The following is a 122,506-nucleotide window of genomic DNA, read 5'->3' as shown; positions in this document are numbered from 1 at the left end:
AGATCTTCATCAGAGACAAAATGTGCGAAGAGCCGATCTAAGTATCGGTTCGGCACCAGTGGTGTCGGCTGACAACCTGGGCGCCCCCTGCAGGGTGGTTGAGAAGTGCCCCTCAACCTGTTTTCTGGAAGACCTGGATTTTGGGAGCTCTGCCTACCAAACATCACAGTATCGGTGCCCTCGGATTCAGCCAACTGCAGATCAGAAATACTTGGGGGGTCATGGTGGTGGCTCACACCTGTAATCCTAGGACGAGGGAGGCCGAGGCAGGATTGTCAGCAGCTGGAGGCCAACATGAGCTATACTGTGTCTCAAGCCAGGCTTTTCATTATAGAACATCACAGCCGAAGTATTTTCAAACCATTTGCCCCATCTGGGGTATCCCAAGCCACCCGAGGAACACGTGTGCGGTTATATGCGGACTGTCCCCATCCTTTTGTGTGGAGGACCCTGGCAAGCATGGGTTGTGGTTGGAGGAGGCCCTGCATCGAATCCCAGGGCAAATATCAAAGGACAACTGAATACAAGAAAGTAGATTTAAAATGCTCCCTCCCAGCATGGCTCAGGGAATGTTGCGGAAGAGGGCATGGAAAGATTGTTAGAGCCATGAGTTGGGACATTTTGCACAGAGACATTGCCTCGCCCCCATAACTGATGGCTGCCCCCCACATTCCCCATGGGGTTGACCTGCATCCCCAATGAGGAAGACCTCTTCAGAAAAGGGGCAGGGAGGAGGGAAAGGATGGTACCAACATGTGTTGTTTATGTACAAAATATGTCCATATCTAATAACAACTGAGTGATGTGGGGAGAGAAAGAACACAGACAAATATACCCCAATCACGCTGTTTCCTTCCAAGGGTAAAAATTTTATTTTTGAGGAACCTGTGACGGCACATTTTTCACAGAGAGCTATATAATAAAGCAAAAACATCCTCCTCCCCTCATCCTAGAAATAAATAAGGGCATAAAATTTCTTAAATCATGACACTTTAAAGTTTAGCACCAGCATCCAAAATGAACAAAAAAAAGAAAAATATGTGTTTACTATTTACTTCGGATTTCTTTGGTTGGGGTTCTCCCATGTGGTATTAATATTTCTTCTTTCAATTCTTATTACCAAAACAGTAAAAAACCAGAAAAAATAATACAAAGCTAGTGGTTGCTCCGAGTGGGGAGGCAGCTCTCCCGCGCCCGAGCAGGCGCGCCCTCCCGGGGGTAGTGCCAAGGACTGCCAACAGCTTCCTGGGGCAGCTGTGAGTTTCTCAAGAGGAACGGTGACATTCCGGTGTCCAATCTTGGTTAGTCTTCCACTTTATTGCTTAGATGGTTCTTTGGTGTTTAAGGTCGTGGGTGTGCTTTTTGCCTTATTTTTGAATGGTTATTGATTCTTTAGGTCACCTGGAAAAACATCAGAACTGAATTTAGCAAGAGGGATAAAATGACCATGAATTAGAAGAAAATGGCAAATACTCATTTCGTATAATTCAAAGCACAGTATTTCCGAGGTTCTAAACAAAGTCTGTACATTTTATACAGATTTCCATATTGCATGTTGTGATGAAGATTCGTACTTTTTAAAAATTTTTCTGTTTATTTTTTTTTAAATTTTATTTATTTATTTATTTGAGAGCGACAGACACAGAGAGAGAAAGACAGATAGAGGGAGAGAGAGAATGGGCGCACCAGGGCTTCCAGCCTTTGCAAACGAACTCCAGACGTGTGTGCCCCCTTGTGCATCTGGCTAACGTGGGACCTGGGGAACCGAGCCTCGAACCGGGGTCCTTAGGCTTCACAAGCAAGCGCTTAACCGCTAAGCCATCTCTCCAGCCCTGTTTATTTTTATATTTGAGAGTGACAGGGAGAGACAGAGAGAATGGGTATGCCAGAGCTTCCAGCCACTGCAAACGAACTCCAGACGTCTGTGCCCCCTTGTGCATCTGGCTAACGTGGGTCCTAGGGAATCGAGCCTTGAACTGGGGTCCTCAGGCTTCACAGGCAAGTGCTTAACCACTAAGCCATCTCTCCAGCCCAAGATTCATACTTTTTAATAAATTACTTTTATAAATTAGAAAGGTGAGTACATAATATTCCCCTCCTTCCACTTATTTATTTATTGATTGATTCCATTTGTTTATTCATTCTTCTCCTTTTCTTTTTTTTGAGGTAGGGTCTCAGTTTAGCTCAGGCTGACCTGGAATTCACTATGTAATCTCAGGATGGCCTCAGACTCACAGTGATCCTCCTACCTCTGCTTCCTGAGTACTGGGATTAAAGGCGTGTGCCACCAGCCTGGCTCATTGATCCATTCTTGAGACAGGGTGTCATGTAACCCAGGCTGGCCTCATCTCTGAATGCCGCTGAGGATGATCTTGAACTCCTGATCTTCCTGCCTCCAACTCCTTAGTGCAGGGAGTATAGTTAATGTGTCATCATGCCTGACTCCTGGACAGTTTTAGGAACAATACTTACTGAAAGGCAATGAGCATTTTTTTCAGAGATTAATATGCAGCTTTAGGTCCGTGTGTCCAGCTGGATGGGAGCTATGCCTAGGACACACAGTCCATGCTACCCAGAGAAACATCGCTGCTGCCAGGACCTCAGCGTCTGATAATCTCACAGCTCTACATTTCAAAGCAGGACTAATAATAACCTAAGACTGCAGGAAACAACTGTTTAAAAAGGCGTGTCGATACACAGGTTTTACAGACTCACAACCAAAGCTAAGAAGCAAATGAAATAACAATTGAAAAGCACACCAAGAACTGTAAGTCTTGTGAAGTCCTGGCTGGAAGGCAGAAGGCCCCGGATGACCTAGGCATAATGATAAGTACCCGTAATCCCCGCACTGGGGCCTAATGTTGAGGCTAGACCTGGTCTATAAAAGTGAGTTCTTAGTCGGGTAGGGTGATGAAGTTAAGATGCTGTCTCAAAAAAAAAAAAAAGAAATAAAATGAAACTCAACAGAGCTAAAGAGATGGCTCAGCAGTTGCGTGCTAGCTGCTTAAGCACGGGGGTCTGAGACCACCTGAGGTCGACTTCCACAGCCCACATCAAAAGATGCCACACACATGGGCAACCCCAGTTCATGGACGACAGAGACCAGAGAATCACTGGGACTCACTGACCACAAGTGACAGCTCCGGGTGGCAGGAGAGATTCCGTCTCCAGAAAGCAGATGGCCAGCAGAGAAGAGCAGCTGGAGCTCTCTGGCCTCTGTACACATGTGTCCCTCTGCACACACAAATGCATCACACCACACACAGAAAACCATTACTACCCATATGCCACATACACACTTGCAAAAACCATGAACAAACAGGGCTGCGGAGATGGCTCCGTGGTTAAAGGCACTTGCTTGCAAAGCCTGCAGGCCCAAGGTTCAATTCCCCAGTGCCCATGTAAAGCCAAATACACAAGGTGGCACATGCATCTTGAATTTGCTTGCAGTGGCAAATGACCCTGGCACACTCATCCTCTTTCTCTCTTTGCTCACATATAAATAAAAACTTTAAAAAAAAAAAAAAAAGTAGGCTGGAGAGATGGCTTAGCAGCCAAGGCGCTTGCTCACAAAGCCTAAAGGATCTGAGTTTGACTCCCTAGTATCCAATAAAGCCAGATGTACAAGGTGGCACATGCATCTGCAGTTTGTTTGTGGTGGCTGGAGGCCCTGGCGTGCACATCTCTCTCTTTCTATCTGCCTCTCTCAGTAAATAAATGAACAAATAAAATATTTAAAAAATTAAAAAGCAGACAAGGGCTGGAAGGATGGCTTAGTAATTAAGGCACCTGCCTGCAAAGCCAAAGGACCCAGGTTCAATTCCCCAGCACCCATGTGAGCCAGGTACACCAGGTGGCACATGTGTCTGGAGTTCATTTGCAGTGGCTGGAGGCCCTGGCGCACCCATTCTCTCTTTCTCTCTGCCTCATTCTCTCTGTCACATAAATAAATAAAAATAAGAATATTTATTTTAAAAGCAGATGAACAAAAAGAAAAACTCAGAATATAATCAAATATGGCATATAATCTCTTAAGACTAGCTCTGTGAATGGGTTGGTCTTATTACATATATTCTGACACATGAATGAAATGTAGAAAACAATGACAACGATGAAAACAAGCTAACTTCTTCCCTCGTTAGTGTGTATGTCCTCATGTGAGGGAGGGGTGCTCTTGCAACGTGTGTGTGCATGTGTGTGTGCGCACGCGCGCACATGCATGGAGGCCAGAAGCTGACATCACAAAACAAATACTGGTTATCAAAGGAAAGAGGGAAAGACAGAGCAGTTTGGTTTATTCTGTAGGCAACTGTGTCTCCTATTACTAAGACCAGGTCCTTGTGAGGCTTGAAAATGACTAAACCGAGCTTGGTACAGCGGTGCCTGCCAGCCACGCAGGCGCTCGGGAGGACTGAGGTCAGGGACAGCCTGGGCTCTACAGGAAGAGACTATCGACCACTACTAACACTGACAACATGACGCCGGTCAGGAGTCCCAGAGCAGCACGGGTTTTCCTACGTCGTCTGTCAAGCAGGGCATGACGGGCACATGCCTCTAATTGCAGCAATGAGGAGGACTGCCCCAGGTCTGGGGTGAGCTTAGGCTACACAGTGAGTCCCCAGGGCTACAAAGAAAGACTGTCTCAAAAAAGAAAAAGGAACAAAAAAAGCCAGGCGTGGTGGCACACGCCTTTAATCCCAGCACTCAGAGGTAGGAGGATCACAGTGAGTTCAAGGCCACCCTGAGGATACACAGTGAATACCAGGTCAGCCTAGACTAGAGTGAAACCCTACCTTGAAAAAAAAAAAAACAAAAACAAAACAAACAAACAAACAAAAACAAAAATACAAATAGGGCTGGAGAGATGGCTTAGCGGTTAAGCGCTTGCCTGTGAAGCCTAAGGACCCCGGTTCGAGGCTCGGTTCCCCAGGTGCCACGTTAGCCAGATGCACAAGGGGGCGCACGCGTCTGGAGTTCGTTTGCAGAGGCTGGAGGCCCTGGCGCACCCATTCTCTCTCTCTCCCTCTATCTGTCTTTCTCTCTGTGTCTGTCGCTCTCAAATAAATAAATAAATAAAAATTAAAAAAAAATACAAATAAAAGCTGCTTGTCTAGAAAAAGAACAAGTAAGCTACCATCAAATTTGTATCTAATTTTGCACCTCAAAACTTATCCAAATAAAGTTAATCACCAAAACTGCGCTTTTAACCTCCCCCCTGGCCCAAGCAGCAGAAAGATCATGGAGACAGACAGGAGGCTGGCACAGACTCATCACGGCTGGGCCTCTGGGGAGAGCTCCGCAGTGGGTGGCATTTGCGGTGGGTGGCATTTGCGGTGGGTGGCACTTGCCGCGGCTCACCCTGCTGCTGCTGAGGGGCCTGCGGGCCGGGGTCACTCGGCATTTCTCGGCTCCGCGGCCGGGGCGGGGTTCTCCGATGCGACTTCACCTGCCTTGGCCTAAAACACAAAGCAAAACCAGACAGAGATCTGTTCAGACGGCTGCCACGTTTACGGTAAAGGTCCCAAAGGTGAGCCTTCTTGCCTGAGGAAGAAAGATGACAATGCAAATGTTCACTCAATGTGTGCATGAGTCAGCGAGGGAGTGCTGCAAGGGAGTGGGCTTCTCATGGCCAGTAAATGTCACTACTGTCCCCAGAGTCCCTCTGTCAACCAACGGCTGTCCTTCACTGTGACGGCTCCCAGTCCCTGTAACTCGGTGTACTTCCTTGGTACCCACGACAGAGCTGCAGTCAGGTAGTGTGTGGGGCAGGACATCCTGTGTCTGGTTGTCATGCACACGGTTAATCCACCCTCAGGACGCAGAAGGCGACATAACCAAGGGACACCTTACCTCTTTGCCATCTTGGGAAACAGAGTTCGGTGGACGTGGGCGACGCCGGTAGTTGTAGGGGCGCCGGAAGCCGCGGCGAGGTGGCTGGTTCGGGCCACTGGCCGCTTGCTGGTTCTCTTTATCTTCAGTCTCCCCGTTAGCGGGGGCAGGTCGTGGGCGAGTTGGTCCCCTAAAGGAGGGAACACAAACCACGAGAGAGCAGGTGTGTGGGGCAAGGGATTTCTTGGCAACACGGGGTTGCTGCTGAAGAGTCCAGGTAAGTCCTACATCCTGCTAGAATGAGCCACGGGAGGATCCATCACACAGGGAACAAAGGTTTGGTTGGAAATCTTATTTCTCCATTACTTTCTTCCTTCATTGGGATACTGATCCGTAGTGAATGGACAACATATAGCGATCATTTATGACGCTACGTGAGTATGTGGGGAGGTCCTAAGGATAGGAAAATGAAAAAAGAAGGGTGGCCTGGGATGTGCCCTCCAGGAACAGGGGAGTACTGATCATGAAGAGAGGGCCCCGAGGCCTGTGCTGGCCTGTTTCCACAGGAAACACGCGCTTTCAGTGCTGAATCTGGGAAGACCAGCGGGTGTAGAGATGGAAACTGGCCGAGCTGGGCCAGAAGTGCTGCTCTAAGATGTTGATGAAGAGCTCCATCAAAGAGGACAGGGGTCCCACAGCTAGGGAGTGTGCACCTCCAAATGCTACGGTCTCTTCTCTGCTTCTACAGGGTACTCAGAAAGCGCCTACTGAAAGTCCTTAGTCATTAGGTCATTCAAAGTCACAACTAAAGCTGGAGCCAGTCTTTGAGGAAGGAGGATATATAGCTGGTATAAATCCTTTCCCAGTGTATTTATTTTAACTTCTCTGTAAATTTCAAGGTACAGGATGGGTACTCTTAATCTGAAAATTGAACGCTTGAGACAGTCAAAACCCTTAACACTTTCTGCCGGGTACAGTGGCTCAGGCCTATAATCCCAGCACTACTTGGGAGGCTGGAATGCTGAGTTCCAGGCCACCCTAGGTTACACGAGGTCTGCAGCAGCCTGGGCTAGGGTGAGACCCTGCTTCCAGAAAGAAAAACAAAACAAAACCTTCATAAGATCTCGGGGCGTCTAACCCAATTTAGTGCTCACAAGAGATAAGGCAAGTCAAACGACTCACTCTGTCCCTGGCAGGCTTTGCAAGCGCTGACGTCCAGGGTTGATGGCGGGCTCCCTGACCCTGTCTCAGATGCAGTGCACCCACCTTCTTGCCTCTACAGAGCTGTTTAGCACATCCACATGGACAGACCTAGTGGCCACAGCCTAAAGCCCGGAACCTTGACAAAGGACATATGGCTGCTCAATTCCAAAGTAGAATTTAAATCCACGCAATGACTCACAGCTCCACCCAGCCCGTACATTAGACAACCTGAGTTATCAAAGTATCCAGTAACACAGTAATCCACTGTTGTCTACCAACTGGTGTCTGTTTATCCCATTTAATTTTAATAAAAATAAGTATTAAGCCAGGCATGATGACAAACCTGTGGCCTAACAATTGGGAATCTGTGGCCTGAGGCAGGAGGACCTCAAGGTCAAGGGCAGTCAGAGCTACATAGCAAATCTCAAACAAGACTAGGCAACAGAGTGAGATCCTGCCTAAAGAAAAACAAACAAACAAACAACAAAAGACTAGGCCTGTGGTCAAAACATCCACATCTTCCAATTCCATGCTAAATGCACAAAACAGACACGCAGGGGCTTCATCCACTCCTCCGTCCCTGACCAGTCCCGAGCGGGCTGTTCCCTGGCCGGGAGTGCTGCGTACCTGCGGAACCGTGGGCGGTAAGTTGGATTTCGATGGATCGGAGGCTGTGTTCCCTCGGGGCCACTGTCCTTCAGGTCTCCAATCTCACCAGCCTAGAGGACGACGAGAGCTGAGCGTGAGCATCGGGCACAGGGCGAAGGGGCGCGGGGCACCAAGCTGGGCACAGCCGGCCTCAACAAGTCAAAACCAGCTGTCTCAGTCGAAGCTGGGCGCTCCACTTATGCACGCCGGTCCTTTGCTTGGTCCATCTTTTGTGAGCTCCGAGAGGAGAGGACTCGGTCCTGCTGGAATAGCCTTTTAACGTTATTTCCCGGCGGTCAGTTTAACTCTGAAACCTGACACTTGCAATACCCGAGGGAAACCCTGCTTCCAGTGCGGTGCTGGGCTGCAGCTCCATTAACCGAGCTCCCGTCTGGCGCGTGCGCCGCTCTGGACTCCTTCACCAGTGCCCAGTGCTCCTACTGCTGGTAACAACCATTAGTAACATCATCTAACTTACAAAAGGAGGTGGGAGAGCATCCTACGTCTCAGCAATGCGACTTGTTCAACTATTGCAAACTAGAATGCACTAACTTTCCATAGCGGCCTCACCCTAGCACCCTCGGTTTTCTTGCGGATGTCCAATTCTAACCTTTCGCTGCAGAAGAGAGGCAGCTCGGGCTATGCAAGGCCCTGGCTCCTTCCCCGGCACAGGTTTCAAACAAGCCAAAACAAAGCAAATGTTAAGCACACCTTCACTTCTGGTCTCTTCGTCTCACAGCTTCTTCATCTGCTTGGGTCAAATATAACATATATTTATACACACACGCACACACACATATGTTTTTTTCTGGAGTCAAGTATTACTATGTAGCTTTGGCTGTGGCCACAAACACATGGTCCTCCAGCCTCAGCTTCCCCAGTGCTGGGATTGCAACCATATGCTGACACACCCAGCTTAACAATATGTTGATGACAAATTTATTTCAATAAGGGAGAATGCAATTGATTCACTGTGTGAAAAGAAAAGGAAAAAAAGAAAAAAGAAAAGGAAAAGAAAACGAACAAGCAAACAACCAAAGCCATCTCACCAGTAACCTCTGCAATTCTCTATAGCACACAGGCACATCTTGGCTAGCTTTCTGCTCTTTTTTGCAGAACTGACAGCCCTGCCCAGGAAGGGTGGCACACACTTGTAATCCTGGCACTTTGGGGGAATAAAGCAAGAGGACCACCAATGGTGTAAAGCCAGACTGGGCTATAGAGTGGGATTCTAGCTGGGAAAACAAAACCAACAACTAATATCCTTGTTTCTTCTCAGAGTGAAATATTACCCCTCGTTCGGAAACGAGAAATGAGAAAATTTCAGTTCCCGTCAAGCCTACCAACGTGCCTATGCCGGCTCACGGTTTCTCCTCCTGTTTCCCCAGATGAGGGCCAGGCTTCCATCATCTCCAAGAGGGACGGACTCTCCTTAGCCGCTCAACTCCTTCGCTTACACATGAGCACGCACATACATACATGCACAAGCCTGCTTTCTCTTTACTCCATCCCTCCCACTAAGGCGCACAGACAGACTAAAATAGCCCTTGTCCCTTTCACATTTAAATAAATATACATGGGGGCTGGAGAGATGGCTCAGTGGTTAGGCGCTTGCCTGTGAAGCCTAAGGACCCCAGTTCGAGGCTCGGTTCCCCAGGACCCACGTTAGCCAGATGCACAAGGGGGCGCACACATCTGGAGTTCGTTTGCAGTGGCTGGAGGCCCTGGCACGTCCATTCTCTCTCTCTCTCTTTCTCTCTGTTGCTCTCAAATAAATAAATAAACAAATTAAAAATAAATAAATAAATAAATATACATGAAGGTTGGTGGCACAGAATCTAATCTTCAGATCTCATTCTAACTTTCCCATGTTTGCTGTAGCAGAAAGCCCTATTTAGAATCATGTACTAAATCGATTTGTCTTTCTTACGGGTTGTAAGAGTTTGCCAAACTTTATATGGCTGTTATGACCTGAGCAATTAAAACTAAAACATTACAGGCCAGTTACCTTGTAAAAATACCCTACAATTTGGATTCTTTGGCATTTCCTGGCAGTCAGAGGAAAGAGCGAGTGGCAGCCACCGTGCCCTTCCCCGGGCACCCGCGTGGTGGCTTCAGTGCGCACCAGCAGACACCTCCCTCTGGAGAGTGATGCAGGCAGCACCCACCCAGCTCTCTGTGACACATTCACTTTCCCTCACTTCCTTTTTTGAATTTTTATTTCTTTATCTTTGTGCGTGTATAGGCATGCCAGGGTCTCTTGCCGCTACAAACCAACACCACACAATTGGTTTTACCTGGGTGCTGGGGAATTGAACTCGGGCCAGTAAGCTTCGCAAGCAAGCACCTTTAAATGCTGAAGTGTCTCCCCAACTCTTCCCTCTTTCTCATTAGTTAGTTAGTATTTTATGAGTGGTTCTCCCGGGGCCTGCAAATGTCTGCATCAACTTTGTCACTATGTCCGTTTATTTATTTGTGTCTGTATGGACTCAGGGGCATCTGTTTTATTCAGTGAGTTATCACCTGTTACCATCATTATCAGGATATGGGAACCCCTTCAAGCTGGCCCATGGCCTCTTGACATGTCTCCAATGTTCTTTTGAGTACTTCCTGGCTTTCTTTTGAGTACCTCCCAGTACAAGATGTTCAAGGCTTGTGTTGTGTTTGTTCTGCCCCAGCTCCGAGGTCAATCATTTCTAGAAGGAGCTTCTTCCTACTGAAGAACGGTATTCCCCAAAACGGCACTGGGATGAGGAATGCTCAAATGCGATCCCTGTTTGGGGGCCTGTCGGGAGACGGCACTGAGAAATATGCGTACACATGCACATGCAGAGACACATACAGGGCCGAGTTCGTGTGTATAGCACATGTGTGTTATCTACGCTGACCTGACACTCCAGGTGTGTTTAGGCATAAGTTCTTCATACGGTAAGGGGAACTCACTGCTGCAAAACAAATCAGGAAACTATCTCACCGTGGAGATCCCACACTCTTCTACTACATTTCTTTACAGACACATCAGCTATAGGAAAACCACTCCCAAAACTACAACCATCACAGAAGACCCCCAGAGGATGTATCCCCTCGCTCCCCACGTACCAGCACATTCTAACCAAACTTGTCCAAAACCACCACACATGCCGCCCTCCAACTTATCAAACCCAGCCGTCAATCCTCAGGCTAGCGCCCTCTACTTTTCCATGTGGAATACACTTCCTCCCTGAAGCGCCTTCTCTCTGCATGCTCTTCCCCACCGCCCTTTGCTCAACAAGTTTATCTAGGCTTGGGTGCTGGCGCGTCCTAGCACCCTGCCCTATCGCCCCGTTGTGCCCCACGGCTTGAAGATTCATGTTCCATGACTCCAGCGTTCACCCTTCAGACCTCCTGCCTTGGTCATGCCCTGCCCTTGCCATTCCTGGCGCCACCTTTCCCCGTACCTGAGACACACGTGCTTCTCTTCTCTCTTGTCACATCGAGAGTGCACCTTCCGCGCCTTGCCAACTATACCCAGGACGCACCTTCAACACAGCACATCCAGAACCACTCTCTTCTTCCTCCCACTACTTTACAACCTCTGCTTTTTTTTTTCCCTGCCAACTTTGAGTTTTTACACAAAAGACAAATTTTATTGTGGGAAAAAGACCTCCAAACATTTCCCTCTTTCTCCTCAAGCCCAACCTTTCTGTGGTCTTCTACTTGCTTAAGTACACAGAGGCATCACTGACTCCACATGACATATTTATGCCATCCTCAAAGGCTGAACCAAGCTGAAAACATTTCCTGACCCTGGCCACTTACCCTCACCTCCACTGGTCGCCCGGCAGCTGACCCCCACTCATCTGTCCATTGGGAATCTGCAGTGGCCTCTATCTCCCCTCCTCTGCTATCGTCCCCTATTGACTGGTGTCCCCTGAAGAGTCTGGTGACCACATGTTTCCTCGCTCTGGCTTCTCATGGGATCTAGAGAAAGATACTGGTCTTCACAGGCTCTGGCAGCCACGCCCCGGCCCGCAGGACCTTATCCTGATCGTCCCGTTCTCCATTCCCACGGCTCTTCCGCGCTCACTTGCCGAGCAGGACAGCAAGGCCCGGCCGAAGCTGCAGGGAGCACGTGTGAAAGCTGACAGGCAGGGGCACGAGGCGCCAAGCGCTCACGGAACTCAGACCAGCGTCTGCTTCGCGCCCGTGGCAATTTGGGTGATGGTCCTCCTTTTGAAAAGCACACGTCTTCATTGGCACGAAACAACACAAGCATGGAAGCTACTCTTCCTTTCACGGCTATCAAAAGGCAGAATGAAGGCCAAGATCAAGCATCTGCCATTTTGGTGAAAGCCAAACATCACTCCCTTCCCTCTCATTTCTGTTCTCATTGGTGTGTGTGTGGGGGGGGGGATGGTGCGTGTACGTATAGCATGTGTGTGCGTGTGTGCACACATGTGGGGGCCAGAGAGCAATGTTTTCTTTTGCACTGTTCCCTTGAGATGGGAGTTTCTCACTGAACCTGCCCCTCTGCTGGTGACGCGGGCTGACCGAGGAGCACCAGTGACCCTCCTGTCCCTGCACCTCAGCAGACTTGGGTTACAGGTGTGCCTGACCACGTGCAGCTTTTCACATCGGTTCTAGGGATTGAACAGGTGCTCCTGCCATCGACCCATCTCTTCAGCCCCTTCCAGAGAGCAACTGCTTTTGTAAACACAGAGTGGGCATTAGTTCAACAGATTCTACATAATTTTCAAAGATGTGCGACAATTACACTTGAAAATGGAGATCATTTATTTGGCCATCGACACTTATGTCTTTAAACATTTCATCAACACCACGGGCCCAGATAGCACCGTTCCTCAACTATTGAATCCAGCAAATTTCACTCAGTGGTGGAGATGTAAGAAAATGTCGTTAAAACCTTTCCTAGGGCTGGAGAGATGGTGCAGCGGTTAAAGCGCTTGCCTGCGAAGCCAAAGGACTCATGTTTGACTCTCCAGATCCCGCATAAGCCAGATGCACAGAGGTGAGGCAAGCGCAAGGTGTCACATGCCCACTAGGTGGCACAAGCGTCTGGAGTTCGATTGCAGTGGCTGAGGCCCTGGTGAACCAATTTTCTCTCTCCCTCTCTAAAATAAAAAAAATTAAAAAAAAACCTTTTCTATTTGATTCTAATATTGTTAACTGCTGTAGAGATTGAGCTTGACCTTTTTATTTCTTGGCATACATGTGTGCCCATTTGCATGGTGGCCAGAGGCTGATATTGAGTGTCTCCTTCAATCATTCTCTACTTTATTTATGCAGGCAGGGCCTCTCACTTGAACACAGAGGTTGCCAATAAGGCCCGTTTAGCTAGATAGCTTGCCCCAGAGGTCCCGCCTAGGTCTCCGAGTGTTGGGACTGAAGTGGGCCGCCACACACAGTTGGCATTTATGTGAATTCTTGCAGTCTGAGCTCCAATCCGCATGCTCGTGAGATCCACGCCTTTCCACTGAGCCAGCACCTCAGCCCAGCCTTCACCACTCTAAAAATGAATCTTTGAAGCTGCCTATTTGTATGACACAACTTTTACACCTGCCCAGTACGGAACAGGTCAGGTCACAGCCCAGATGCATGCAGTTCTGTGCTGAGGGGCACACACACTCAAACTGCATCTTCGGTGAGCTTCTGCAAACCATGTTCCACTAGCATTAAGGAAACCCTGGGCTCTGAACTTGCAATTCCTAGCATGGAACACACTCTTCAAAAGATACGTGTAAAAATCACCATGCTTTCAGAAAGCTAATGGGCATCAAGATTATCCCAGGAAGGCACCAAAATCCAGCGTCTGTTATGATCTGGTCTGTTATGAGACAGGCAACTGTCTCGGGCTCATTTCCTACGAGTCCAGAGTGTTGCCCTAAAGGACCCTGGAGGTGGGTCCTGAGCTCGGAATCCACTTGTTATTTTTAGCACACCTGTCAGGGGCAGCTGCTGAGGAGCAGAAGGAAGAAAACAAGACCCAATGTAGAAACAATGGTAGTCATGATGGGCTGGAAACAGCCAAACCGTCCCAGGACCATGGAAGGGGTTGGGGACGGGGATCTACGACACCAAGGAGGAAAAGGCTATGGCTATTAGCAAAACCCTCAGGACCTGTCCCCGGCCCCCAAGCTTTCCAAGTTTGAGACCTGCCATATTTTCAACCACCAGTGCTACACCTCCAGAGGAGGGACACTTGTGGCAAGCGTTCCATGCCTCTCGTGAACAGCTGAACAACCAGTCTCTCTACAGCTGTTTTCCCCAGACGGCGGTGCCAAGCAGCAGAGGCAGGATTCAAGTGCAGACCCCCACTGGCTTGAGTCCAAGCCCTTGCACGTACCACCTGCCCCTCCAAGGAGCCCAGGCTAGCCCTGGAGTCCAAATCCTCCTCCGCAAGCCTCCTGGACCGTGAGAAGGCTGGCGCGCAGCACCGGGCCTGGCTCACTTCTCCTTTCACGCCCCAAGCACCGCCCTCCGGCCCCACAGGACAGGCATGGCCCGTGTGGGGTCCTTCTAGATATATTTCTAGAATGGCTGCCTGGAAACAGCAGACGGGGGGAGGGGGAGTCTTGCTTGGAGCTTTTGTAGCATGTGGAGGCCACAAGCAAGGTTTCACTACTCCGCAGCAGCTGGAGTTGCAGGAGGAGGAAGAGGAGGAGGCAGAGGAGGATGGAAGGAAGGGTGAGGGCTGCGGAGGAGGCCCAGGCGCACCTTTACCTGCGTTCTGCTGGGATGGGCAAGGACCCGCGCCCGGCGGTGGTCAGAGGTCTGTCCCACGTGGTAAGGCGGGAGCCACCGCTGCTGCCGGTACTGAGCGTGATACTGGGGGCGGCGCAGCTGGCTCCGGGCCCCAGGGAACTGCCCGTCGGCAGCAGGGGGCTCAAATCCTTCACTGCAGGTGCTCCCTTCCTCCTCCTCCTCCTCCTCCTCCTCCCCAGCGTACTAGCGAAGCAAAGAAACAAGAGATTCAGAAGGCAAGAACCACAGCGCCACTCGGGAAGGGGCATCACCAACGACAACAGCCCCAAGTCCCCTTCCCTCTGCAGGCAAAACGCATCTTAAGGCCAAGGCGGTCATGAGAGCGCGGGAACGGCAGAGAGAGGCAAGGAGCCTACGCGGGCGCCGCATCCCGGGCAGCAGAAGGCAAAAGCCACCCATCTACCCACGCTGCAGCGGACACTGGGTTACAGCTGCCATCTATCAGCTGACCAAGCCAAGGGCATCTATCTATCATGTAGTCCTTCCACAAAGGTGCTGCCCAGTATTTACCCACCGGGGCAAAGTTAAGGATTGGCAAGAAGAAAGAAAGGAAGAAAAAGAAAGGAAAGAAAAGAAAAGAAAAAGAGAGAGAGAGAGAGAGAGGGAGAAAGAGAGAGAGAAAGAAAGAAAGAGAGAGAAGGAAGGAAGGAAAACACGTGCTCCCGATGTCCTCCGTTCTGGACCTCAGTGGTCCACTTCCTCCCTCTGTCCCCAGGTCTCCACTAAGATGCTATTTGCCCGCTTTCCTGCTCCTGTGCCATCAGCCTATGGTGTGGGGTCCTCTACAGACAAGATGCAGGGTACAGTGGCCTGCAGTCTCTCAGCAGACCAAATGTAAAAACAGACATGACAAGAAACCAGCTATCTTCTATTTAAACCATTCAAAGAAATATGCAAAAAAGATAAAACAATACCAGTCTTCTCAATGTTCATGGTGTTTCCCACTAAGTGTTATTTATATTAATATGTTATGGGTTAGTTTAGATCAAATATTTATTTTTTTTCCTTTTTTAAAAAATCTATTTTCTAATACAACTAATAAGCAAAAATACTATAATGAAAAATTCTGGGATCCTCATTAACATCTAGACATATAAATGGGTCCAAAGACCAACTTTTGAGAACTAATGAACTACTGAGTGTGTTTCTCTTCACGTGTTTTTACTTGAGCTTCCCCAGTAGTGACACCTAATGCTGTTTCTAAATAAAGACCAGAAGGGGGAATTGCCAACTTGTCTTTATGTTTAAGTTACTAATTTACATATGCCCATTTTTTCATTTTAACAAACGAAACCAGTAAACACTCCTCAAAGAATTTGTGATTTTAAAGAACATGCAAATGAGTATTTTTCAATGAATTTTAAACAAACGAATAATGACCAATTTCTCGTGGAGGAAGGACAACCTCCAGAGCAAACCCACATGCCCAAGTAAACTTCCCAACACAACAGTCTAATTTCACAAAAAAACCAAGACACTTTAATTTTGCAGCCGAGTGGCTTGAACTCAGGACCTCGCTCATACTATCCAAGCACTCCACCACTGAGCTATTACTCCCAGACCTCTTTTTGTGTTTTATCTTGCGACAGGGTCTCACTAAGTTACTCAAGCTCGCCTTGAACTCACTCTTGTAGCCCAAACGGGCCTTGAACCTTGAACTTGCGATCCTCCTGCCTCAGCCTCCCACCCGGCTCATTCTACTCTTTACAATACCTGTATAAATAAATGGTTCACGATTATGCAAACATATATTGGCACAGAAACGTTCAGCAATTACTAAGTGTTCAAGACCACAGACATTTTTGAAGCTTCACAGAGCCAAATCTTTTATAGACACTTTAAGAGACAATAATAGCGGCACCGCCATTGCCGGCCATACTTTTGAAAGACGTTCAGAAAGTTCAGGCTTTAGCATAATAGAAAATTTCCACGTATGAACACTGAAGCTTTTTTTGTTTGTTTGTTTTGGTTTTGGTTTTTCGAGAGAGGTTCTCTCACTCTGGTTCGGGCTGACCTAGAATAAACTATGGAGTCTCAGGGTGGCCTCGCGATCCTCCTACCTCTGCCTCCTGAGTGCTGGGATTAAAGGCGTGCGCCACCACGCACGGCTGAACACTGAAGCTTTACAGTATTTCTAAATATCTTCTCCAGCTCTTGGAGGGGAAAACCTTCAAGGAAAAACAAGTTTGCTAAAACTTTTCTACCACTTTCTCTTCTTAATTGATCTAGAAGCCAAAATAATCTAATCACAGCTAGAAACCTGTGAACAGAATGAACTTGAGATATGCCACAGTGAAAAACAATAGAATAAAATAAACAAAACAAAGCAAGGAAAGTGGATGCCATAAGGAATATAATTACTTAATGTGGAGTAAAGATAGAATAAAGGGTTAGGAAAAAGACGTACCTACCACAGTATATACAAGTCATTCTCAATCTGCAGATATCTTAATCTGCTGAGAAGTTTTTCAAGTTTCTTTTTTTAAAAAAAAATTTTGTTGTTTATTTTTATTTATTTATGTGAGAGCAACAGACAGAGAGAAAAAGAGGCAGACAGAGAGAGAGAGAGAATGAGAGAGAGAGAGAGAGAGAGAATGGTTGCGCCAGGGCCTCCAGCCACTGCAATCGAACTCCAGACACATGCGCCCCCTTGTGCATCTGGCTAACATGGGTCCTGGGGAATCAAGCCTCGAACCGGGGTCCTTAGGCTTCACAGGCAAGCGCTTAACCGCTCAGCCTCAGGTTTCTTTTCGTATGGCAGAAGGTGGTGCTTACAACATGTGTGCACTTGTATCTATGCTATGGGGCTGGCCTTGCGATCTAGCCTTAAACACATCAAGAACACACATCTTCTCATCTTACCTTTTAATTCAAATCTAGCAACGTCCTGATGGCCAGTCAACTGGGCTCCTAACGTGTGCCTCGAAGGTACTTCTTTAAACGGAGTCTCCTAAGCGAGCTCCAGCCACATTCACCTGTCAACCTTTCACCTAGGTTGGGGCCAATCTACAGAACTAAAAATCTGCAATTACTCACTGCTTCTTCACTTTGAAATAAGGGCCAAGTGCTATGCTAAATAAAATCACAACTTGAGGCAGACGTTTTATACTCCTTTGGCAGCACTTTTACTGTGGTTCCTGAGCTCCCCACCATTCTTTCTGACACAACCAAACACCGCTTCTCTTTTTGGGTCAGCAATAGTAACAGCTGTGAGGAAAAAAAACAGGTCACACTGCTAACAAGGAGGACCCCATTTCCCCTCTCTGACCACAAGATTATGTTACGGCTTTTCCTCAACCTTAGCAACCTTACTTAAGTCTCCTTGTTACAAGGCAATTAAACGTTTGTAACTTTGCAGCCAAGCACATGCAAACGGATACAACTTCTGACTGGCAAGTTTACAGTAAGAGCAGTGGCTATAGATAAGTTCTGAACACTAAAAATGTTCCCTTAAAAAAAAAAAAAATCAGGGCTGGAGAGATGGCTTAGCGGTTAGGTGCTTGCTTGTGAAGCCTAAGGACCCCGGTTCGAGGCTTGATTCCCCAGAACCCACGTTAGCCAGATGCACAAGGGGGTGCACGCGTCTGGAGGTCATTTGCAGTGGCTGGAGGTCCTGGTGCGCCCATTCTCTCTCTCTCTCTGCCTCTTTCTCTGTCTGTCACTCTCAAGTAATAAACGTAAATGATAAACAAAAAAATATTTAAAAAATATCATGTGCTCTACACAGGAACGTGGCACCACCAGACCTGGTGTGTGCATGTTCCAATTCCATACAGTTAATTTTACACACGAGACCATCGAGTAACGGTGAGCAGCGGGGAGGACGTACGTTTCGGGGAGGCCCGCGGCGTCTGCCGTAGTAGCCGCGTCGGTAGCGGCGGCGATCGGCGGCGTAGCGACTTCCTTCCACGGGGACCCCGTCGGGGCCTGTCACGTTCGCGGCCTCGGCCCCCTGAGGACGAGAGAGGGGGCGTGCAAATGAAGGGAGCTCGACTGCTTCCCGAAGCCGTCACTGGGCTCCCCCAGCGTAAGAGGGAGCGTGCAGTTCACACAGCTCCTGTTTACTCGTCCGTCTGCCAAGTTCAAGGACGATCAGTACCTTGTCAGAACATGAACTGGGAAAACAAAACAAACAAACAAACAAAAACCCCACACCAAGTGTGTAAGCAGAAGCCATACGTAACCATTAAGAATATTTTCCCAGGCTGGAGAGATGGCTCAGCGGTGAAACGCTTGCCTGTGAAGCCTAAGGATCCTGGTTTGAGGCTTGATTCGGCAGAACCCACGTTAGCCAGATGCACAAGGGGGCGCATGCATCTGGAGTTCGTTTGCAGAGGCTGGAGGCCTTGATGCACCCATTCTCTCTCTTTCTATCTGCCTTTTTCTCTCTCTGTCTGTTACTCTCAAATACATAAGTAAAAATAAACAAAAAAAATTAAAATAATACTTTCCCAATGGAAGAAAATTGAGACACTATTAGTTTTCCTAGAACAGAAAGACACCTGTCTTACTCTCAAGAGTACCAAGGGAATCCACACTGCTGGGCCATTATGTTAGTAAGGACAGCCACTTAAACCCCACATCAAATGAAATAAAGTGTTTTCCCTCAGAACAGGGTGAGAACAGTGAGAACAAGGGCTGTGGAACCATATGTAGCCACTCCCTCAAGTTTATAACTCGTCTCCGTGAGGACGTGCCAGGGCACCTGCGCCGTACACAGCTTTATAGTGACTTCAGCCCTTGTCTGTGCTTTTATTTATTTCTATAACACACTGTTCATTAAAATCAAGGTTTGGGCTGGAGAGATGGCTTAGTGGTTAAGTGCTTGCCTGTGAAGCCTAAGGACCCCGGCTCGAGGCTCAATTCCCCAGGACCTACGTCAGCCAGATGCACAAGGGGCGCACGTGTCTGGAGTTCGTTTGCAGTGTTCAGAGGCCCTGGCGCGCCCACTCTCTCTATCTGTCTCTTTCTCTATCTGTCGCTCTCAAATAAATAAATAAGTAATAAAATAAAAATTAAAAATCAAGATTTAAGGTCATTAATATTTCAACATTAAAAAAATGAGGGGCTGGAGAGATGGTTCAATGGTTAAAGATGCTTGCTTGCAAAGCCTGGTGGCCCCTGTTAAGATTGCCCAGTGCCCACGTGAAGCCAGATGCACAATGGGCACATGCATCTGAAGTTCATTTGCACTGGCAGTTGGCCTCGACATGTCCATGCCCTCTCTCTTTCTCTGCTGGCAAATAAATAAAAATAATTTAAAAAATAGCCAATCTAGGTTGGGGAGATGGCTCAGTAGTTGAAGGCTCCTTCTTGCTTGCAAAGCCTGTTGATACAGATTCGGTCCTCTGCAGTACACACGTAAAGCTGGATGAAAAATGATGCCTACAATGGTGGAAATTGGACTCAGGAGGATCTGAAGAATTCATGCACCAGCTAGTTTGTTTGCAACAGTAAGAGATCTTGTCTCACGGAAGGAAGAACAGACACTTCAAGGCTGTCCTCTGACTTTCACACATGTACCATGGCACATGTGTGTCCATACACACGAAGAAATAAAATAACTTTATGTATTTAATTTTTTAAAACATTTCTTCATTGATAGGAGAGAGAGAGAAAATGGGTGTACCAGGGATTCCTGCCACTCCAGGTGCATGGGCCACTTTGTATACATGACTTCATGTAAGTACTGGGGAATTGAACCTGGGCCATCAGGCTTTGCAAGCAAGTGCCTCTAATGGCTGAGTCATCTCTCCAGTCTAATAATACTTTTTTAAAAAAGCTTGTTAAAGTGTAAGAAAATTGCAAGTGGCCATTTCTTTCTTAAAAAGAAAAATCTGTGTCTATCCTTCAAGATAAGCCATATACTTCCTGGATGGACAACTTATAAACAAAAAGCTGTCAGTCTACCCAAATGTCTTCTGCTTTCCAACACCAAACCAAAAGAGGTATTCTTTTTTCTTTTTTTGAGGTAGGATCTCACTTTCGCCCAGGCTGACCTGGAGTTCACTACGTAGTCTCAGTCTGACCTCAAACTCACAGCAATCCTACCTCTGCCTCCCAAGTGTGGGATTAAAGGCGTGCGCTACCACACCTGGCAAAAGAGGTTTTCTTTTGCTGAAATTCAAACACTCTTTGCTGGGCTGTTTGTAAGCGCAAGTGCTTCTAACTCAGTCTGAAACCTTTAGTCTCCTCAGCAGCACAGGGCGCAGGTTCTGCTGGCGGGCACAAGGGCAGCGTGGAGCTTTCCAGAGGGATCAACATGAGGCCAGGGGCTATCGCTGGGGCAAGTGTTTGGCTCCATCGTCGTGGGGAATGAGCTGCTTCCAGCATCCGGCCTTCAAGTTCACCCGCATCAAACCTGGAGAGATCCTTGTCTTTGATGTGGATCTTGTATCAACCAAAGAACGTGAACCCGGCCCTGCCAAGCCTGAGCACCTACTCTTGACTCTGCCGCTATGTGCAGAGGGCCATGACCTGGTTAGTGCCAACTCTGGCTGCTGTGCCTTGTGGCTTGCCCAAGTCACCCTGCATACCTCACCTTGGGACAGTGTGGACGAGGGACGTGAATCCCCGCTGCAAAGATATGCCCCAGCTCCCTCTGGGAACCCACACAAGTGACAGGCTGTTCACACCACTCAACAGACTGCTGTCTGCAGCCACTGCAAGCCAGAAGATGGTATTTTCACTATTAAAAAAAAAATCCGGGCTGGAGAGATGGCTTAGCGGTTAAGCGCTTGCCTGTGAAGCCTAAGGACCCCGGTTCGAGGCTCAATTCTCCAGGACCCACGTTAGCCAGATGCACAAAGGGGCGCACGCGTCTGGAGTTCGTTTGCAGTGGCTGGAAGCCCTGGCGCGCCCATTCTCTCCCTCTCTCTCTCTCTATCTCCTTCTTTCTGTCTCTGTCACTCTCAAATAAATAAAAATGAAGAAAAAAAAATTAAAAAAAAAAATCCAAGGGCTGGAGGGATGGCTTAGTGGTTAAGGCATCTGCCTGCAAAGCCAAAGAACCCAGGCTCGATTCTCCAGGACCCACGTTAGCCAGATGCACAAGGGGGTGCATGCGTCTGGAGTCCATCTGCAGTGGCTGGAGGCCCTGGCGCGCCCATTCTCTCTCTCTCTCTCACCCTCTCAAATAAATAAATAAACAACTTAAAACATACAAATAAAAAAAAATTAAAAATCCAAAATAACATTAACTCATGGGGCTGAAAAGCCACTTGCGCAACTAGATGAGAGCCCGCACCCTGGCACGCCTCCCACTCTCACCTTCTCCCCTTCGACCACATCGAACTCCACGGTCTCCCCGTCGCCCACGCTGCGGAGGAATTTCCGGGGGTTGTTCTTCTTGATGGCGGTCTGTCAATAAAATGGAAAGTGACCTCGAGGCGTTTCAAGGCTGGTTCGGCCAATACTGAAGGCTTTCATCAGTTTCAGCCTAACTGGGGTCAACATGAAGAGAACGCCCATCTAGGGGCTGGAGAGATGGCTTAGCGGTTAAGACGTTTGCCTGTGAAGCCTAAGGACCCCGGTTCGATTCTCCAGGACCCAAGTAGGCCAGATGCACAAGGTGGCACATGCGTCTGGGGTTTGTTTGCAGTGGCTGGAGGCCCTGGTGTGCCCATTCATCCCACCCCCATCTGTCTAATAAATAAGAATAAAATATAAAAAAGAACTTAAATAAAGGAAACTGCCCATCTATTATTATTGAAACAAAACAAACAACAACAACAAACAAGCTGGGTGTGGTGGTGCACACCTTTAGTCCCAGCACTCAGGAGGCCTAAGTAGGAGGTTAGCCATGAGTTCAAGGCCACCGTAAGAATACGTAGTGAACTCCAGGTCAGCCTGGGCAACAGTGAGACCCTACCTTGAAAAAAAAATTGTCCTGGCTTGGGGAGATGGTTTAGCAATTAAGATGTTTGCTTGTGAAGCCTAAGGACCCAGGTTTGATTTCCCAGGACACACATAAGCCAGATGCATAAGACAGCGCATGTGTCTGGAATTCACTTGCAGTGGCTGGAGGCTCTGGCACACCCTCTCTCTCTCTATCTGCCTCTTTCTCTTTCTCCAACAAATAAAAAGTAACATAAAAAAAAAAAAATCATCCATTCACCCACTAGTGTGGACTGCCCAAACAAACAAACAGTTCTCCACAAGTACGGTTCACATATCTTTCTTGATTTGTGGGTATTTCAAAATTTATCTTGATGCGGAATAAAGAGCACAGCAATTATGGAGAGCGTCTGTGTGCTGGTCACTTAGTCATGACACTGGGAAGAGAACTCAGTGGTTACACACCCACCACACAAGTGTAAGCACCTGAGTTTGGATCCCTGGCACCCACCTATGAGCTGGGTGCTGTACCAGGTGTCTGCAATGCCAGCGGGTAAGGGCAGAGTCTCCCAGAAACCTATGGAACAGCCTGGCTAACACTGAGAAACTCTGACGCAAACAAGATGGAAGAGGAAGACTGACACCTGAAGCTGTCCTCTGACTGCCATACGCAGACCTGCACACAGTGGCCCAGGCACACCCACACACACGCCAAAAGAAGAAGAAACACTGGCTCCATCAGTTAGGTCAAGCCATGAACCGCCTGGGTTTGCACTGCAGCTTTAAGGGTGAAAGATGCCTCCGTATCTGACATAGATACACAGGAGTGTTCTAGGTATAGAGGCTTACTGATGAGAGAAACCGCTCACTTCAAAATCATTTTTAAAATGTGTGTGTGTCAAGCTGGATATGGTGGCTCTAAGTATATATACTGTGCTCACCAAACTACCTGGGAAGTTCTTTCCTTAATGTTCATACCTGTATATTAATGCTAATATACTCACTTTTGGTTAGGGAACCTTCTCTTTTCAGATAGTGGTGACATTGGGATGACTCAGAAGGCACCACAGTGCTGAGAAGTGACAGAGGAGTGCTCAGCGCTGAGACATCTCTATCACACCTTCCAAGCCTCAGGGTCCACTGCAGAAGCCGTGATGAAAAGAATTTAAGAGCCAAAGGAAGGGTAGGTTTCCTTACAATGTGCTTCTCCAGACACAGAATGGCCTGGATATCCATGACCTCACAGTGCCTGACGCTACCTACACAAGACCATCATAATAAGAGGAAAAGATCATGACATCAAAATGAAAGAGAGGCTGATTGAGAGGGGGAGGGGATATGATAGAGAGTGGAGTTTCAAAGGGGAAAGTGGGGGGAGGGAGGGAGGGCATTACCATGAGATTTTGTCTGTAATTATGGACATTGTCAATAATTTTTTTTTTAATTAAAAAGGGCAAAAGTAGAAACATCCCTATGAGTTTGAGGCCATTCTGGGCTACAGAATGAGTTCCTGACCATCCTGGACTACAGTGAGACCCTGCCTCATAAAAACAAAAATCAAGGCTGCAGAGACGGCTCAGAGGTTAAAAGTGATTTCTTTCAAGGGCTCAACTCCCCAGTACCCACCTAAAGAAAGTGGCACATGTATCGATTCCATATGCAGTGGCAGAAGGCTCTCTCTCATAAATGCCATTTAAAGAACAAACAAAACAAAAACGTGGGTGTTTCAGGGTGTGGTGGCCAATGTCTGTAACCCTAAGTACTTGGGAAGTGGAGACATCAGGATCAAGGCCACATGACACTCTGTCTCATAAATGAACAGTATAAGGCCAATGAACAGCAAAAAGGGCAACTAGGGCTGGAGAGACGGCTTAGCGGCTAAGGCCTTTGCCTGCAAAGCCTAAGGACTCATGTTCAAATCTCCAGGTCTCACGTAGCCAGACACAGCGACACATGTGTGCAATGTCGCAGATGCACCACAAGGGGGCGCGTGCGCACCTGGGGTTTGTTCACAGCAGCTGAAGGCCCTGGCATGCCCTCTCTCTCTCTCTCAAAATAAAAAAAAGCAACTAAAATATTAGGGGAGAATAAATATTTGCCTGTAAATATTATGCTAATATACACATGATATGAATAAACAAAATTGCCTCAGGAATTGAAAAAAAAAACGTTAGTGACAATCTGGCCTCTCAGCCAAGCTACTTTACTGATGAGGAAACATGGTTAAGTGATTCATCACAAAGGTAACAGTCCCCAAAGAGGGCGCTAGAGAAAATTCTCATCCCTACACAGCATCTGTGAGTCCTTCCATCTTCTCCTAGGGTGGCTCATTGCTCACTCGCCCCCCCCCCCCCCCCCCCAGCTACAGGGGAATGCACTGGAAAGCTAAGGAAGGTGTTCTTTCTGGGAGCGGGTGTAACTTGGCCACTTCCCTCCTCCTTAGCTGGCACCTCTAAGCAGTTAAAGGGGCCACAGAGTTTCTATGGAACTAGGTCAGCCTTATTTTATAAAGCGATTAGACATGTGTAATCCAGCCCTTCCTCTGCTGAGTAGGAGGGAGAGGAGGGGGAAAAGAAGTGGGGGAAGCGAGCTCACTCACACCCACACCCACAGAGCAGCTCAGGACAGGATTCAGGCGCACACAGCATGACACTCAGCCGTTCCCTAACCAGCCCCTCCCTGCTGGCTCGTTCCCTTTTTCCTGTTCAACTGGGCAGGCCTCAACACCCAGAGGTGACTCACCACGGGAGCTCATGGGGCTGGAATCAGGTCACTCCCTCACAGGCTGAGCGGGGCCGGCCACCAGCACAGAACCGCCTTTTGCCAGGAGTCAGGCAACAAGTCCTTAACCCCGGGTGTGACAAGAAAAACTCGGCTTTTGCAGTCTGTCCTGACTTAACGACAGGGCGCTTTAACAAATCTATTCCGATTTAATGACCCACGCACAACAGAAAGACATTCGGCAGGGCTCAAATCATACGATCGGTTTAAGAAAAGAACAGCCAGGGCTTTTGAGATGTGGCAATGCCCAAGTGCCAAACAAAGCGGAAGGAAACAGAAACACTGAAAACCTTGGCATTCTGGGCCTGCAGGTTGGCATGCCTGCCACACGTCCATCCTCAGTGCCATCCGGCTCGGGCCATCACACCTAGTCCAGACAACTCACTGCAAACACACAGGGAACACATGCGGAGGGGCGTAACTTCTCTTCACCCCGTCAATAAAGCAAAGCATCGGGAAGATGAGACAGTGGACTTCCTACCCTACCCGAGTTTTCTCCACGTTTCTTTCACATGGCCAGGGAGGTGGGGCCCGGGACCAGGCCGTGTGCCGGGCCCATGTGGCCCAGGGGGAGGGCTGCCCCGGGGACTGGAAGCCTTCTCCCTTCGGGGACAGAAACACCCTGACCTTCTGTTTCTCGGCGCTGTTTACTTCGGTCAGGAGCCTCCAGTGCCAGCCAGCCGAGGCAAAAAGCAAGGTTGGTGCCAGCCACACATGAGGAACCGCACCATGGGGACGGTAAGATAAAAATGCTGAACGGAGTTCTCATGCCAAGGTAAGCCCAAGAAAGAAACAGGAGACTCGTAGAGCCATTTGCAGGACTTGACTGAGGCACCCCTGTTGCTTACCTGATGTACAAACACATCTTCTTTGGTGTCATTTCTGTTTGAGAGACAAAAAAATAAAATAAAATAAAATAAAAATTAAAAAATCACAATTAAAGGGACTGAACGCTGTATAGGAGCTTACAAAAACCAATGCATTTTAACCAATAAATACAACAAATTTTATTTCCTAAACTCAGACATCCAGAGCCAATCCTCACGAAACTTTTTAACTCTTGCAGGGACCCACTTCGCCCTCCATGTTGCATTACAAACACAAACACGTCTTTCCTGTCTTCCTGAACCACACGGCATGTAATCAGAGCCCTAAATTCTTCCCCAGCAAAAGCAAACCGGGACAGTCAAAAGGACAGGGCACAGCTGTGAGCCAGGCTCTCCTTACACTGAAACCTAAAACAGTTCTCCCACTACCCCACCCAAGCAGACAAGGGAGACATGGGACACACTTGCTCTAAGTAGCAGAAAAGACAGAGAAAACCACTATATCCCGTGAAAACACCCCAAGTCTCCCACAGCAGACTGCAGTCCTCCTCCAGCCCTATATGGTCATAATTTATCCTGCGTTAGAGAAGACGCCAGTTTCCTCGGAGGACCTGGACCCAGCAGGACTGAGGTGATGGAGCCAAGGCAGCTCCGCCCTCAGTCAGGTGTGGCTGAAGGCAAGCAGCTTCGCCTCATCTTCACATCTGGGGGATTATGCACGCGGGCTCTGGGCTATAGCAATTCCATTTCTGGAGTATGGCCTCTTCCTGTTTTTCTTTTTCTTTTTTTTTTTTGATTTTTCGAGGCAGGGTCTCACTCTGGCTCAGGCTGACCTGGAATTCACTATGTAGTCTCAAGGGGGCCTCGAACTCACGGTGATCCTCCTACCTCTGACCCCCCCCCCCCACAGTGCTGAGATTAAAGGCACGCGCCACCACGCCTGGCTTCTGTTTTTCTTTTAATGATTAGACTATAGGAGAAAGTGTATATTTATTAGTATTCTGGAAATATGTGTTGTAATTAATATTTAGTGACCAGTAGCTTAACGTACACAACCCATCAATTAAACAGGATAGTGGGCTTAAAAGTGCTGGTAACACAACTTGAGTGTAAACTTGCAAACATGCAGAGGGAGAAACGTACCGGTTTATAAATCCATAGCCATTCCTGACGTTGAACCACTTGACAGTGCCAAGGACTTTGGTGGCTAAAATAAGATTAAGCAGATATGTTAGCATCTGACCTACAAAGAGATAAAGCTCCTATCACTGAAGCCAAAGCGCGCCCAGTAAACCATTAACAGCTGAATCTCAAAAGACACTGAAAAAGAGAAGCTTGTTATGATAAGTAGCTGGCTTTTGAAAGACTAAAAAACATCTCTTCCTTGTTACATGATCACTGGTGTCTTAAGGAGTGCTCAGAAGCCTAAAAAATTCTGCAATAATTTTGAAGGAAAGCAGCTTCGCCTCATCTTCACATCTGGGGGATTATGCACGCAGGCTCTGGGCTACAGCAATTCCATTTCTGGTGTATGGCCTCTTCCTGTTTTTCTTTTTCTTTTTTTGGTTTTTCGAGGTAGGGTCTCACTCTGACTCAGGCTGACCTGGAATTCACTATGTAGTCTCAAGGTGGCATTGTAAAAAATGTCTTACAATTCCCACTCATACCTTCCTATTAGTTTACCTTTCTTCTTGTTGGAATGTTCTAGATCTGCCACCTTGATTTCTAGCTAAGATATCCTATCCTCTCCTTGATTCATTCTGTTGGTGAGACTTTGCAGAGTTGTGGTTTTTTTTTTGTTGTTGTTGTTGTTGTTTGTTTGTTTTGTTTTTTGAGGTAGGGTCTCACTCTAGCCCAGGCTGACCTGGAATTCACTATAGTCTCAGGGTGACCTTGAACTCATGGTGATCCTCCTACCTCTGCCTCCCTAGTGCTGGGATTAAAGGTATGAGAAATACACTTGAGGAAAGGTACCCAGCAAGAGTCAGGTCCAAAGTGGGTGTGGTGGTGCATGCCTGTCACCCCAATACTTTCAGGAAGATCAGGAGTTCGAGGCCAGCCTGAGGTGAGACTGCCCACTCCACCCCTCTCCCCCCCCCCAAAAAAAAAAAAAAAAACCCAAACCAAAAAGGGATACATTTCCAGGCGGGTGGGATATGAGATGTGGCTCAGTGGTACAGGATATGATTCCCAGTACCCCAAACAACAAACAAAAACCCACAATCTGGGGTGAAGAGAGATGGCTTTTAGTGGTTATGGCGCTTGCCGGGAAAGCCTAAGGACCTGGGTTCGATTCCCCAGAACCCATGGTAAGGCAGATGCACAAGGTGGCACATGCATATGGAGTTCGTCTGCAGTGCCTTGGGGCCCTGGTGTGCCCATTCTCTCCCCCCTTTACCCTGTCATAAATAAATAAATAAAAATAACTTAAAAAAAACACACAATCCAAACAAAACCCCACATTCCACAAAATTCTCTCACGTGTACAAAGGAGAAGCCACAATGACAGATGGTGTAGATGTTCACAATTTGAAATGCTAGGGAGACTTTCATGAGCGACTCAAAATAGCTCCTTGTTAATAACCAGACCTACAAAGACACAGACCTGTCCAGTTGCCAAATGCAGGCTGATCAGGAGTCCCGACTACCACCAAAACGGATGCTGTCTTGCTATGCATATAACACGTCTCTGGGCTTACAATCAACACAGGATGAAGCTCTCCACCTCAGGGATGGGTTTGGGCACCTGCCCTTGGTGGGACTCAAACTTGGCCTTTTCTATGAACCTAGCTCGATTTAACTTGTTTCTAATCTACTTGGTCTGTTTCACAAGGTCACACTTCAAAACTAGAATTAGGAGAAGAGGCTCTTGGGGAGAAAGCGAGACGCGTGGGAAAGCACGGACGTGGATTTCTCTATAGAAGTGGCACGTCCCTGGCAATGTCTTTCGACAGTCACATATGAAAGGATCATGGGGAACAGAAGGGCAGCGCTACCCGGGCACGGCGCTGCACGCCGGAACCCCGCACTTGGGAGTTGGAGGCAGGAGGACCAGCGACTTAAGGTCCCCCTCCCCTACACGGTGAATTCAAAGCCCACCTGGACTACATGAGATCCTACCTCAGAAAACAAACTCATAAAGCAAAGGCAGTATGAGTAATAGGGGGAAAGATGAGAATCGACTCAAGTCAAAACTGCTTTCCAGGCCTAAGGTTATTTTTACTTCTCAGTGTAGTAAATACTAATTCCACAAGTATTTCCAAGGAGCTCACACAGCCAAACAAATCCATTCACACTTTGTTTTAGAACCGTAAACAAATTCAAGCACAACTGGGAAAAAGTTCGTGGAGGAGGAGGAGGGCAGAAGGCCACAAGCCTTGCTTTAATAAAGTTCTTTTGGCCTCGTGCAATGTTTTTCCGGACTATGTGCCACAAAGCAGTTAAGGCCCAGCTGCACCGAGCAAAATGGCAAAATGGGAGCGTCCAAGAGCAGATGCCCATCTCAGCCGGCACTGCGTCGGCATCATCGTAGGCACCATGTGTCTGCTTGGCAAAGGCCAGGGGGTGGCCGAGCTCACTGGACGGGTGGACACAAGCGGTGTTGAAGGGTCAGCGCGAGGCCATCCTTCATCCTGCGAGTCTGGACTTTTGAGTGGAAAGACCTAACACTCATCACCAGGGACTTGGCAGAAACAAAGGAACTTGCTGGTGATTGAGGAAATCCCCCTGCAGTTATCTTCATCCATCCTTACCTAGGCTACGTGCTTTCCTTATCACAGAAGGCACAAGGGGCAAGTGGGAGCCTGTGGAATTTCGTCAGCTCGCACAGAGGGTGGCATTAAGAGCCTGGGACCCGACCGTGGCATGAAGCTGTGGCTCTCTCAAGTTTTGCATGGAAGCGCTCCAAGCTGCACTTACTTTGGAAAGTGTCACCGTGCCACACTCAAGATCTTTAAAACATGCTGTTGAATAAAAAGGCCTCGTAGAACACCACAGGAAAGGCGGCCTCTCGAGGCGGGGCACCCCGAAACGGGTTAAGGGGTTTCTTTCACATTAGTCCCTCCATTTTTTTTTTTTCTCCCTGTAAGTGTCAAGGAATAGGAATCCGACAGATAGACAGACAGACAGACTGGCCGGCCCCACCCAGGAGAGGGAAGATTTTGGAAGCATCCTACACCATCTGTTAACCTTCCTTCGTTTTGCAAAGAGCGAATGATAAACACACACACACACACACCCCACTTTAGGGCGCTCACTCACCCACCTGCTCAGCAGGCTGGTGCAAGGTGCAAGGCCTCCCACGGGGCGTTCCTTAAGAGGGTGACAAAACCAGCCACCACCAGAGAATCCCTTTCTTCCCGCCCCCAGATCAACTGGTCCTCTTCCTGTTTCCCCTCCTAAGTTACAAGTCCCAAGGTAACCATGTTTCGGACAAACGTCATCCTCCACTTCCGACCAAGTTTTCTCAGCTGCCACACCACGTGCGTTTCCCCCAGTCCCGGCCAGGGGAAGCAGCGCAGCTCCCGGCGCACAACTGGGGGGCTCTGTGCACCGGTGCGCGCGGAAAAGGGGCGGCGGGGGCGGGGTGGGGCCGGGGGAGGGGGGACCCCCGGACCCGAGACCCGAGCTTCTCGGGAGGCGGATTGCAACATCCCCAGGCCGGCACGGGGCCCGACAGACGCATGGCGTGTTTCCCAAGCCCAAGAGAGAAAGGGCGTCGGGGACAGACAGACACCTGTCCCTCTGTCCCTCCCTCCCTGCCGGGCAGAGCCGACAGCCCCGGGGCGCCTTCCCGAGCCTCCCTCCCCGTCTCAGGAAATGCCCTCCTCGGGGTGCAGATGCGAAGCCGGCGGTCCCCCCCAACCTCCATCCGCCCCCCACCCGTCCCAGCTGAGCTTCCGGAAGCAGAAGCGCAAAGGGGGGGGGGCGGAGCTCGGGCACGCCGCGAGTTCGAATCCCCGGCGGAGCCGCCGGCACGGCCCGCGGCCCCGGGGCCCACGAGTGAGTGACGCTCACCGAGAACTTTCTTCTCCGCGTCCTCGCCGCCGGCGGGAGCTGCCGGGGCCGGCGCTGCGGTGGCGGGGGCGGCGGCGGCGGCGGGGACCGCGTCGCCCCCGGGGCTCCCCGCGAGCATCGCGGCGGGCGCCGGGGCCGGGGGCGCGGGCTCCGGGTCGGCGGCCGCGGCGTGCGGGACGGCGGGGCCGCAGCTGCCGGGGGGCGCTGCCGGGGACGCCGGGGGCCTCGGCCGCCTCGCTCATGCCGCCTCGTCTGGCTCCGGCGGCGGCTCGCTGGGCGGTTGGCGGCGGTTGCGGCCGGGGCGCGGGCTCGCTCGCTGCGGGGCCGGTGCGGATCGCGCGGGGCGGCGGCGGCGGCGGCGGCGGGCGGCGGGCGGCGAGGCTCGAGCGGGGCGCGCGGCGGCCTGGCTGCCCCGAAGATGGCCCCGCGCCGGGCCGGGCTCTGGGCGCGCCCCGGGAGAGGGCGGGCACGCCGGCCCGGCGGGGCGGGGCGCCGTCAGGACCTTTTAAAGGCGCCCCGTGCCCTTGGCAAAGGGAGAGAGCGAGCGAGAGAGAGAGAGAGAGAGAGAGAGAGAGAGAGAGAGAGAGAGAGAGAGAGAGAGGGAGGGAAACACGTGGTAGGGCCACGGCGCACACGCGCGCCCGGGGACGGGGAGGGACCGGCAGGTGTGGGCGTCATCCCGGGACCACCCCCCCCTACCGCCCTGCACATGGGAAGGCGTCGCCCACCCGAGACACACGTTTGCAAGGTGGAGCATCCTTTCCTCTCTCCTCCCCTCCCTCCCTCCCTCCGTCTGTCTGTCTGTCTCTCTCTCTCTCTCTCTGTCTCTGTAAGGCTGGCTTCAGTTGCCTGTAGAAAGCGTTTGACGTTGTTGATTCATTCGATACTTATCAAAAACCCAGAGAACTATTCCTGGTGCAGCAATGAAGAGCTGCAGCGAGGGTGGGGAGACGCCTGCTTAAAGGCGCTCGCTTGCAAAAGTTTGACAGCCCGAGTTCGACTGCCACAGGAAGGCCCGAGGCGCAAAGTGGTGCATGCGTCTGGAGCTCAGTTACAGAGGCAAGAGAGCCCAGAGCACCCATTCGTACAGTCTTTCTCTCTCCTTCCCGCCGTCTCTCTCTCTCTTCCTATTTCCAAGTATAAAATAAAATATATTTTTAAAAAAGAACCCTGGCTTAGCGGTTAAGGTGCTTGCCTGCAACGTCTATGGACCCATGTTTGGCTCCCCAGAACCCACATAAGCCAGATGCAAGGTGACGCAAGTGTGCAAAGTTACACACGTCCACTACGTGGCGCACACATCTGGAGGTCGATTACAGGCCCTGGTGTGACAATTCTCTCTCTGGCTAAAAAAACAAACACTGGTGTAAAGCACGCTAATCCCAACAGAGACCAAGGTAGGAGGGTTGGTGTGCTGTGAATTCCAGGTCAGTCTGAGCTACAGTCCATACCCTGTGTCTCCTAAAAGCAAGCCAAGAAAGAACTGGTGTAAGCCAGGGCTGGTGGTTCTCATCTGTAATCCGTGGGGCGGAGGCGGGCTGGGTTGTTGCACCTGGCACCACACACTGAGACCCTGTCTCAAAATAATTAAAAAACAAGAACAAGGGCTGGAGAGATGGCTTAGCGGTTAAGCGCTTGCCGGTGAAGCCTATGAACCCCGGTTCAAGGCTCGATTCCCCAGGACCCACGTTAGCCAGATGCACAAGGGGGCGCACGCCTCTGGAGTTCGTTAGCAGAGGCTGGAGGCCCTGGCGCGCCCATTCTCTCTCTCTCTCTCTCTCTCTCTCTCTCTGTGTGTGTGTGTGTGTGTGTGTGTGTGTGTCTTTCTCTGTCACACTCAAATAAATAAATAAATAAAAGGTTATATCTCTTTAAAAAAAAAGAATGTTAAAAAAAACAAGAACAAGCAAAAACCTTTTGAGACTATTTGACATGTTGAGAATATTGAGGTCTAGACCTTAGGGAATTAATGCAAACGCAGAGTTTACACCAAGTTAAAGGTAACAGGCTGAGCTGTTAACATGTAATTAAGAATGTACTTTGGGGGGCTGGAGAGTTGGCTTAGTGGTTAATTTTGCCTGCAAAACCAAAGGACTCAATTCCCCAGGTCCCACGTAAGTCAGATGCACAAGGTGGCACATGCGTCTGGAGTTTGTTTGCAGTGGCGGAAGGTCCTTTCTTCTGCAGCAAGATGCTAACCACACCACTAACCATGCTGAATCGGATCACAAGGAAAAAAGTACGAGAGGAGCTCAACTCTTCCAGTTCAAGAGCTTTCCTTTTTTTTTTTTTTTTAAATATTTTTATTTATTTATTTATTTGAGAGCGACAGACAGAGAAAGACAGGTAGAGGGAGAGAGAGAGAATGGGCGCGCCAGGGCTTCCAGCCACTGCAACCGAACTCCAGACGCGTGCGCCCCCTTGTGCATCTGGCTAACGTGGGACCTGGGGAACCGAGCCTCGAACTGGGGTCCTTAGGCTTCACAGGCAAGCGCTTAACCGCTAAGCCATCTCTCCAGCCCTCCTTTTTTTTTTTTTTTTTTTTTTTGGTTGTTGTTTGTTTGCTTGCTTTGTTTTCTTGAGACATGTAGGCCAGCCTTGAACTAATGTGCAGCTGAAGCTGGTCCTGAACTGAACCTTTTGCCTCTGTCTCCAGAGTGTTGGAATTACAGACATGCACCACCAAGCCCAAACTAACAACAATAACAATAAAAAATGGTCTATGTTGGCACAGTCTTTGATCCCAGCACTCAGGCGGTAGAGAACGAAGGATCTTTGTGAGTTCAAAGCCAGCCAGGATTTAGTTCTAGGTCATTCTGGGCTAGTGTGAGACTCTACCTCAAAAAGAAAAAAAAAATCAGGCTGGAGAGATGGCTTAGCGGTTAAGCGCTTGCCTGTGAAGCCTGAGGACCCCAGTTCAATTCTCGGTTGCCCAGGACCCACGTTAGCCAGATGCATGTGCATCTGGAGTTTGTTTGCAGTGGCTGGAGGCCCTAGCGTGCCCATTCTCTCTCTATCTGCCTCTTTCTCTCTCTGTCTGTCGCTCTCAAATAAATAAATAAAAATAAGCAACAACAAAAAATATCTGGGCTGGAGAGATGGCTTAGCTGTTAAGGCACATGCCTGTGAAGCCTAAGGACCCAGGTTCGATTCTCCAGGTCCCATGTAAGCCAGATGCACACGGCACATGCATCTGGATTTTGTTTGTAGTGGCTAGAGGCCCTGGTTGCCCATTCTCACTCTCTCCCTGTCTCTGTCTCTGTCTCTCTCTCTCCCTGTTTCTAATAAATATAAATAAAAATAAAATCTTTTTAAAAAGTCTAACAACAAAACTGTATTCACTGTTAAATTCATAACTCGCAGGTGTTGCCTCCAACCTTTAGGAGACCCTGTAAGACACTGGGATTTCCCAGAACTTGTGTGGGAATAGCTCCCCAAATTCCTTATCATTTCCATCCGGATAAAAGAAGCTGGGAGTTGTCGGTGCTGTGCTAAATATACCTGGAGAGAACTAATGAGAACAAACATGACCGACGGTGTTTTAACAATCACAACTAGGGAGCAACTTGGATGTAGAGGCATCCGGTCCATAACTCACACTCATGCCCTCACATGCTTAATAAGTACATCTACATGTAAACAAAATGCTACATTCTTTGCTTCCAATATGGGTAAAGGCAGCATTTACTATGACATTTTTATTATTTGTATTCATTCATTTGCAATCACAGAGAGACACACGGGAGGGGGGGGCACACTGGAGCCTCTAGCCACTGCAAACGAACTCCAGATGCACATGCCACTTTGTGCATCTGGCTTTATGTGGGAACTAGGGCAATGAACTTGGGTTGTTAGGTTTTGCAAGAAAGTGCCTAAACCACTGAGCCATCTGTCCACCAGACCTTCTCTGGAATTTTTAAGTAATAAGTAAACTTTCACTATCTTATTTTTTTTTTGATTTATTTTGAGATGGTCTCACATTTGGCCCAAGATGGCCTAGAACTAATGGCAATCCTCGGGTCTCAGGCTCTCAAGTGTTGAGATAGGCATTGGACACACCATGCTCAGTTTATTATTGAAATTCTAAGAAAATATTCTTTTTAAATTTTGAGGTTAAGTAGACAAAATAAAAATAAGGTTTAGTTGCTGAGGTTTTTAAGCACTAAGGTGGCCCTGAATGTGAAGAAAAGCCACTCCATTCCTAGGAAGAAGTGTTTTTTTTTTTTTTTTTTTTTTTTTAAGTTTCCACAACTTTTGGAAGGGCAGAGAGGGAGAAGGGCAGGTCGCCACAGCTCCCCCGCTGATGTCAGACCAGCTCCACAGTTAGTTCTCAGCAGTTCTAGGTCCCACAGCAGCCAATCAGCTCCTAGCTGGTCAGGGGTGCATCCAGATTACAGCTAAAAACATTTAGAAAGCCTTTCGAGAACAAATTTGCTAGGACCGTCCTGAGAGGCTTAACAAGGTTCCATGCGAGTTAACTATCTCCACGTCACCACGGCTGGGCCAGCTTTCGCCATAAGAAGTTTCAGCAACTTCTCTGGAAGTTTATCTGGAAGCATCTGCCCCAAATCCTCCACCTGCCCATGCACCTTGCTGCGGCAGACTGTGGCAAATAATGGTCCCTTCCTCTTTTACTTCTCAGTCTGGAGGTGGTGCCTACCACGGACAGATCCTAACGGGGCAGATCTGGAGGAGGAATTTCTGGGGAGATGTAGCCCTTGAAGGGGCTGAGCATGGTGCCAAGACGAGAAGAGACTATGCAGCCCGTCACCCCAGCAAGAAAAGGCTGTTAACTGACTAAAGAGACCAAGGGAAGGTCAAGCCAGCTGTTGAAGCACCGGAAAGAAGCATCATTACTGAAACTGGAAAATGGTGATGTACTCATGGTGATGCTGATGCTGCAAATACACAGATGGGCAATGCCTTGGGATTAAAAGGGAAGAGAAGGGCTGGAGGGATGGCTTAGTGGTTAAGGCGTTTGCCTGTCAAGCCAAAGGACATGGGTTCCATTCCCCAGGACCCACATTAGCCAGATGCACAAGGGGGCGCATACATCTGGAGCTCATTTGCAGTGGCTGGAGGCCCTGGTGCGCCCATTCTCTCTCTCTCTCTCTCCCTCTCTCTCTCTGTCAAATAAATAAAAATAAATATTTAAAAGGAAAGAGCTGGGCATGGTGGCGCCCGCCTTTAATCCCAATACTCAGGAGGCAGAGGTAGGAGGATCGCTGTGAGTTCGAGGCCACCCTGAGACTCCATAGTGAATTCCAGGTCAGCTTGGGCTAGAGTGAGACCCTACCTTGAATAACCAAGAAAAAAAAAAGGAAAAAGACAAAGACAGCAGCAGATGGTTTTTAGAATGCTTTCAAGGGTGTTTGTAGGACGTGGGGCACTAAGTATTGTGTTGTGTTTGAGATATAAATGCGTATATATGGAGAGAGAAATCTTTTTAAAAACTTTTTAGTGAAAGCATCCATAAGATACATAACATACCATGGAGGTAATTCCTTCTTGTGATCCTCATTTCTCCCTCCCAAATTCCCCCTCCTCTGACTCTCTTCTTTCCAATTAAACTTTCTTCTGTTTTGATGCCGGGAGGTCATGAATATCAGTCCACTTTGTATCTGGAAGATACAAAGCAAGCAGTCTTCCTTTCTTTGGCCCTTACTTCTTTCTGCCCCCTCTGAGCCTCGGAGGATGTGATAGGAATGTTTCCCTTGATGCTGAAGGCCTCAGTGTCACTTAGCACTGGGGTGAGTTTTGAGTCACCCCAAGGTCACCGCCATCCATAAAGAGAAGCTTTTCTAACGAACAGTGAGAGTAGCATTAATACACAGGCTTACCCGTGAGCGCTTAGGCGGAAGTTTGGTGAGCATAGTGTGTGCATTTAGGCAAAAACAATAGCATTTTCCACACCTTCGTTAGGATCTCCCAAGCCATAAGCTTGTGGCTAGGTTTTCAGGATGAGGCATGCGTTCCCTCCTGTAGAGCAGGCCTGTGGTTCAATTAAGAGAGCCCTTGGTTTCCCCCATGACAGACATGCCACCATTTTACCAGTTGGCACATTTGGCCTGTCTGTCTGTCTGGCAGTAAGGCCTACAGGGAGCACTCCTGGGGAAGGGCACTGATGGCTTCTCTTCCGCAAAAGGCTGCACAGCTCTTTCCAGCTCTTTCCTGGCAGCTAAGCAACGGGGGAGCATCCAGCTCAGCTGCAGCTTCATTCCTTAGTGACCTGCAGCCCAGGTACATGGAATCTTCAGCAATAGGGTCTTACCATCTAGTTCTGATGGACAGCCAAGAGTCTTCACAATAGCAAATGGCAGGGGGCAATGGGGTGCTCTCTTATAACTCTCTAGAAGGTGTTGAATTCCTGATACTGAAATTTTTCTACCAACCAGTGGCTTCTGGTCACAGCATTATCCACCCCCTTATGGTATTTATCCCAAGACACCCTCTCTCTCTCTCTCCCTCCCTCAGTATTATCCCTTCCAGGTTGATCTGTTTTTCCTACAAATTTCATTGTTTTTATAGTGGAATAAAACTCTGTTGTGTAAATTTCATTATCCATTAGTCACTTGATGGGCACCTAAGCTGGTTCCATTTCCTAGATATATTGAATAGAGCAGTAATAAACACGGATTGGACGAGTAAGTATCTCTAAGGTAGTGAGTAGAGTCCTTAGGCTATATGCCAAGGATTGGTGTAGCTGGATCATATGGTAATTCTATTTTTACCTGTCTCAGGAACCTACACAATGTTTTCCACAGTGGTTGTAACACTTTATATTCCCAACAACAATGGAGAAATGTTCCTCTTTTCCCAGAACCTTCACCAGCATCTATTGTCATTTGTTTTCTTGATGACAGCCATTCTAAAAGAAATGAAATGGAATCTTGAAGTAGTTTGAGTTTCCTTGACGGCTAAGGATGTAGAACATGTTTTCAGATGTTTATTGGCTACCTGTATTTCTTCTTTTGAGAACTCTCATTGATTCTATAGCCCATTAAAAAAAAATTTTTTTTTTTTGAGAGAGAGAGAGAGACAGAGGCAGATAGAGAGAATAGGCATGCCAGGGTCTTCAATCACTGCTAATGAACTCCAGATGCATGTACCACCTTGTGCATCTGGCTTACATGGGTCCTGGGGAATCAAACCTGGGTCCTTTGGTTTTGCAGGCAAGTGCCTTAACCACTAAGCCATATCTCCAGCCCTATAGCCCATGTTTTGATTGGATTGCTTTATTTCTGTTACTTAGTTTTTGAGTTCTTTGTATATCTAGATATTAGTCCTCTGCCAGATGTATACTGGCAAATATTTTGTCCCATTCTATAGGTTGCCTCTTTGCTATATTCACAGTATCCTTTGCTGTACAAAAGCCTTCTTAATTTCATCGGGTCCCAATGGTTAATTACTTGTCTTACTGCCTGAGCAACTGGGGTTCTACTCAGAAAGTCGCTGCCTATGCGTATATGTTGAAATGTTACCCCTATCTTTCCTCTAGCAATTTCAGAGTTTCAGGTCTGATATGAAGGTTCTTGGACATGGACAGAGAGAAGGATCTATTTTCATCCTTTTGCATATAGATATCCGGTTTTCCTAGCACCATGTGTTAAAGAGGCTGTCTTTTCTCCAGTGAATATTTTTGGCATTTTTGTAAAAAATTAGATGCCCCCATTCCCAGCACATGATGTACCCATATGATATATGCTGTTAATAATAGTAATACTAAAAGGAAAAGTTAGGTGGCTGTGGCCGCCTAGGAGTACATCGTGGTCCTTTATTCAGCTCCGCTGATCTGCACGTCTGTCTGTCTGCCAGTACCATGTCGTTTGTGTCCCTATGGCTCTGTAATGTATCTTAAAATCAGATATGGTGACACTGCCAGCCTCATTTTTATTGCTCAGAATTGCTTTAGCTATTCGAGGGATTGTTTTGTTGTTGTTGTTAAAAAAAAAAAAAAAAAGGAAATCTTGTATGTTACCCATTTCAATCCCACTGATTTTAGCAAAAGAAATTAAGTGCAGAGGTTGACTACTTTTTCTGACATCCATCAGTTTAATGGACCAGCTAGAACCAAAGCCTGATTTTCCTTCCTCTCGATGACTTGCCCTTTCCAGTAGCCGCAGGGAACTGACGCGTACTTGGAGCCATCTGCAGAGCTCAGCTCTCTGGCCACGAGAGCCCTTCAGTTCTTCCCTCTGCGAGGGAAACCAAAACAGCTGCATGCAATTTCCCTTCAGAACATCTCGGAACATTCTGAAGCAATAAGTAAAACATAGCCTCTTATCCTAAAAAAGGCTTTATTTTGCCTCTTTCTGTACAATTTCTCCATTTTAATCTTCTCTCCGTATTCTTTACTCTGTCTCTTCATTAAATGGCAAGAGTAGAGAATTAGTCAAAACACCACCCGAATGTCCTTATAGTCATGATGTTGGAAAAAGTAAAATAAGATTTATCGCAGAATGGCAGCATTTGCCAGTGTAGCTCCAAGTATGTTGTCTTTTTTTTGTACGTTGGTATTATGGACTAGCTATAAATAAGGATAGCAAAACCATGCAGGCTTGGTAGATAATGTCTGCTAATTCTAGAACTTGAGAGACGGAGGCAGGATCCTGGACACAAGTTTGAGGCCAAGCGGTATGCATAGCAAGTTGTAAGCCACTCAGGGCTATATAGAAAAACCCTGCCTTAAACAAATAATAAATCCATACAGAAATAGTAATAGTTACCTCTTCTGAAGATTTAGATGTCCAGAATCCCTACAAGTTGTAAGCACATGTTCTTAGCCTTGCACTGCCTCGGCTGGAATCCCTTGTTTCCTCACCTCTGGCTTGTTGGTTTGTCGAGGGAGGGTTTCACTCTATTCCAAGCTGCTCTGGAACTCGCTCTGCAGGTCCAGGCTGGCCTCAAACTCACAGCAATCCTCCCACCTCTGCCTCCAGAGCACTGGGATTAGAGGTATGCGCCACCACACTGGCTACCGTTGGCTTTTACACAGACGAATGAGGAATATTGAGGAGAGCTGTGTCTGAGCAAGAGTCGATATCACCGTAAGACACCTTGCCTGAGTCTGTTAGAGCTACCAGCATACAGGGTCTTACACTGGGTAATTTATAGACACCAGACATGCATTGTCCACAGTTATGAAGCCTGGTTCTGGGTTTCGTAAGGGCCCTGTGCTCACAGTGGCTTTTATGTGGCCTCTTTTGCTGGGAGGGTGAAAGGTTCACCAGCTTCGTCAAGCCTCTTTTAAAATATTTATTGTTGGAGATGCAGAAAGAAGGAGAGAGAGAGAGAGAGGATGGGCACACCAGGGCACAACCACTGTGAACAAACTCCAGACACATGCATCACCTTGTGCCTGGCTTACATGGCCACTGGGGAATCGAACCTGGCTCCGTTGGTTTTGCAGGCAAATGCCTTAACCGCTGAGCCATCTCTCCAGCCCTCAAGCCTCTTTGGAAGAAGAAGCAACCCTTATCATCGATTCATCTCTTCATCATGTTCTCATAGCAGCACTCCGTTCATTAGGTTGCAAACATGAAGTTTGGACAGTTACAAATATTCAAACCACAGCACCTAACACCTCACTAAATTATATTTGACCACAACTTAGAAATAGAAATAAGCTTGTTGTAGATTTCCAGAAATCCATGCACCTGATATGATCTTACTTTGAGATAGGAAATCTGTTCTCAAGAAATAATTTAGGGCTGGATGATGGCATAGCAATTAAGGCACTTGTGTGTGAAGCCTAAGGACCCAGGTTCAGTTCCCCAGGTCCCACGTAAAGCTAGATGCACAAGGTGTCTCATGAATCTGAAATTTGTTTGCAGTGGCTAGAGGTCCTGGCATGTCTCCCTCTGCAGTCTATCATCTAATAAATAAATAAATTAAATATATTTTAAAAATAAATAAATAAAAATAGGGCTGGAGAAATGGCTTATCAGTTAAGGCACTTGCCCCAAAAGCCTAATGATCTGGTTTGATTCCCCAGTACCCATGTTAAGCTGGATGCACAAGGTACCTTATGCATTTGCAGTGGCTAGGGACCCTGGCACACATATGTGCTCTCTCTCTCTTTCTCTCTCTCTGCTTCTTTCTTTGTCTCTCTCAGATAATTTTTTTAACTTAAAAAAAGAAATAATTTGGGCTAGAGAGATGGCTTAACGGTTAAGCGCTTGCCTGTGAAGTCTAAGGACCCTGGTTCGAGGCTTGATTCCCCAGGACCCACCTTAGCCAGATGCACATGTCTGGAGTTCGTTTGCAGTGGCGGGAGGCCCTGGAGCGTCCATTCTCTCTCTCTCTTCTTTATCTCTCTCTCTCTCTTTCTTTGTCTGTTGCTTTCAAATAAATAAATAAAAATAAACCAAAAAGAAAAAGAAATAATTTAATTTTGGTGTTTTTGAGCCAAGGTCTAACAAAGCCCAGGCTAGCTTTGAACTTGCTATGACCTTAAACTGATCCTCTTGCTTCTACCTCCCAAATGGTGAGATCATAAGCATTTGCCACCATGCTTGTCTAAAATATTTATATATTTTTGTCATTTATGTATGGACAACTTTAAGCAATTTTCACCATTTGGACTCTTAGAAAAATATTTTTCCTTCTCTTTAACTTTCTATAGCATATAATGTGAAAAGAAATAATGAGAGTGAATTTACTGATGGGAGCTAAAAAGATGACCTAGCAGTTAAGGCGCTTGCCTGTGAAGCCCAAGGACCCAGGTTCTATTCCCAGGACCTGTGAACTAGATGCACAGGATTGCACATGCATCTGCAGTTCATTTGCAGTGGCTAGAAGCCCTAGCATACCCATTCTCTATCTGCTTATTTCTCTCTCTAATATATATATATGTATATATATACACACATACATACATATACATATATATATATATATATATATACACATATATATATATATTTAACGTTATTTTGTTTTTTATTTTTATTTATTTATTTGAGAGCAACAGAGAGAGAAAGAGAGAGAGAGAGAATGGGCACACCAGGGCTTCCAGCCACTGCAAATGACCTCCAGATATGTGCACCCCCTTTGTGCATTTGGCTAACGTGGGTCCTAGGGAATCAAGCCTCGAACTGGGGTCCTGAGGCTTCACAGGCAAGCGCTTAACTGCTAAGCCATCTCTCCAGCCCTTAAAAAATTACTTTTATTTATTTGAGAGAGAGAGAGGGAGAGCAAAAGGCAGAGAGAGGGAGAGAGAAGGAATGTGTGCACCAGGGCCTCCAGCCACTGCAAATGAACTCCAGACATGTGCGCCCCCTTGTGCATCCGGCTTAGGTGGGTCCTGGGGAATGGAACCAAGGTCCTTGGCTTTGCAGGCAAATGCCTCAACCACTAATCCATCTCTCCAGCCCATTAAATAAATATATTTTTTAAAAAAATAAGTGAATATACTGATGAAATGAAGTCATTTTAGAGTTTTTCAAGATAAAGCAAGAAATGTACTCACAGTGAGATTCTTTTTCGTTGTGAAATCGCAAGTGAATACAATTTAAGTTAAAGCAGGTTAATTTGTGAAGACAAGGTTGCAGGAATCCAGTGGAACAGTTTCTGTGTCTTGGGAGGGGATCATATTTTGTGTATGCATTATTATTTTCTATCGTCCTCAATAACAAGAGTGCTAAAAACATGTGAATCGGAGAGTGGGCAATGGTAATAAATAAGTTTAATAAAGATAGATGAATTCTATTTGGTTATGGCTCTTCCCATTCCCTAACATCTCTAACATTTCGTGAGTTTTGATTCACGTTCAAGATTTAGAACCTCAACCAGTCAGGACAGCACACGCCCATCGTCTCGTTTGAAGGACTGAGAGTTTGAGACCTGTCTGGACTCTATAGTGAAATCCTGTCCCCACCCCCCAGAAATGATTCACAACCTATAATTACCATGAAGGGACATATTTTCCTCCCTAATGCTACAGTACAGATTATTACTTTTCAAGGAAACCCTTGTAGATATTCAAAGGCCTAAGCAAACAGAAGAATGTGAGTTTATTCCAATTATCCAGCTATGCACCAATGCTAACCAGCTATTTCATCATTATGTATAATAAGAGAAAATTAAGAATGCAAGTTCAACTGCACCAAGAAAGTTCTCAGGTTAGTAGAGTGTGAGAGTGAGGTAAGTCGACCATGTGACAAAGTGACTTGGAGGTGGACCTCTGAGGCGTAGCTATAATCTTTGTGGGTGGGCTTTGATTGGTGGTCAGATGTGGTCTTCCTTTCAGTGAGCTGCCCTTTTCTGGTTCCTTACCCAGATTGCATGGGAGAAGGCCTCTTCTCTGGGCGATTGTCTACACTCCCGTCTGCTTCTCAGCTCTCCAGAGCTTAGGAAATGAGGCTCACTAGGAGTGCTCAGCAGGTAGAACCAGACACACCCGAGTCTCAGTTTCTGATCTCAGCGTGCTCCGGTTCCTTAAGATTACTTGGCACGCTCTTGGTCTCTGTTAGGCCTGAAACTCTTAAGCAAGTTGCACATGCCTATAGAAATAGGCCACAGTGCTGCGTGGGGCACAAGGCACTCAGGAGAACGCTGGCTTGGAATTCCCAATGGCTGTTGCTTCATCCCTTCCCTTCCTCAAATGGAAAGCAGGAAAGAACTGATCCAGCGTCTTTCTTGGATAGACTTGCCCTTCTCTTCAGTCGATCCTGCACACTCATTATTCCAGTCATTCCATATGCCATCCAGTCCTTTCTTTCTGGTTTGTTTCTTTCTGATACAGGGTCTCACAGTGTAGCAGAGGCTGGTTTGGAACTCATGGCAATCTTCCTGTCTTAGCCTCCTGATACTGGGATTACAAACATGAGTCAACACACTCAGCCCCATTCAGATTTGGATCCAGCAGATTTTCAGACCCTTGTCTCCCCTCCTGTTTTCTATGGTAGTGAAGACAGCATATGTCTTGAGTATTATGATGAGGAGGTACTATTTTTCTGGTGTCCATAGTGGTATGAAAAGGACCTTATATTTATCATTTCAAACTCTTATACCAGCTCTGCAAGATTAGTATCATTATTCTAATTTTAATTCGTTAATTTGAAAATTTTTTGTTTATTTTTATTTATTTATTTGAAAGTGATGGAGACAGAGAGAAAGAGGCAGATAGATAGATAGATAGAGAATGGGCGTTCCAGGGCCTTAAGCCACTTGCAAATGAACTCCAGATGTGTGTGCCCCCTTGTGCATCTGGCTAACATGGGTCCTGGAGAATTGAGCTTTGAACTGGGGTCCTTAGGGTTCACAGGCAAGCGCTTAACCACTAAGCCATCTCTCCAGCCCTAATTCATTAATTTTTATCTTTTAAATTTATTTATTTTTACTTGTTTGCAAATAGAGAGAGAAACAGAGAGAATGGCTGCACCAGGGCCTCCAGCCACTGCAAACAAACTTCAGATGCATGTGCCACTTTGTGCATCAGGCTTTATGTGAGTACTGGGGAATCAAACCCAGGTCATTAAGCTTTTTCAAACAAGTGACTTAACTGCTGAGCCATCTCTCCAGCCCAATTTTTAATTTAATTTAGTTTTTATTAGTTATGTACACAGTGTGTATATAGTCATGTTGATACCATCGTTAGCCTCCTCCCTCTGAAGGGACCCTCCTTGTTGGGGAATATGGGTCATGCATTGTGGGGTTAGCCAGCCATCAGTTATGTGTAAGAGGCAACATCTCTGTGCATAATGACTCAACTTGTGGCTCTAACAATCTTTCTGCCCTCTCTTCTGCAAATTTCCCTGAGCCATGCTGGGTTTGTTTTAGGTGTACTTCAGTGATGGGGTCTTGGGAACCTCTGTGTCTCTGGATATCTGGTTTGGTAGGAGTTGAGTGTTCTCTGTGTCTATCTCCTTCACTTGTGCTGATACAAGTTTCACCAAGAATGCAGCACTCTTGCTCATTTCCCAATTACTCTATGGTTTCAGTGGTGGCCCTGGTGAGGTGCGATGGGGTGACTCTCTCCTCTGGGTCTATGTCCATCTGAAAAAGAGAAGCAAATTCTCCAATAAAGAGTGAAGTCAGCACCAGATAAATGGGATAACCATTATTATTTTAGAGAAAATTTAATAGGTATAGGCCGTCTTGTAGCCCATGATTGGTGGGAACTTGATAGTGGAGAGCAGGCTTGTTTTTAGATCTGGTTCTGATTTGTTTCCCAGCTCCAGCTATGGTTTCCGTTCCACAGAGTGGATCAGTTAGCCAAATCAAGAGCAGCTGGTTAGCCACCATGGCTATGTGCCACTATTGAACCTGAGTGAGCATCACAACAGGTTGTTTGCTGCTCAGTAGCTTAGATCACGAGTTGCTTGGACAGATGTTGGTCATTTTCCCCCAGTTGCTCATGTAGCACCTTCTGGCACTAGATGCACTGACTGTCTGGGGACTGACTCTCTTCCAGCTCCCAGCCAGGTCACTCCATGTTCCCTACCAACAGCATCTCTTGTCTTCAGCAGTAGGGTCTTACCACTAACCTTTGGTGGGTTATCATGTACTCAGACAGAAATGTGCCTTTTTTTGGGAAACGTTGTATATCTGTCTGATCAACAACTCATTGTGGATGTTAACCTCATGGTAGTACTGTGAATTATAGCTCAGTGCCAGGGAATATAAGAAAGAAAAAGATGGGTAATATAAAAGATAGAGAGAAGATGGAGAAGGGGAGGGAGAGAGAGGGAGACAGGAGAAGATTAAGGTTAGTCTTCATCTTACCCTCTCTAGGGCCCTATGAAATATTTAATTAATTAATTTATTTATCTGACAGATGGTGGAGGGGTGGCATGCCAGGACACCTAGCCACTGCAAACAAATTCCAGATGCATGTGCCACCTTGTACATCTGGCATATGTGGGTACTGGGGAATCGAACCTGGATCCTTAGGCTTTGCATGCAAGCTCCTTAGCCAGTAAGTCATCTCAGCAGCCCCCTATTATCTCACGTTCTAAGGCAGAGTCTATATCCAAGGCTAACCTGGAACTCTGTAGACCCAGGGTGTCTTCAAACTCCCGGCAACCCTGTCTCAGCCTCCCTGAGTGGTAGGAATAAAGGCATGTGCTGCCACACCTGGCTTCATTATTCTAGTTTTAAAGATGAGAAAAATAAGGGCTGGAGAGATGGCTTAGCGGTTAAGCGCTTGCCTGTGAAGCCTAAGGACCGTGGTTCAAGGCTTGACTCCCCAGGAACCACGTTAGCCAGATGCACAAGGGGGCGCACACGTCTGGAGTTCGTTTGCAGTGGTTGGAAGCCCTGGCGCGCCCATTCTCTCTCTGCTCTCTCTGTCCCTCTCTCTCTGTTTGCAAATAAGTTAAAAAAATAAATTTTATAAAAAAAATAATAAAGAAGAGAAAAATAAAAGTCAGACAGCTGATATGACTTGGACACAGGTTGGTAGATTATAGAACAGGGACACAAACTTAGGTCAGTCTGCGCCAAAGCCAAGATCACCCCTCCAACTCTGCCATGGACACTTCCTCTGGATGCTTGTCGTGTGTCCATCCATGAAGATGATGATCTTACCAGCACCAGAAGATCCCGGGTCAAGCATTCATCCAGGTGCATATTGGTTTGGAAATTGCAGGCGAGGCTACTTTGCCTGGTCTTCCCACTTCCTTCCTTCTTGATCAGCCTCCTAGGTTCAGACACATGGAGCTAAGAGGGAGAGTAAATACGGAGTGAGATAAATGACAAGGCTATGGCTGCTTTGCATCTTTTTATACACTGATTTTAAATCCTTGTGTGTGTGTTCCTATTTTACAAGCTAGAATTAACTTCAACTTCTGCATCTGCTGTGCAATCTCAAGACCATTTAAATTTCCGATTTGATTTATGTAAATTAACCTGCCTGTTAGTTATGTTGCAATAGAAAGATCCAAGAGAACTCTAACTGGGCTTCTTTCTATGGTTTTCTTTCTCCTTATTCCAAAAGAAAGCCAGGATTTTGGCAGCTCATAGTTTGCAAGAGTTGAAAGCAGAAGCCATTTCAAGAGGAGTTCTTTTTATTTTGTGAAAATCCAAACCCACTAAAGGAGCCTATGCTAGGGTGTTCAGAGCCTAACAGGGGAAGAGGTCATGTCTTTGAGAAAAGATTATAAAAGCAGGATCCAAGGCTAGGGGTTTTCAAGCCTGGGGAAGGGACAGTTGGTTGCTATGGGCAACTGGGACTTTTGTGCCCACCAGCAGGACTTTGAAGTGCAGGAGTTATCTTCACAGAGGTGCATTGGGATAGCACCCTCTCCCTGGAAGATGTTCTTTCATCACGGTGTTGCAAAGTCATAGAACCGCTGGACGTGAGCTCACTGCAAACTGGACAGTGTTCCGGGTGAACACAGGCCACAGACTAAGCAGTGTGCTCCATGCGAGACTTCTCGGACGGGGGCTGCAGAGATGGCCATGCAGCCAAAGGCACCTGCTTTTCAAGCCCGATGGTTTGGGTTCACTCCCCGTACAGATGCACAAAGTGGCATATGAGTCTGGTGCAACCTCCCCACTCTGTCTGTCCCCAGGTAAATAAGTGCAACCCCCTGACTCTCTCCCCAGATAAATAAATAACCTTTAAAATAACTCCAGATAAACACGGATAGGAAGGAGAGGCTGGGCTGCCCTAACCAGTGTACGCGGATGAGTTTCCCGTATAAGATTAGCTTTTCATATTAATTAATTAATTTTATTTGAGAGAGATAGAGAGAAAAAGGCAGATAGATAGGTAGAGAGAGAGAGAGAGAGAATGGGCACACCAGGCCCTTCAGCCTCTGCAAACAAACTCCAGATGTGTGCATCACCTTGTGCATCTGGCTTACATGGGTCCTGGGGAATCAAACCTGGGTCCTTTGGATTTTCAGGCAAGTGCTTTAACCACTAAGCCATCTCTCCAGCCTGAGATTTTTTTTTTTTTTTTTTTTTTTTTTGGTTTTTAGAGGTAGGGTCTTGCTTTATCCCAGGCTGGCAGGCTGACCTGGAATTCACTATAGACTCTTAGGGTGGCTTTGAATTCATGGCAATCCACCCAAGTGCTGGGATTAAAGGCGTGTGCCACCATACCCTGCCTGAGATTAGTTTTAAGTGACAGCAAATAACACAACCCTGCTGAGGCGGTCCACACCTATGATCCTGGCATTCACAAGAGGATCTACATTATACAGTCATTCTTTGCTACATAAGGAGTTTGAAGGCACCAGGGCTACCTGGGACCCTGTCCCAAAACAAACAAAACAAGACTACAATAACATAAAAAGAAAGGAAAAGGTCTGGAGAGACTGCTTAGTGGTTAAGGTGCTTGCCTGCGAAGCCTAAGGACCCAAGTTCAATTCCTCAGTACCCACATAAGCCAGATGCACAAGGTGGCCATGTGTCTGGATTTTGTTTGCAGTTACTGGAGACCCTGGTGCACCAATTTTCCCTCTCTATCTGCCTCTTCTCTTTCTCTCTCTCTCATAAATAAATAAAAATAAACGAATTATTTTAAAAGAAAAGAAGAAAGAACTTAGTGGGCATGGTAGAAAAGGCATGGAATCCCAATTAGTGGGGAAGCTGAGATAGGAGGACCCAAAGTTGAATCCCTAGTTTGAAAGAAGGGGTTCAGTGAAAGGGGGACAGGGAGGGAGGACAAGAGAAAGTGGAGATTATGATTAAAATACAGTATTATGTACATAATATAAAAATTTTAAATAACATCTGTTTGGGGAAAAACGGGGAATTCAAGTCCTGCCTAGACTACAGAGTGAACTTAGGAGAGCCTAGACAACTTAATGATATTCTTGCCTTGAAATAAAACCTTTTAAAAAATGTGTGTGGGGGAAGGATGGCTGGAAATGTAGCTCAGCAATGGAGTGCTTGCAGAGCACACCAGAATGTCAGGGTTCAATGCCCATCACTGCTAGAGAGGGAAAGCAATGAAAAGAGAAGAAAAGAATATAGTCTGTGGTGTGTGTGTGTGCGTGTGTGCGCGCGTGTGTGTGTGTGCGTGTGCGTGTGCATGTGTGTGTATGTGTGTGTACCTTCAGTCTTTTCTCCACCTTCTCTTCTTGTTCTGAGTCTCAGGAGGATAACCATCTTGGCTGTCTTCCACAGAACTTTTTGCCTCCTGGTTCTGGTTGGGTCCAGCCATTGGCAGGCACTGGGCAGAAAATGAAGGAATGAGTACAAAGGGAATTGGGATATTTATTATCCATGAATCTCTCCCCAGGAGTCCACTGGGTCATTTCAGTGAAGGTAACAGGTCTTGCCTGGTGGCTGTCATAGTAATTTTCCTTGGGTTGGGTTCTGGAAACATCCCTTCCTCCTTGTCCTCTGAACCCTAGGATCTTTAAAAGCTCCAGTGCTGTTGCAACCCTGGGAGCTGCCATCATTCCTAACTGGTTTCCTCAGACCTGCTGGTATCTTCTCGAGGAGTCAGTTACGTGCAGTCAATTACTTCTCTCTCTCCCTTCTCTCTCTCTTTTCTCTTTTACTCCTTCCTTCCTTGCTTCTTTTTTTCTTTCCCTCCCTCCCTCCTTCCCTCCCTTCCTTCCTTCCTTCCTTTCTTCCCTCTTTCTTTCTTTCCTTCTTTCTTTCCTTCCTTCCTTCCTTCCTTCCTTCCTTCCTTCCTTCCTTCCTTCCTTCTTTCTTTCTTTCTTTCTTTCTTTCTTTCTTTCTTTCTTTCTTTCTTTCTTTCTTTCTTTCTTTCTTTCTTTCTTTCTTTCTTTCTTTCTGCCAGTGCCCAGCCTAATATATGGCTGTTTCCCACACCTGAATATAGAGACTATGTTTCATTCCACTGCATTTGTCCCTTTTTTTTTTTTTTTACAATTACCAAAAACAAAATACTCATGTGGTTCATATCAGAGGCATGGTGGATTATGAATTTTGACACTGGAGCCAAATTGATTTGAAAATTTATCCCTAAATATTCCCTGTCCTGGGCACATCTTGTTCACAGCTAATGCAGGCAAATCTGGTGAACGGCCAGCTTTGCTGGGGATGCAGGTGTTGAGTCCACACTGACAGCCAGCTCTGATGGTGCCCACCTGTAACCCTGGCTACTCAGGAGCCTAAGGCTGGAGGATTGTAAGTTTGAGGCCAGTTTAGGCCACAGGAGTATGAGTGCCAGGCCAGCCTGGTCACCATAGTGAGATCCTGCCTCAAAAGAAAAAGTGAAAACAGGATTGGGGATATAGCCCTGTGGTAGAACACTTCCTAGCATGTAAGAGACCCCTGGCTCAAACCTCAGTGTTACAAAAGGAGAAGGAAGAGGAGGAGGAGGAAGAAATATGGGAAACCACATTGTGTAGCATTTATACAATTGCTTGGAGCATATAGTGATATAAAACTTGTTGTATAATACACACACACACACACATACATATGTTATCAAGTTGATATATTTATCTAACGCTGAAATGGCCACGTAGCACATGGCTTGGTGGGCTGGGACACAGGACATAGCTCAGCAAAGGCTATTCAGATTATAATGGAAATGATTGCCTACCAGAACTTAAGAGTGTTTATGTGAGATAGGATTTCCATCCCAAGAGGAAAGACATTTCTATCTTGGGATAGTGAGATGACTTGATGCTGAGAAAAGAAAGTGACATGGGGACTGTGGGAGGCGGTCAGGCCACCACGAACACTGCAGCCCCAAGTGACGTGTTTCTCTATGAAGTTACTTGAAAGGTGTTTTGGGGATCTTAGAGCCAGAGACTCTTATAGGTAGAACCCCACCCTCCCTGCCCAAATGTTGTCAGAAAGGCAGGGGAAAATGTATTCACAGAAAGGGCAGAGTTTGTCCCACAGGACACACCCCCTCAGAGGCTGAGGAACAGCGGGGACAGGGGCAGAAAGCCCAGGTCCTGCTCAGCCCAAACTTCTCCCCACCAGAGAAGCAACTGGGCCGAGTGAGCAGGGCAAACCATTTCCCCGCACAGCAAGGCGTGCTGTGCCACAGACAAGTCTCCTTTGGCTCAGCTCTGGAGGGAAGTGAGTCCTGTCGCCCCTCTCGGAGGAGTCACAGACCTTAGCTTGTCATCAGAGTGGTGACCTGGAGGAAGGAGCTGTGCCTCTGATCAGCGTCTTTGGGAGTTAGGAATGCATATAAGGAGTTAGGAATGAATATAAGGGTCTTAGAGACACATCCTTCACAAGACAAATCCTCAGTAAATGCTTGTGTTCCCTCACACTTGGAAAGAATTCATGTAGTAGCTGCCGACAACTGAGCGGTGTGATCACCTTCTTATATTGTAAGTTGGAGGATTCTGTTTCCTCCTTTCCTCAACTCACAGCCAAAGTGACTCAAGCCAGCCTCAACTCTGTTTTCTTTTCTTTTCCTTGCTTTTCTTTTCCTTGCTTTTCTTTTCCTTGCTTTTCTTTTCTTTTCTTTTCTTCTCTTCTCTTCTCTTCTCTTCTCTTCTCTTCTCTTCTTTTCTTTCTTTCTTTCTTTCTTTCTTTCTTTCTTTCTTTTTTTCTTCTTTCTTTTTTTTTTTTTTCCTTGGAAACAGGCTCTTGCTCTACCTCAGGCTGACCTGGAACTCACTCTGTCGACCAGGCTGACATCAAACTCATGGCAGTCCTTCCTGCCTCAGCCTCCTGAGCACTGGGGTTGCAGCTCTTTGGGCTTTTCTTAGAAACTGTAAAGGCAGCTGGCTTCTATCACGAAATTTATTTTGATTGAGAATGACCAATACTTGATAAACTTTCTATGAACTTGTCAAACAAGCTGGAAATAGGAAAGGAGAGCATAGTCACATTCTGCCTGTGTCACGGACGAAGGCTGAAGAGGAAAGCACCCCGTCACTCTTCCCCTCCAAATGCGTAGGTGTGACCAGGAGCCAGCGGGAGCAGGAAGGACAATGTCTTTCCATTGAAGAGGTTTGATTCACAATCAGGCTTGGATGCACAACTCATTGTTTCCCACCACGTTCTCATATCCTTGTTTAATTCTTACAGAGCTGCTCCGTCATGAGCGATTTCAAGTTTGTGAAGCAATAACATCAGTGGGAGAGTTGTGACCATTTAGGAGGCCAGAACATTGTCTGTGAGTCTCAGTTCTTGCAAGAGACGACAAAAAAGATGCCTCTCTTCTCAGCTTCCACGTTCAGCTCTTAAGTAACTTAGGGAAAATATTTCTTTTACATCCATGTATTTATTATTCTCAGATAGTTCCTACCTTTGACATACCTGTCAGGTTAAATATGAGTTGTCTGTTAATTTGTTTGTTTTGCTTCCTGAGACACAGAGCCACTGTAGCCCAGGCTGGTCTGGAACTCACCTGAATTCTCCTGCCTTGCCCTCCTGAATGCTAGAATTAAATGTAAGTACCACACACCTAGACCTGACTTCACTTCATTTATAATACACAAAGTAAATACACAAAGTGCTGTGACCAGCTATAAGTGCCTAAGCTTGTGAAGATTCATTTATATTATTATTGGCTCCAAACCTTTCTGCAAGGCCAGTGAGTTCTGTAATAGGTGAAGATGTTTTACAACAATTAATGTAGTTTCTCCCACATATTGAGCCCCACACCAGACTCCTTCTGATTAATGTGTGCATCCAGCTAGCTGAGGACAAGATTGCTTAGAGACCACGAGTCACCAGGGTAACTCCAAGAACTTGCCTTTCCTATGTGAACATGTTGAATGAGAAGCAGAGCTGCAGGAATGTCTCTGCCCCAATGCCACATTGTTGCTTCCTGCTGACTTGACAGTGCTCAGGACATTTTCATCTTCACAACTTCTTTATTTTCCCCTTTGATAAATGAAAAAAAAAACAACAACAAAAAAAAAAAAAACAAACAAACCACAATACTAGGCATGATGGGTACCCACCTATAAGCTCTTATAAAGTAGCTCCCCATTGCACCCACTAGAGATAACCACTATGTAAAGTGTGTTTTACCTATGTACATTATTGACCATTGAGAGAAACAGTGAGCACTAAGCCATGGTAATAGAAAATGAACCGACAGAGGGGAAGGAGGACTCTTGTTAGCAACAAGAAGCTGAGGGCTCATCCCTAAGTGGAGAAGGTCAGCAGGAGGTACAAGTTGGCCTTTTCCAGCCAGCATGACATTGGCTCAAGTAAGGGCCATTACTGGACACTAACTAGAGGGGCTTCTGATGACCACCAAGACATATCCATGAGTTTAAACTGTTTCCCCATAGATAGCTTATTAATTGAGAGAGGAACAAGGTGATTTACTCAGTAATATTGAGGAAGACGTTGAATAGGTTATTCAAATTGACATCCCCAAGGAGGGGCAAGAGGGGTGTCTTGAATCTCCTGACAAGGTATCCCATAATAACACAAGACTGAGGTAGTGCTCTTGCTACGGTTGAAAAACTTCAATCTAATCACAAAGACATATCAGGGAACCCTTCATAAGGCTTACGTAGGACCTGGAGAGTAGAACGTGAGTCCTTAGGCTTCGCAGGTAAGCGCCTTAACTGCTAAGCCATTTCTCCAATCCCAGCCCCACCTTCTTTTTAAGAATTCCTTATAGCTGGGCTGGTGGCGCACGCCTTTAATCCCAGCACTTGGGAGGCAGAGGTAGGAGGATCACTGTAAGTTCGAGGCCACCCTGAGACTCCATAGTGAGTTCCAGGTCAGCCTGGGCTAGAGTGAGACTCTACCTCAGAAAACCAAAAGAAGAAAAAAAAATAAAGAAAAATAAGAGGGGCTGGAGTACTTAACTTTAAATACTCTGCAAATGGTCAAAACCTGCATACCATTTTAAATTTTTATACATTTTATAGTGTAGTCACTGGGAATGAGGTGGGGGATATGAATATGTCAATTAATTTAAAATTCAATCCCATCTGGGAACTTAATTAATTATATTATATTGTATTATATTATCTATCTATTATCTATCATGTATTATCTATCAATCATGTATGTATGTATGCAGTACGTATGCATCTATCATCTATTTTCCAGTACCAGAGTTACATCCGGGCCCCTCTTGTCCTAGGCATGAGCTGTACCACTAAATCTACATTCCAAGCTCAAATAACTTAGTTTTTAATTCCACAGAAAGATTTCTAGCCAGTCATTTCTGGAATCTGTGTGCCTCAGAATGACAACTTTGATAATTGTCACTCTTGTTCATGCTTAGTTGTTTGGCAGCTGTGGTCAGGTTTGGTGAGGGCGGGGGGTTCTCTCTCTCAGAGATCAGCGACCACGAATCAAAGGTGTGTACCGGGCTGGAGAGATGGCTTAGCGGTTAAGCGCTTGCCTGTGAAGCCTAAGGACCCTGGTTCGAGGCTCAATTCCCCAGGACCCACATTAGCCAGATGCACAAGGGGGCGCATGCATCTGGAGTTCCTTAGCACTGGCTGGAAGCACTGGTGCGCCCATTCTCTCTCTATCTGCCTCTTTCTCTCTCTGTCACTCTCAAATAAATAAATAAAATAAACAAAAAAAATTTTGGAAAAAAAAAAAAAGGTGTGTACCAGGCTCTGCTAGTCACCAGAGCTAAGGCTGCATGAGCAGAAGAGAAAGAGACAATAGTTTGGACATGCCAAGGAAATCATGGAGTGGGACGCACAGAGATGAAGTTGGATTAAGACTTCCTGGTTCCAAATGCTGAGACCAGAACTATTTCAGATTTTGAATCTGTTTTTTTCTTTATTTTTTTAAAAATATTTGCAGGTACATAATAAGGAGCCTAATGTGTAAGGAACCCGGGTCTAAACATGAAATTCATTTATGTTTCACCTATTCTTTGTACACATGGCCCGAAGGTAATTATATATTGTATTTTTATTGCATCTATGTTTTGATTATGACTCATATGCCGATCAGGTATGGAATTTTCCACTCACACTGTCACATCAGTACTCAAAATATTTTGAGTTTTGGAGCATTGCAGACTTGTTTTATTGACTTATTATTATTTTCTTTAGAGTCACAGACTCACTCTGTAGCCTAGGAAGACCTTCAACTCACTATGTAGCACCCAGGCTGTCCTTTAACACGTGGCAATCCTCCTGCCTCAGCCTCTTGAGTACTGGGATTAAAAGCATGAATCAAGCCAGGCGTAGTGGCACAGGCCTTTAATCCCAGCACTTGGGAGGCAGAGGTAGGAGGATCACTGTGAGTTCGAGGCCACCCTGAGACTCCATAGTGAATTCCAGGTCAGCCTGGGCTAGAGTGAGACTTTACCTTGAAAAACCAAAAAGAAAAAAGAAAAGCTTGAATCGCAATGTTGAGTTATATTTCCAGTTTATGCATGATGGCTGCTTTGCCTGCACAGACAGTTGTCATAATTGCTGATAATTTTCTATTTCTTTTCATTCCATGTTTTCTTGTCTATTTTTTAACATTTTATTTATTTTGTTTTTCGAGGTAGGGTCTCACTCTAGCGCAGGCTGACCTGGAATTCACTCTGTAGTCTCAGGGTGGCCTCGAACTCATGGCAATCCTCCTACCTCTGCCTCCCGAGTGCTGGGATTAAAGGCGTGCGCCACCACACCCGGCCCATTTTAATTTCTTTTTTCAGGCAGGTTTTTTTTCTACCCCAGGCTGACCTGGACCTCACTCCATAACCCAGGCCACCCTTGAACTCACAGAGCTCCTCCTATTCTGCCTCTGGACTGTTACGTTTAAAGGCATGAGTGACCCCACCTGGCTGGATTTCTACTTCTTCATTCTGTATCGATGTCTAATCTGTGTCACACAGAAGCTTCTTTAGGGTCAGGGAGAGGGCTGGGCTTGCAAAGCACTCGCTGGGCAAGCGTGATGATGACCTTACCTGCGACGCTGAACACCCAGGCAAGTGCTGGACCAGCTGGGGGCCTCCTGTAGCCCTGGTGCCCTGCGGGTGAACTCGAGGTCCCCTGGGCAAAGTGGGCAGACGAGCCAGATTGTCAAGCTCTGGGCTCAAGTGAGGGAAATAAGGTGGAGAGTGCCGGAGTTAGGCACACCATGTCAACCTCTGGCCCCTGCATGCAGCCGCACACACGTGTCCACACAGATGTGAATATGCATACAGGCACACAAGCCACGTGCACACCACACACACACACACACCCACACACCCACACACCCACCCACCCACACACACACACACCCACAGACACACACCCACACACACACAAAGATTCTTTCTTTTTTTTCCTTTTTTTATTTTTTAGATTCTTTCTTTTTAAACTTGTGTTTATTTATTTGGAGGGAAGAAGAGAGAAAGAGAGAGGAACAAAAATTGTCAGGCCAAAGCTTCTTGCCACTCTAAATGAACCAGGGCCTTCAGGCTTTGCAAGCAAATGCCTTTAACTGCTGAGCCATCTCCCTAGCTCAAAGCAGCTTCTTGAAGTGATACGGATTAGAAGGATCAGCGACGCCGGCCCAGGAGCCCTGGGTTCTTTGCTCTGTTCCATCCTTACTTTACAAAGCAGTCTTCTCCTCCTACCCCACAGGACTCAAACCGAATAACATTCTGTTATCTCAAACTCAAAGTTCTTTGGTTCAGGTGAGAGACGATGGGGCTGGGAAGATTTCTTAGTGGTTTAAACGTGCTTGTTTGCCAAGCCTGCTGGTCCAAGTTCAAGTCCCTAGCACTCTCTGAAGCAAAGGATGCAAAATGAAGTCTCTCCATCGCCCTCCCGCTTATGTCTCTGGGAAATGCAACCAGAAGAGCCCAGAGCTCAGGGGCCGGCGGGTCTGATGTTTACACTTTGACAGCTCCTGCGCAGCAGCAAGAAAGGGGCCTTGTTCCAAAGAAGACATAGACACCTGGCAGGCGTCCTCTGACCTGCACCCATTGACAGACACAAACAAATAAACAAAGTATTTTAAAATAGATAAGGTACAATCCAGAAATGTTCCTGCTCTATTTATTTTGAGATCCCGAGGATTAAACCTAGGCCAGCGCTCCGTAACTCTGCTCTGTTCTTCAGCAACTCGTGGGCAATTTAAGCAACGGGAAAGACATGTGAAGTTGATATTGCTGTAACTATCAAGCCATTATTTAATCGTGTCTAGGACAGTTATTCATATTAACTATACTAAAAATAAATAGGATCATTTTTATTTATTTGAAAGCGACGGACAGAGAGAGAAAGAGAAAGAGAGAGAGAGACAGAGAGACAGAGAGCGAGAGAGAGAATGGGCGCCCTAGGGCTTCCAGCCATTGCAAACGAACTCCAGACGCGTGCGCCCCCTTGTGCATCTGGCTAACGTGGGACCTGGGGAACCGAGCCTCGAACCGGGGTCCTTAGGCTTCACAGGCAACTGCTTAGCTGCTAAACCATCTCTCCAGCCTTAAATAGGATTATTTAAGCTTCCTTTCCATTATGAAAGAAACTAGCAAAGTGTTATCCTTGTACCAATGAGGAGGATGGTTGGGAGGAAAGGCCGCTCTGAGGGTGGCCTAATGATTTTTCTTCAGAGAGCTCAGTTTGCTGTGGAGAGAGGGCCGGCGATCTGTAAGGACTGAATTCTGTCTAGATCACTCACTGCCTCTGTTATCTTCGATAAGTTACTTGATTTCTCTCTTCCTAAGATTTTGGTTTTTCCTTTTCTATAAAATGAGCATAAAGCAGGTTTTTGTTTTTTGTGTTTTTTTTTTTTGTATGGCAAAGGGCCATATGTGTCCTTCCAGGGGAGTCATTGCTCTCCCACTTCGACTTTGTGTGTGCTCTTTCCAGCCTGGTAGCTTCGCTGGGCATTGGCTTTCAGTTCAGTGCCATTGCCACCCAGTGGATTTCTTGGGTAATGAGACTCAGACAGTCGGTGACCCTTTTCCCAGGTCTGGGGGAGGCAACATGGCCCTCAGTGGGTTCTGATTTCTAAAGCTTACGGCAGGCCCCTGTGAGTGTGACAATCAGTGTGACAGCACACGATCCTCCAAAATTTTCCAATGTAAAAGCCAATTCCAGAGAATCTGAGCTTCAATGCTGAACTACTTAGTAAATCTTGGAAGAGAATCCAAAGTCCCCTGATTTCCAGTTCAATACACTCAACACACTTTCCACTTACATGATTGAATAATAGATGCTTGTTTTTTGAAATGGGGTGATGTTTATTATTTACAGCATTTATTATTTGTTGAGAGTAGTTAATTAATTGATTAATCCAGCTCACGGGACTTTCTCTCTCTTTTTTTTTTTTTTTTTTTTTTTTGTGGGATTCTGCCTCTTTCTGGTCTATTTCTGCCCAGCCATCCACCTCCTCTCTTCAGAAGCATTTTTCTGTCATTCTTTGCGGAACTGCTGCCCAAGGGGGAATTCAAGGCCTGTCCTATTCACCAAACACTCCTTGAGAGTTCCTGCCATGCTTCCTTCTTCTTTTAAAATTTACCTATTAGTAAAGAGAGAGAGAGGACAGGACAGGTATGCCAGGGTCTCATGCCGCTGCAAACTCTAGCTGCATGCACCACTATGTGCATCTGGCTCAATGTGGGTAAGTGGAAATTGAACCTGGGCTGTCAGGCTTTGCAAGCAATCCCCCACCTGTGTTTCTTCTTCTCACTTTCAGAGGCGACATCTCTCTATTTCAGAGAAGCCACACATACCTTTATTTCAGTTTTGATTTACGTCTTGACTGCTCCTGAGCCCTTTAGGCCACAGTCACTCTGGTTTCTTTTTCTCAGGCTTAGTGAGGGATTTAAACACGCCTACTGTTAGTCCATTGGTCAGAAGACTGTCCCTGCTGGGTTTTAATTGGTTGACTAAGAGCACATCAGTGCCCCCCCCCATCAGTAGGTATTGGTTAATCCCTCCCATGTTTTCATGTTCCACTTGTGTCCTGTTTACATCTTAAGGCAGGACACAGATCAAGTTTAGAATCTTGTAAATTTCATGGCAAAATTTTGTTTGGATTTTGAAGTAGAATAATTCAGGGAGAATAAGTTTCAATTATCCATTTTCTTTTCCCTCCCCTCCCCTCCCCTCCCCTCCCCTCCCCTCCCCTCCCCTCCCCTCCCCTCCCCTCCCCTCCCCTCCCCTCCCCTCCCCTCCTCTCTCCTTTTCTTTTAGAGAGACAGAGGATTGGCATGTGTAGCAGACAGCTTCCGGTTCAGAGATGAACTTCCAGACCAGGCACAGTCATAGAGGGAGGGATATTTATTGATCCAGGGGAAGTTCATAATGGCAGAAGAAGCTGGCCTGTCTTCACAGGTCCAAGCAGAGAGAGAGAAGCACAAGCCTAAAAGCCAAAAGCCACACAGCACAGCACACTTCAGGAACTCCAGCTAGGCACACTTTGCATATCTTTAGATTGAAATTTCAAACCCGCCACCGCACTTTAAGGTCCCTCCAGCCAGGAGTCTGCAGATGCAGACTACAAACGAATAAAACACTGGATATATTGGGGGCCATCTATTCAAACTACCACAGCATGCCAGGGCTTAAGCCACTGAAATTGAACTCCAGACGCTTGCGTCACCTAGTGGGCATGTGTGACCTTGCACTTGCCTCACCTTTGTGCATCTGGTTAACGTGGGATCTGGAGGGTTGAACTTGGGTCCTTAGGCTTCGTGGGCAAGTGCCTTAACCACTATTATCTCTTCTGCCCTTTTATTTTTATTATTTTATTTTATTTGTTTTTTTTTGTGGTAGAGTCTCACTTTAACTGACCTGGAATTCACTGTGTAGCCTCAGGGTGGCCTCGAACTCACGGCAGTTCTGCCTCTGCCTCCCACGTGCTGGGATTAAAGGTGTGTGCCACCACACCCAGCTCCTTTTATTCTTTATTTATTTATTTATTTTTGTTTTTCAAGGTAGGGTCTCACTCTAGCGCAGGCTGACCTGGAATTCACTCTGTAGTCTTAGGGTGGCCCCAAACTCACAGCGATCCTCCTACCTCTGCCTCCTGGGTGCTGGGATTAAAGTTGTGTGCCAACCACGCCTGGCCTTATTATTTATTTATTTATTTATTTATTTATTTATTGAGATATTTTATTTATTTATTGAGATATGTCTTTGCAGTTTAGGCTGACCTGGAACTCACTATGTAACCCAAGTTGTCCTTGAACTCGAAACAATTCTCCTATCTCAGCCTTCTCAATTCTTCTGATTTATAGGTGTGTGCTCCCACGACCAGCTTCGATGCAAATTTTATGTGTGTGTGTGTGTGTGTGTGTGTGTGTGTGGCATGTATACAGTATGTGTGGTGTGTGTGTGCACACGGATGAGTGTGTGCATGAGCATGCCAGCTGAGGCCCGTGGAGGATGTCAGGCGCCCTTTGGAGCCCGTCTTCTGCCGTCTTTCCTCGCGGCGGAGTTTCACAGTGGAACTGGAGCTGCCGTGGGTCAGACTGGCTGATTAATGATCCCCAGGGATCCTCCCGCGTCTCTGCACCCCACCCCTCGGCGCTGGGGTTCCAGGCGTGTGCAGCCACACCCAGCTTTTCACAGGGGTGCTGGACAACGCTGGGCCCGGGGCCTCACGCGTGAGCAGCAGATGCTCTCACCCACCGAGCCGTCTCCGCAGCTCCGTCCTCCGCAACTGTGAACACGACGCAGGGCCCTCTCTTAGATCTTCATTTTTAAACCCCTCAGCAGTGTTTGCGATTTTCTTTCAAAGACCTGCCACTGGGTTTTCTCCAACTTCCATTGAACACTGCTATTTTTTTATAGCTTCAACTCACTTGATAAATTATTTTAAAGGTTTTAAAAATATTTATCTATTTATTTGGCAGAGAAAGAAGAGGAGAGAGAGGGAGAGAGAATGGGCGCACCAGGGCTGCTAACTTACTTGAAATTCCTCAGTAATCTTTGAACTGGTGGGCTGATTGACTTAACTAATTGTTTTTTGGCTTCTCTTGAATTTTCAATGACAATTATTATTTCTCTTTTCTCCTTTTCCAATTTTGATGTTTTTTTTTAAATTCTTATTCATTTCTTTTTTCTTATTACTTTTCTATTTGGAAACTTTCCTTAATGAAACCACTTTCCCTGGTGTGGTTTGACTTTTTTTTTTTTTTTTTTTCTGAATTTGGCATTTCTAATGGAAAGATTCTCAAGTTGGATTTGAGAATCCCATGCCCTCCCCTGGGGCTGTAGTGGAGGCGGCTGAGAGTTGGTTGCACTGAAACTGGCAGCACAGGAGACCCTCTTGTCTTCTGGGTGTTGCAAACGCATCGTGTCTACGACCCAGTTCCTCACACTGACTTCTCCCCACCAGGAGCAGCAGTGCTTACTGTGGTGTGTGTGTGTGTGTGTGTGTGTGTGTGTGTGTGTGTGTGTGTAGGGAGTGGAAACAGGGCTAACCTGTCTGACGGTTTTACATTCCACCTCTAAGCCGGCACTCTAATGACTGTCCTTGGCGCTCTTCTCTTCTTTGTTTCCATTAATTGTGCGTTAGGAGAATCTTCACCACTAATCTCGCCCCTACCAGACATCTTGCCTGGTTTCTATCTTTTTTGTTCATTATTTATTTATTTATTTGACAGTGACAGAGAGAGAAAGAGACAGAGAGAGAGAGAGAGAGGTTGAGAACGGGCGCGCCAGGGCTTCCAGCCACTGCAGACGAATTCCAGATGCGTGCGCCCCCTTGTGCATCTGGCTAACGTGGGACCTGGGGAACCGGGCCTCGAACCAGGGTCCTTAGGCTTCACAGGCAAGCGCTTAACCGCTAAGCCATCTCTCCAGCCCATGGTTTCTATCTTTTAACCAAGATGTCCTTCGGCATTTCAGACCTCCACACTTGTCCTTTCCCGCAGTATTCTCTTCCCTTTCCTTCCTCTTCTCTTCTCCTTCTCTTTATTTTGTCGTGTTGTGGATGGAGAAACTCAAGGCCTCATGCATGTTAGGCAAACACTCTGGTTCTGTCATTTATTTAAAAAGTTATATTTAAAAATTTACAGAGGGAGGCCTGGAGATATGGCTTAGCAGTTAAGGCACTTGCCAGCAAAGCCAAAGGATCCAGGTTCAACTCCCCAGGACCCATATCAGCCAGATGCATGAGGGGGCGCACGCATCTGGAGTTCGTTTGCAGTGGCTAGAGGCCCTGATGTGCCCATTCTCTCTCTCTCTGCCTCTTTTGCTCTCTCTCTCCTTCCCTTCCTCTCTTTCTTAAATAAATACATACATACATACATATACATAATTACAGTGGGGCTGGAAGGGAGAATTAGTTATGAAAGGTACTTACTTGTTCGAAAAGCCAAGAGCCCAGGTTCAATTCCCCAGGACCCACGAAAAGCCAGATGCACAAAGTGGCACCTGCATTTGGAGTTCTTTTGCAGAGACAGGAGGCTCTGGAGCCCCCATATTCTCTCTCCTTCTCAAATAAGTTTGAAAAATTTTGTTGTGATATTTCTAATCAATACAATATTTTCTTTTTGTTTGCTTTTTTTTTTTTTTGCAGGTTCAAGGAGCATTATTAGACAACTCAGTATGTGGAAAAATAACACCTCAGTTACTGTGGTTTTATTGAGCTGTTTAGGAAGGAAACAAGCAATATAACATTTTCTTTAAAAATGTTCAGATAAACTTGAATCCATAGTCAATGATTAGTTGCTACGTAACTAATGATCACACAGGTGTTATAATTGTAAAGCTAGAACTTTAACTAAGTGGGACATCTGGAAATTTAAAATAAATTACAGCAACCTACATGATTTTAAATGTTTCACTAGATCTCCACTAGTATCGTTGAAATTAACACTAAAACTTTCTCATTCTCATAGTCTTATGTTATTTTTTTATATTGATTTATTTTACTGCCATGTGTATGTGTGTGTGTGTTTGCCAGCATTTCTTGCTTTGGCAAATGAATGCCCACCTGGCTTTATGTTGGTGATTGGGGAATTAAGCCCATGCAGGCAGGGTTTGCTATTGCCCTAGCCCCCAGTCATATACATTTTCATAGTTGAGCTTAAATATATGGTAAAATAAACCATGACTTGACATCTCACAAGGAACTGCCTATATTTCCTGCAATTTAAATGCTTGACCTAGTTTAGGGTGACAAACAGCGCATCTCTAGCTCATTGTTTGCCTTTGTTTTGAAACATTTTTATTGAGAATTGTAATACATGATACTCTAATCAATACATGTTAATCAATATCATACAAAGTGGTTTCTGACGAATGATCTACTACCTCCTGATCTCTCTGTCATGCATTTGGGACATACCAAATCTCAAATAAGTCAAAGAAAACATTCACTGGTTCTCAGTTCGCCCTGTGTTTGCAGAGGGATGCTGGAGGGATGGGACCCCGTGTCTGATGCTTGAACTCAGGGCCAAGCAGCGGCCATGGAGCTGCAGTTAGTTAAGGCATGGGCCGGCTGCTAGGCGTCCTTTGATTGCCTGGTGTTCGCTGTCCCGAGGTGCCGCACTGTCTATCCCTTCCCAAGCAACTGCTCATGTGTTGCTAGACTCACCAGCTAGCCAGCTCTATTTCCAAGCAGAACATTCAGGGTATGTGGGGAGGATGGCCTGCCTTGGCAGAGTCACGTTGACGAAGTCAAGGGATGCTGAAGCCAGATGTCAGAGACAGAGAAATGAGAGACGCTTAGGGAAGCGTTCTGAGAAGACAGAGTGAGCGGTCCATGGCTGTAGTCACTCCGACTCCGGCCACTCAGATTGGTTTCTTACAATTCCCGAACACAGCTTTGTGAAAGGAGCAAGGACACAAGAAGCCCACATAGATGACGATCAGGAGTTCAAATTCATCCTTGGCTACATAGTGAGATTGAGGCTAGCCTGGACTACATGAGACCCTGTCTCAACAAGGTTGGGTGTAACTCAGGAGGCTGAGGCAGAAAGATCAGGTATTCAAGACCAATCTTGGCTGCATAGTGAGTTCAAGGTCAGCCTGAGATACATCTTTACTTCAAGAAAACTAACCACTTCTTTAATCCCAGCACTTGGGAGGCACATGTAGGAGGATTGCAATGAGTTCAAGGCCACCCTGAAACTATGGAGTGAATTCCAGGTCAGACTGGGCTACAGTGAGATCCATCTCAAAAAAAAAACCCAAACCAAACCATAACAAAACAAGAGAGAGAGAGAGAAAATAGAAGAAAAGCATACTTCAGAGCCAGTGTGATGTTGCAGACCTTAATCTTGCATAGTTGTGAGGCTGAGGCTGGAGGACCACTTGAGTGTAGACATCTGAGGCTAGCTGGGGAAATAACAAAATACTTCCCCGGGTTTAGCGGTTAAGCGCTTGCCTGTGAAGCCTAAGGACCCCGGTTTGAGGCTCGATTCCCCAGGACCCACGTTAGCCAGATGCACAAGGGGGCGCACGCGTCTGGAGTTCGTTTGCAGAGGCTGGAAGCACTGGCGAGCCCATTCTCTCTCTCTCCCTTATCTGTCTTTCTCTCTGTGTCTGTCACTCTCAAATAAATAAATAAATAAACAATTTAAAAAAAAAAACCCTCCAAATACCCAAAACCACTTTAGTGACCTTTCATCTATGGAACCAACACCAAGTGGGTGGAGGGCCTGCTGAGCATGCACAGGGCCCTGGGTCCTGCCTCCGTCACCACACAAAATGGATGAGGCGCACTGACTCCTCTCCGAGGGCTGTGATCCCACACGCACATCCCATACTTACGCACATCGCATGCACGAATTTTAAAAAAATCATATATACTCAAAACACGGATTCCTGCCAAAATTGTCGTGAATTTTTCTAAAGTGGTTGGCCAAAATATTCCTCCAGATTGTACGAGGCGCACAGGGCTGCTGCTAAGGCACGGTGGTGGCCCACGTTCAGGGGACTGGGCTCCTTGCTCCGCTGCCCTGCAGAGCCCCTCACTCTGGGTTCTTCTGAGCTGGTGAAGATGTGATTCACCTACGAACACGTGCCTGACCTGGGCGAAGCTTGCGCGAGCAGAGCATGCGCACAGGGACGTGGATGCCGCCGCTCTTGAACCACTGACCTGGGCTGTCAGGTCGACGTGATCTACTGCGCTTGTGTCGACCTGCAGTCTGGCCGATCCATTCCTTGTCGAAGCCTCCCACGATTACTCCACCATTGTCTACTGCTCCCTTAACTATGCTAAGATTCGCTTTACATATTTATGTATTCTGATGTTATATATAGATACATTTGTACTTGTCACATCCTCTTCGGGAGTCTCCTTCATGTGATTCGATAATGACCTTTTGTCTCCAGTTTTTAACTTTAAAGCCCATTTTGTCTTATGTCAGTGAAGACACAACATTTGTTCTCTTTTAGTTATCATTTGCATGGAAAACCTTTCTCCATCTGCTGCTTTTCAGTCATATGTTCTTAAAAGTGGAGTAAATTTCTTACAAGCAATACGTAGCTGGATCCTGTGGGATTTTTTTTTTTTTTTTTTTTTTTTTTTGAGGTAAGGTCTCACTCTAGCTCAGGCTGACCTGGATTATACTATGTAGTCTCAGGATGGCCTCGAACTCATGGTGATCCTCCTACCTCTGCCTCTGATTGGCTAATTTAATTCATTTAAAGTAATTTATTTTGCTGATGAGATGAGCTCATGTATCTGAGACTGGACTTGAACTCATGTTTCTATTTTCTAAACAGTGTGTTTACGCGTGCACTGCCACACCCAGCTTTAATTATAAATAGATGAGCACATTCTGCTGGCATTGTGCTATTTCTGACTGTTTTGTAGTTCCTTCAGGTTACAGTGCATAGCTTCATGTGTGATTTGATGATATTTTTATATTGGCATCCTTTAGTCCTTTTCTTTTTATCTCTTGTATATCTGTGTAGTGCAGATTTTATTCTTTGTGATTTCCACAAGGCTCATATAAAACATCTTAGAGTCGGCTGTAGTAGCTCACGCTGTGAATCCCAACGCTGACGAGGGCATGGTGGTAGGATTGCCCCAAGTTCCAGGCCTTCCTGGGACTACATAGTAAATTCCAGAACAGCCTGGCCCAGAGAGACCCTTCCTTGAAAAAGAAAAGAAAAGTAAATCTGTTAATGATATGCAAGTCATTGCTGACTTACAAGACTGTTGAGTAATGTTTTCACCTTTACAGCAATGCTAACGTGATATGCATTAATACAAACTTACTTCCCGTTTGGAATGCTGAGCTTGCCCGAGCTGGTGGTGTGTGGTGCAATACTTCCTAGATCACCATCCTTGGCAGCAGCGGCTAGTCACAGGGTCACACAGGGAAATATTGTGCTGGGTTGCTATGGTATGATATATGTGAAGTGTATTAGATACACCTTCAACTTACAATGATTTTTGTCAAGACGCAACCCTGTTATAAGCTGAGAAGCACCTATATATTTCTCGCCAAAAATGTTCCCTCAACCATATGCACACGGTCAGCTCGTTACTTGATTCTTCTCCCTGGCTGTCACTGATGTGGTTTTACATCTTTGCCATGTCATTATCATTAACAAAGTACTTTATGTACAGTTAATTGGTGATAATAGGTACTTTCATTTTTTAAAATTTTTTTGTTTTATTTTTATTTATTTATTTGAGAGTGACAGACAGACAGAGAAAGAGGCAGACAGAGAGAGAGACAGACAGACAGACAGAGAGAGAGAGAGAGAGAGAGTGGACGTGCCAGGGCCTCCAGCCACTGCTAACGAATTCCTGACGTGGGCGCCCCCTTGTGCCTCTGGCTAACGTGGGTCCTGGGGAATCGAGCCTCAAACCGGGGTCCTTAGGCTTCACAGGCAAGTGCTTAACCACCAAGCCATCTCTCCCGCCCACTTTCATCTTTTGAGATCGGTCTCATGTAGCCCAGGTGGCCTCAAGCTCACGATATAGTCAAAGAGGACTGAAGTCCCGTTCTTCCTGCCTGCGCCTCTGCCTCCCAAGAGCTGGGACGAGAGGCATGTGCAGCCATGCCTGGCAAGACTGTGCTATTTACATTGGATAGAGCTAAAGATGACTTGTATATTACTACAGCATTTGGAGTTTTACTGCATCTTTTCTTTTATAGTGAATTTTATAGTATCTCCTACGAATTTCTTTCTTTCTTTCTAGATTTCTTTCATTTCAACTTGAAGAAACTCCTTCAGGAGCTGGGTGTGGAGGAGCATACAATCACGAGCTCCTGGCCAGATGCTGTCAAAACCAAGTCAAGGCTGGAGATGTGGCTTAGCAGTTACGGCGATGGCCTGCGACGCCTAAGGACCCACTTTCGACTCTCCAGATCCCACATTAGCCAGACGCACCAAGGTGAGGCAAGTGCAAGGTCGCACAAGCCCATTAGATAGTGCAAGCATCTGGAGTTCGGCTGCACTGGCTGAAGTCCTGGCGTGCCAACTCTCTCTCTCTCTCACACGCACACACATACACAAACAAACAAACAAAAACAAGTCAATTCACACCAGGCTAAAATAAAACAAAACGAAAAAAGGCATGTCTTTTGGCACTCCCTAGAGGGAAAGTCCAGTGCTGAACTATCAGGTCTGGGAAAGTCTCTTCCTTCATTTATGAAGGTCAGTCTTGGTGGGAGAATATTTTGGTCGGCGTTGGTGAGACTCTACACCCCTTTCCTTAGTCATTCCAATTTGTTCCATGCTCTTCTGGCCTGCAAGCTATCTCCCAAGCAATCTGCTGACAATCAAGGGGGTCCCCTTGCCTTGCAAGTCATGATTTGCTTTCCTTTGCATACCAATGGCCTTGCCTTTTCCAGAGCAGGGAGGATTTCTGCCCTTTGTCCAGTTTGCCTATTTAGAGCATCTTGCTGTTTAGCCCAGGTTGGCCTCCAGATAGCAATCCTCGGCCACCCACATGCGGAGACTGCAAGCGCTCAACATCAGCCTTGCTTCCTCCCCTCTTCCTTCCCTCCCTCCCTCTCTGTCTCCCTTTCTCCTTCCCTCCTACCTTCCCTTCCTCCCTCTCTGCCTGTCTTCTCCTTCCCTCCCTCCCTTGCTTCCTTCCTTCTTTCATGCTGACAATTGAAGCCAGAGCTTTGCATGTGCCAGATAAGTGCTTTACCAGGCTGATAGCTTTCATTATGCAAAATTCCTTCTTAGATGAGAGGATTCAGTCGAAGGGGGATTTGGGAGGATGGAAAGGGAAGGTGATGGAGGTGAGTGTGAGATCATCCTACGTTGTCTATGTTTATGGAAGTTGTCAAAAGAAATTCCTCTTTCTTTTCTTTCCTTTTTTTTTTTTTTCCAAGGTAGGGTTCTCACTGTGGCCTAGATGGACCTGGAATTCACTATGTAGTCTCAGGCTGGCCTTGAACTCACAGTGATCCTCCTACCTCAGCCACCTGAGTGCTGGGATTAAAGGCGTGTTGCTACCATGCCTGGCTTCTTTCCTTTTTTTTTTTTTTTTTTTTTTTTTTTGAGGTAGGGTCTCACTCTGGTCCAGGCTGACCTGGAATTAACTCTGTCATCTCAGGGTGGCCTTGAACCCATGGCAATCCTCCTACCTCTGCCTCCCGAGTGCTGGGATTAAAGGCGTGCGCCACCACGCCCGGCTTCGGCTTCTTTTCTTTTTGAGACAGGGTCTCACTATATAGCTCTGGCTGACCTTAAACTTTCTATGTAGCTGAAAATAAATTTCTGTCCATCCTGTCTGTACTTTCTCAATGCTGACATTGCAGGCACACATCACCACCCATGGTTATATCTAATTTAAATGAATAATGTTCTCAGTTAGGAAGCTATACGAATTCTCAAGATTCTAATCCTTTAACAAATCTTGTTTACCAGTAACAATAATTACAATAATTTTATTTTCTTTCTTTTAAAAAATACTTTAGTTTTATTTGTTTATTTATTTGACAGAGAAAAAGGGAGTTTAAAAATATTTTAGTTTTATTTATTTATTTATTTGACAGAGAAAGAGGGAGGGAGAGAGAGAGAGAGAGAGGGAGAGAGAGAGAGGGAGAGAGAGAGGGAGAGAGAGAGAGAGAAAGAGAATGGGCATGCCAGGGCCTCTAGCCACTACAAATGAACTCCAGATGCATGTGCACCTGGCTAATGTGGGTCCTGGGGAATTGAACCAGGGTCCTTTGGCTTTGCAGGCAAACACCTTAACTGCTAAGCCATACCTCCAGCCCCATTTTATTTTCTTTTTACTTGATGGGGATATTGTGGTTGACCACAAAGAAATTTCCATAATCTCCATGTGACATAAGGATAAAGAGAAGACAATGCAGGGTGAACTTGGATATTTAATCCTTTAAAAAATATTTAATTTATTTGAGAAAGAAAGAAGCCGAGAGGGAGAGAGAGAGAGAGAGAGAGAGAGAGAGAAAGAGAGAGGGAATAGGCATGCCAGGGTCTCCAGCCACTGCAACCAACTCCAGATGCATGTGTCCCCTGGTGCATCTGGCTTTTGTGGGTCCTGGAGAATCGAACTGGGATCCTTTGGCTTTGCAGGCAAACATCTTAACCCCTAAGCCATCTCTTCAGCCCCAATCCTTTTTTAAAAAAAATAGGTAAGGAAGTATAACACAGATTAACAACATAGACCCAGTGAATTTAATGATATCATTTGCCTCTCTGGTGGAGAAGTGTGTATGGGGGGGTGTAAAAATAAGCACAATATGAAAGTAGTGGAGGAGGAAAAACGGGGGGTGGAAAGGTTTCAATGAGGATAGGGGTAGGGGAATTGGAAAGGAAGGGGTGAAGGGAGGGCTAGCCATAACTAAAGAAGTATGAATAAAGCTATATAGAACTTTCATAAGGCAGTCAAAAATATAATAAAAATATTTGGGCCATAAAGGTGACTTGGCAGATAAAGGTGCTTGCTTGCAAAGCCTGGTGGTCTCGGTCCGATTCCCCAGCACCCACGTGAAGCCAGATGCAGAAAGTAGCCCGTGTACTTAGTGTTTGTTTGCAGTGTCAAGAGGCCCTGGTATGCCCATTCTACGTCTATCTTTGTTTCTCTCTGTCTCTCAAAGAAAGAAATTCGTATATCCCAGCAACATGACGCTGTCTACGAGAGTTACCAGCAATGATTTGGCTCTGTCAGCATTGGGTCATGAGGCCTGATCCTCTCTGAGGAGCTCCTGGCACTTAATGTTTTCAGAGGAAGGGAGAGTCTTTTCTTCACTGGAGAGATGCCATGTTCCAGTAAACAATTGCTTATCAATGCTCAGGTAACGCTAATTCAACTCAGTGGGTCTCTCTCTCTCTCTTACACACACACACACAAAGAGACATGAATGTCGGAGGGGAAGACTAGTTGGGAAGAAAAAAGTGTTCAACAGGAATGGGAGGGAGGTCAGAGCGACTAAATGGAGATTGAATATAATCAAAATAAGTTGTATACGTGTATAAAATTGCCAATAAAAAGAAAAAAATCCCTGCCTAGTAAGAGGAAAATGACATCGAAATAGAAGAGAAACTGCTTAGAAAGAAGAAGGGAGTCCGTTGAGGGGGATTTGGGGGTGGAAACGGGAGGGTGTTGGGAGAAGACTGATCGTTGCAGGTTGTCTGTGTGGATGGGAGTTGTCAATGAAACATTAAAACGTAAGTACTATGAAGGAAACCGCCTCCTGTCTCAGGAGCACGAACAGCCGTAAGTGGTCTTCAGTGATTCACTAGCTGCGTCGTACTGTGTTCAGTGACTTCTGTACTGTTCATCTTTGCTTGCATTTCCAGCTCTCCCAGCAATCTCAGCCACCTGTAGAAATCTGCAAGAGAAGCTGTCCCTAAATGCTGGGATGGAACGCTTTCCAAAGAGGATTCACGGAGAATGAGGCCGCCAAGCAGCAGTGGGGTCCTCCAAGCCTGCTGGTGATGCAGCCTGCGACCCCCCTCAGCGGAAGCTTGGGGGTCTTGATTCCGGGCAGGCCTGGGCTATAGAGTGAGACCCCTGTCTCAAAAAGAAAGAAAAAAAAGGTCCCCAAAACAAACCAAACAAGTATGGAGTAAAGGGGGAAGGATGACAGTTGTAACTTTGTCTTCCTGGTATGTTTTGGATCCTTTGGGATTCACTTGTGTCAAGGGTTGGGCAACACGTTATAATTAATTGTATAAGCCACCAATTCCCAAAGGCCTAGGAGAGAGACAAACCACTTTTTTTGTTGTTGTTGTTTTGTTTTTTTTTTTTTTGTTTTTCAAGTTCAGGTCTCACTCTAGCCCAGGCTGACCTGGAATTCACTATGTAGTCTCAGGGTGGCCTTGAACTCCTACCTCTGCCTCCTGAGTGCTGGGATTAAAGGCGTGCACCACCACACCTGGCAAGATAAGCCACTTTTAAATGGAAATACCAACAAAGTTCACAAGCCTTTCATATTCAGGAAAGTGCTTAGGGAGGACAAATGTCCTCTAAAGTCCTTGATCTTGGCATCTATTTTATTTTTATTTATTAGTGACAGAGAAGGACAGAGAGACAAATAAAGAGAATGGCCTGCCAGGGCCTCCAGCCACTGCAAACAAACTCCAGATGTATGCACCACCTTGTGTATATGGCTTATGTGGGATTTGGGGAATTGAACCTAGGTCCTTAGGTTTCCCAACCAACTGCCTTAAGTACTAAGCCACCTCTCCAGCCCTTGATATCTATTTTAAATTTCTGTAAATATAAATGCCACATTGAAAAAAACATGAGTTAAAATTCAAATTTTATTTCTGATTTGTGTCCTATAATGGATAATATAAATTTGACAAAGGGCTGGAGAGATGGCTTAGCAGTTAAGCGCTTGCCTGTGAAGCCTAAGGACCCCGGTTCGAGGCTCGGTTCCCCAGGTCCCACGTTAGCCAGATGCATAAGGGGGCGCATGCGTCTGGAGTTCGTTTGCAGTGGCTGGAAGCCCTGGCTCGCCCATTCTCTCTCTCTCCCTCTATCTGTCTTTCTCTCCGTCTGTCACTCTCAAATAAATAAATAAATAATGAACAAAAATATTTAAAAAAAAAATTTGACAAAATTGTTTAAACCTAAAAAAAATTTTATTTATTTGCAGGGAGAGAGGAAGAGAGAGAATGGGCACCAGGGCCTTTTGTTGCTGCAAACTCCAGACTAATATGCACTTTGTGCATTTGGCTTTATGTGGGCCATGGTGAATCGAACCCAAGCTGTGAGGTTTTGCAAACAAGCACCTTAACAGCCGAGTCACCTCTCCAGCCCTAGTTAAACTTTTAAGCCTTCACTTTATTTTCTTGCCCCCACTTTTTTTTTTTTTTTTTTTTGAAGTAGGGCTTCACTCTGGCCCATGCTGCCTTGGAACTCACTTCGTAGTCCAGGCTGGCCTCAGACTCAAGGTGATCCTTCTATCTCTGCCTCCTGAGTGCTGGGATTAAAGGTGTGCACCACCATGCCCTGCTTTATTTTCTTTATGAGTTAGAGAATTGACGAAAGACAAAAATTCTTTGTTTGTTTTAATTAAAGTTTTGTAAGTTAAACTTAAATTAGCATAGAAGTAAGTAGAATTCATTCTAGTAGTTCCTATATCCACGCTGTTACATACTTGGCTGTAATTTACCTTCCGCCCCTACTGCGTCCGCCTCTCCCCTCTGACCTCCTTTTGGCTGGCTGCCTTCCTTTCCCCCCAAAGTACCCCCTTCTGCTTCCTGGACACATGTGTCTTATTACCCGCTTTTTCTTCCTCCACGCTGAAGCCCTCCTCTTTGTTTCTCATGATTCCTTTTCTACTTTCATGACCTACACAGACGCACATATTAACACACATCTACATATACACGGACAGACATACTTTCAAGTCTAGATTCTATGTGTTAGAGAAAACATGGTCTTTGTCTTTCTGAGTAAAGCTTATTTTGCTTAACAGAATGGTTTCCTGTTGTGTCCACTTTAGGGAGATTCATTTTATTGCTTGTAGAGATGCTTTTTAATTTTATATAATCCCATGTGTCAATTCCTAAGATTATGGCCTGTACTATAGGTTCCTTTTCAGAAAGCCCTTGTCCATGACTCTATCTTGAAGCATTTTCCCCTGGCAGGTCTTATATTAAGTTCTTTGATTTATCCTGAATTAATATGTGTGCAGGGAGATATATGGATGTACTTTTCCTCTTCTTTTTTTGTATACATTTTTTTGCTATTTTTATTTATTTATTTGAGAGTGACAGAGAGAGAAAGAGGCAGATAGAGAGGGAGAGAATGGGCACGCCAGGGCCTCCAGCCACTGCAAATGAACTCCAGATGTGTGCCCCCCCTTGGGCATCTGGCTAACGTGGGACCTGGAGAACCGAGCCTCGAACCGGGGTCCTTAGGCTTCACAGGCAAGCGCTTAACCACTAAGCCATCTCTCCAGCCCTACTTTTCTACTTCTATATATAGCGGCCCTATTTTCCTAGCATCATTTGTTAAAAAGACTGTCTTCTCTTCCAATTCATGTTTTTGAAATTTTTGTCAAAGATTAGATGATTTTATTTCTACAGATCTATTCCTGGGACTTCTAATTGTATTTTATTGCTATTCCTTTCTCTTCCCTCTCTTTTTGAGGCATAGTTCCTGTTTGATTATTCTTTGTCCAGTTTTTTTTTTTTTAATTTTCCCAATCAGCTGGATGTTTAAGTTTGTTTAAAATGTTTGTCGAGATTTCATTTTGAGCTTCCATGTCTTGGGTCCCCTCTAAGCTTTCACTGGAGGCTTCCATTGAGGCGTTAGTTGGCGTTGATTGGGGTCCCTCTGCTGGGTTTTCTGTGTTGTGGTCTGTCCATCTGGAGGGCAGTTCTCTCAGTTTGGATGCAACAGTAGCAGCTCTTGTGTTGCCTGAGTTGGGTGGCCTGGTCTAAATTGTTCCCCAGAGATGTGGGATTGAAGATGCCGGATTGGATGCGCTCGATCCTGCAGAGGGTCTGCTTTGTGTGTGCCCTCGCTGGTGAATCTCTGTAGGACTCTGGGAGGCCTGGCTACTATGCTGGGCACTGACTTCCGGATCTATTGTCTGTCGGGAGAGAGATCAGCTCCAGGCTTCTCCAGGGGGCTGAAGCTCATACAGAAACTTCTGCCTGAGCCCTCCTTCAGAAAAAAAAATGGGGAGCTGGGGGATATTGCAAGGTGGGAGTGAGAAGTAGAATCCGAGTTGGTGAGCTGCTCCCCACTGACCTGTTCCTGGCTGGCTCTCACCCAAGCAGTTGCTCTGGAATGGTCTAGCCCTGGTGCATAATCTCAGCCTCCCAACGGTGCCCCACGCCTGCTCCCCTCTGGCCTTGTACCAGCTTGCTCCCTCCCCGGCTGGCACCTTGGAATGGCATCTGACCCTGGAGAGCAACCTGGGTTATGTCTTGACTCTGTCAGGCATGGTTTACATTATACTCTTTGGTCATGTTCATTTGGGATTCAAAATGCTTCTTGCTTTTGGATACATACTCTCTTCTCTTGGTTTTGGTTAACTGCCTGCCATAGTTGTATTGAATAGATTCTCAGTGTCGTCGCTGCTTATTGAATCTCCTCATTTATTCATGGGTTCTCACACATTGATCACATTGATGGAACTCCAAGGTTCTTGGGCATTGTTGCTTGACTAGGATTTCTTTGATTTTCTTCATCCCTGAGACTTCTTTTTTAATTTTTATTTTTCTTGCTTCATTCAGTCTACTGAAAATACTTTCCACTGTTTTTTATTTTATTATTATTATTTTTGAGGTAGGGTTTCACTCTAGCACAGGCTAACCTGGAATTCACTATGTAGCCTCAGGATGGCCTTGAACTCATGGGGATCCTCCTACCTCTGCCTCCTGAGTGCTGGGATTAAAGGTGTGAGCCAGCACGTCCACCCTCCACTGTGTTTTTAAGCTTTTCATTCATTGAGTTTATCATTTCTGAAATTTCTGTTGTTTCAAAATCTTAATTTCTTTGCTGAAATTTTCTGTGTTGCTGATATTTTCATCCATGTTTCTGATTTTTTCTTCCTCTATATTTCTTTTATCCTCTATTTTGCTGACTTTCCTCTAAATCTGGATAGAATTCATCTGCTTGCTGGTCTCCTCTTGCTGTTCGCTATCTCTACTACCAGTGAACTTCTGAATTCTTCGTGTTGTGTTTTACATGCTCCAGTACATTTTAGTTCAGTAGCTGTTCAGTTATGATCTTTTAGAGGCTCTTGTTACTTGTATTTTTTGTGTTTGTGGGTTTCTAGTTGCTCATCTTTGTTGTAGATAACTCTTTTGGTTTTATTTGGGGATATTTTAAACTTTTTAGTGACAATTCCATAACATAGACACTATGTCATGATCATAATCTCCTCCAGCCAAACACTTTGCCCCCCTTCCAAATCATCCCTCCACTGAGCCCCTTCTTCCCAATTAGTCTCTCTTCTATTTTTTAAATTTTATTTATTTATTTGCAAGCAGAAAGAGATAGAGAGAAGAGAGACCAAGAGAGAATGAGCACGCCAGGGCCTCCAACCACAGCAAACAAACTCCAGACACATGTGTCCCTTGTGCATCTGGCTTATGTGGGTCCTGGGGAATTGAACTTGGGTCCTTTGGCTTTGCAGGCAAATGCCTTAATCACTAAAACATCTCTCCAGCCCTCTCTTCTTCTTCTTCTTTTTTTTTAGAGAGAAGAGAGAGAGAGAAAGAGAGAGAGAGAGAGAGAGAGAGAGAGAGAGAGAGAGAGAGAGAGAGAATTGGTGCATCCTCAGATGGCAACAGGCAAAAGTGCAAGCTAGAACATTCTCCCTGTTTTTGAGATTGCATTTCACTATATAGCCCAGGATGATCTTCAAATCATGGTGGGCATCCCATCGCAGCTTTCCAAATTCTGGGGTTACAGGTATGAGCCCCTGCACCCAGGCTCTCTTTCTTCACCTAAGTCTAAATCCTGTAAGGTCATGCTAATAACGTTTGATTGACATTAACATTTTAGAGGAGAAAATGAAAGAAGTGTAACTATTGGGAAATAACTACCTTTCATGATGTATAGAGGCACTGTTCTTCACTTTTGCTGTTGTGAAACACTGTTGTTTCATAATGATTTCACAGGTGGGAGGTGCCAGTAAGGAAGACAATGGCTAGTTCATCCATGAACGGAACATGCTGCTTTCAAATTTGCACCCCTAGATGGAGCCCTTGGAGGAGTAATGATTTCAGAAGACACCATAGACCTCACAGAGTTAAATGATAGTCATGTTCTTTTAGAATCTCCTTCACAGTCAGAAAAGTCAAGGGACTTTTGCATTCAGATTTATAATCCAAATTTAAAATCCCTACAATGTATTTCACAGATTTTTAAATTGGTTTTGCATAAACAAAATGACAAGCTGAGATGATCCTTTTCTCCTATTTCTGTTTCTGGGTTCTCCCTTTCCTTTGCGCTCCTTTGACATGAGGTTGTATTGTGCCAGACCTGATTGTGCACATTTGTAATGCCATCTCTTGGGAGGCTGAGGTAGTTGGTCCTGAGGTTGAGGGCAGCCTCAGCTACATAGCAGAGCTCATGTGCCAAAAGTGAAGATCCAATGGCAGCCAAACAACACATTTGGAATGAAATTAAAAATTCAACAGTTTTCTGGCTGGAGGGATGGCTTAGCGGTTAAGGCGTTTGCCTGAAAAGCCAAAGGACCCAGGTTTGATTCCCCAGGTTCTACTTTAGCCAATTGCACAAGGGGACGCAGACGTCTGGAGTTCACTTGAAGTGGCTGGAGGCTCTTGCACTCCCATTCTCTCTCTCTCTCTCTCCCCTTCTTTTTCTGCCAAATAAATAAAAATATTTAAAAAATTAACAGTTTTCTTGTAAAAGTTCTGTGATTCACAGAAAAGAACCATACTTATTACTTTTCCATGGACACCAAGATTTACTGAACATTAGTGTGCCAGGATACCCACTTGATATGATGTTATTGAGTATCTCAAACTGTTGTGAGCTAATTAAAGGGCTCGGAACTCCAGTCTTATTTATTTCTCCTTTAGATATACTTTAATTTGTTTATTTGGGAGAGAGAGAGTTTGTGCTTCAGGGTCTCTTGCTGCTATAACTGAACTCCGTACGCATGTGGTACTTTGTGCATCTGGCTTTATGTGTATTGGGGAATTGAACTTGGGTCAGCAGGATTTGCAAACCAGTACCTTTAATCACTGACTCATCTCATGAGCCCCTAAAAGTGTTCGTCAATCCTGTTGGTCCAGGTTCCATTCCCCAGCACCCATGTTCAGTGGGATGCAGGTTGATGTATGCACCTGTGATCCCAGCATGCCTACGCAATGGGAGACTGAGTCAGGAGAATCCAAAGCACAGACAGCTCCTCTGACCTCCACAAGTGTGCCAGGGCATGTGTGTGCCCATGTGCCTATACACATATACCACCAAATGCATTTGATAGATGGTTTGGTGCCTAATCTGTCTCTCATAACTGTAGGCAGGTTGAGATTATAGACAGACATATGCATCCCATTATTTCAGATTTCTTTTTATTATTTTAGAGGGAAAGGAGAGAGAGAGAGAGATAGAAGGGGGGAGAGAGAATTGGCGTGCCAGGGCTTCAGCCCCTGCAATGGAACTCCAGACTCTTGCACCACCTAGCGAGCATGTGCGACCTTGCGCTTGCCTCACCTTTGTGCATCTGGCTTATGTGGGATCTGGAGAGTAGAACATGGGTCCTTAGGCTTCACAGGCAAGTGCCAAAACCACTAGCCCATCCCTCTAGCTCTATTTCTGACTTCAAAAAAATTTCTGACTATAAAAGATGCCAGGCTCTGCCAACGGGGGTAGGTAGTGCTGTGGAAGACCTGCTGGTTCCTCCCAAGGGGTTGAGGAGGAAGATGAGTGTACGATGACTCAGAAACCTCTCCTGGCCACCAGAGGAAAACCACACTGAGTCAGGAGTCTTGTGGAAGCGGGAACTCACAGGAACTCGCTTTATTGCTATGAGCAGAAGGCGGGGATTTTAGGATGGGGGGGGAGGGTGTTCAGGGCCAATAGTAAACTGTGACTATTGAAATGGTAATTACAATTCCTGTGCAGAAGTGGCAGGCCAGAAGCCATTAGGCGTCTTGCTGAGTCCTAGCTGGCCAGAGACAGGTCGCCAAACTTTAGCTAGGTTCAGGAAATTCCACTAGGCCTCACGCCTGGGCCTTTCAGGGCCCAACAAAAAGATATTTAATTTATTTTAGAGAGAGGCATAGACAGAGAGAGAGAGAGAGAGAGAGAGAGAGAGAGAGAGAAAGAGAGAGAGAGAGAGAGAAGGTGGGTGCACCAATGCCTCCAGCCACTGCTAATGAACTCCAGATGCACGTGCCACCTTGTGTATCTGGCCTACGCAGGTCCTGGGGAATCAAACCTGGGTCCGTAGATTTTGTAGGCAAGTGCTTTAACTGGTAAGCCACCTCTCCAGCCCTATTTCTGACTTTTACGTGGGTTTTGGGAATCTAAACTCTGGTCATCAGGCTTGTAGGATAAGTGCGTTTAACTGCTGAGTGCCCTCCCAAGCCCTAAGGTTTTTAATATGGCTAATATTTCTGGTTTGGGACTAGATTGAAAAGTACACCTCAGTGCCACATGGTTTTAGGGAAGGACAGCTGATAAAAGTAATGTGCTCATTTCAAACTTCTGACCAGGATGAGTTTTTGCTAGGTATCCAAATTGGTCAATCCCAACTCACACATAGAGGTTTTGGTCTGTCAGGCTTGTGGCCTGGTACAACTTCTTTTCAGTGTCCCTATGGGCTTCATCAGATTTCCGCACTAAGTCTACACATTGGCAAGTATGACAATCCAGGTACCTTTTGATGTTCTACTTCCAAGGCAGTCATATTAGGTGCCCCATTTTACTGAAAATGCCACTTGTTCCATGCTCACTGGCACCCCACAGGGCAGCTGCATTGTGGCATGATACCTCACCTTCATATTTCTCTCCAGCTTCAGCTCGTGCTAGGGCAATAAGCACTGGGCCCTTCATGGCCTGTGGCAATGGACAGCCACACAACCAGTTCTCTCGCAGAGCTTCATTCTCACCACATTTTTCTTGCTGTGCCCCACTTCCTCTCTTCAGGAATGGGCATGTTTACTCTGTGCCACTATATGTTGGAGTATGTAATTTGTTCTGTGATTTTACAGTGAGTCACAGTTAAGAGATTTCCTTGAGGCTCAGAAGAGACTTGGTGCTTTTGAATAGTGGTGGAACTGATAGAGACTGTAGGCTTTTGAAACTTGAAGCTGAACTGAATGCATTTTGTATCATGAGATGGCCATGAGCCAATGAGGGCCAGGGACAGAATTTATCTCCTTGAACTTTACAGAGAAATAAGCCCATCTTAAGCTACCTCTTGTCAGGTGTTTGGTTATGTCAATAAGTCAATAACTAATACAGATGACATTTCTTCTAAGCAGCAGTACAAGCTGACAAGTAATGTACATGAACATCTCTTTTTTTTAACTTTATTTTTATTTTATTTTATTTTAGAGAGAAAGAGAGACAGAGAGAATTGGCACACCTCGGCCTCAGCCACTGTCATCGAACTCCAGACGCTTGTGCCACCTAGTGGGCATGTGCGACCCTATGCCTGCTTCACCTTTGTGCATCAGGCTTACATGGGATCTGGAGAGTCTAACATGGGCCCTTAGGCTTCACAAGCAGGTACCTTAACTGCTAAGCCATCTCTCCAGCCCTACACTAACATTTCCAAAGTCACTCGTATCCCTTCCCACGAGTTTTGCATTACAATATTGTATTGCATTAAAATCTTAAACAGAATTTTGAATGGCATTTCTAATAGTTAACTGATAGTAATCAAAGAACAGTTTATTATTAACAAGCTTGTGATATGGATCAATGAACACAGATTTTAGGATCTGACATAATTCAGTTAACCAAAGATGTGTGATTTCTATCTTATTATAGAGGTAAGTCTTCCTTGACGTGTTAATTTGAAATTGCATGCGTATGTGTTGAGTATCTATTATATAAGTGATACAAAAGTGGCATGTACTGTGACTTACTGTCCTCAGGGAGTCAACAATCTTCACAGGAGAGGAAGGCTAGAATGTACCTAGTAAAGTAGTATGTCAAAGAAGTGTGTGTGTGTGTGTGTGTGTCTGAACCCAGGACCTTGCACATGACAAGCAAGCACTCTATTTCTGAGTAATACCCTCTGACTTCTATGTATGAAATTAGAATTTTACTGCAAGATAACATAATGCAAGCAAGGGTTACATGCTCCAAGAACCTGCAGGGTTAAAACTGTGGTATTAGAATTAAACAAAAAGAGATCGAAATGGGAAGGGAAGAGGGAGAGGATGGTACCAACACATGCTGTATTCATAGTATGTATATCGTAATAAAAAAAGAAAGGAAAAAGAGATTCAAATGTCTAGGCAAAGCAAGTCTAAAGAGAATCTATTTGACTGGTCCCTATGATGTCCCCTTGAAGAAAAAAAATACAGAAATGTGAGCCAGTTTTCAATCATTTTTCTGTGAATGCCTCCAGATGCCGTTCCACTTGCATGCCCAGTGCTCAGATGCCTCACTGTGGAGGCTGTCGGCCCGGCTTCTACGTTGCCCACTGAATACAGCCTGGGATTTCTAGATCTAACCCTTTCTTGGTCTTTTAATTTTGTTGTTTTTTTCAATTTTTATTTATTTACTTATTTGAGAGAAAGAGGCAGAGAGAGAGAAAGGGAGAGAGAGAGAGGGAGAGACTGGGCATGCTAGGGCCTTGAGGCACTGCAAATGCCAGATACACGTGCCACCCTGTGCATGTGACTGACGTGGGTCCTGGAGGATGGGGCCAAGGCAAGCGCCTTACATGCTAAGCCATCTCTCCAGCCCTTTATTTTGTTCTTAACCTGGTTTCCTGCTTTAAATTTGTATTTGAGTAACATATATCATTAAATGAAGATGTAAAACAGAATGTATAATTCATATTACAAAGAGGAATAGTGGATTAAGTAATAAAAATCAAAAACTCACTGAAGAAATATGATTAAGTACATGCTGGTTTTTTTCTCTGACTCATTTCTTTTTTCTTTTCTTTCCTACTTATTTATTTATTTATTTATTTTCTGAGGCAGGGTCTCACTCTAGCCCAGGCTGACCTAGAATTCACTATGGAGTCTCAGGGTGGCCTTGAACTCTCGGCAAACCTCCTACCTCTACCTCCCAAGTGCTGGGATTAAAGGCGTGCACCAACATATTCAGCTGGCTCTGACTTATTTCTGATTTTTTCTCTTCTGATAGCTGTCCTTTGTTCTCAATCAAACCTTGCTTTTAATAAAGAACAGAAAAGAAAAGGTAATCGTACCTAGTCTTCAAATGGGCAATACATGAACTTACTACTTCTTGAATTCATTTGTAGAATGCGCTTGGTAACCACTCTCAATTAGTCTCTGGGGTCCCATTCTGTCTCATTTCTCTAGATTCCAAAGTCTCCAGTGAGCTCACCAAGTGTCCACATGAACCTGATTTTTTTAAGTTTGCATACTTCATTTGTTCATAGTACTGTGTGTGTGTGTGTGTGTGTAATCACAAGTATGATATGTACAATTAGAAGTGATAATTGGAAGATTCTGGTATAACATAGCTCTCATGGAAATGCATTGTAAGACAGGGAAGGTATGCAGTAATCATCTCTTGAAGCAACATTTGCATACGTCCACCCGTTTGAAAAAAAAATCATATATGTGCACATTAAACCTTTTTTGAGCCTGCATTTAAAAATTATTTATTTTTGTGTGTGCAATGTGGTGTGTGTGTTTGTGTGTGTTTTGGAACTGCAAATAAAATCCCATCCAGTTTTATGTGGGTGGCTGGGAAATTGAACCCAAGTGGTCAGACTTTGCAAGCAAACTCCTTTAACTGCGGAACCACCTCCCAGGCTCCTATCAGCTTGCCTTTGACGCAGCTGTTTATCCTCTTTCTTTCCAACTTATTTTCTGGTATGGCTTGCTGGTATTAATTGTACCTAAATTTGTTTCTCAAAAGATTGAGCTCTCGGGGGGAGGGAGGGCATTATCATGGGATATTCTTTATAATCATGGAAATTGTTAATAAAAAAATTGAAAAGAAAAAAAAAAGATTGAGCTCTCCTTTTCTCTCTCCTCTCTTTCCTCTCTCCCTCTTTTTTTCCTCCATCTTTCCCTCCCTTTCTTCTTTCCTTCCTTTGTTTTTGTTCCTGATCTCATGCCACCCATGCTTCAAACTCTGTACAACCGAAGGTGACCTTGAACCCCCATCCTCCCGCCCGCACTTCCCAAGTGTGGGGTCCCGGGGGTGGGGTGTGCACCACCACACACAGCCTGAGGTCGCTTTATTTTAATCTGTCTGCTAGCTCTTCTTCCTCAGCAGCTGCCTTATGAGGTTGAACCTTCCAGAATTTTGTACCTAAAAGGCACACCAATCTATTGGTTTTATGTACAGCAACCGAGAGGATATTTTGTTAATCTTTTCTTCTGATTCTCAGGAGGAGATCCAGCCGGTACTGATCTCGTGTGAGAAGGAGGGTTTGGGGAGTGGGTGTTTTTGCCTCTGTGTTCCATCCGTGGTGTGACCATCCCGGGGCTCAGACCAGATGCTGCACAAGGTCTTTTCTCTTAGGCCCATCCTACGGTATTGTCAATACATTTCCTGGCCCCATCCGTGTCTTTTTGTTTCAGCTCCATGACTGAGTGGTCATTTTCTGTCCTTTTAGGGATGAGGGAAGGAAGGGCCTTGGTGATGTGAGGAAGCACGAAGAAGAAGAGAGATCAAGGTGATTTCTTATGTCCGGTCAGAGTCGTTAGCAGCCCGGCTTAAAGGAGCGTGCTTTGCAAAAGTGTTCATTGGGACTTTTCCAGGAGGCTCCGTTCAGGAAGTAGAATGAGGAGTGAGTGCATCCAAGACACCAGCTTGGTCTGACCTCTCAGACTGAGCAAGGTCAAGTCCCACCTCGGGGGGAGAGAGGACAGCCCAGGTAGCCTCCTGGCAGAGGGTCAGTGTTAGGAGCCTCCAGGAGTCAAAGCAGCAAGCAGGGGGTGGGCTGGCCGGTAACAGGGCCTTTTATTTTAGCCAAGTGACTCAACTACCTCACCTGAATGAGAAAGGGGTGCAGGCATCAGTCCAGGGTCTGTTGGCCTTGTGTGAGTAATTCATTATGGAGGAGTGTGGCACAGAGCACTGTGTACCCCATGGTGGCTGAGGTGGAGACAGAGAGGCAGACAGACTTATTTTCCTTTTTCCCGCCGGGCTTGCTCTCTTAAAGTCACCCCTGCAAATCACACCACGCGCTGAGGACTTGGGCCTGGGAGGCCATTTCGAAATCCCAATTATAGAAAGCAAAGAAAGGTGACAAAGAAAAAGGAGGGAATTTTCTGCAAGTGCATTTTATTTATCATTTAACACATATTTTCACGTTTTTACTCTTTTCTCAGTGTTTTTATATTGTACAATACCTTAACAAGCAGGGGTTACTATAGTTATTTGTATATGCATTTTGCTCTTTTCTCAGTGTTTTTATATTGTACTGATGTATTCAGATTAATGCTTATCCAGTCAGAAAGATTTAGGGGGCTTGTTTGGTTTAATTATTCATGCTAGCAATAATCTATGCCACATAGTTTGGTAATATATACTTAACTCTTTTTTCCACTCTATGAAGGGGCATTTCATTTGTTGCTCTGTTCTGCAGCATGTATCCCAGGACTGATAACTCTGCCGCTGTAGGCAATGCATGTTAGAGATTTAAATGAGAAAATGAATGAATTTATGGTACATACACTTGTTGATTATTTATTTATTCATGTCATATTTCTACTCAGTATACATTTGGGCACATTCAGTGATTAAAAATATACAGAGTACACATATATTTTGCTAATACTGTATGGAACTGTAAAATATTTTTATTAATATAAATAAACATTTATTGTAACACTTTTCCTTACTGTATAAGTAATTAACTGACCTCCAAATATATAAGTTCAAAATATGTATATATTTAAATACACACACACACACACACACACACACACACACACACACACATAGTAACCGGGTTGAACCTGGTTAATAGCCAGTGTGTAATTATATTTTGTTAAAAAAGTTTTAAATACTTTAAAATTTTTGTTTATTTATTTGAGAGAGAGAGAAAGAAAGAGAGAGTGAATAGGTATGCTAGGACCTTTAGCCACTGCAAATGAACTCTAGACGCATGCACCCCTTGTGCATCTGGTTTACATGGGTCCTGGAGAATCGAATGTGGGTCCTTTGGCTTTGCAGACAAGCACCTTAACCATTATGTCATCTCTCCAGCCCTAATTATATATTTAAACTATACTTGATAATGATTTTACAACATTGTTTGAGAGAAATATTCTAACAGACGGGCATTATTAAGAAAATCATGGATATACTTTGGAAAGAATTAAACTTTACAGAACTTCAGTGGAAGTAAACTGTGCAAGTATTCCACTTGTTGTTTTCAAAGTAGGGTCTCACTCTAGCCCAGGCTTACCTGTAGTTAACTATGTGGCCTCAGGGTGGCCTCGAACTCACGGCAATCCTTCTGCCTCTGTCTCCCGAGTGCTGGGATTAAAGGTGTGCACCACCATGCCCAGCTCTTTTTTTTAAACAGGTGAAGAGAGCCTAGGTGTATGTCCTGAATTAAAAATATCTCTTGAGGCATAGTCAACCCCAGTCAGATCTCATTCAGGCAAAGAAACAATCTACGTCCTCAGGTATTGCTCTGAGGACACTTGTACAAAAGACAGTGACTGCTAAGGAGCTGTGAGGCCCGGGGGCACTTCTCGAAGTGGCCTGAGGTATGCATAACCTTTTGGGATGTTCCTGTCTTTTGCAAGCCATCACTACAATCACTACAATCCAAAGCATAAATGAGCACCGGCCATTGACATCATTTTCTTCAGTGCAAGACCTTGTGGAGTGGACACAGGTGACCACCCGTGCTCCTGAAAAAAATAGCCACATGCTACCAGCATGCTTGGAACAAGTGGAATTGCAGAGCAGATGGTCTCTTCTCTCCTAGTGGAATTGCCGAAGTTGCATCACGGCCCGCACTGTTAATTCCAGCCCCTGGGAGGTGGGGGATTGCTGGACTTTGAGCTCCAGGTCTGCCTGAGCTGGAATGAGACCCTATCTTGAAATACCAGCAACAACAACAAGACAACGACAACAATGGAAACAAAGACATTCTGGGACACAAAACGACACAAGTCTCAGTTTGATCACTGAAATGCCAGCACATGATTCTGAAAGTTCACACATTGTATAGCTTCTTTGTTCGGCGTTGGGATACAGTCGTGTTATTTTAATCTTTCACTTTATGTTTGTTTAATCTTTTAATATTTATTTTGGGAAAATACATGGGAGAAATCTAAGCCACTGACATTTGCTAATCTGTCTTAGGTAAAGCACATAATAAGTTAGTGAAGCCAGTGGGAATCTTTCCTATGATGTCAACTGTAGCATGAGGAATTATTCCCATTTGTATACTCTGAGACTCATTAATTAAGGAAATACTTAATTAAACCTAACATTACCATAGGCAGGGCTTCCAATGTTACATGAATGTATATGAATCATAAGTATGGTAGGTTTTATGACTCCAAAGACCACAGAGAATGTTGAGCTAAAAATCCTGAATGATATTATAATTTCTTCATTTAAAGGCAAAGGTGGAACTCAAGAATGAAATTCCATGTAAATATCCATGCTTGTGTTTCTTTCATGCTTTTTCAAAGAAAACTGAGAAATCCAAGACAACTTTCTGTGGCACAATGCAATATCTATATAGCCACATTTTCTAGATGTGGAGAAAATACATAAGAAAAAACAAGAGAAAATTTAGTTTTTGTATATAAATCAGCATTGCCTTATGGTGTTTGTTGTAGTCAGCTCTGTGTTGCTGGCACAAAAACAAAACAAACAATCAACCCCCCCAAAAAAATCCATAAAAACAAAACAACAACCAAGAGCAGCTTATGGGAGGAAAGTGGTTATTTTGGCTTATCAGCTTGAGGGGAAGCTCCACGATGGCAGAGGAAAATGATAGCCTGGGCAGAGGCTGGGCATCACCTCCTGGCCAAAATCAGGTGGACAGCAGCAGCAGGAGAGTGTGCCAAACGCTGCCAAGGGGAAGATGACTGTAACACCCGGGAGCCTGGCCCCAACAATGCATGCTTCCAGGAGGCTCTAGTTCCCAAATTGTCATTAGCTGGGACCTAACATTCAGGACACATAAGTTTATGGGGGGCACCTGAATCCAACCCCCAGTGCTCAAGGTTTGAACTCAGTGTGCTTCTGATTCCATTTTATTGAGTCCTTAGGAAAGAGATCACTTGTTTCCACTGGCTTTGAACATGGTGGGTCTCAAGGGTAGACTGGCTTTTTTTTTTTTTTTTTTTGGTTTTCCAAGATAGGGTCTCACTCTAGCTCAGGCTGACCTGGAATACACTATGTCATTTCAGGGTGGCTTTGAACTCATGGTGATCCTTCTACCCCTTCCCCCCCCACCACCAGTACTGAGATTAAAGGTGTGCACCATCATGCCTGGCCAAGGCTGACTTTGAAGCTAGGCTATTTTCTATCAACCTGAGCTATCAACTTCCCCAAACTCACTTTTATTTACTTTAAATTTAACAAAAATATGTGAAGTTATTCTCGACAGAAATTCTCAACAGGGTCTCACTGTAGTTCTGGATGACATGGAACTTGCTCTGTAGCTCAGGTTGGCCTATAAATAATCATGTTTCTCCAACCTCAGCCTCCTGAGTGTTGGCATTATAGGCCTGATCTACCTTGCCCACCTGAAGATATTTTTAAGCTGTGAAAATAGAAGACGCCTCCTGACATGTCCAGAAATACCACTATAGTCTTATTTGATTCATCATCCGAATACTCCTTTTGCTTGCATTCATGAATAGCAATATTTATAAATATGAATGCTCCTTTGTATACTAATTTAAATATGTGAGCCAAATAATAGCATATTGTTTTCCTATTTCAGTTTCTTAATAATGTCTTGGTGGTAATTCCATGTCAATTTATGAGCAATTACTCATTTTTCTAACTGCTTAAGATTTCATATTACAGACAATTTAATTCCAATATAGCTCTCTTGAAGGACATTTACACTGGTATAATTTCTTTGCTACTACAAAAGAACTTAGAGGATATTCTCTCATAAACCTGTGTGAACACATTCGTGTGTATTTATGCCTCGCTTGCATAGGGCCCTAAATTGGATCCTCAGAAAGAGAATTCTAAGACAACATAAATTTTAGAAGAGGTGATAGTTACATCTTCTGTAAATGTAAATTTAAAGTTGGTGTCATTTATGATATAGGTAAGAAAAACAACTGCTTTGGCACCAAAATGACAGACATTCAAAATAACAACAGCAACAATAAAAAGAACTCCTTTATATTTAGCTGTTCACCACTAGTGGGCCAATCTGTTCAGAAGCAGACTTTCTCTGGACAGCCTGTTAGAGTGTGGTGATTGTGCAAAGGGCAGCTTCCACACCTCTGGTAGGTCTAGGGAACTCAGGCTCCAGCGTACCTCCCTAGAGCGGTGTCCAGCTCTGTCCAGCTTATGGAAATGCCCCAGGGATTTTCAATGAGACACCAGGCGATGCTTGTTTATTGCAACTCCAGAAGTTCTTTTGAAATCAGGGTGTGAGGGTGTTGTGTCCCTGGTGATGTCTGGGTGTGCCTGGAAGTCTTTGTTGTCATGTCTCCTCATTGATGGGTGACAGACTCTGTGTCAACAGTCCTCTGAGGACGAGACTCCTCCTCGGCTTCATGGAATCTCTATGAAAGTTCTAGGTGCTCTGAGCAGCACCTACAAACAGTGATACCAACAACCGCTTAAAACCAGAGGCTCAGCAAAGAATTGTGCAGATGAGAAAACCCGATGGGAAAAAAAAAACAAAAAACAAAAAACAAACAACCATGGAAATACTGTTGCAGTTTTTCTCAAAGAGTTTCATACAGTTCTCTGGGGCATAAGGGGCACAGGAAGCAGTTGGGGAAGTCACCCGTGGGAGAGTGTGCAGTGGTGGCTGAATGCAGCTCTGGCAGTGAGCGAGGGGCGTCTGGGCGGGGTCTGCCGGCCTTGCCATGTGGGCGAAAAGACAGAGAGCAAGTAAGCAGAACTATGACCCTTGCCTATAAGGGCTATTTTTAAAATATATTTTATTTTTATTTATTTGACCGAGGAAGGGAGAGAGAGAGAGAGAAAGAGAGAGAGAGAGAGAGAGAGAGAGAGAGAGAGAGAGAGAGGGAGAATGGGTGCACCAGGGCCCCCAGCCACTGCAAATGAACTCCAAACGCATGTGCCACCTTGTGTATCTACTTTTTTTAACTTGAAGTCTGCTTCATTAACATTCTTTCTGGTTGGGCTGGAGGAATGGCTTAGTGGTTAAATTACTTGCCTGAAAACCCAAAGGACCCAGGTTCGATTCTCCAGGATCCATGTAAGCCAGAGATGTACAAAGAGGGGCATGATCTGGAGTTCACTTGCGGTGGCTGGAGGCCTTGGTGTGCTCATTCTCTCTCTGTAGCTCTCTCTTTCTTCTTCTGTTTCCCTTTTTCTCTCTGCCTCTTCCTCTCTGTCAAGTAAATAAATAAAAGTAATCTTTCTTGTCAATACACAGTGATGGGTGAATTTGATTCTCTTATGATTCCTGAAGATTAGTTTCTTCTTTCTTCTCCTTAGTGCATAGAGTCGTGTGTGTGTGTGTGTGTGTGTGTGTGTGGTGTGCCATAGCACGCGTGTGGAGGTCACAGGACAACGTTGGGTATTAGCTCTCACCTTCTACCTTGTCTGAAGCAGGTCACTTGTCATTGTCCGCCACTGCATTTGCCAGGCCGGCTGGCCAGCAAGCTTGTGGGAGATTCTTCTCCTGTCTGCTCCTCCCTCTTTCTCCTTCTTGTGGAGGTGAGCTGGGCTTATAGATGCCTGCGATGTGTCTGGCTTTTTTTTTTTTTTTTGTGAGTTCTGGAGATCTGAACCCAGCTCTCACATTTGCATGGAAAGCATTTTACACTGGACCATCTCCTCAGCCCAAAGCTTCTTTTTTATTATTATTATTTATTTGAGAGCGATAGACACAGAGAGAAAGACAGATAGAGGGAGAGAGAGAGAATGGGTGCACCAGGGCTTCCAGCCCCCTTGTGCATCTGGCTAATGTGGGACCTGGGGAACGGAGCCTCGAACCGGGGTCCTTAGGCTTCACAGGCAAGCGCTTAACTGCTAAGCCATCTCTCCAGCCCCCAAAGCTTCTTTTTTGAAATGCAGAAATGACACCTGATGCAAACCACATTGCTAGCTTATAGGCTATGTGAGGAAGATTTTTCCCAGTCTTCCTTCTCCCTTCCCAGCCATGCTGGGAAGAGGGAGAACTTCTTTTGTCTTGGGCATTTTTCAGCTTTTATTTTCCTCTTAATCCTAATAAATCTTATAATTTATCCTTCCCTTGAGTGTGTGTTTTCACTTCTTTGCCAACAGGATTAAGCATCTGAGAATTGCTGATGTGGTAGTTCTAATCCCACAGACCTCTCTCCTGAATTAGTACTTTTTGAAATCATAACGTGTGATGATTTTACATGAATTGCAAGAATCTTTTTCAAGCTAGGTGTGTTGGCGTGTGCCTTTAATTACAGCATTTGGGAGACTGAGGCAGGGCTGGTTCAAGGCCAGCCTGGGCTACAATAAGACTGTGCCTCAAAAATCTTTTTCAAATTTAAATTCATTTTAATTTATAAAGACATAAACAGTACATAGTTTTGTGGGGCATCATGTGCTGTTTTAATACATGCATACATCACACTGCATTTAAGTCAGTGTAAACATATTGTTAGCTGCTAAATTAGGCAGACACCTTTATGGACAAGCTTCTGCATTAAAACAAAAAAACACCTTTCTTTTCTTTTTGTTTCAATTCGAAAATTGAGGGGACCAAGACCCCGAAGGCACTCTGAATTGTCTCGGTGTGGGGTTTCCTTTTCCTTGGCACTGCCTGATCCCCAGGGCCAATTCCAGGTCTTCCACCTACTGGCCCCAGGTTCAAACCTGGCAGCTGAGAGAGAGCAGGAATCCTATTTAATTTGATTTAATTTCTTTTTTTATTGTGCTCTGGCTCAAGCCCAGGGCCTTGAACCTACAAGCGCATGTTGCGATGCTAAGCTACCCCACCATGGAACAAACAGTATTCCTGCAAGGGTTTTGCTTCCTTGTTTCCAAGCAGGCATTGGGTGAGACCGCAGGCTTGAGAGGAGACTGAACAGAGCAGCGGAGGAGGCAGCGCGCCCTCTAGTGGTCAGCCTTGACTTTTCTTAGCCAGGCAGGAACCATAGCTTGAATTGTGTTTGGTTTTCCGGCCCCAGCCCCACACCGCAACCACCTGGAGGAGCTGGTACCCGGCTTTGTTCCAAACATCCAGGAGTCAAGGAGGGTGAGAGCATGTTTCTGTCCATCAGTATACCTGTTGAATTCAAAATAAAGGCACTGCAGGAAGAAGGCCATCAATGAGTTCTCCCTTAAAGCCCAAGTGAACAGGTGGGGTGTGTGTGTGTGTGTGTCCTGACAATGAATCTTGACTTTCCTTGGTGCAGCCAAGACAACACCCTGCCCCAGACAAAACCGAGTGGGCCAAGGCAGAAACAAAAATTGTCCTCTTCGTCAAAGAATGCTTTTCTTGTGCTTCTGCCCTGACTCTCCAGCCTCCCCCCGGGAGAAATATCACGTTCAAACCTGTCAAACGAATCCTACCCGTTTCCACACAGCCCATTCTGAATCTTAGCCTGAGGCCATTTAGTCACGCAGCACGGTGGGCATGCAAAGAGGTGCACAGTGGTCACTGGCATGCCTGGGATTCCTGGATGGGTAGATGGATGGATGCATAGTGGCTGGATGCACCAAGGCAGCCCTTGAATATGGTGGGAAGCATTTCTACCGCTATGGAAGGGACACTTGACTTGCAAGCAACAAGGTTATCTCCACCGTCTGCTTTGTGAACAAACTCTTCAGGCGAAGAAGTAAATTATCTTTGTTATATTATTTTATATTTATATTTTATTAAAAATTATTTTTACTCCAGCTTTCAAATCAAGCATGAGAATTGTTTTTGAGCTGTTGCTTTAGCTTAAAGGTATGAAGGAGTTTGGATCCCATTCTGCACTATATCTGTTCTTTATATAAAGATCATTCAAAGTATTTCTGTGACATCATCTCCCGATAGTTGTCACACAGCTTAGGGCCTCCTGCCTGTGCCCTGTGTATGAAGGACCCAGCCACACACTACGCGAACAGCTCAGGCTGGGATACTCCCTTAGTCAATGACAATGCCAGCCAGGAGTCTTTCTAGGACAGGGGGTAACCCAAAAGTGATGGTGACTATATGAATTACTCTCCCTACCCTCGTTCTTTCTGCTCCTCCTGGGGCTAAACAGAGGTCAGAGGCCACATCAATAGAGATAAAGGTGTCAGAGGAAACAGACTCTCTGTCTCTGTGTTGCTAGTTCTTGATAGCAGGACTTCATACATATTAGGCAAATGCTCAACTACACAGCTATATTACCAGCTTTCTTGCTGATTTACCTTCATCCTTCCTTCCTTCCCTCTCTCCCTCTTTCCCTCCCTCTCCTTCCTCCCTCCCTCCATCCCTTCCCTTCTTTCCCTCGCTCCCTTCCTCTCTTCCTCCCTTCTTCCCTCTCTCCCTCCTTCCTTCCCTCCCTTCCTCCCCTCCCTCCCTCTGTCCGTTCCTTTCCATCCTTCCTTCTTCCTCCTCTTTCTTGTTTTCATTTTATTTTTATTTTGAGACAGGGCTTCAGCCCTTGGATTAACAATCCTCCTGCCTCAGCCTCCTGAGCAGCCAGGGCGACAGGCTTGCTCTAGCAGTCCTGGCTTGCATGCAGGAGAGCTCTGGCGGTCAGAACTCCTGCACCAGGGACTTTCAATTCTTGGATTCTTAACTATATTAGCAAGGAACTGAAAAACCTAGACATATGGGATGGGGAAGCTATGAAATTCATTTTAAAGTTATGATTGGGCTGGAGGGATGGCTTAGTGGTTAAGGTGTTTGCCTGCAAAGCCAAGGGGCCCAGGTTCGATTCCCCAGGACCCACATTAGCCAGATGCACAAGAGGGTGCATGTGCCTGGAGTTCGTTTGCAGTGGCTGGAGACCCTGGTGTGCCCATTGTCTATCTCTCTCCCAATCCCTCTTTCTCTGTCAAAGAAATAAAAATTAAAAAAAATATTTAAAGTTATGATTAAGAGGCAAAACAAAGCAGGGAAACACTCAAAATAGAAGAAATTCTCCCCTGTCCCAGCCTGGCTGGACCAGGGCAGTGAAGACCAAAAAAATCTCCTTCAGATAGAGAAAGGTCTCTCTCAGGGAACAAAAGCCTCTGGGGGAGGGCCTAAGAGAGGTAAGAGAGACTGGCACACATGTTTCAGGCCCATTTATTTAATTTTTTAAATTAATTTTTTTAACAACTTCCATGATTGTAAACAATATCCCGTGGTAATGCCCTCCCTCCTCCACTTTCCCCTTTTAAACTCCATTTTCCATCATATCTCCTCCCCCTCTCAATCAGTCTCTCTTTTATTTTCATGTCATAATTTTTTATTTCCTATTATGATGGTCTTGTGTAGGTAGTGTCAGGCACTGTGAGGTCATGGATATCAGGCCATTTTGTGTCTGGAAGAGCACGTTGTAAGGAGTCCTACCCTTCCTTTGGCTCTTACATTCTTTCCACCACCTCTTCCACAATGGACTCTGAGCCTTGGGAGGTATGATAGAGATATTGCAGTGCTGAGCACTCCTCTGTCAATTCTTCCCAGCACCATGATGCATTCATTTCAGGCCCATTTATATGAAACAAACATCTCATTAGAGTGAGCCTCATCACTGGACTCTGGGGCTTAAACCTGATTAGTTGGTGGGCCCAAGAGGAACACTGACTCAGGAAGGGCCCACCGCCTGGCTAAGCCCCCAAACTGCAGAAGAAACCAGAAGCTCTTCCTGAGAAGGGCGTTAGGAGGCTGCTGCCTTCAGCCTTCCTGACTCAGACTGAGTCAGATGCAGAGTTATAGTCCTGCTGGGGCAGGCAAGGTGGCGTTCATGTTTCCCTGGCTAACTACCTATCCGGAGGAAAGTTACTTTGCTCCTTGCCCCTAATCTTTATTATTTCTTTTGGATATTTTTGAGTCAGGATCTTCCTTGCTTGTCCAGCCACCTGCCTCAGCCCCTATGTGCTGGAATTATAGTGCGGTGCCACTGTGCCCAGCTGGCAAAGCTCCTCCGTGTCTGCGGATCATGTCACGCTGCTCCAGGAAAGCAGGGATGATTGAGCATGCGTCTGCAGCCATCTGCTGTAATCAGTCTCAACCTTGTCTATCTTCCCATCAGCGCTAAGTTCTGCCAGACCTTGTCCCAGGACCGCTGGCCGCTGGCCCGACATCTTGGTGATGTCCTGGGGACGCTGATGGGCTGCAGAAGCTGGTGGTAGCAATGACATTGCTGAACTCTACATTGATGTTCAGGCTCTGTGGGAACATCTCACTGAAACAACCTCTGGCCAACAGACCTAAGAGAAGACATCTTAGGCCTCTCAGCCATCTTCACATCCTCAGGGAGCCACAGGAGATCAAAGATGAGCACAGAGCATTAGTTACAAGAGTGAGGATTTGGTTCCAGTAAGGCACATGGTGTTTGTTCTCACTCTGAGGTCAAGATGACCCGATATTTGATATCTGCTTCATACCTGGTGCTAACTGTAAAAAATATGCTTTTGTAATCATGCTTGCTTGCTCTTGGTAAAGACAATCGTGGGAAGGGGTGTCTGGGGGGTTTTCAGATCATTGTAAAGCAATGTAGTCTTTGCCTTTAAAAACACACTATAGAGATAGGTTGGGGCTGCTCTCCTCCTTGCTGTGAGGGGACAGATGCTGGTTTAATAAAGACCCTTTTTAATACTTTTTATTCAGGTGGTCTTCTGTTCATTTCTGGTTTAGGACTCACTATGTCATAGTCATTCAATAAGAAGAAACGTCCATCCCAAACTTCAGATGCACTCTAGCAGGCTGCACTGGCCATGTGGCCCAGCAAGCCGTGATGTCAAGGGCTCAGGCTACCATGGGAGACAGTGAATAACTGCTCACGTGGAGGCACTCTGATCCAGAGGGCTGTGGTCTAAAACATGTTTTCAGAATCACGTGTGTACGAGCTAGTGATGTGTGTATGTGTGTGTGTATTCAAGTCAAGATCGACTTGGGCCACATATCAATTTGCATCAATATTCCTTTGGCTTTGAGCCTTGGTTTTGGTTCTTTAGATGAGGGCAGGAGGATATGTGGGCTCTGTGTCCCACAGCTCTACTTCCGTCACTTCTTGTAGGTCTGGATGCTGGGGGACCCCCCCCCACCCTTCCTAAATGTCCAGATGCTTGCATTGCTAGCCACAGGGTCCCGGGCTCTGGTGGGTGATTCTCATAGCTTCCTCCCTCCTGGTTGTCTGCTCGTTGGTTTTGGACCTGGATGCCCGAGTGTTCAAGTCTCCCCACCAGCTGATTCGTAGCAGCTGTGCCTCGGAGGTCTCACCTGGATGAGGTCTCATTTGTTCCTTGGATCTGCCATGTTTGTTTTGCTTTATACATGTTGGGGTTCTGATGCTGGAGTCATACATGTTTCGGGTTGTGCTGCCTTCACGTGGAGTCCATCCTTTCATCGTTCTATCAGACTTTTCTATGTCTCACGGTAGCTACTGTGCTTTCTGTTTTTGTTTTTTGAGACAGTGTCTCACCTTGTAGTCAAGGCTGGTCTGGAGCTCACTGTAGAACAGGTCGGGTTGGCCTCATGTTTGTGATCATCTTGCTACGTCAGCTGCCTGAGTCCTGGGCTTACAGGTATGAAACACTATGGCTAGTGATAGCTTTTGAGTTAAAGTATACTTCATCTGATATTAGCTTGAAAACCTTACTCACTTTGGGTTGCCATTTGCGTTAAATATCTTTTTTCCACTGTTATTTTTCAAACTGTTATTCTATCTAAAGTGAATTAATTTTTGTAACCATTATATAGTTAAATATTTTTTCCCTTTAAACCAGTACGGTTGCTCTATATCTCATTTTTTTTTTCCAAAGGGAATGATAGTTTATTTTGGAGCCAACCATGAATGATCATGGTCCAGAAACACAGATTTAGGTTATCCCAAATTTCATGTTCCAGTACTTTGCAATTTCGTGAAGTTTTTATAGTTTCAGAGCATCAGATCACAAAACAGCACTTTTCAATTAATGGAGACATCAGGTAGCAAGTTACAACCAAGTGGTCAATCTCTGTTGTAGACTTCAGATGCTATCTCATAATAGCCTTGGCCTCTGCGTTGGTAGAAACTGGTAGACAGTACATTCCAAAATGGTTTCACCTGATTACCTGATAGTGACGAGGATGTTAAGTCGGACACAGAGGTGGCTAATACATGACTAGTAAAGGGCTAAAGATAGCTCAAAATAAACTGGCTCTGAATCTACATCCCATCTTTCCACAATCACAGGAGTCCTATCAGTCTATTTAGTCTTGTTCAAAGTAGATGTGATGCTTTCTTGGAACCCAGCTGGTCATTTCCTCAAGCCATCTCAGCCTCTCCAATGCTGTGCTCCCTTCAGCCAGGACCTTTGCTGTTTAAACCTAGACCCATGGCTGGGCATGGTTGTGCAAGTCTTTAATCCCAGCACTTGGGAGGCAGAGGTAAAAAACAAATCTCATAGCTTGTCTCACTGTGTGTCTGGATTAGAACGTGTTTTAGTAATTACATAAAAAATGAAGGCAGCTGGGTGTGGTGGCGCACGCCTTTAATCCCAGCATGGGAGGCAGAGGGAGGGGGATCACTGTGAGCTTGAGCCACCCTGAGAATGCATAGTGAATTACAGGTCAGCTGGGCTAGAGTGAGACCCTACCTCAGAAAACAAACTGTTGGACCGGGAGATCCCTGATACCACCAAAACACTACAAGCCAGTGCCAAGGCCCTTTGGTTTCCCACCAGGTATGGATAGTAAGACCCTGGTGCTGAAGTCTTCACATACTTGGGCTGCAAGGTCACTGAGAAATCCTGCTGGAGCTGAGCTGAAAACCTCCTCCATGTAGACCAGCTGACAGAAAGCTGGAAGAAGCCACTCTGCATGCAGTTCAATGGGAGAGAGAGAAATCACCAGTGAGGATACTCAGCAGTGGACACTGCAAGCCTTACATTTGGCCAGCCAGGCCAAATGAGCCAAAGGGTGCAATAGTGGCCCCTCTGGCCTGGTGGACACCAACCACCTTCTAACTGGACTGGAGGCCCGCTCCAGGGGAGGGAATACACCCTAATACTGAAAACCTGCATCAGGGGTCGTCATGAGCCTTAGGAGTGTAATGTCTGCTGGGGTCTGGCTGAATACATATGTAAAAACAACAAAAACATGAAGATCAACACTAAATCAGACTACCAATAAGCTTGCCATGACTCAAGGAACACTGAGAAACACGGGCAGAAAGATTGAGAGCCAAAGAGTGGGTGGGAACATCCTGAGGCAGGGTCCCCCAACTACCTCGCTGGGACCGACTGAGGCCTTCATGACCTTGCCGTGAATCCCATAACCTTACTCAGGAGGGACCCAGGGAACAGAGCAGAGGGAATAAAAAAGTCTAATCTGTTATTACATATTAAAATTTTTTAAAGTGAAAGGAAAGTAGCCCCTATGCATGCTCTGCTGAATCTATCACCATTCGTTCCTCTTTCAGAGACTCTCCAGCGGACTTTTGGTAAGTAGTCGTAGCCCAGCTCCTCCAGGTCAGTTTGGCGTTCACTTGGATGCCCTTCTGTTTCTCTGCATGTGGGGCGGGCAGGATGAGAGCAAGCCCTAATAAGCTACACGTGTCAGGCACTATATCAAGATTCACTAATATTAGCGCCTTGCGTTATTTTTTATTCTTAGGAATTGCGAAAGGAAGGTATACGGATCCTTTACCTATGAAGTTGTCTAGTTGGGGAGGTGAAACAATCTTGAATAGAACAGAAATACAAGTCTGTACTGTCCGTCCAAGGCAGAGTAAGTGATCACTCGCTCAGACCAGCTACTCACTTGACTCTTGATGGAAGGCTTGAGTACAGCCACCAAATCCACTCGTATTGTATCTTTGCAGAAAGGGTTTGAAGTAGCCCAGGCTGGCTTCTAACTTGTGACGTAGCCGAGGATGGTCTTGAACTTGTGATCCTCCCGCCTTCACCCACCAAATGCTGGTACACACAAATGCCCCGCCCCCTAGAATCTTAATCCCTCAGAGACAGTCTCTGCCTTTACTTACAATTGCCTAGTGCCTAAAGACAAGCCAACAGACGTTTGTTAAATACTCAGAACCTTCTACTAAATGGATAAATTCTGTAGAAATCAGAAAATAGCCTTAGGCACAGTGTAATGGCCCTTCTAGAGAGCTTTCTTCCTGAATGGCCTTTTCTCTTGAGGTCAAGCATGACCCTGCTCTGCTCCCCTTCGAAAGGGCACAAATCACAACAGCTCTGTTCTAGTATTCAGCACTGGGCAGACTTCACATCCGCAGTCGTTAATTTCGAGGACTGAATCCAGGGACCCTCACATTAAATAAGAACTCTACCACTGAGCAATATCCCTAGCCTTTTGCTTATATTTTTAGTATATAAACAAAAGCTAGGCTAGGCTTGGTGGTGCACACCTTTAATCCCAGTATTCGGGAGGCAGGGGTAGGAGGATTACTGTGAGTTTGAGGCCACCCTGAGAATACAGAGAGAATTCCAAGTCAGCCTGAGCTCAAAAAACAAAAAACAACAACAACAACAACAACAACAAAGCTAGGATTGGGTGTGGTGGTGCACCCTTTAATCTTAGCATTTGGGAAGCAGAGGTAGGAGGATCACGGTGAGACCCTACCTTGAAAATAGTCCCCCCCCCCAAAAAAAAAGCTAGGGATAATCAACACTCTGGAGGCAGAGACAGGAAGATTACTATACATTCAAAGCCAGGCAAAGATTTTTATCTTCAACAAAAAAATTAAGAGGGGTCTGGAGAGATGGCTTAACAGTTAAGGTGTTTGCCTGGAATGGTTTCTCCCATCCCTCTTTTCTTCTGAGGTTCCTAAGAGATCCATTTCTTCCATGTTTCCAATTCTTCTTTGCTGTGGGAAATCATGAAAGAAGCGAAGCCACCCTCCCAAGATCACCCAGCATTGACGTGGGCTGCCCATGCCCTGTCCTTTGACTTTATAGCTACTCCAGTGACTCAGGAGGCCTTCCTTCTCCCCAAAGCTGATGGGGCAACAGTAGATTTTCTGCTGTCAATGGGTCTGGTGGTGGTGGGCCAGCCTGGAGAATGAGCTAAAGCACTTGCCACAGTGGAAGCAGTGGTTGTGTTGCTCTATGAAGAGGGTCTTCTGGTGGCTGGAGAGATGGAATTTCTTGCTGAAAGTCAAGGGACGATGGGAACAAGAGGAGACTTTGAACCTTGAATGCTTCACTGGAGAGTTGGATCTGATGTCCAGGCAAGAAGCTCTATTGTCAGCTGTCTGGGTCCCGGTCCTAGAACCCTTGACTTTAAATATAGGTTCCTTGGTCCTGGCATCTGATGCCTGGTTCATGTGCACAAGTTCCTGGATGGACTCTTGGCACGGGAGGGTAGGTGCCTAGAATCCAGCTGCTATATCTGTAATCTTTATATGTTTCTGGGGTCCAGCCACTGGCTTGTGATTCTGGTGTATCTTCTGGTGGCGCCTGACCTCAGACTGGTCCCAGAAGCACTTTCCACAACTGGAAGCACTTTCCACACATGGGGCATGAATTTAACCCTGTAGCCCACATGTCCACGTCGGTGATGGCTCAATCCAGGAATATCACAATAGGTCTTGTCACAGAGTGAGCAACAGAAAGCCTTCCCCACGATGCAGGCACCTGAGGTAGGTGAGAGCCGTGGAGCTCCAAAACAACTTCTCACACTGCCTGCAGCTTTCAGCCGGCTCAGAGCTGTGAGCAAGCCAGCGGCTGGGGAGGTGGGAGCTCTCACTGAGATCCCTGCCACAGGTGTGACAGAAAAAAGGTGGCCCAGCTTGTGACGCTTGGGACACTGGGGTCCAATCCATAGTGTCAGCTGGAACAGAGAGTGGGATCTGGCCTGCCCCTCTGCAAGGAAGATCTTGTCACGACTCCCCTTATATCTCAAATCATGACCTGGTCCTTGATGCTCCTCCTTCTTGCCTCCTGAAAGCAGACCTGGTGTGTGAGGGAGAGATATCTGTTTCCTCTGTCCCCTCTCTTCTTGCTCAAACTTGGTGATCAGATCCACAGATGCCAAGTTCTTGAAGGTTTCTGACATAACATCCCTATAAAGGGCCTTCTGATTGGCGTCCAGCCCTTCCCATTATTCTTGGGTAAAATTTACTGCCACATCCTCCAAGATGACTGGCACCTGCAGCTCAGTTGCCATTGTCCAGTAATGCTAGACTGGCACTCCGTCTTTGACTTCTGTCCCAGACTGTTTCTAGCCACCACTGGCTGATGCCCACCTCCAGAAATTCTGAGCCCCAGCTTGAAGTTTCCGATGTGATGGCTGAATCTGCTTCTTCCTGCTGACAGCCACTTCCTCCAGATGCCGGGGTACTGCTTCGTGCGCTTTCCCAGCCTCCGGCAGTCCTGGGGCTCCTCCCGCCCGGCCCGGGCTACCAACTGGCGGGCGAGTCCGCCCAGCGCGCACTCCCCAGCGCCGGCACCGACCGAGCGCAGTGCGCAGAACCGGCGTCTGCTCTATGTCTTCTTAATGGAGAGTTAAATCATTCATATTTAGGTAAATTATTGGGGCTGGAGAGATGGCACAGTGGTTAAGACACTTGCCTGCAGAGCCTAATGGCCTGAGTTTGATTCCCCAATACCCACATCAAATCTGATGCACAAAGTGGCACATGCGTCCATTTGCAGTGGCTGGAGGTCCTGTTGCACCCTTTATCTATGTCTCTCTTCTATCTCATTCTACTTGGATTTGAATAAATAAAATAGTAAAAGAATAAATAAAATTTTGATAGAACTTACAATTTAGAAAAGAAAATAATGAAATATAAAACAATCAAAAATAAACGAAACTAAGAATTTCTATTTTGTTAATTGCTTTGTCTTATAGTTATTTTGTTCCTATTATCTTGATATCTTCCCTTGTGCTAGATAAATAGATAAATAATAATAAAAAAATAAATAATAATAAATAATAAATAGATAAATAGATTTGTTTTGCCGTCATATGCTTTAGATTGCTTTTATTTCTTTTTAAAATTTTTTTTTGTTACTTTTATTTATTTACTTGAGAGTGGCAGACAGATAGAGAAAGAGAGAGAGAGAGAGAGAGAGAGAGACAGAGAGAGAGAGGGAGCCACCATGCCTGGCTAGTATTCCTTTTAAAATACTTCCTTTTTGTTAAATCAGTCTCAAAAACTAGACACAAGTAAGTGAGGATTCAAAAGTAGAATCCAAATGCCAGGGACAATGTCTCCATACTTTCATGTTCTCTGTTTCAAAACCAATGATCAAATGTTGCTAGTTTATTTGAGAAAGTCATTAAGCCAGTTAAGGATATAGTATAAGTTAAATGAGGCAGAATAAAATAAGAACCAACAAGCAATGGTGCATGACATAATGTAGTGATTAAAAGCCTGGGTTAACTATCATCTCCAAAATTTACTAGGCGAATGTAGTTGATGCCTCAGTTTTGTTTGCTTTTAACATTTGTGAAGTTGTCATGATTAGGTCACCTAACTGAACAATTCAGAGGAATTAGACAATTTAGATACATAACCCAGACAAGCTAAGAGTTAATGACAAAGTATTGATTATCGTTTTCAGCGTTGGGCACATGAGCATTGGGGCCAAGGTCATGACTCCTGTGGATTCTGAAGCGCAGTGTGTGAAAGCTTAATTACATTTGGAAGGAAAGTCTGTAATTAAGGAATTATGTAAAGGTTAACCACCAGGTGAGAGTTGGCAAATGTCATAATAACCTCACAGGACCAGGTAGAATTAAGTGTTGAGACAAGTTAATTATTGGATGATGGAAAGGAATGTGCCAGTTATTGACTGGAGCAAGAACTAGACCTGAGGCTGTAGTGAAAGGCCAAGCTGTGATGCTGGCAGAAACAAGCGAGGAAGCAGGAAGTGAGGGTGAAGAAAAACTGCAGAGTGGTCCTCTGATTCTGTCAGGTCACGGCTTGCTGCCAAGGGTCTTAAGTATTTTTTGTAGCTCGTAAACATAAAATATCCCCACTATAAAAATATGATGAAGAATAGTCTAACTGACCTCCACCATAATTTCATTTCCAAAAAAATCAACAATCAATAATTCATCCATAATTTTAGGTATTTTGTAAATATAAGTCTCTATGTCATACATGCATATAAATACATATTTACCCTTGGAAATAAGCATTCTCATAACAAGATGATGAGTGAAAAAAGCCAGATAGACAGGCAAACAAACATATGGTAGGTGGATAGAAAGATGGGAAGATTTCTTTCATACAAAATGGAATATGGTAATCTTTGTTTTAAATGAACAGTTATTTAGTTTAGATATCTTTCATATTCATGACATACATTTGTAACTACTTAATTATTTTTACTGTTTGAATATATTATTTTGTATTTGTGGGTCATAAATGGTTTAAGTGATCACCTTTTGTGATCATGATGGGATGTCATTGAGGCTCATTTCCAAATGAATGGGGCCAGGGAATGGTGGTGTACACCTTTAATCTGAGCACTTGGGAGGCAGAGGTAGGAGGATTTGAGTTTGAGGCCACCCTGGGACTACATAGTAAATTCCAGGTCAGCTGGTGCTAGAGTGAGACCCTACCTCAGAAAAAAGAGGGCTGGAGGGATGGGTGAGTGGTTAAGGCATTTGCTTGCAAAGCCAAAGGACCCAGGTTCAATTCCCCAGGACCCACATTAGCCATATGCACAAGGTGGCACAGGCATCTGGAGTTCGTTTGCAGTGGCTGGAGGCTCTGGCACGCCCATTCTTTCTCTCTCTCTGTCAAATAAATAAATAAGAATAAAATATTAAAAAAGAAGAATGTGGAAGATATGAAGTGAGTACTCAATCCTTGACTTCATCCACTGCAGTTCTGCAATGGACAATGGCTCACTTTACAAGAATTTAGTCAATACAGAGTTTGATGACAGATTCGTTCCACAACTCTCAGTGTAGCTACTCCTTTGAGTACACAGACAAAACGCAAATCCCAAACTCGAATGTGCCTTCCAGAGGCATCTCTGCAGACTCCTGTCTTCAGAGCCACTCTCTCTTCTTCCTGTTGCAGACTCAAGGACACTCCCCACTCCCCTTGTTCCCATTTCCACCCATTGGGCCAGGAAGGGAGAAGTTTGGTCTTGTCTGACAGGATTCTCTAATGACATGTCTCAGGAGAAGATGTCACCTGCTCTTCACCTTCTTTGAGCTCCTTACCCAAACCATTTTGAAATCACATTCCTGCCCTCTGAACATAAAGGTATTCATTAGCTAGTGAGAGACTTTTAGCCTCTGAAACAATTGATGAATTTTTGCCTCAGGTTTACCTCTAGTGACTGGTCCTATCCAAAAAGAAGCTATGCCTCCAGGTCTACTTTTCTCAACACATAGTCACCTAAGCACCTGGCATCAAGTTTTATATGTCATCAGCCAGCTGCAGACATGATCCCTGGGTATGGGAGAGCTCAAATGATTGCCATTGACAAGGTCAGAGTTGGAACTTTGGTGGGTCAGTTATGTATTCATTCTAATCGTATTTCTAACACCCCTCAGGAACTGAGCCAATTATTTTATTTTATTTTTATTTTTGGTTTTGGTTTTTCAAGGTAGGTTCTTACTCTAGTTTAGGCTGACCTGGAATTCACTCTGTAGTCTCAGGGTGGCCTTGAACTCTGGCAGCCCTCCTTCCTCCACCTCAAGAGTGCTGGGATTAAAGGCGTGTGCCACTATGCCAACTCTGAACCAGGTATTTTAATTTTTTTCCTTTTTTTAAAATTTTTTTTCAGGTAGGGTCTCACTCTGGTCCAGGCTGACCTGGAATTCACTATGGAGTCTCAGGGTGGCCTCAAACTCACGGCGATCCTTCTACCTCTGCCTCCTGAGTGCTGGGATTAAAGGCATGCACCACCATGCCCGGCAATTTTTTAAATATTCATTTACAAAGAGACAGAGAGAGAGAGACAGGGAGAAAGAGTTGTGGGGGAGGGGAGAAATGAGTGCACCAAGGCCTCTCGATGCTGCAAACGAACTCCAGCTGCATGTGCTACTTTCTGCATCTGTATTTACATGGGTACTGGGGCATTGAACCCCAGGCTATTAGGCTTGACAGATAAGTGCCCCAACCACTGAGCCATTTCCCTAGCCCTTGACTAATTATTTCTGTTCAAACAGCATGATGTCCCAAGGCTAGTGCTGGTACAGAGGCTTAGTTTGGCTTTTATGGAAAGAGATCTTTCTATCTTCATTTCCACCAAACTAAACACATGAGCTGTCATCCTTATGCTGGGGAGGCTCCACACTGCCAGACGGCTGCTAAAATGGAAAGCACTGATGGAGCATGACAAGCACCAGGAAGCTGAGCTAAAAAGACTAAGCATTGCTAGACAGCAGCAAATATCAGGCCATGATACGTCTGTTTTATTATTCCTTATTTTGGGTGTTAAGTCTTAGAAACACTTCCTAGCAATCTTCAAAAATCGTTCAGTTTTCGGGGCTGGAGAGATGGTTTAGTGGTTAAGGCCTTTGCCTGCAAAGCCAAAAGCTCCTGGTCTGATTCCCCAGGACCCACATAAGCCAGATGCACAAGGGGGCACATGCATATGGAGCTACTTTGCAGTGGCTGGAGGCCCTGGTGTGCCCATTCTCTTCTTCCCCCCTCCCCCCCTCTCTCTCTGCCTCTTTCCCTGTCTCTCAAATAAATAAATAAAATATACTTTAAAAAATCTTTAAGTTTTCTGGAGTTATGCCCATGGTCCCTTTCAACTGCAAAAGTGTCTGAAAATTTTTTCTAGCCTTCCTAATCCTTGTTGGGCCTCTGCCAGGAAAATGATAAGAATGGTATTGGGTGACAGATGCAGCATCTGTTTCCCTGCTCACCTAGTAATTTTAACATGAAGACACAATGAAGCAGACAGAAAGAAAAAAAGACAAAAAATAACCAGGATACTTCAGTGTCAGGATCAATAGAAAAAAGAAGGAAGAAATGGCAAAATTGGATGAAGTCATTTTTTGAGGAGATTTTTGGAGCCAGCGCTCTGTATGGTGGCTCAGCCTGGCTGCCCATCCCAATACGGCAGATGAAGAGATGAGGCATGGCGAAGAGCAGAGAGAGAGGAGGTTGAATCAGCTTGTTGGGAAGTGGAACAAGTGAAGGGTACAGAGATCCCCAAATCTACCCTCAGGGTACTGACATGGGCTTCACGTTTGACCAAAGGAAAATTGGAGCAAGAAGCAGGAGATGACCATCGCTAACTGGGTGTGGTGCGGTTGATTATATGATTATATAGTCTCCATTCTGGGTCTTCAAGGAGGTCCAAAGAAGTGGGGATCCACACGATTCCAGGAAGATGACAACTTCGGCTGCAGACTGTGCTTTACCATCAAGGGTAGCCGTCCTCATCTGAAAGGGGGAGCTTTTTGGTTCCTAGATTCCAAAGTGGTTACAGGCTTAGGAAAAACGACTCATCTCTGTTCTTTCAGCCTCAAAGGAGGTTGAGTTAGATGAGGTAGACATACACTCCGTTAGTGATAAACATACCTTTGCAGGGACCAAGCAGCAGTCCGGCAGACACTCAATGAGAGATGCCAAAAATATCAGCACAGATGTGGGCTTCCATCCTGCTTTTGCCCTGGTAGCCTAAGCTAGGCATCCAGGCTTTTCTTGTAACTCCTTGTTAGAACTTCAGGCCAGTTTCAAAGGAACCTTGCCATGAGAACATTAGGTAGCTAATTTAAGTTAGAAAATATTACAGAATAATCTGTTTTTATGCTAAAGAAGACATCAGTTCTTTTGGGCTATAGATAGGAGAGTTTGTGAAGACTTCTGATGAAATGAAAAAAGGATAAAAATCACAAAAGCTTGGCTGAAGAGATTGCTTAGTAGTTAAGGCACTTGCCTGCGAAGCCTAAGGACCCATGTTCAGTCTCTCTCCAGATCCCACCTAAGCTAGATGCACAACGGTGAGGAAAGAGTAAGGTTGTGCATGCCCAGTAGGTGGCACAAGCATCTGGAGTTTGATTGTAGTGGCTGAGGCTCTGGCACACAAATTCTCTCTCTCTCTTTTCTCTCTCTAAAAAAAGTTATAAAGCCAAATCCTAGAGAAGGTAGAAGGTAATGAGAACAAATGCACAGCTTAGGATGGAAAAAACTAATCATTCTTTTAAGATGAGAAAGTATGAAAAGCTGATTGTAGGATTTTTACTTTAATTTATTATTTGAGACACAGAGTGAAAAAGATGAAAAGAGAGAGAGAGAGGAGAGAAAGAGAATGGGCACACCAGGGCCTCTAGCCACTGCAAACAAACTCCAGATACACGCACCACCTTGTGCATCTGGCTTGCATGGGTACTGAGGAATCAAACCTTGGATCTTTGGCTTTGCCGGAAAACACCTTAACCACTAAACCATCTGTCCAGCCCTAAATCAAACTTTTAATAGTTAAACTTTATATAAATGCAAAATGATTTAGTACTTGTACATTTTACATACTGGTCAATGTCTGCTATAAATAAAGTTCATGACATAAATTGTTATGTATCTGCATATCTACCTATCTGTGAATGTATGTATGAGTATATGTATGAACGGATGTATCACCTATCTCTCTATCTACCCGTATACCTATATCTCATTTGTCTGTTTAGTGTCTATTGTACCACGAATGGATTAAGGTGCCGTGAGTGAACGAAGAAAAAGAAATGAAAGCAGCACAGTCTTAAAAACTAAATTTGGTGCTAAAATGAGAGAAAAATTAGAAACATTCCCCAAAGGAGAAAATCACATTTTCCTGGAAATAAGAGGAAGTCAGTCAGCAAAGTCTGGTGCAAAGCTGAAGGTCTCTCCTGGCCAGGTGACAGACGCTTTGCTTGCAGAAGGTAGTAGTGGGTGGAGGTTGACTAGGAATGGAAAGATCTGTTGTGATAGACCACGGGAGCCTTTAATGTATTGAATTGAGGTGGCGTTTTGAGACACAATGATTCATTTCATTTGGCTGGTTAAGAGTGCTCAGAGAAGCCATGCTCCATGCTTAGATCATTACCAGAGAAAGAAGAGACTTCCTCCCACTGATTGGCTTTTAAAAAAATAGTGGGGGCTGCAGAGATGGCTCAGCAGTGAAGACACTTGCCTGAGAAGCCTAAGGACCCAGCTTTGATTCTCCAGGTCCCACGTAAGCCAGGTGCACAAGGTGGTGCGTGTGTCTGGAGTTTGTTTGCAGTGGTGAGAGGTCCTGGTGCGCCCATTCTCATTCTTTCTCTCTTACTCATGCTTTCAAATAAATAAATGTTGGTTTTTTTTTTAATAACAGACCTTTTAAAAAATGAATATTGGAACATAGATGATTCTATGCAGTGAGTCTCAGTTTTTACCTGCTATGGATGCCTAGGTATTGAAAAGAACTTCCAGTGATAAATTGATTTTTCCTCTATAGCTCCCCACATTCTCTCAAGTCTTAAACATACTAATAAATTCTTTCTTATCTGATTCTGAGATTTAAAGTTTATTGAAGGCATCTTTAAAATGAATTACAATCAAGATGTTTCAATAATCATAATGAATTATTTTTATATCACTACAAAATGTCCTCCTTTAGTACATCAATGGTTCCTTCCTTTTAACCTTCCAGAACTATTCAAACAGAATTGCTCTTTGTTCTGTTTAACTAAGAACAACTGATGTCTTAATTGTACTTTACTCTCTCCAAGCCAAATCCCTTTAATTCACTCAGTGAGTCTTACAGGACATTGAACTTCAACATACCCATTAATCTGATCTCCTTTAGTTTTAAAGTTTGATCGTCCATTCAGTTCACAGTTAATTTTGAATAAATAGTCTTGGAAATCTTATGTCTAGTCATTCACTGGCAGCTACTGTCATTCCCCCCCCCCCAAGTCATGTGAAATAATTTATTCTGGTCTTTTTGACTCAATGTTGCTTTTTCATCTTGTGATCATACTTCTGTTATTGTAGCCTCTGGATTCATGGCAATTGTTTTGGCTCCTTTAACAAGAAAGGGTCCTGAATTAATTGGCACTTTGGACAGCTTGAATAGCATTGGGTCTCGCAGTAGAATAGAGACCCATAGTACTAAATGGAATATTAAACACGGAAGGTTATCAGTAATTTTTAGAATTAATAGTTGAGGAGAATGTGCAATTGTTTCAAAGAGCCTGGAGAAATACATTGCCTTTTCAGGCACCTGATCAGCTCTTTAATCAGCAAGACTGGCTGAGGCCTGAACAGAAAATGAGCTGTGGATGGGAAATGCCACAAGCCACGGGCCTCAAAGGTGACATTGTTCTCCAAGTCTTATAAAGGATGCGCCTGGAGTCCCTGCAGCACCAAGACCTCTAGAGGGACACCATGGCTTCCATCAAGATGCTGCTGGTCCTGCTTTCAGTGGCCCTGCTGGCCCTGAGCTCAGCTCAGAGGGTCAATGATGGTAAGAGGGGCTGGTGGGGCTGGAATTCATGGCACAGTAGAGGGAGATGGATCTTCTTCAGAAAGCAAGTGCTGTATCTTCAGATAGGAGGCCAGCAAGAGGGGAGGCAACATTCCTTCCCGACAGCTTCTTTTTGCAGATAGCAAATATGTTTCTCAAAATCCAGGCCTATGTTCCAAGCCAGCACCTTCATGGGGTAGCTATGCTTGTGATATAGACATCGATACAGCGTGAGCATGTTTTATGCAATGTACCCACCACTTCTATAGTGGAGTCATAGCCCTGACCATTCATTATGGACAAGGGGTAAAAAGGAAGTCAAATGGCTTAGCTGCTTCTTAATGCTATCAACTATCAAGATGTAGAGAAAAAAGAAAAGAGCTCAGTGGTAGAGAAGCTGCCTATCACGTATGGCCCTGAATTTAGCTCAGAGCGTTGATGATGATAAGAGGGCACGGTGGGATAGAAATTCATGGCAAAAAATAAAATAAAAACATGATGTATCCATACAAAACATGTTATTAATAACAATAAACATTAAAAAAATCAAAATATCCCCAAGACTGTTAGGTCTAAAGATTTACTCTCCTGTTCCTGACTTCAGTGATTCTTCTGCTTTGTGATATCATTTTAAGTTTTGCTCTCTGTCTGTGTTTTCTTTGTAGGAGCTCCCGAAGGAGACGACGAGGATCAACAGGCATGTGAGTGATTTCAACTTAAGTTACTGAGAAATTTTTCTAAGTAAATTCTAGCAACCTCTGGGTTAATGGTTTAATCTTAAAATCCCTCTATTAAATAATCATGTGTAATCTTCCAAAGTTCTTTTCTCAGCCTTTCTTACTTTGCTATGTAGGTTTTAATTCTACACTGTATATGGTTTAAAATTTTTTTTAAAAGAGGGCTAGAGAAATGGTTTAGTGGTTAAGGTACTTGCTGCAAAGTCAGAGGACCCAGGTTCGATTCCCCAGGACCCACGTAAGCTGGATGCACAAGGTGGCACATGCATCAAGAGTTCATCTGCAGTGGCTGGAGGACCTTGTGTGCCCATTTTTCTCTGTCTCTTTCTCCTCCTCTTTCTCTCTCTCAAATAAATAACTCAAAATAAAATATTGAAGAAATTTTTAAAAAAGAAAGGGAGGAAGAAATAAGAAGGGTGATTTTCTTTCAATTTAGCTTTCTGAAGTTCAGGGTGGGGTTATCATTTTCCTGTCTGTTTCTTGCCTAAGATTTCTGGCCTTGGCTGCCATGTACATTGTGGGGGCCCTGAACAAAATGTTTTAAAATTATCTCCATTTTGCTTCCAACACTAATTCAATAAAAAGTATACACCTAGCATCACTCTGGCAGGATCGTTTTTGTCAGCAGTGAGGACATGAAGCTAAACAAAGCGTGATTACTATCTTTAAGGAGCTCAGCATCTGAGACAAAAGGATGTTTGGGCATAACTAGGATCACTCTCAGAAAAGTAGGGTCAGACAGTATGAAAGCCCTGAACCTGGAAGGAAAGAGCTCGCCTCATACTGGAAATGAAATGGGATCTGGACCTTGGGAAAAGCACCCTTAAATTTATATTCACAGCATAGTCCATGCATCCACTCAGCCACTGAATGTCACAGCATGGTTGAAGCAAGTATGAGAAGATGGAGTTGAATGGGTGAGTTAGTTCAGGTTGTAACAGATACTGCTAATGGCAAATTGATTCTGCTATTTATTCTATAAGCAACAAAGATTCCTTTTGAAGATTCACATTTCCTCTGTTATCTTCAGCAGGAAGCAGATAGTCTTGTTATCCCAATGCTATTATGGTTAAATAGCATACCGGAGGTATTAGAATTGGGTGGGGGTGGGGGAGACAGCTGTAAGTAATGCCAAAAGAAAAGGAACTCAGGGCTGGAGAGATGGCATAGTGGTTAAGCACTTGCCGATGAAGCCTAAGGACCCCGGTTCGAGGCTTGGTTTCCCAAGACCCACATTAGCCAGATGCACAAGGTGGCTTATGCATCTGCAGTTCGTTTGCAGTGGTTGGAGGCCCTGGTTCACCCATTCTCACTCTTTGTCTATCTGTTTGTCTGTTGCTTTCAAATAAATAAATTAAATTTAATTTAAATTTAAAAAAGAAAAGGAACTCTTAGAACATTGACTTCTAGTTTGTTGATAATTTTCGTGACTTCCTTCATGCATTTTAGTGAGAAGGCAAGAAGCCATCACCCCACGCACAGAATCCTTAGCCACCTCTCCTTCCCAATCTCCTGGAGAATAAGGAGAGCTGCATTTCCTAAGCCGTTTTCAATTTAGTGTATGCTTGAAACATGTAGTTTGTAGGACTAGATCAAGTATACAGAAATTTTACATGCTATCCTCTGATCCCAAAAAGGTTTTGGATGTTTGATATACATATTCAGTCATTTTAATTATAAAAATAGTTATCTGTCAAAAGCTTGAGTCTCTTCTGAGCAGTAAGAATAAAAAAGATGATGGTAAAATTTACCAGGGAGATACCTCGGTTGTTTGTATGTAATACATTTAACTATACAACCATATGAAAAGAAACGTTTCCTTACTTTCCAAGCTTTATTGGCCTGGAATTATTCTGTAGTCCAAGCTGGCCTGGAACTCAAGGTGATCCTCCTACCTCAGCCTCCTAATTGTTGGGATTAAAGGCTTGAGCTCTATTTTGCTTTACTTTTTAAGCAAGTAACTCTTTCAGTGTAAAAGAAATCTCTCTAAACCAGATATGGTGGTGCATGCCTGTAAATCAGGTATGGAGGCTGAGGTAGGAGGATTGGGTGCAATTTGTCTTTCAAGTTTTGAATCTTAGAGTCTATCATATCTACAGCATGAAATTATATATCTACTTAGTCTACAAAAGTGATTCCAAGCAAGAATAGTTGCTATTATATAATAAAGAGATGACTGTGCCAGGAGTGGTGGCGCACACCTTTAATCCCAGCCCTTGGACACAGAGGTAGGAGGATTGCTGTGAGTTCAAGGCCACCTTGAGAGACTACATAGTGAATTCCAGGTCAGTCTGGGTTACAGTGAAACCCTGCTTTGAAAAAAAAAAAATCAAGAAATGATTGAAAGCTGATGAAAGTGATGGGGAGGGCTTGGACTTAATTCTAAGAACTAAAAAGTTATAAAAGAAAATAATATGTGCATGGGGACAGTGGTTTGCTTCTGGAATTTGAGCCCTTGGGTAATGGATGTAGGAGATTCAGAAGTTCAAGGTAATCTTTGGATACATAATGGGTTAAAGGCCAGCCTGGGGTATATGAGACCCAGCCCCCCAAAATATAAATAAACAAGTGTAAAGTAAAGAAGAAAGAACACAATATATAAGTGGGTTTTGCTTATACTTTCTGTTTGGAGAGTTGTACACTTAACAGTTAAGGCTACAGAAGAAAGAGGATATTGTGTGCTTCTTTGGGGGGGTGTACAGTGCTTAAGGAGGGCAGTCTGATAATTTTTCTTTTCAATGGACTTGTGGTCAAGTTAATATGTACATATGTATTTATATATATTCACAGACAAAATGACTTTATGATGGTTTCAGACACTATGAGAAATCTGGTGACTTATGGGTAATTTTGTGTATATCTATATATCTATGTCTATGTCTATATCTATCTATCAATTGATTGATCTGTGTATCATCTATATATCAGCAAGTCCAACTTCAGTAGAGCTGATTATAGAGAATATCAAAACAGAGAGAATTGTGGGTGACTTATGGGCGATTTTTGTATATATCATTCCAAATTCAGTATAGATGGCAGTAGAGAATAATGGCAGGTGCATCAAAAGAGAGGGGAGAATATGTCTGGATGTATTAAAAGGAACTAAGTTGGTACGCAGAGATCAACAACATCCCTGTACCCTTCTGTTCCAGACATTGAATGTGGTCACTGCCTAACACCATCTAAGCAAGTATAAAACCTTCTCGTCACATTCAGTAGACATCGTGCTTAGCTTCACTGAGTTCACTGCTACCCTTTCTCATCCTTTTCTGAATGTGTATTCTTTCTTCTGAGCAGTAGGTGAGTTCAGTAGAGAAGACTCCCAGCAATCCCTTTCTCACTCCCACTCTGAAGAGCTTCCAAGGCGTCATGGCCAGAAACCCAAGAAGCAGAAGAGAGAGCTGCCAGGTGTGGACGATGAAGACCAAGAGCAGATGGATGAATTTCAGCAAGAAGGCCAAGGTCGTAACCGTGGCCAGGGTGGCCAGCGTGGGAAAGGTGGCCAGAAAGGCCAGAGTGGCGAGCATGGAAAAGGTGGCCAGAAAGGCCAGAGTGGTCAACGTGGAAAAGGGGGCCAGAAAGGCGAGCGTGGAAAAAGTGGCCAGAAAGGCAAAGGCAAACGAGGTGGCCAGAAGGGCCAGAGAGGTGAGCACAGCAGCTGTCTTGTTGCCCAGTGCAAAGCAGCCCCAGATAAAGATGGCCTCCGACGAGTCTCGAAAAACTAATTGTGTCCAATTGCTTAGAGACTTCCTCTTTAAGTTCTTTGACTCTTATTTCTCTCATCTTTATATCATGACTTTATTCTGTCTTAAACTCCTTCCCAGGCATGCTTCTTAGGATTCATCTCATCTCAGACTTATGCAAAGAAACATCTTCTTCATTCTCATGAGAGCAGGGGTTATTCCCACCTTGTGAGATTGTCTAACTCTCTTGTCATCAGAGTAGCTTCCATCAGCTCGAGTTCTCCCTCTCATCTCTCTCCTTTCCCTTCTCCTCCTTCTTTCTCATCCCCTTGTCCCAGTCTTGTCTTCCTATTGCTACTTTTTTTGCATCCCTTGTTTTTTCTCTTAATGTGATATATATATATATATATATATATATATATATGTATATATATATATATATATACATATATACATATGTATATGTATATGCGTGTGTGTGTGTGTGTGTGTGTGTGTGTGTGTGTGTACACATACATTTTTTGGTAAGGCGGGGCCTCACTCTGAAGCCCAGGCTGGTTTCAGTATCACCCTGTCTCAGCCTTCTAAGTGCCAAGAGGACATGCATGAGCCCCCATACCCAGCAATGCTAGCCTTGTGACATATATTATGGTCAAGTTTGTGACTTTTGTCTTATCCTTTTTCTTTCAGAGACTAATGGAGATCAACTGCTGGGATTATAATAAACTTCTTGATCTTTCCTTTCCCCAAGTTGAAAGCAGCAATAAAATCATGAGCATTAATGTCTTGGCTCTTGTCATCCTTTTTAGATAATAATTCTGTATAAAGAAGAAGAAAGACACGGAGGGAAACACAGGGTCTCGACTGGGCTTCCCTTGATCTGTGCTGTGGAACTTTACAGAGTGCTCAGGCTTGGATAATTTGCTTGTGTCTTAAATACCCCCTGGGTTTGAAAGCAAAGAATGTTTTCTTGAAATTGCCGACAGATTATCAATACACATACCTTTTTCTTCTAACACAACATTACTTTATAAACTTCATTTATCTCTGCCAGCATTTCAATGCTCAGGTGCCATTTTGTTACATATTTTTCTAGCTGGAGTTCAAGGGCTCCTCTAGGACTTCCGGCAGTAGGGAAGAAGTGTGGAATAGATTCTACCTCACAGAGAGCATCAGCCCTACTTCCATTTTGAACGCGTGGCATCCCGAACTGTAATAGAATACATCTGCATTGTTTCAGACACCTAGCTTGTCATACATTTCTGGAGCAGCCCTAGGAAAAAAAAATAGACCGACAAAATTTACCTGCCACATATTTTTCACAAATAGGAATAGGTACACACAGGGTGTAACATAATCATTCCATACTATTTCCCAGGCTGCTGAGTGGAGAGAAAGGAAGGGAGGGAAAGACTAAGGCTGCGGGCAACATCTCTCAGTTCAATCGAACCTACTCTAGAAGTTCTTTGTTTTTCTGAGTGTATAAACATGTGAAGTCAGGAATCCCAGAAAGATTATACAGTCACGTGGGGATAAAAACAATGAGGACTCATGGCAGTTTATAACTAGTTTCAGTATTAGTGTTAGCGATGAGCTTAAAGTGACAGAAGCAGAGATAGACAGTTTCTTTCTCATTATTTTCTCCATTTGCTACTATGTGTAATTTTGGAGTCAGATTTAGAGCTGTATTGTTTCCTTCTGACTGCTGATCAACCTTCCACTCAGCTTCTGCCTTCTGGAAACACAGTGGGTGAACTCAGGTACATTTTACAATAGCAAATATATAAAACAGAGGGTTAGAAAATTTGAAAATGACTTGGGTTAGGATTCAAGGAAAATATTTTCTATTACAAGTTAGCTAGGGGTCTCTACCCTGATCTTGTCTAATTTTCCACTAAAAAAAAAATTATTGAAGACATAGAAAAAGTAAAAAATACCCCCCAACCCTTCTAATTACCTCAGACATTGCTGTAGTCAGCTCCACAATGCTTGGGTGAACATCCAAACCAAACACACTTTGTGGAAGGAAGGGATTTATTTCAGCTTAAAGGTTCAGGGAAGTTCCATCAACAGCTGAAGAAACTGGCTCCCTTTCAAACATCCAAGCAGAAAGAAAAACCACCAGCAACCAGCCAATACCAAAAACCATAAATACCAGCCAGAGCTCACACAGCTCTCACCACGAAAATCAGATCTGCCTCCAAATATGCCTTTGGGCTGGACCCCAGATACTACCCCCAGTTATACCTCCTCCAGCCATGTGGCTAGAAACACAAGTTACCACCGTAATGAAACACCCGAGTCAGGCTAGAGAGATTGCTTAGTGATTAAGGCACTTGTTTGTGAAGTGTAAGGATCCAGGTTTGATACCTCAGTACCCATGTAAGCCAGATGCACAAGATGGTACATGAGTCGGGAGTTCATTTGCAGTATCTGGAAGTCTTGGTGAATTCTTTCTCTCTCAAATAAATGAATGAAAATACCCCTGAGTCTGTGGGGGACATACATTCACATTTAAAGGACCACAGGCATTACAATAGAGACAACCAATACTTGGGCTGGAGAGATGGCTTAGTGATTAAGGTGCTTACCAGTGAAGCCAAAGGTCCTGGGTTCAAAGGCCCAGGACCCATGTAAGCCAGATGCACAAGGTGGCATATTTGTCTGGAGCTTGTTTATGGGGGCTGAAGGTTCTGGTACACCCATTTTCTCCCCCCCCCCACCTATTTCTCTCAAATACATTAAAAATAAAGACAATGAATACTAACTTGGTAGGTAATAGATGGTTATCACTTCATACTATCCATTCTTATAAACAAAAAGCCCTTAAATTCCCTGTAACCTTACTTACATCCACTTAGTTTCCATCCTTTCTACAGCCTCTCACCACACTTGAGTTGAGTTGAAATTTTCCTCCAGTCTGCAAATCCTTTCCTTGTCGTGACCCTCGCTTCTTGCCAGCCGTCCTTGCTCACCATACTTGATCGCTTAGAGCCGTGCTCTTTCTCACACACTGGTCTCTGTTGCGTGCATGTCGTGATGCCATTTCTCTAGAACGCTGCATTTTCGTTATACTTGTCTTTCAAGTTTGGGCCCATACCTCACTTTTGGGGAGGCGAACTTCTCCTGACTGCATATAAGGCTATTCTTCTTCATTATTTATTCTCAATAGCATTAGTTAAAACGTGTAACTATTTATTCATTTGATCATTATTTGTCTTCCACTGTGTTTTCCATGACTGTACATATCATAAAAGCATGTGCATTTTTTTTAAAAAAATTGTTTTTATTTATGAGAGAGAGAGAGAGAGAGAGAGAGAGAGAGGATACTCTAGGACCTTTAGCCACTGCAAATGAACTCCAGACATTTAAAAATCACGTTTTAAAAATTATATTTCACAAATATTTCTAGTACCTTAGAAGGCATTTGACATTCAAGGTTTGAATAGCTATCTGTTGAGTGTGCAAGGAATGAAAACAGGATGGGGTTTAGTTGAAAACTGTCTTAAGTACTATGAGTGAAAGAATCAGTATCGAGTCCTCCTTTCAACTGTTAATCTTTGCGTGATGTCTCAGCATTAGCATGATCTCAGAAAGGAAGGCCACCTCCCTTGGCGATGTCACTTCGGTCTTAGTAAGGATAGTTGATACGCAGTCAACCGCGGATCCTGTCTCTGTGGATTCTTTGGGTGCTATCGGAAGAGAAACAGAATGCTGTTGTGTGCTGCATTCACAGTGGCCAATCACATCTCCAGGATTAAGCAGGGCAGCAGATGAGGAGTTCCAAGTCTATCATGGGAATTGTAGTTCTGTTTTGTTTTTTGTTTTTTTTTCTTTCCATGCCAAATAAATCCACACAAACTAGCCACTGCTGCAGTGGGCTGCCGTCTGGGACTCTTTCAAACAACATGTAAAACTTTAGCCTAGGAATCAAGTTTGGTTTCTTTAACATATAAGACAATCAGTAATTTCTTTTAAGGTGTGAAGTTAATCAATGCATATTTCTATACTGTCAGACTCACAGAAGAAAAGCTAACGCACGAAAGTAGTATCAAAATAATTTTGATTTTTTTCACATTCATTGATGAGGATAATTCATGTGCAATGATAGTCATTTTCATTTTGTACACATATATTCTATTCTGCTCATGGACACTTTAAGTTGGTGAATAAGAGTTGATCACCACAAATTATCTTTGCCATACACAGATGATATGTTCCTTTAACTTTTCATTGATAACTTTCATAAATATAGACAATATACCATGATTATAATCCACTTCCACCATCCTTACCCTTTCCCTCCTAACCCCCTTCTCCACTGAATCCTTTCTTTTTTGGCAACTAGTCTTTTCTATTTGATGTCATAATTATTTTTCCTCCTGTTATGAAGGTCTTGTATATGTAGTGTCAGCCACTGTGAAGTCATGAATATCAAGGCCACGTTGTGTCTGGAAGACAGCATTGTAAGCACTCCTGCCCTTCCTTTGGCTCTTACATTCTTTCCGCCACCTCTTCCGCAATGGACCCTGAGCCTTGGAGGGTGTGATAGAATGACATGGTCTTACAGTTCAAATATTTTCCCAAGGTGTAGGGATGATCTGCCTTGAATCAATGTTTGACAATTTTGTCATTATAACACCCCGATATTTATACCTTTTCCTCTGAGCTTTGTTTTTAAATAAACACAGAATCTTTCTCTCCCCTTCCTCTTCTCTCTTTATGAGACAGGGTCTCATATAGTTCAGCTGGCTTCAAACTTATTGTATAGTCAAGACTGATCTTGAACTCATCCTGTATGCTTCACGTCCAGTGTGCTGGGATTACAAATGTGCACCATTATGCTTTCCTTATATTTGAGATATATATTGTGAGACAGGGTCTGACAATGTTTCCCAGCTGACCTTGAACTCATTATCTGTCTGTCTCAGCATACCAAATGCAAGGACGACATACATGCCTCACCATCCTGGGATTTGAACACTTGCATTCCCCCTTTCCTTCTCTTCCCTTTCCTTTCAATTCTCTTCACTTTCCATCACTGCTCCCTTCTCATTCTAAAGTTTACTTCACTTCCTTTCCTGTCCTTTCACAATATCTTATTTGTTTTCTCTCCTCCACTTTATTTTCCAGTTCTCCTTCCCTTTCTTTCACTTATGTACACTTTTTCATTTTTACGTACACACACAAAGAAATGGGATTTCTCTGGGACATTTTTGTGCATATCTATCTTGGACTTTGCTTATATTCATCACCCTAATACCTCCCTTCCCCTCCCACCTTCTCATTCTGGTTCTCACTTTCCCTCCAGACACATACAGATACATGTATATTTAGATCTAGGTTCCATATATGAGCGATAACCTCTAATAGTAGTCTTTACTTTTTATTTTATTATTATTATTATTGTTATTGTTTTTTTTAAAGTAGGGTCTCACTCTAGTCCAGGCTGACCTGGAGTTCACTATGGAGTCTCAGGGTGGCCCTGAACTCTCAGCCATCCTCCTACCTCTGCTTCCCAAGTGCTGGAATTAAAGGTGTGCGCCACCACGCCCGGCTAGTCTTTCTTTCTTTTTCTTTTAGCTCCCCATTATCTTCTCTTGTTTTCCTCTTTCTCCCTTTATTTCTTCTCCTACTCCCCTTTATACTTTTGTATCATATGAATGCCAATAGCAATTGACCTCCACCCATCACTATCTGTCCATTTACCCATTTCAATCTATATTCTGCATCTGAGAGGACACATGCAGGCCTTTTGTCTTTCTGTGTTTTGTTTGCTTCGTGTAAAGTGATGATATCCAGGTTCATCCATTTTTATTTACTATATATTAATTTACCACAATAGTGGACTTAACTATGATACTTTCACACATGTTCATAATGTATTTTGATCATATTCATCCTCTATTTCCTTCTTTTCTTCTCATCCCACCTCAGTTATCTCCTTCACCTCAACTAGTTTCCTTGTATTTTTGTCTTTTATTTTGAGCAGGGGGAGGTGATTCAATTAATTAGAGCAGCTTTCAGAAATAGAGGAGCATAACAAATGTATAGCACAGTGGTTATCACTGGAGAAAACGCCTCTCCTGCCCCCAGCAAGCACTAAATGCCAGTAGATCTTCCAGGAGAAATGTGCTCCTTCACTTATAGACTGTTTTTTATTCGTTGATATATAATCCTAAAAGAATGTTTGAACATAATATGACATTTATTTTAATCACAAATCAATTTTGAATGGGGCTAATAATCAGTACTAATTTTTGTTGCATACATATAAGTCCTGGGCATTTATTAAGAATCCTCACCTGAGGGGAGTGAAATGATCAAAATACATTCCAATCATGTGGGAAAATATCATAATACAATCTATTATTAGACATAACTGATATATTCTAACAAAAATTTTAAAACAAGGAATTGTCACTTGATTGAACCATTTGCAAAGGTGAAGCTAAGTTGCATGATCTGAAAAGCAAGCTCTCATGTGGATCATGTGGATGGACCAGCTGCTTTTCATCAGGATTCAAACGACAGCAAGATGCCATTACAGTTGTTTTGAATTGCCCATACAGTTTTGCATTTGGAGAAATGCTTAGAACTAGCTATGAAAATATCCTCTCCTCTAATGGTGAATGTTGAGACTTTATTATAATTTGTTCTGAAATGGTTAAGAAAGTCACCAACTGTGAAGAGAGGAGGAGACAAACAGAAACAGAGAGGTGGGGGCTATCGAGAGACAGGTAAAGTCTCTCGATATGAGATTTCACAAGATACAATTGTAAGTTTACTAAGTAAAATTTATGAGCAATTCACCATATGAAAGCACAGATCATGCAACAACTGAAGACAATTGTCTTGACTTGCTTTGGCCTAAAAAAAATGATGGATTTTTTTTTCAGATGTGCTTATATCAACATTTCCTTCTTTTTAGAACAGACTTTACTTTCCAAAGTATCCTTACAGATGCATGCCTTAATTTGTTGTTCCCTAGGATTAGGATAAATGAATGGCTTGACGGATATATCAGAGCTATCAACTCACCCCAAATCACAGCTAATTCAGTCTCTGGCATAAAGTAGCTGGAGGTGGCTATGAGAAAAGCCAGACAGTAGGCAACAAAGAGAAGGAGGAAGGAGATCACCGCTTTCATGGCTCCCACATGGGCTGTTGTGCTGGCATCTCTGGACCCTGCTGCATTGAGCTGCATCTGTCGCGTGTGTCTCCACAGGGAGAGGATCAGGAGGAGAAATGAGATCAGGGACATGGAAAAGGGGAGCAGCATGACCAGGTTTAGATATACCTTGGTGGAAGCATAGCCAGCTTTGCTCGTTCTGCATCGCAAGGTTATGTTTGTTTTCACCTTTGTCTTGACACAGCGTCTGAAATCATCAGTCAAATTCCCTGTGACCGGGAGGCTGCTAAACACAGAGAGGACCAAGCAGCCCAGGAGAGTCTTGAGAATTGCTTTGTTAATTCTCCATTTTATCCAGAGGAATAAAGGGTGGGAGAAGTTAGCGATCTTGAAGAGATAGAAAATGCTGAGGCAGGTGGCAAACCAAACACTTAAATGGTTAGTTAGTGTCCAGAAGAAGTCAAGGATCCTCATTTCTTTGCCGTTGTCATAGACATTTGGATTCAACACCAGTATGAAACAATCAATCATTATGACCAACAGTAGAGAAATCCTGGACAGCGCCAGCCCTGTGAGGATGTAGTCAATGGAGGTAATCTTCTTATTTTTGATCCAGTCCATGAAGTTCACCAGTCCAATGAACACATTCCCTAATATTCCCACTGAGAACTCCGCAGCCGCTATAAGCATTAAGGTGGTATCCACTTTGTACGGCATGGTTAAGTAGGGAAATATCCAATTCTTTTCTAGGTGACTTGATGTAGTTTCGTATTCTGTCCTTGGCCTTTGAAGTTTTGCTGTGGTTTTCCTTATTCGTTAGTTGAAGTCTACCCTGCGATGAAGGCTGCAGTAATACATGAAAACTGCAGCTACTTTATAATTAGTCTGAAAAAACAATGTTGTGATCCTTAGTCTGGGCACCACAGGTCCATTCACCTTCTTGGCAGATTGTCCCTTTGCACATGTGGTTAGTTTAGGCAGAGCTACTGTTTACTAAGATGCAAATTCATTCATTCAATTACCTTGCATGGTTCTGCACTGTTTTTATGAGGCTAAGTTGTACAAATTTGGGATTCAAGAATCTTTACTATGTATTGGGTGATCTCAACAGGGTTGGCAGATTTAGCAAATGAAAATGCAGGACACCCAGTTAAATATGAATTTCAGATTGACTGAATAATTTTTAGTGCACATTCCAAGTTAAATAAGATTAGAACTTCTAGGAATTAGAATTCTAGGAATAAAGTTAAATTTATTTGGGCATCCTGGATTTTTTAAGCAATCTCAAACCTCAAGAAGTTGCTGGCAATAAGAAAACTATCAATAATGGAAATTTGAGATGGAATCTTCATCTTGGTTGATAATCATATTGCTTATTATTTAAGAATACAAACTTAAGAGATGGGTATTTTCAGAAAGTTAAATAGATGAACTTTGTGCATAATTGGGTTCTTATTTTTTAGCTAATCATTTTGGTTATTTGGATGGCAAGTTAAATGGTACAATTCTCCCACATTCATCACCCTCCCTGCACTTCTTTCTCTCTTTGAAATGGACTCACTTTGTAGCCACGATGGCCTGGAACTCATTTTGCGGCCCAACTTGTGATCAAGCCTGTAGCAATACTACTGCCTCAGTCTCCCAAGAGCTCGAATGACAGGCATGGCCTCATCACACAGCCTCCACAATGTACCATCTTCCCAGTAAAACAATCCGACAGTTATTGGTCACTTAGTTTATGATGTTAAATTCATTAAGATAAAGGCACCGTGATAAAAGTAGCTATTCATTACCTTTAGAGGTTTTGTTTTTATGGAAAATGTTTTCAAGAAACTCTGTAAGACGTTGGATATGGTCATTACTTTGACTGAGTGGACAGTGTCATAGGTGCTTGCAGGTGTTGAAATTCATCAAATTCTAACATAACATATATATGTATATATACATATATAGTTTTCACATATGAATTATAAGCAGCAAAGCTGTTAAAATAAGAAAAATTAATATTTTCAAAGGTAGTTGCATATTCAAAAAAGAAGAATGTTAAATCTCGAATTTTAACCTCATACCCACATTTCTTCTTCTCAAAGTAGATCTAAATAGCAAGTCTCTTAGTGCTGCTGGCAGCAGAAGGAAGATTAAATGCACCTCTTATTTAGAATTACTGAGAAATGCTGCTACATGTTTCTGTGGAATAATTTTTGGGTACTCACACCTTCCTGGAGATACCATCTTCTTTCATTTTTCCTTAAGAGAATGACCTTTATTCCCAGGGCATGACCATGATTTATGGCCACATATCATGATCATCCAGCCATATTCTATCTTCTGAGTTTGGAAATGATCTCAGGCCCAGGCATAACATTTACAGTTTTTAACACATCCTGGTAAATAAAATGCTCACAGTAATAACACCTTCACCCAAATGCTTTTTAGACTACTTTTTGACATCTGTTGGTTTTGCATATTCGTGCAAATTTTATGCATGCCGGTGTTGCTTAGCATGGAAATTGTGTCACTCTATAGTTAAGGAACAAGCTCTATGAGCAAGGCTTTTGGTTACATTCCTACTGCTTTGAACCATGGTCATTGTCATCATTGAAGACACTGGAAAACACTGGAGTCAGAGAAAGCAAAATCTAGAAGCTTGAGACATTAGGAAAAAGTTTCCCCAAACTGCTCATCCTATAAAAACACAAATTTCACTTAAGCCTGCAGAAAGACATAAATTTCATCCCAGCTCAGACTTTATAAATAGTAATATAAGTCATTAAAAGACACAATTTTTTTTTGTCATGCAATAAAAATCAAACTAAATAACTAGGATATTAGAAACATATAATGTTTATACACTTTGTGCTACAAATAAGTGTATTTTGAGTGAATTTTAAATACTAATAATCAAAAAATTAAGAACTTGAGAGAATCACTACTCCAGTTATTATGCATGGAAGTGAGGATGTTAAAATAGACTTTAGAAATGGTTGCTATAAATTCAAAAGTGCAGGACCAAATCAGAGCAGACATAACTTCAGTTATGCTAGACCACAAATTCTAATTTGACTTTACCAAAGCCTTCTATGAATGGCTCTATTAATGATTTTTCATATTTTCTAAAAGAATCATGCTGTACATGTGTACACATTGCTTTTTTGATGGCAGTATGTGATTTTTTTCCCTATGGTATATGTTTATTTCTTCCCAATTAACTTCTTTTAAGCCCTCAGTGAACATTCTTGTTGGTCTTATTGACTAAAAGTCTCCATTCTCTTATCTGACTGCAAAGATCCCCAGGGAACTTGTGTTGCAAGGTGATGCGTTACGTGTCTTCTTTTCCCACTCAGGTAAGAAGTAGGCTTTTAGTGAGGAAATCTGGTTTCAAGGAAAATGAATACCAAATACTAAAAAAAAAAAAAAAAAAAAATCAATCAAAAATATTACCTGGGAGATGACCTAATCCTGCAGAAAATGGAGCTCGAGACAAGACTGAGTGTGAGCGCCTCAACAGAAAGGCACAAGCAAGGGTCAGCCATGAAAATGTCTGACAGCAGACATGCAAACCAGCAAGTGTAGCATGGATTCTGCCCACCAAAGGCCAAATGAAAATCTTCT

The 122,506-nt window shown here is 44.7% G+C and overlaps 2 protein-coding genes and 1 pseudogene across 2 annotated transcripts; all 3 read right to left on the bottom strand.

Annotated features, from left to right (window-relative positions):
* Positions 1-848: 848 nt before the first annotated feature.
* Positions 849-78,572, bottom strand: Ybx3 (Y-box binding protein 3). The gene is made up of 14 exons (XM_045139791.1): positions 78,515-78,572; positions 72,303-72,371; positions 64,656-64,838; positions 31,176-31,404; positions 30,903-31,093; positions 27,030-27,093; positions 25,908-25,941; positions 21,712-21,801; positions 18,272-18,394; positions 14,401-14,625; positions 7,660-7,751; positions 5,851-6,019; positions 5,359-5,456; positions 849-1,401 (listed from the first exon to the last, which is right to left on the bottom strand). Exons 1-13 carry the CDS (start codon positions 78,570-78,572, stop codon positions 5,391-5,393), a joined length of 1,593 nt encoding a protein of 530 aa, XP_044995726.1. The 3' UTR covers positions 849-1,401; positions 5,359-5,390.
* A 19,133-nt stretch (positions 78,573-97,705) lies between these two features.
* On the bottom strand, positions 97,706-99,099 carry LOC101614921 (annotated as a pseudogene).
* Positions 99,100-118,672: 19,573 nt separating this feature from the next.
* LOC101615211 (taste receptor type 2 member 7-like) lies at positions 118,673-119,611 on the bottom strand. Its single transcript, XM_004668636.2, has one exon. It carries the CDS (start codon positions 119,609-119,611, stop codon positions 118,673-118,675), a length of 939 nt encoding a protein of 312 aa, XP_004668693.2.
* Positions 119,612-122,506: the final 2,895 nt, after the last annotated feature.

The sequence above is a fragment of the Jaculus jaculus genome, chromosome 23 (genome assembly GCF_020740685.1).
Source record: "Jaculus jaculus isolate mJacJac1 chromosome 23, mJacJac1.mat.Y.cur, whole genome shotgun sequence".
In the NCBI taxonomy this organism is placed as follows: Eukaryota; Metazoa; Chordata; class Mammalia; order Rodentia; family Dipodidae; genus Jaculus; species Jaculus jaculus.
This window is presented reverse-complemented; position numbering and strand designations above follow the sequence as displayed.

Excerpts from the sequence above, each read along its gene's own strand:
- Ybx3 (XM_045139791.1), bottom strand. The coding sequence starts at position 78,572 with ATGAAGGGCCCAGTGCTTATTGCCCTAGCACGAGCTGAAGCTGGAGAG. Across the intron at positions 27,094-30,902 it reads CGCGGAGAAGAAAGTTCTCG|CCACCAAAGTCCTTGGCACT; the intron begins GTGAGCGTCACT and ends ATCTTATTTTAG. Across the intron at positions 7,752-14,400 it reads CCCATCCCAGCAGAACGCAG|GCTGGTGAGATTGGAGACCT; the intron begins GTAAAGGTGCGC and ends GTCGTCCTCTAG.
- LOC101615211 (XM_004668636.2), bottom strand. The coding sequence starts at position 119,611 with ATGCCGTACAAAGTGGATACCACCTTAATGCTTATAGCGGCTGCGGAG.